Here is a 126,603-nt window from a genome sequence, read left to right as displayed (position 1 = left end):
GGGTGGGCCAGTCATAAATGGCCTGAACCTTGGCTGGCTCAGGTTCAGTGTCCCCCCCCCCACTCGGTGCCCGAAGGTACTGTACCTCCGCCATTCCCAACTGGCACTTGCCTGGTCTCACTGTCAGCCCAGCCCTGCAGATGGGGTCTAGGATGGCCCACACAAGGGCCAGGTGCTCCTCCCAGGTGTCGCTAACGATAGCTATGTCATCTAGGTAAGCGCACGCAAACTCTTGGCATCCCTCCAGTAGCTGGTCCACAACCCGTTGAAAGGTGGCGGGGGCGTTTTTCATGCCGAAGGGCATGACGAGGAATTAATACAGGCTGAACGGGGTAATGAAGGCGGAGCGCTCAATGCCCTCTTTTGTGAGGGTGATTTGCCAATAGCCCTTGACGGTCCAGCAGGTCGTCTATGCGTGGCATGGGGTAGGCGTCACTGACAGTGTAGTCATTCAACCTCCAGTATTCCACGCAAAAGCGGGTGGTCCCATCCTTCTTTGGCACGAGCACCACTGGGGAGGCCCGAGGACTGCGGGAGGGTCAGATGATACCCAGCTGGAGCATCTCGGAGAGTTCTGCCCAGATGGCCGCCTTCACGGATTCGGGGACTCGGTATGGAGCCTGCTGGATGGGTTTCTAACTGTGGGTCTCCATGTGGTGGAGGGCTAACCCGGTGCAGCCTGGGGTGGCCGAGAAGGCGATGGCCCGGTCCGCTATCACGGCCCGCATCTGGGCCGTCTGGTGGGGGTTCAGCCAAGCCCCCGTGGGAATCTGATCTAGGGGAGTGGTGACCTTTGTGGCTTGCAGGAGATCAGGCAGGGCTCCCTCGTCTGCTCCGCCCGTGGAGGCGGGGCAGACAGCGAGCACGGGCAGAGCCCGGTCATGGTACTCTTTCAACATGTTGATGTGGACCGTGTGCTGTTGGCGGTTGCGAGCGTCGAGACCAATGACGTAACTAGTCTTGTCTATCTTGCAGAGGACCTTGTAGGGTCCTTCCCAGATGTGCTGGAGCTTATTCTGGGGGTTGTTGACTATCTTGAGCACTTGCTGCCCCTTAGTGAACTCGCGGCCGTGTGCCTTGCGGTCATACCAGACATTCTGACGTGTCTGGGCTGCCTGGAGGTGGCCGTGGGCCATGGTGGCCAGGCAGGTCAGCCTTTCCCGTAGCCCGAGAATGTAGGGAACGACGGGGGTACCCGTGTCCTCTATCTGCCCTTCCCAATGTTCCCGGAGCACGGATAGGGGACCGCGGACCTTCCACCTGTACAGGAGTTTGAAGGGGGAGAACCCCGTTGACTCTTGCGGTACCTCCCGATAGGCAAACAGCAGGTGAGGGAGGAGCTTCTCCAGTCCACCTCCCCATCAACGAAGGACCTCAGCATGCTCTTCAGTGTGCCATTGAAGCGCTCGCAGAATCCATTGGTTTGGGGGTGATAGGGAGTGGTCCGGATCGCCCGTACCCCGCACGTGCGCCAGAGGGATTGGACCACCTCGGACATGAACTGGGTACCCTGGTCCATCAGGATCTCTCTGGGGAAACCCACCCAGGAGAAAATGGTGACTAGGGCCTCTGCTACTTTGGGGGAGAGATGCTGGACAGCGGGACAGCCTCGGGGTAGCGGGTGGCGTAATCCGCTACCGTGAGGATGTACCGCTTGCCGGCCTTACTGGGCCAGGCCAGGGGCCCCAGGATGCCTACAGCTACCCACTGAAAGGGCTCGTCAATGATGGGTAAGGGGCGGAGCGGGACCTTGGGCTAGTCCCCTGGGCGTCCCCTCCTCTGACAGATGTCCCAGGTCTGACAGAAGTGGGCTACGTCCTGGGTGATACCTGGCCAGTAGAAGGCTTGGGTCATCCGCAGCCCTGTTTTTCTCTTACCCAGGTGGCCAGCTACTAGAATGTCGTGGGTTATCTGGAGTAGCGGGAACCGGAACCGTCTGGGCACTATCAGTTGTGTGGGGCTAGCAGAGGGTTGACCCGGGCGGCTTGGGCCTGCTGTGCGGTACAGCAACCCCTGCTCCCACCAAAGCTGGCCCCCATCTCCCTCCTGCCACCCTGCGGCAGCCTGGGTCCTAAACTTAGCCAAGGTGGGGTCTGTGGCTACCTCCCGCTTAAAGGTCTCCTGATTCCAGGTCAGGGGAAGGTCTGAGTCAGGTAGGGGTTCACTCACCGAGTCCATGCTGGGGAAAGGTCCTGGGGTGGCTTCGTCTGTAGGAGGACCTCGACCTGCTTGGCGCGGGTCACCGCCCCGACGTACTGGCATCGTAGCTCCCCTAGGTCATTGCCGAGTAGGACATCCACCGGGAGGCCGCCCATGACGCCGATCTGGCACTGTTGCTCCCCGAAACCATAGTCGAGGTGCACGGATGCCCTGGGCATGTGATGTCTGGCTCCTCCTGCCAGCTTGATGGTGAATCCAGGGCCGGGTTGGATGGCTTCTAGCCGGATCACTCGGGGATCAGCGATGGTCAGGAAGGCCCCCGTATCCCGAAAACCGGTGACAGGTTGCCCCTCTACCCGCACGGCCTGCAGGTGGCATTGTTTCTGGGTGGAGTATGTGGCCCCCAGGGGCTAGACACTGTAAACCCCCCAGGGTTGGTTGGCGTCTGGGGGGCTCATCCATTCGCTGGGAGGCAGGGGCAGTGGTTCTTCTGCGGGATGGAGATCCAGGTAGTGAACCGGACGGGTGAAGCGCCGGCTTCAAGAAGTGGGGCAGTTGGCTTGGAGATGCCCTGTCTGGTTGCATCCGTAGCAGCAGCGCTCCATGGGGGGCCCTGCGAACCGGGCTCTGGGGGGTGGCCCTGCGGGATTGGCAGTGGTAGGTGGGGGGCCCGTTTTGGCAGAGGTGGTGGGGGGCGGGGCCCTTGATTGTTCAGGGGCCCGCCATTTCCAGTGTGGCTTGATGGCCAGGATCTCATCAGCCAGGGCAGCAGCCTTTGCAAGGGTGGTAGGGGCTTTCTCTCTTACCCATCTGCGCACCTCTGCCGGGCATTGGTTGTAGAATTGCTCCTTTAAAAATGCTTGGATGATTTCTTCTGCAGTGCTGGCCTGTTCCTCCTCTAGCCACCTCCGACAGGACTGAGACATTTTGTGCGCAGACATCCGATAGGACGGCTCCGCAGGGCAGGTCACGGAAGCGCGCCCGGTGCACTTCTGGGGTCACCGCATAATACTCCAACACAGTCTGTTTGACCAAACGTAATCCCGGCCATCCACATAATTCAGAGTACGGTAGGCCGCAGCTGCACCCCCTTCTAGCAGACCCACGAGGTGTCGTATCCAATCCATGCTTGGCACCTCCATGAGATGGCACTGCTGCTCAAAGTCCTGAAAGAACCCCTCCACATCCCCGGCAGCTTTGTTGAAGGGTTTAAATTCCTTTAAAGTCCAGGGAGGGGGTAACCCACGGACCTGGGGCTGGACGGCAGCTTAGGTCATGGTGGCTCCCTTGGCTCTCTCTTTCATGCGCCCTCTGGATAGCCTCTTGCTTGTCCTCTGCTGTGGCGTCTGACCCCAGGAGGGCCATCTCTTCCTCCACCCGAGTAAGCCAGGGGCTCTTGGGACCTGGATCCTTGCGTGCTTTGGAGGCTGGGGTTGATCTGCTTTTTCCTGGGGCATCCTGGAGGTCCGCCTCCTCAATGGCGGTGATCAGATCCTCTTTGGCTAGGCCCCTCCAGGAAAGGGCCAGCTCCTCAGCCCTCTCCTGCAGACATGCCACAGTCCACTTCCTTTATTCGCTGGGCTGGGCCTGTTCCTGCATCCTCTGGCTTTCACTGTCCGTCATCTCCTCAGTGTCCTGATCCCACTGCTGCCAACCAGTATGTAATGGAGGAAAGGCAGGACAGAACACACAGAGTGGATGACAGACGCACAAAGCTTTATTGAGACAAACAGACATCAGTCCTTCAATACGGGGGGGTGGCAGAGAGGGTGGATTTGCCACTAAAGGGTAACGAGGGGGCCCCACCCACTTATAGTCCACTAGGAGAGCCAAGGGGGTGTCCCTGTAACAGGGGTAGTCTGACACAGGAGGGGGGTGCGAGGGATCACCACCGCAACAGTTCAGGTAACACAGGGGGGAAGCAGGTACTCACGGATCCAACAGGGTGCCTGGTCTCCCAGGGGTAGAAGCAGAACGCAGGTACCTGTGGAGTCCGGATCAGGCGGGTGTCCTCTGGAGGCAGGCTGGGATAGTCTCTCCCCCTTCTGTAGGGTCTCTCGCAATCGCAGGCAAGCTTTCTCTGGTCTCACCAAAGCTTGAGATCCTTTGATGACTGCACCACAAAATGAAAACGGAGCACCTAGCATCAGCCTCTTAAACTGCTGCAGCACGCTCCCTGGTCGCCTTGGCAACCTGGAGGGGGGAAGGGAATACTAGACCCCAGGGAGAATCAGGCTGGTGACAGGGATATCCTGGAGGGCAGGGATGATGTCTGTGTCACGGAGCTGGTCCTTCCTTCCCCATCCTCCAGGTTTGCCGGCTGCCACCCTTCTGTCCCATCCATGCTGTTACTTCTAGTCCTCTTTGTCCCTGACACAGGCAGACCTCAGCAGCCCCTCACCCCCCTGGCTTGCAGCCTGGCCTCCTGCTGAAGGAATCCACAAACAGGCCATCTCCTCCCTTCCCCCTCATGCACAAATTCCTGGGCCCCCTGGACAGGTCTGGAGACAGGACCCATTGCCATGGTAACCCGATAGGAAGTATCCGGTTACCAGCTCTATACTTAAGGGTGAGCAGACAAACCTCCGTGTGTTCTTCTGGCTGTGTGTGTGTGTGTGAGGGAAGGTTGTGCTGAGGGCCAGCTTCTCTCATCCGAAAATCCCCCGTCCTCCTCCTCATCTCCTGGACTGTCTGTGCTGCCTGGAAGCCCTGCACTGTGGAGGGATCTTCTGCTGTCCTCGTGAACCTGCCTGGATCTATCCCCTACCTGGACGTAACCCCTTGTTCTCCGTGAACCTGCCTGGACATAACCCCTTGCTCTCCGTGAACCTGCCTGGACCTAACCCATCCCTGCCTGGAGCCTCCTGTGTGGACTAACCCTGTGGATTACAATACCCCTGTTGTTCCATATTGCCTTCCAGAGAACTGTACTGTGTTGCTGTGTCTGGTGTGGATCTGTGGACTAAAGGAACTGTTGTTTGTGCCCCAAAAACCTCCCCAATAAAAGCACGTTGGGTTCCGTGCAATCTGTCTCTGTGTGCTCTCTGGTTCTCTTGACAACTGGTTGGCAGCGGTGGGACGAGAGCACTCAAGATGATAGATGAGAGTCTGCATACAATGGAAGCGGTGGCCCCAGAATATCAACACTGGACGGTAACCAGCTTACAAGAAAAGGCCAGAACTTTGGGCCTCAACTACAAGGGACTTACCAAAGATCAGCTGGTCCGGATGCTGGAGGAAACCATCCAACAGCAACGGGAAGATGCGGGCACAGACAGGAGCCAAGCGGTCCTGAGAGGAGATGGACCAGAGCTTCAAAGCACAAGTGGCAAGAGCCCTTGGGTCATCTGGTACGAGGAAGAGATGACCATTCTGGGGGGGATGCCACCCTAGATAGAAAGCTGGCGGCCATGGAAAAGGCTCAAAAGAGACAAACAGAGTGGGAAGCTGCAAAGTATCAAGCAGCTGCTCCTGTGGCTGTCCCTGTGGCACGGGAGGCCCAGAGAATATCCAGGAAGGACTTTAAGCCCTACCAAGAGCACATCAGAGATGTGGATGGGTTCTTCCAGGACTTTGAATACCAGTGTGAACTACTGGAGGTCCCACCCACAGACTGGACTCGACATGTGGTAGGGCTGCTTGATGGAGGGGCTGCTGAAGCCTACCGAATGATGGACCCCCTCAAGAGACGGAACTATGAGGAGATAAAAAGGGCCGTACTGGACTACTACGCGGTCTCATCGGAGTCATATCGGGCCCAGTTCCGGACTACCCCCGCCTCCCAGAGGCCTCCTTCAAAATGTTTGCACACAAGTTGTCGGTAGCCTGCTGCCGGTGGCTGGAAGGGGAGAAGGCAACCTCCCCTGAGAAGATCATCCAGGCCATCCTGAAGGAACAATTCCTTTTCAAGTGCCCCCCCGAGCTCTGACAGTGGGTGCATGAGCGGAAACCTGCCACCCTGGAAGAAGCTGCAGCCTTAGTGGATGAGGCTCTCCTCATTAACCCGCAATGGAAGAAGCCTGCGGCCGAGGCACCCCAAGCGGCAAGGATGCCCCATCCTACACCGGTGCCCTACACGCCTCCCCATCACCGGATGGCCCCACAAATAGTGCCAGCGCTACGGCCCTTACTACCACCTCGTTCAGCCACCTCACAACGGGGCCCCAGACCGGCCTTAGATAGGCGGTGCTTTGGCTGTGGACAGATTGGTCACTACCAGGCCAGCTGCCCCACCAAAAAACAGACTCTCGGGCCTAGCTTGCCCCGGCCAGTGAATTCTGTGGATCTGTACCAAGCTCCCGAGGGCTTGCCACCACCCCCTTCAGACTGGGATCTTGCTCCTGCAGACAAGGACACCCTCCCAGGAGTCTTTGGCCTACAGCCGGTGGGGGCCCCTACCCAGAGCCTCCAAGGAAAGCACTTGCAAGAGGTCACTGTGGATGGACAAAAGGCGGTGGGCTTCCGAGACTCAGGGGCCTTCCTCACCATTGTGGACCCCCGAGTGGTGCACCCTGATGCTGTACAGCCTGGCCCTGGGATAGTGATTCAACTAGCAGGGGGCACCAAACGCTTCATCCCTCTTGCTACCGTCAATCTGGACTATGGCTTGGGGCCTAAATGCTGCAACGTGGGTGTAATGGGAGGACTGCCTGCAGATGTGCTTCTTGGGAATGATGTTGGCGATCTTCAATGCCACTTTGTGGGAGCCGTCACACGAAGTCAGGCCTGCCGGGAAACCACTGAGAGGAAGGAGTCACCCCATCATGTGGACGGACCTCCGCTGCCCGCGGTGAGTGACTCAACTCTGACTGCTGACAATGCTGGGGTGACATGGGACCGGGACAAGTTTCAAGGGGACTTAGCCACCGACCCTACTCTGACAAGTTTCTGGGCCCAAGCAGGGCTGACTGGTCCGGGGACCGGCGAAAGGATAGTGCAGGAAAATGGGTTGCTGTACCGAGTGGTGGAGACCGATGCCGAAGGAGGGCCCCAGACTGTGGCTAAACAGCTGATAGTTCCCCAACAATTCCGGACCCAACTGCTACACCTTGCTCACGATATTCCCATGGCTGGGCATCAGGGAAAGCTACGGACCAAAAGGAGGTTGGCCCAGGCCTTCTATTGGCCTGGGATGTCCCAATCGGTAGCTCGCTACTGCCGTACCTGCGATACCTGTCAGCGACATGGAAGAACAGGTGGCCTGCGGGCCCCCCTACAGCCCCTACCCATTATTGAGGAGCCATTCCAACGAGTAGCTATTGACATTCTGGGCCCCTTAGCTCGCCCCAGCAAATCTGGAAAGCGGTACATCCTGACCATCGTGGACTATGCTACTCGTTATCCCGAAGCAGTCGCCCTGTCCAGCATCACAGCTCCCAAAGTTGCAGAAGCCATGGTTACTGTTTTCACCCGAGTGGGCTTCCCTGCTGAAATCCTGTCAGATCAGGGGACTCAGTTCATGTCAGGCCTTGTTCAGTCCCTCTGGCAGACCTGTGGAATGCGGGCCATCTGGACAACCCCCTATCACCCCCAGACCAATGGACTGTGTGAACGCTTCAATGGGACCCTGAAGGCCATGCTACGGGCCTTTGTAGACCTAGAGCCAGACTGGGAAAGATACCTGCCCCACCTCCTCTTTGCCTACCGGGAGGTGCTCCAGGAATCTACCGGATTTTCCCCCTTTGAACTGCTGTATAGGCAGAAAATCCGCGGCCCCCTGACCCTACTGAAGGAATACTGGGAGGGTCAACTACCAGATACCGGGGTCCCCGTGGTGCCCTATGTCTTGGAACTGCGTGAAAAGATGGGACAACTAGCCGGCCTAGCAGCTGACCATCTCCAAGCAGCCCAGGTCCGGCAAAAGACGTGGTATGACCGCAAGGCACGCACCCGGGAGTTTACTGAAAACCAACAGGTCCTCACGATTGTCCCAAATACCCAGGACAAATTGTAAACCACATGGGAGGGACCCTTCTGTGTCATTAGGAAAGTGAATGACACTAACTATATTCTTGGACTAGATGATCGGGGGAGACGGCAGAAGACTGTACATGTCAATATGATCACGGAGTACCATGACCGAAACCCCCTTGTTATGGCCGTCTGCCCAATACCCTCTGAGGAGGAGGAAGAGGCCGTACCGGACCTCCTGGAAGCAGCACGCCATCCAACTGATGTGCACCAGGTGCCCCTGAGTCTGCAGCTGAACCCGGGGCAACAGAGGGCCATGAATGCTGTCCTGGGCCAGCGCAGTTCCGCTTTTTCGGCACGGCCTGGAAAAACTACTATCACCACTCACCATGTGGAGACCCCGGGAACCCGGCCCCTCCAACAAGCCCCATATCGCGTCCCCGAAGCTGTTAAGAACACTATGAGACAGGAACTGAACGAAATGCTGGATCTGGGAATTATTCAGCCCTCCCAGAGCCTCTGGGCCTCTCCTGTTGTTCTTGTCCCCAAGAAAGATGATAGCATCCGCTTTTGTGTTGACTACCGACGCCTCAATGACCACACGGTTAGTGACGCCTACCCGATGCCCCGTATCGATGACCTGCTGGACCGGATGGCTGGAGCCCGCTATGTCACTACTCTGGACTTGAGCAACGGCTACTGGCAAATCCCCTTATCTTCAGAGGGTTCGGCCTTCATCACCCCCTTCGGCCTGTTCGAGTTTCTCAACATGCCTTTTGGCATGAAGAATGCTCCTGCCACCTTCCAGCGCACGGTGGACCAGCTGCTGCGGGGCTGTCATGACTTTTCCTGGGCCTACCTGGATGACATTGCCATCTTTCGTGAAACATGGGAAGACCACCTCCAGCATGTGGGCTTTGTCCTGGACCGAATTGCAGGGGCCAACCTCACGATTCGACCAGACAAGTGCCAGATAGGGATGGCAGAGGTGCAATATTTAGGACACCGGGTGGGAGGAGGTAAACTGCACCCAGAACCAGCTAAAATAGAAGCCATTAGGGAATGGCCCACCCCCCAGACTAAGAAACAGGTTATGGCGTTTCTAGGCACTGCTAACTTTTACCGCAAATTTGTTCCTCATTTCAGCACGATTGCGAAGCCCCTCACAGATCTCACCAAGAAGACCATGCCCCGGACGGTAACCTGGACCCCGGCCTGCCAGACCGCATTTGATCGGCTGAAGGAGGCCCTTTCCCATGACCCTGTCCTAGCAGCACCCAACTACCAGCGAAGGTTCATCGTGCAGACAGATGCCTCCACTTATGGGCTGGGGGCCGTCCGTCCTCAGCCAGGTTAATGAGGAGGGGGAGGAGCACCCTGTGGCCTTCCTTAGCAGGAAACTATTAGACCGGGAGGTTGCCTATGCCACCATAGAAAAAGAGTGCCTGGCCATAGTGTGGGCGTTGAAGAAACCTCAACCCTATTTGTATGGCTGGGAGTTCACCATCCTCACGGACCATAACCCCCTCACCTGGCTGAATCGGGTCTCCGGGGATAATGGCCGCCTCTTACGATGGAGCCTGGCCTTACAACCCTACAATTTCACCATCCAATACCGACGGGGAATGCAGATGGGCTGTCCCGTCAGCAAGACCCCCAGTAAATACAGTCCACAAGTGCCTCTACGGAAACCTGTTGAGGTTCCCCTGGTGGCACTTGTAGAATGGAGGGGGGAGGGGTTGTCACGGAGCTGGTCCTTCCTCCCCCATCCTCCAGGTTTGTTGGCTGCCACCCCCCACCCTTCTGTCCTGTCCATGCTGGGACTTCTAGTCCTCTTTGTCCCTGACACAGGCAGCCCTCAGCAGCCCCTCACCCCCCTGGCTTGCAGCCTGGCCTCCTGCTGAAGGAATCCACAAACAGGCCATTTCCTCCCTTCCCCCTCATGCACAAATTCCTGAGCTCCCTGGACAGGTCTGGAGACAGGGCTCATTGCCATGGTAACCCAACAGGAAGTATCCAGTTACCAGCTCTATACTTAAGGGTGAGCAGGAAACCTCCGTGTGTTCTCCTAGCTGCGTGTGTGAGGGAAGGTTGTGCTGAGGGCCAGCTTCTCTCATACGACCATCCCCCGTCCTCCTCCTCATCTCCTGGACTGTCTGTGCTGCCTGGAATCCCTGCACTGTGGAGGAATCTTCTGCTGTCCCCATGAATCTGCCTGGATCTATCCCCTGCCTTGACCTAACCCCTAGTTCTCTGTGAACCTGCCTGGACTGAACTCCTTGTTCTCCGTGAACCTGCCTGGACTTAACCCCTTGTTCTCCGTGAACCTGCCTGGACTTAACCCATCCCTGCCTGGAGCCTCCTGTGTGGATTAATCCTGTGGATTACCTTACACCTTTTGTTCCATATTGCCTTCCAGAGAACTGTACTGTGTTGCTGTGTCTGGTGTGGATCTGTGGACTAAAGGAACTGTTGTCTGTGCCCCAAATACCCCCCAATAAAAGCACGTTGGGTTCTGTGCAATCTGTCTCTGTGTGCTCTCTGGTTCTCTTGACAGGGGCCCTTCTATAAATCGCCCCGACAATGATTTCTAGGGCACACACACCATCCAATCTCCAATCTCTCCATTAAATCCAGTATAAAGGACGAGGCTGTGTGGAGATAATAAATTACAAATCTGTCCAAAGGGTCCAGTCCAGAATTAGACTGGACCCTGAACAACAGCAGGCATCCCAGACCCTCAGTGATCCACCCTCACAATTATACACAGACCTCCCTGTCATAGAGGCATTCCCAGCAACAGATCAGCCAGTAACCGAAATATGCATGAAGAACATGCTATTATCCCTTAAGCAAACTCTGCATAATGATTTATCATCATCTTTGGTACACATCACTAATGTGGTCAAACACCAAGAGCAAAGAATACAACATATTGAAACCAAAATGGGCGACGTCATTTTAGCGCATAATGATTTGATTGACGCACATTCAGATCATACCTTGGACATCGAACAAATCAATTTGAAACTAGCCGATCTAGAAGATCGCTCAAGGCGTAATAATATCAAATTTAGGGGCATACCTGAAAGCGTCACTAATGAGACATTACTGTCCTATATACAACAGTATATAAAAGCCCTCATTCCATCCATCTCAGATCTAGAGCTGGCCATAGACCGAGCCCACCGCCTACCCAAACCAACATTCCTATCGGCCTCCATTCCTAGAGATGTTTTAGCCCGGATTCATTTCTACCATATAAAGGATAAAATCATGCTGGCAGCCAGAAATATATCTACACTACCACCGCCACATGCAAATATCCGGTTATTCGCAGATCTCTCAAAGGCCACGCTGCTTAACCGCAAAAAGATGATTACCATTACTAAAGCCTTGAGGAACCATAGTATACCATATCAATGGGGATTCCCCACGAAGCTAACCGTGAAACAACATGGTAAAACCTTCACCATTAAAAATCTCGAAGCGGGCCTAGACCTGCTTAAAGCCTGGAAAATAATACCTGAAGATACACCACAAAACGCACCCTCTCATTCTCAGAGTATGGAAGCTGATTAAACGTGTCACTAATCGCACCCGCTATAACATCAACATAGCACCTCAAAAATGTCGTTTTCCCTCAACAATATCTGGCGATCGGCCGAGTTTTTGAAGTTTTATGTTATTAGAAACTGTTTGGCTTGACCTTTTTTACGGCCTAAGCCTGTTTGAACCCCCCACATCTGAAGTAGCAATGCAAGCTACTCAGAGCACTTGCATTTTCCGCAAGTCTTTTTTTTACACCCCTCCTTTTTTCCTTCCACCTCCCTCCTTGGCACCATCACCAGTCGCTCAAATCCGTCTTATTACCAACAGATTAATGAAGAACTTTCATGGAAATTTCACCTCAATCCAGCAACCGAACCTAAATCAAATTCTCACTTTTGGTTACCTCCTCCCTCACATGGAACTGCTAGCACAACCTCACATCCATTCAATTACCACCTCAAATATATCGCTTAGCGCTTCAAGACCTGCACAATGATCAACATTACATCCCTTAATGTACGGGGTTTAAATTCTCCATTTAAAAGATCGATGCTTCATAAAGAAACTAAGAAATTTCAGACCGATATAGTTTTTATACAGGAATCCCACTTCGCTACAAACAAGATACCCAAATTCCACCTACACCGTTTCCCAAACATCTTCATGGCCACGAACTTAAAAAAAAAAAATGGAGTCATTACAGCCATAAAAGACTCTATCCAGTTCCAACACATATCAGAAACCGTTGACCCTCAAGGCCGCTACCACATTCTAATATGCCAACTGAACAACAACCTCTACACTTTAGTGAACGTATATGGTCCCAATAAAAACCAGCTGCAATTCTTTAACAAACTTTACAACACCATCTCTTCACTAAAACAAGGTAGAATTATCATTGGAGGAGACTTCAATATTATCGGCAATCCACACCTAGACTCATCTTTTAATAAAAGATCGACTAAACTGGCCTTCAATCAATTCCTACATAACCATGACCTCTATGACATCTGGAGATGTCAACATAGCAACGAGAAAGACTTCACCTACTACTCCCATCCACATCTTTCATACTCCAGAATCGATTTTTTCCTCACGGACAAATGGACACTGCAACATATAACATCATCTACAATTGGCACGATAACATGGTCAGACCATGCTCCTATTCATATCTCAGTGGACGAAAACCAGCGCTTGGCAATCCCGCCAATCTGGAGATTAAACTCTGCAATCCTGAAGAACCCTGAATACCAGAAACATATTTTAGAAGCTCATAACTTGTTTTTTGAGACTAATGCAACTCCGAACATGCCTATAACCACGCTCTGGCCCACCTATAAGGCTTACATGAGAGGTATCGTCATACAATTAAATTCCTGCATTAAAAAACAAAGATCCCATCAAATAGATCAGATTCTCTCCTCCATTAAACGTAACGAAGAAATTAACAAAACCAATCCAAATGCCATCATAGCCGAGTCCCTGGCCTCTGATAGAAACAAACTACGAATACTTTTATTACATGAATACGACCTCAACCTACAGAGAGCTAAATCCAAATTTTACGCGCTTGGTAATAAAGCAAATGCACTCCTATCAAAAATGATTAAACAAAAGCGACTTAAAACTAAGATAGCCTCGATTAAACACCCCACTACCCAAGCATTGCTCACAAACCCTCGAGACATATCTGACGCGTTTGCGACATATTACCACACACTATACAACCTCAAAGATGATATTAATACGCCCCAACCCACCGCCAATACCATTCAACATTTCCTAGATAATACCAATTTACCCAGTCTCTCAGCGTCCCAACTTACCTCGCTATCGACACCAATCTGCCCTGCTGAAATTGACCGTAGCATAAAAACATTACCCCTAAACAAATCCCCAGGAAATGACGGTTTTACCAACGAATACTTCAAAATAATGGCATCCAACCTTACAACACATCTATCTGAATTATTCAACCATGTTGCCTCTACGGGGATATTCCCCGCTGAAATGTTACAGTCAGTAATTACAACCATTCCCAAACCAAACAAAGATCCCCAACTGGTACAAAACTATAGACCGATCTCGTTATTAAACACGGACATAAAGCTATATGCCAAAATAATTGCCCAAAGATTACTTCCTTACCTCCCCACGCTAATCCACCCTGACCAGGTAGGTTTTGTCCCTGGTAGACAAGCCCCAGACGCTACTAGAAGAATAATATCCCTCCTCCACAAGCTTGAAACCACCAAACAACCATCACTGTTACTATCTTTAGACGCTGAAAAAGCATTCGACCGAATCCATTAGCTTTTTATGAAACTCACACTCCAAAAATTTGGTCTTACAGACTGGATGTTGTCGGCAATACTCGCCCTCTACTCCAAACCTTCTGCTACAGTCTTAACTAATGGCACACTCTCCAAGCCCTTCCAAATCTCTAATGGCACTAGACAAGGCTGCCCCCTCTCTCCTATAATCTTCACTCTATTAATTGAACCCTTGGCCTCTAAACTCAGAGATGACCCAACATTCACAGGTATTACACATTCCAAAATGGACCATAAAATTAGCCTTTTTGCTGATGATATCGTCTTAATGGTCACTAATCCCTACAAATCTCTTCAATCGATACGCATGCATCTTCACAATTACTCTGAAGTCTCCTACTACAAGCTCAATGAGCCAAAATCCTCCATTTTGAACCTATATACCCCTTCTAAGACCCAAAATATACTGAGCAAACAGTTCCCCTTCACATGGGAATCACACAGCATTCCATACCTGGGAATACAACTTACGCCCTCAACTAACCAACTATATGAAGCTAACTATAAACCTCTACTTGACTCCATTCCACGAGAGCTCAAACAACTCCATACTCCCACATTATCGACAATGGGTAAAATAGCATCTTTAAAAATGTGTATATTACCTAAAATACTTTACATTTTCCGTACCCTTCCTATTCCAGTTCCTAATACCTTTTTTAATAAACTCCAAGCGATACTAAATAAATTTATGTGGAAAAACAAAAAGCCTAGATGCACGACAAATCTACTAATAAGACCTTCCTCCAGGGGCGGAGCAGGCCATCCTCATTTAAAATCTTACTACAACGCTGTGCTCCTAGACCAGCTCTTCTTTTGGTGGCATCCTACAAAAGACAAATTGTGGACTCACTTAGAAATTCCGTCACATCTCCCATATACTCCTGATAATCTATTATTCCTCCCTCTAAATAGCCAAACTCTTTCATTATCTAAACACCCATGTATAAAAGCCTCTTTACAAGCCTGGTCTGACCTCTTGTCCTCTCATTACCCAGACAATGACACAACAAAAATTCCTACTCCAATCTCTACATTGCACCTCATCATCCCCTCACTAAACCTCACACAATGGGAAAATCAAGGTATAACCCATATCCGTGACTTATATACAGTTCATAAGCTAAAATCTTTTGTTACCCTCCAAACACAGTTTCACCTCCCTGACAATGAACAATTCTCATACATGAGAATTGCCCACGCCTTGCATACAATGGATATATCTCAAGAACGAATAATTCCCTCCAGAGCACACCTCTTTTTTCAGAGATCACATTACCCCAAAAAGGGAATCTCAACCTTCTACTCCATTATGAATGACTCTCAGTTTAATATTCACACTGCTTCCCTGATTAACTGGGAAAAAATATTTCGTCAATCAGTCTCTCCTTGCACTTGGTCTAAAACCTTCAATACCACATACAAGGCATCCAAGTGTAACTCCCATTGGGAAGCATACCTGAAAATCTTACATCAGTGGTATCTAACGCCTGTTAAGCTCAATCTCTATTACACACAACATTCGCCCAAGTGCTGGAGACACTGTGGAGAAATAGGAACGCTCCTCCATATACTTTGGTCTTGTAAATCTCTCACATCGTATTGGAACAAAGTATTTCAGCTGATCTCCACCATATCTAAAGTTCCAATGACTCCAAGCCCAGTTATAGCTCTCCTTCATATAGGAATAGATAATTTTCCTGTGGACTCTCGTACTATCATAATTCATATACTAGCAATAGCAAAAAACAATATTACTAAATTGTGGAAATCTACCACATCCCCTTTGTTCTCAACCCTCATTTGAGAACTTAATATCCATTGTGAGATGGAAAAGAGAACGGCAATTCAAAATTTTTCATACCACAAATTCTGCCTTCAATGGTCTCGGTGGCTCCAAGACCCTAATTGCTCTATTAAGTGACAACTACGATAATATACTACCATACTGTAACCAACTCATTGGACTGGTGCCCTCTCCCTTCCCCCCCCCCCTATCTACCTTCTAACCCTTCTCCCCTCTACGGTTTATCACATATTCATCCACACTTAGTTCACAATCTTCTGAGCATACCTCTCAAGTATCCGAGGCCCTGCTACATCATTCCCGGCTAACTAATGAAAAATTGTGTGTTTTCTCTAATAATTACCTGTTCTCTTGATTATACATTTTCTTATTGTGAACGTTGATCGTTTTATATATTTGTAATATGTTGTGGTAAATTGTTGAAAATTTCTTCAATAAAAATATTTGAACAGAAAATGGAAGAGGCTAAAGACGACTGTCAGTCTCCCTCGGACTGGGGCTCCATGCAAGATGTCACCTCGTGGGGTATCACTGATGATAAGAAAGGTGAGGAATCAGCCCAGAACTACAAGGGAGGAGCTGGTCAATGACATGAAGAGAGCTGGGACCACAGTTTCACAGGTCACTGTCGGTAGAACACTACGCCGTCATGGTTTCCAATCATGCATTGCACGGAAGGTTCCCCTGCTCAAGTCATCACATGCCCAGGCCCGTCTGAAGGTTCCCCTGCTCAAGTCATCACATGTCCAGGCCCGTCTGAAGGTTCCCCTGCTCAAGTCATCACATGTCCAGGCCCGTCTGAAGGTTCCCCTGCTCCAGTCATCACATGTCCAGGCCCGTCTGAAGGTTCCCCTGCTCCAGTCATCACATGTCCAGGCCCGACTGAAGGTTCCCCTGCTCCAGTCATCACATGTCCAGGCCCGACTGAAGGTTCCCCTGCTCAAGTCATCACATGTCCAGGCCCGTCTGAAGGTTCCCCTGCTCAAGTCATCACATGCCTAGGCCCGTCTGAAGGTTTCCCTGCTCAAGTCATCACATGTCCAGGCCCGGCTGAAGGTACCCCTGCTCAAGTCATCACATGTCCAGACCTGTCAGAAGGTACCCAATGACCATCTGGATGATCCAGAGGAGGCATGGGAGAAAGTCATGTGGTCAGAGGAGACCAAAGTAGAACTTTTTGGTCTAACCTTCACTCGTCGTGTTTGGAGGAAAAAGAAGGATGAGTTGCATCCCAAGAACACCATCCCTACTGTGAAGCATGGGGGTGGTAACATCATGCTTTTGGGGGTGCTTTTCTGCGAAGGGGACAGGATGTCTGCACTGTATTAAGGAGAGGATGAATGGGGTCATTTATTGTGAGATTTTCAGCAACAACCTCCTTCCCTCAGTCAGAGCATTGAAGATGGGTCATGGCTGGGTCTTCCAACATGACAACGACCCGAAGCACACAGCCAGGAGAACCAAGGAGTGGCTCCGTAAGAAGCATATCAAGGTTCTGGAGTGGCCTAGTCAGTCTCCAGACCTAAATCCAATAGAACATCTTTGGAGGGAGCTGAAACTCTGTGTTGCTCAGCGACAGCCTCGAAACCTGACAGATCTAGAGGAGATCGGTGTGGAGGAGTCGGCCAAAATCCCTGTTGCAGTGCAAACCTGGCCAAGGACTACAGGAAACGTCTGACCTCTGTAATTGCAGACAAAGGCTTCTGTACCAAATATTAACACAGATCTTCTCAGGGGTTCAAATACTTCTGTTCAGCCGTGCGAGACAAATACATTCTTTACAAATCATACAATGTGATCTCCTGAATTCTGTCCTCAGAGTGGGAATCCCCTGCAATGTGAATGTCAGACCCTCCATGATGGAGAAGTGGGAGAACTTGCAGAATCGCAGGGGGTTCAAATACTTCTGTTCCTCACTGTATACTCACATAGAACCACAATATATGGCTTCTATAATGCTCAGAGCGCCCGGCCATCCTCCTCTCCTTCATAATGACAGTATACCAGCGGCTCTCCTCGTGTATCTGACAGGCGTGATGACGTCTCCACTTTACACGTTACGTCCTAGGCAGGGTTTCATCATGTCTATTTGTGCTGAAACACATGTTGTTTTTTGAAATGTGTAAATATTAGCACTTTAGGTTTAGAGAGTCTCACTTCTAGCGCTGCACAGCTATCTTTACATCTATCCTGTAAGGAAGGTGTCACTGCACATCACCAATCATAACTAGCCGACCACAAGGTAGGTTTTTTTGCATGTGCATAGGTTGCTAAAGTTCTGGTGGTCTCACTCATCATGCTGCAAAATTACCCATTTGAAGATATCTTGTTTATATTGTTTTTATAAGATTGTAATATTCCTGTATATTTGTGTTAAACACACATTGATAGTTTAACCGCTCCACCTCCGGAAGCTTTTACCCCCTTCCTGACCAGGCCATAGTTTGCTATTCATCACTGTGCTACTTTACCTGGTAATTCCACAGTCATGTAACGCTGTACCCAAATGACATTTATATAATTTTTTCAGACACATAGAGCTTTCTTTTGGTGGTATTTCATCTCCACTGGTTTTTTTATTTTTTTGTGATATAGATTAAAATATCTGAAAAGTTAAAAAAAAACAATATTTTCTACTTTCTGTTATAAAAAAAATCCAGTAAACTAAAATTTGTCATAAATTTTGTCCAAAATATATTCTGCTGCATGACTTTGATACAATAAATCCCAGTAAGTGTATATTAATTGGTTTGTGTGACAGTTCTAGCGTCTGCAGACTGTGGTATACATACTGGAATTTACACAGCTTTTACTTTCTGACCGCCCATCACATTTCTTGAGGTGCTAAAATGCCCGGGCGGTACAAACACCCCCAAATGACCCCTTTTCAGAAAGTAGACACCCCAAGATATTTGCTGAGAGGCATGTTGAGTCCATGGAAGATATCATTTTAACCACAGGTTTTTGGAAATTTAAAAAAGAAACTAATAATACATAAACACCCCCTGAGCATCAAACCCAATGTGTAAATGAATAAATCTGTGAAATAAATCAGTCAATAGTAAATAAGAATTCTGTCTGAGCCACTAAACCCAAATGATATGTGAGACATATATCAAAAATAAACCATATTCAAGTAGCAATAAATGCCTGGCCAACCTATAATAAACACCCGGCTGAGCTGAAGAACATAGTGTAAGAATCAACAAGAACAGTAATAAATAAGTGAAACGTATATCAAAAATAAAACACGATCACAACAGCAGTAAACACCTGGCCGAGCTATAATAAACAAGGAAGTGTTGGCCATGAAGTGGAGGGACAACAGAGATGTTTATGTCCTGTCCATCCACAATGACACCTCGTCATCTACCAACAGTCAATGGAAAAACCCACCACCTTCCTCAAATATATAGAAGAAATGATCACTGCCCTGATCTACCAGCAAGGATCCCCCCAGACAACATTCGCTCTGATTGTGTGAGCAGACTTCACCAGCAACATTTACCAGAAAACATTCCACCCGCAGAATCAGGAAGAAGACGCCAAAACAAAAGTCAGGTATGCAGCAGAAGAGGAGTTAGGAGACCCCAGTGTTCATTGTCCCCAATGTCCCTCCCATCCGGGCCTATACATCGGAGGCTGCTTCCAACATTATCACACGTCACTAAAATATTAGTTCCCCTTATTTTTACCACCCTGCCATTGCCCAGGTTCTAAAATCCATGCTGATCATTTGTCTACATCCTCGATGGACCATGCCTCTGCCTTCCACATTGACTGACCCTGGCCTGTTTACTGACTATGCCTCTGCCTGCCATCTGGATTGTTTCTAAACCACGTTTCTGCCTTCCACCTGCACTGAACTCGGCCTGTTAATCGGCCATGTTTTTTGCCTGCCGCTTGATCTGATCTCTTGCCCTGCTACTGTAGTAGTGGGTGCAAGATAACACCGGGGTCTCACATATGTGAGGGGCTTCAGAGTAGAGAGAACCAGTTTTTGGTTGTCACCGGTGATAGGACTGATGTCTGTCTGTAGCCAACCTGTCCTCGCTCCTCTTTAGCACCGGATCTGGGGAGATAAAGCCATTGACACAGAAGTGTTGTAAGCCGTATTTCTGAAGTGTAATCCGATGTGTTCGGGGTAATATACAGAAACAAAATAGACGTCTCTTAGTCAGGATAACCAATAAAGCATTACACTCTTATCAGTATAGTTACGTGAAAACAGAAACTACAAAAGCTGAGGGGCCCCATATAAGATATTTCCCTTTACACAGAAATGAGAGCAAATTCCTGAGAAATGAAACCTAAGCTGTTCCATATCTAACATGGAGGCATTATATAGAATGGATGCCAAACCACATATAGAACCACTTGCCGAATGACGGCTTCACTGCGGCTGGCCAGTTCTGGGAGGGTGTCATATGACGTCCTCCAAGAACACGCCCTCTCACACGCCCCCGGCAATCTTTTACCAATCACAGCGCCCTTTTACCATGTGATCAGCCATGTCCAAGGACACAGCAGATAACCGGGAAATACAGTTGCCAGTTATTGGCTGAACTTTCCTCACACTTTCAAAGCATGAAGAAAGTACTGCCAATAACTGGCAATTGTCAGAGGAGGGATCGGCACCAATCATCAGTGTCCAGCAGTGCCACCCACCTGTGCCCAGCAGTGCCACCAAGCAGTGCCACCCATCAGTGCCCAGCAGTGCTGCCAGTCAGTGCCGCCTCTCAGTGCTGCCTATCAGTGCGCATCAGTGCCACCTATCAGAGCCCATCAGTGCTGCCTATAAGTGCCCATCAGTGCCGCCTATCAGTGCAGCCTCATCATCGCACATCAGTGAAGGAGAAAAATTACCTGTTTGCAAAATTTTATAATAGAAACAAAGAAAACTTTTTTCAAATTTTTTGCTCTTTTTTTTGTTTATAGTGCAAAAAATAAAACCCCCAGCGGGGTGTAAATACCAGCAAAAGAAAGATCTATCTGAGTGAAAAAAAGATAAAAATTTCATATGAGTACAGTGTTGCATGACCGTGCAACTGTCAAAGTGTGACAGTGCTGAAAGCTGAAAATTGGGCTGTGCAGGAAGGGGGTATAAGTGCCCCGTAGGGAAGGGGTTAAAGATACATCTCCTTACAACCAAGATTTGTAATTCCTGGATCAGAGTCTGTTAGTCCTGAAGCTTCAAAGTGATTGGGTGGGATAAAGCCTCTACTCCTGTGGCCGGGTCTTACCTGACTGAGGCCTTAAGCCTGATGTTCCTTCCTGCTGCCTGGACCAATAATGTGCTGTCCATATCTCTGCCTGCTGCCTGTATGGACCCAGGACTTTTTATGGACCATGCTCCTGCCTGCTGCCTGGACACCAAGTCCCAAACTATCTTGCCACTGCTCCTTGTGTAGTCTGGGCATCTGGGGGGCTCCATGTGACTATCTTTTCCCTCATAAATCTGAAAATGGCATGTATAGCCTGTTGCCATCTCACAGGTCTTCTACATATTGACCCCAGATCTGTCACACTTGCTGGGAAGATACTGTTTGAATGCAAGGTGGTCAGAAAAATTCATGAGGAACTCATCCAGGCAGAAGTTTTGTTGGGCAGTATAGACATCATAAGGTGATTTACGAGGGGATACGATCAATTTCTGTCTGTCTGTAGCCCAGCCTGTCCTCGTTTATGTCAGGGAGCGAGGAGCCAGACACACAAGGAGGTGCAATTAAAGGTAGGTTTATTATACAAAAACAAGACAGAGTCTATGCAAGTTCAACAGCAACAGCGGATGACTGAGTAGGACAGTAGCCAGGAAGGATGGTCGCCAGAGCCGGGGTCAAGGATCCGGGTATGACCAGAAATGTGTGGGAACACAGGCGTAGTCAGGACTGGAGAGGTGGAATGGTCAGGCAGGCCGTTTGGCACTGTTAAGCACCGCCTGGTGGCGTCTCTAGCAGCCCACAGCACAGTGTTCCTCAGGGCGCAGGGTCTAAGTCCCAATCTGCTTATTCACCAGGGCCCCTGATGGTGGGGATGGGCTTGGAGCAGACTGAGACCAGGTCGTGACCCCTGAGTACATCTGGCAATGGTAGAGAGCGTCATCAGAGGTGTGCGGGGAAAGGAGCCTGACGTGAAGAGGCTGGCAGACCTAGTAACAGGGACAGATCCGTGTGGGAGGGATGGATGGATGGATCGTCTGGGTAGCATAAGGTGTAGTCAGGCAGCCCAGGTCATCAAAGTGTGGGCAGCGAGGTACTGGAAGAGCAGGCAGAGAATGGTCAGGGTCACAAGCCGGGTTCAGTAACTCACGGGCAGCGCGGTACAGAGGATCAGGCCGAAGGATGGTCAGGCAAGCCAGAGGTTAAACAGGAGACGGTCAGCAGGGTCAGCAGCAAGACAGATAGGCAGGAACACAGGATACCAGGTACAGGGGCTCATGGGAAACAAACACCAAGGCCCTGATTGCAGGCCTGGTCCTGCTTAAATAGACCTCCTGCAATCAGTCTCAGGTGATGGCTTGATTGCAGGAGTGAGACCCTGGCTGCTGAAAGCACCCTCTGGTAGGAGCTGGTACTGCAGCCCACAGAGCAGGTGAGCCACAGCACCACCAGTGGTGAGTCCATTCCTGACAGCCGGGGTCAGAAGCCAGGAAGGATGGTCGCCAGAGCCGGGGTCAGAAGCCAGGAAGGATGGTCGCCAGAGCCGGAGTAAAAAGCCAGAAAGGATGGTCTCCAGAGCCGGGGTCAGAGGCCAGGAAGGAGTCTTGCCAAAACCGAGTCGGTATCCAGGAGAGCAATGAGAAACTAACAGGAGCTTGTTGCAGTGCAAAAGACAGGACACAAATGCAATGGACAGCTACAAACAGCAGACTTATATGTGATAAGCCGCCACCTCCTGGGGGAGGAGCCGCAGAGGTCTGAAAGCATAAAGGATCCCACAATGCTTTGCAGACACCTAAGATGGATGGCAGCACATGGAGCAGCACAAGCCCTGAGGAAAGGGCTATCTCTTACCACCGGATCCGGGGAAATAAAGCTCTCCACACAGAAGTGTAAAAGAAGTATTTCTAAAGGTTTGATACAAAACAAGAGAAGATCTACAGAAACACAACAGGCGTTTCTAAATCAGGATAACCAATGAAACATTCTACTCTTCTCAGTATAGTTACGGGAAGAACAGAATCTGCAAATGGCTGAGAGGTGCCATATAAAGTGCATCCGCTTACAGAGAAATGAGAGTCATTCCTGAGAAATGAGACTTACTGCCTACATGTAAGCTGTTACATATCTGAAATGGAGGCTGTCATGGACTGCCAGTGCCTTTCCCATCCCCTGCCATATCCCTCCACCCCTCCCTTCCCCCTTGCACATTCCAAAGTCTGTGGAGCTTCCATGGACAGGACTGGGCCGGCCGTTGCCGAGACAACCTAGCCACGTCCCACATGGTTTTTGTTAGGAATTCCCCCTTTCCTGGAATCCTTATTTCTTATATGCCGCGCGGCGTCTGGGTGTGGCACGGGCTCGATCGATCGGGCAATCAAAGTAACCAAGCACACAGGTAGGATACAGGAGGATTGCAAAGTTTATTACGTACATTACAGTTTATAAAGGCAAAAATCACAAACCCAAATTATCCAATAGTAAGACAAAACCCCAAAAGTATCCAATAGTAAAGTAAGACCTAACTTATCCAATAGCAATGCGTACCTGTTATTTTTTACCTAGATACTAGACAATGTTCACCTTTACTTAAACTGTTAAACTGTTAACCTCAGTCAGTACAGTGGGGATGGAAAGTTTGGGCACCCCAGCTAAAAATGTGTATTAATGTGCATAAAGAAGCCAAGGAAAGATGGAAAAATCTCCAAAAGGCATCAAATTACAGATTAGACATTCTTATAATATGTCAACAAAAGTTAGATTTTATTTCCATCATTTACACTTTCAAAATAACAGAAAACAAAAAAATGGCGTCTGCAAAAGTTTGGGCCCCCTGCAGAGTTAATATCTTGTACTGCCCCCTTTGGCAAGTATCACAGCTTGTAAACGCTTTTTGTAGCCAGCCGAGAGTCTTTCTGTAAGGGACCGCCCGGCGGTACTACTAGCACTCCACTGAATAGGCGTCCCCAGCGCACGGAGTCTAAGTCCCAGGGTGCTTGTTCACCAGGGCCCCTGATGGTGGGGATGGACTTGGAGCTCCCTGAGACCAGGTCGTGACTACTGGGTGCGTCCATCAGTGGTAGTAGTATGCGCAAGGGGCTCCCACGGGGAAGAGTCTGATGTGAGGAGGTCAGAAGACCCCACTGCACGGGATGGATGGATGGATGAGCAGGGTCAGACGGGCCGGGTCGGTAACAGAGAGGGCGGCAAGGTACAAGGCAGCGGGCATAGAATGGTCGGGTCACACGCCAGGTCAGCAACAGCAGGTCAAATCCAATAGGGGGCATTCAGGAGAGAGGTCAGGCAAAGCAAGGGTCAGAATAGGAGAAAACAGCAAGGTCAGGTACAATCCGGGTCAATAACTTACAGGGTACAGGTTCACAGGATACAGGTTGCAGGAAAGACCAGAAGGCACTGAATGACAGCTCAGGGCCATTTAAATATCCCGCCCTGCGCTGCCATTGGTGCCCAGCGGGCGGCCGCGGCTTCTACTGCGCATGCGCGAACTCGAACGCCGCGGCCGGCCCGGACCTAGTGCCCGTGTCCCTGCACAGGGCGGTGCACTGCGCCTGCGCCGGGACCATCGTGGCAGGGATCGAGGAGATCCCTGACACTTTCAGTTCTTGTTTGAGGTATCTTTGCCCATTCTTCCTTACAAAAGTCTTCCAGTTCTTTGAGATTTCTGGGCTGTCTGTCACGCACGGCTCTTTTAAGGTCTGTCCATAGATTTTCAATGATGTTGAGGTCAGGAGATTGTGAAGACCATGGCAAAACCTTCAGTTTACGCCTCTTGATGTAATCCCCCGTGGATTTCCAGGTGTGTTTAGGATCATTATCCATTTGTAGAAGCCATCCTCTCTTTAACTTCAGCTTTTTCACAGATGGCATCAAGTTACCATCCAAAATTTGCTGACATTTTATTGAATCCATTTTTCCTTCTACTCGTGAGATGTTCCCTGTGCCACTGGCTGCAACACAACCCCAAAGCATGATTGATCCAACCCCATGCTTCACAGTTGGACAGAGGTTCTTTTCATTCAATTCTGTGCCCCTTCTTCTCCAAACGTACCTTTGCTCATTCTGGCCAAAAAGTTCCATTTTAACCTCATCGGTCCACAGAACTTGTTTCCAAAATGCATCAGGCTTGTCTATATGTTCATTTGCAAAGTTCAAACGATGATTTTTGTGGTGAGGACGTAGAAGAGGTTTTCTTCTGATGACTCTTCCATGAAGACCATATTTGTACAAGTATTTCTTTATAGTGGAATAGTGTACCACAACTCCAGTGTCTGCCAGATCTTTCTGGAGGGATCGTGCAGTCAAACGTGGGTTTTGAATTGTTTTTCTCACAATCCTGAGAGCTGTTCTGTCTGATATTTTTCTTGGTCTTCCAGATCTTGCTTTAACTTCCACTGTTCCTGATAACTGCAATTTCTTAATTACATTCCGAACAGAGGATATTGACATCTGAAAACGCTTTGCTATCTTCTTATAGCCTTCTCCAGCTTTGTGAGCGTCAACTATTTTCAGTTTCAGTTTTCTAGACAACTGCTTAGAAGAAGCCATGGTGCTGATTGTTGGGGCAAGGTCAGATGAGTCGGGGCATTTAAAACCTTTGAGATTGACATCACCTGGTCTTCCCAGACGATGATTGAGAACAATCCATGACACTGGCAGGTCTCAGCTTGGCAAAGGGGGCAGTGCATGCTATAAATTCTGCAGGGTGCCCAAACTTTTGCAGACGCCATTTTTTGTTTTCTGTTATTTTGAAAGTGTAAATGATGGAAATAAAATCTAACTTTTGTTGACATATTATAAGAATGTCTAATCTGTAATTTGATGTCTTTTGGAGATTTCTCCATCTTTCCTTGGCTTCTTTATGCACATTAATACAAATTTTTAGCTGGGGTGTCCAAACTTTCGATCCCCACTGTACATCCTGCCGTTTTGGCTGTGTTCCCAGACTTCTTATCTGAACATTTATCTATGTTCTACAATGTTTTTGCAGACACCTGCAGTCTAGGCGTTCTTCCTGTTACTCTGCGGTTGTACGTGTGATATACAGACACATATTAAAATTTTCCATAAGCTCGAACATAATGCTGATATTTCTTATAACGTTTACCTAAGACATAATAATTTCATCAACTTAAAACATCACTCTAACTCTTATCAAAATGCAAGCATAATGAACACAAAATGGTATACCTGAAGCATTAGCCCTAGCTCATATTTCCCCACAGTTTTCAAAAGACCCACACAGGAAGCAGCCCCTCCCCTCTCTGTTCCTGTCCATGCTGCTGGAATCATCTTGCTCCCAGAAAGATGCTGGGAGGCTCAGGTGAGGGGGACCGAGCCTCCCCCAGCCATCCCCCCTGTGTACTCTGCAGACCCCCAAAAGGTCAGGACTGTAGCCCTCTACAATACCCCAGGGTTGGGAGTCTCCACAGCTCTGCATGAGCCTTCTCCTCAAAGGTCAGACCCCACAGCTGAGACCCTGCCAGTCTGTAAGCCTGTCTACTGGGCACCCTTGCACCCTGTCTGCTGCTGAGTGCCCTGGGAGCTGCTGCTGAGGGACCCTGCACACTATCCCTGGCTGTGTGTCCCTGGAGGCTGTCTGCTGCTGAGTGCCCTGGGAGTCCTGCTGAGGGACCCTGCACACTGTCTGTGGCTGCGTGTCCCTGGAAGCCGTCCGCTGTTGAGTGCCCGGGGAGCTGCTGCTGTCTGCTGATCGCTGGTTGTCCCTGGAATGCTGAACACTGGTCGTCCCTATCTGGAGCTGCCTGCCACTGAGGGTCTGCAAGCTGCTTACCGTGAGTGCCCTGAACTGTCCCTGTTGTGTGCACTGACCACCTGTGTTCTGAACTGTCCCCACTGTGTGTACCGCCCACCCATGTTCTGAACTGTCCCTGCTGTGTGCACCGCCCACCTGTGTTCTGAACTGTCCCCGCTGTGTGCACCGCCAACCCGTGTTCTGAACTGTCCCCGCTGTGTGCACCGCCAACCCGTGTTCTGAACTGTCCCCGCTGTGTGCACCGCCAACCCGTGTTCTGAACTGTCCCCGCTGTGTGCACCGCCAACCCGTGTTCTGAACCTTCCCCGCTGTGTGCATGGACCACCCATGGTCTGAACTGTCCCCGCTGTGTGCACTGACCATCTGTGTCCTGGGCTGGCCTTGTTGTGCACGCAGACCACCTGGGTTATGCACTGCCCTGCTACACGCCTGGACTACCCTTGCTTGAACCGTCCCGTGGCGTGCCCAGAGTATAGCTACCTGTGGTGCCCCTGAGTGCTTGAGCCATCGCTACCCGTTAAGTCCCCGTGAACCCAATGACCCTAGAAAGCTGGGTGGGAGCTGTGCTGAGGCCGGACTCCACAGCTAGAGTCCCGGTGAGTCCCCAAGACCCCTGCCCAGGGGTAGGTTGCCCGCCTGTTGCCCGAGACTCCAATCCACTGTCCAGTCACGGAGGGAGCTCGGCTGAGTCCCCAAGCCTAGGGGGGAGATTGCCTGCCTGTTGCCCGAGACCCCTGCCCAGGGGTAGGTTGCCCGCCTGTTGCCCGAGACTCCAATCCGCTGTCCAGTCACGGAGGGAGCTCGACTGGGGCCCCAAGCCTAGAGGGGATATTGCCTGCCTTTTGCCTGAGACCCCTGCCCAGGGGTAGGTTGCCCGCCTGTTGCCCGAGACTCCAATCCGCTGTCCAGTCACGAAGGGAGCTCGGTTGAGGCCCCAAGCCTAGAGGGGAGATTGCCTGCCTGTCGCCGAAGACCCCCCCGTGCCTGAAATCGTCCCTGGTTTGCGCACACATCACCCTCCCTGCCATTTCCCCATTGAGTGTCTCTCATTCTGTTGCTTTAATAAAGTTTTGTGTGTTCCCCATCTTCTCTGTGTGCTCTGTCCTGCCTATGCTTCCGTTACAGAGGCATTATACAAAATGGAGGCCAGTTTAAAGACATATCTCCTTAAACGAGGGGCCACATTTAGTGATCATATTCAGGGTCACCCCGAGGATGGCAGACTGTATTGTTGTTGAAAAGCATAAATCACATTATATTCTCTTAGATATGCCTGGCCATGGCAGCAGCAAACATGACCATATGATGAATCGGGTCTGTGGACCAACATGACTGCATGTCAGAGCCTGGGTCTGAACCTGGGCCTTCTGCAGTGAGTGGCAATGTTTCTTCTTGCTGAGCCACCTGGAATGCTAGACAGCTCCCTTGACAATTATTTGGATGATCCTACCTTGACCTTGTTTATCATGAACCTTGAACCCCTTGCTCCTCCCATGAACTTCCTGATATAAGCCATGTCTCTGCACTTCCTGTTTGCCAGATTATTGTGCTCTCCAGCCAGTATCGTGCTCCTTATCTTCTCTGTTATCCATATTTTGCTATCACTCATTACCGACCTTGGCTTGTTCTCGACTACGCTTCTGCCTGATCCCAACCTGCGACTGCTTCTTACTGACTTTGGCTTGTTCTCGACTACGCTTCTGCCTGATCCCAACCTGCGACTGCTTCTTACTGACTTTGGCTTGTTTACTGACTACGCTTCTGCCTGATCCCAACCTGCGACTGCTTCTTACTGACTTTGGCTTGTTCTTGACTACGCTTCTGCCTGATCCCAACCTGCGACTGCTCCTTACTGTCTTTGGCTTGTTTACTGACCACGCTTCCGGTTGGTCCTTACCTGCTTAGATGTTACTGGACCTCCGCTTGCTCACCTCCTGGTGGGGTGATCCTGAGGACCGCGACCTGGTGCTAACATGCAGCCAGTTCACCATCAGGAGCTCTGGTGAACACCGGTTGGTACTTAGACTCCGCACCTCAAGTGATCCCATTCCTCCGCCACGGTGACCTGCCTGTGTACCTATCCTGCTGGTTTCAGCTGAGCCTTTCCACTGCTATAGCAACTGGTCTTTGAGCCGGACCCCTGACCTTGACACCTTGGTAAATGATTTATTTTAGTATTTATTTTAGTAATGTCCATCTTGAGGGTTAGGCCTAAATAAATTGTAAGCTTGGAAACCATAATAGATTTTCATACAAATCGTCTGGCAAGCTTTGAATTTGAGTCGGTAGTGATGTACTGGTCAGCATATAAATTTCTTTGGTCCCCAATTCATCCATACAGATTTTCTGGGAATAAAGCTCCAAAAATCAAGGGGAGAAGTTACATTTGCTGTTTCTACCTGAATTCCGGGTTGGGCAGTGAATGGGAGAAGTACGGGTGCTGCAGAATCTGTGGGCTGCCAATCAGGATTTGCAAGCACATCCGGAAGGACACTATGGTCTCTATGGGCCTGTGTGCAAATTCTTGGTGGCTGCTGGGCAATACACCAGCTTGCACTGTGCTTATGGGACTCACCATGTCACCAAGTAATGCAGTGCTGGTATATATAAGACCAGGATGCACTAGGCCGCTGGTGCTTGCCAGTCCACCAAATAGTAGAGTAGCACTAGTACTTGCTCCCTTCTACATATGAGAGTCATCATGCAACTTCAACACCTCAGCAAACATGGAACGGATTGGGTACACCTGACCTTAGCAGGGACCTCTACTCCATCATCTGAGCTATCAGGGTGCCGCTACTTTCTACAGGTTCATATTCTGAGGTGGAGTGAGTGAGGCTTCCCCTTTGTGCTCACCTGACATGCTCAGAATCCTGTAGGCCTCTTCACTAGAGTACCTTTCTTTGGATATTTTTGCCACTAAATTTATAGGTACCTAGTGTGACTCACGGGAAAAAGAGCACATGTTTGTCGGGACTGCTTGAACCAATACAAATAATATTTACCTGCCAGTGCTAGTAGAGATCAGGCCTGATCTTGCTAACGCTGCAGTTTTTTTGTAATTTAAGTGACAGTGCATCTGTGTGTTCCTGGCAATCAAAGGGTTAAATGTGATGGTGATAGTGTGATGGGCAATCTGATGCTATCTGGGAAGGACACAAGCTAATGCTATCAGCAGAGACGATTGGGTCAGTTCCTGTGTCTGTGTTCTGTAGACACCGGCACAGGATGAGCTCTGATTGGTTACAACCAATCAGCAGGTCCAGGCCAGACATCATTGTCCTGGATCTGGTGACTGATCAGTGCTGTACTGAATCACAGCACCGCCGGCCTGGGAACACGCAGGGAGCACGGATCACGTGTATATTTAGTTGTGTTGAAAATACTAGCAGTCAGACATCACTAACCGGATCAATCACTGTTTTTGGTGGAAATTATATTTCTACATGGCAAATAATTTCCTAGCAGGTGTAGTAGAGTCATAGAAATCCAACAGACCCAACAGTCATGACATGCATGCTGCTGATTCTGTGTCATTGAATCACTCATTGAGGGGCGTGTTCAATATAATAGCCATGTGGAGTTCTATTAGTGAGGTCATTCATTCTGTGATAAACAGGTGGCAATTATTGCCCTTATTTAAGGAAGGAAGGCAGCAAATGTTGGACATGCTGGTTACAGTGCATTTCTCTCTGAAATTCTGAGGAAAATGGGTCGTTCCAGACATTGTTCAGAAGAACAGCGTACCTTGATTAAAAAGTTGATTGGAGGGGAAAACATATAAAGAAGTGCGGAAAATGATCGGCTGCTCAGCTAAAATGATGGCAAATGCTTTAAAATGGCAACCAAAACCTGAAAGACGCGGAAGAAAGTGAAAAACTACCATTGGAATGGATAGAAGAATGGCCAAAATGGGGCGGACTCAGCCAACAATCAGCTCCAGGAAGATGAAAGAAGGTGTGACGTTCCCTGTGAGGACTCAGCCAACAATCAGCTCCAGGAAGATGAAAGAAGGTGTGACGTTCCCTGTGATGACTGTTAGAATTAGAAGACGCCGATGTGAAGCCAAGCTATCTGCAAGAAGTCCCCGCAAAGTCCCACTGTTGGGAAAAAGACGTGTGCTGAAGAGGTTACAATCTGCCAAAGAGCACATTGACCGGCCTAAAGAGAAATGACGCAACATTTTGTGGACTGATGGAAGTAAGATTGTTCTTTTTGGGTCTAGTGGGCGGAGACAGTTTGTCAGACGACCCCAAACAACGAATTCAAGCATCATGATATGGGGATGTTTCTCATACTACGGTGTTGGGCCTATTTATCGCATACCAGGGATCATGGATCAGTTTGAATCCATCAGAATACTTGAAGAGGTCATGCTGCCTTATGCTGAAGAGGCCCTTGAAATGGGTGTTCCAACAAGACAACGACCCCAAACACACCAGTAAACGTGCAACATCTCGGTTCCAGACCAACAAGATGGACGTCATGGAGTGGCCAGCCCAATCCCCGGATCTTCATGCAATAGAAAACTTGTGGGGTGACATCAAAAATGCCGTTTCTGAGGCCAAACCAAGAAATAGAGAAGAACTGTGGAATGTGGTCCAATCATCCTGGGCTGGAATACCTGATCACAGGGGCCAGAAGTTGGGTGACTCCATGCAACACAGATGTACAGCAGTTCTCAGAAACAGTGCGACCAGAACCAAATATTCATGAAGTCATTCAAAGGAAAGCAAAATCTTCAAACATTTCTCAGTTTATATAGTGAATGTTTGACTTTGTAAAGAAGAATACAAACACGGCCATTTTTTTGAACCGTCTAATATTCACTTTTCTTCCATTTTTTTAGAGGAACAACACAAATTTGATGTATTTTCTTCATGTTGTGATTTGGAATAGAATGTGTCGTGTTCCCAATGCATTTGTGTGGATGGAAATAAAAGGATTAGAAGGATTTTCAGCTTCAGTCACTTTTATCAACACACTGATATTATTTTCAACACAACTGTAACTATTCTACATTCCCGCTCACACTCTGTTACAGTGGCTCAGTGGTTAGCACTCAGGGCTTGCAGCACTTGGGTCATGGGTTCTAATCCCGGTCATGGCCACACCTGGGAGTTTGCATGTTTCTCTGCACGGGTGTGTTTCTGCCAACACTCCAAAGACACGCTATTAGGTGAGATGGGCCTCGTATATGTCTGAGTTTCTGGCCTTAGATTGTAAGCTCCTCGACATTACAGACTATTGTGAATGGAGAAAATATGGAGGTCAATTTCCAGGGTTGTGTCGGGAATATTGATCAATCAATGAAGATTTTGTCTACTGACTAGAAAAGTGGAAAGGGAGTGAACCTTACCTGCGTCCTGTTCTTGGCTAGAGTGACCTTTTCATTTGTGACCATTTCAGGAGTTGAAGTAATCATTCTTGGAGCAATTCCTGTGTTTGGAAAGGCACACGGTCCCCCCTCCCCCAGGCACACCAATGCTTACTTGGAGTAGAGCCCCATCCTGATTCCCTGATGGGCTGGAAAAGCTTGGCTCTCTGGGGTCCGTGGCTCATGAGTGAGTCTTCTTGGGCTCACACCAGAACAAGGTGCTTGTTCTGGGGCCACTGGACAGGAGAGAGGGGCCAAGGAATGCTGGGGGGAGCAATGAAATGAAGGATCTGGGCTGCTCTGTGGCAAACTACTGTGCAGGGCAGGGAAGTCTTACATGTTTATTATTGTATTTTGGAACAATTGTTAAGATGACTTTTCCCCACCCCCCGTGACACCAGACAGCCAATCCCAGCAGGCTTCCCAGGGCCCCCCCCTGCCTTGTACTCCAGATGTGAATCTGCTGAAAGAACAATACAAACATTTAGATACATAGCAGAGGATCTTTATTCTTCATAAATCTACAGGTGGCACAGACAATGGCCAACACTGGCCGGCTGTTCTCCTCCTCTCCACTCTCTTCCCCAAGTCACAGCATGTATTCATGGAATGTTTGATTGGCCAGGACAACGTGTCATGTGACCACACACTGGGTAACATGGCAAGCATCGCTTTGTGCCCGCCCCAATTTGGGGTCTAAATGCTCTTTTGGTCCCAAATGTATGGACTCTGAAGACCAACTTGCTGAATAATATCTCCCAGGATGCCCCTCCAGATAACCACCTCAGGGTCAGCCGTAATTCCTCATAAACAGAAGCTCAGCATAGTGCTTTATCCTGTAATTACTTTTATTGTACAATAAACCATAAGAAATGAAGTCACATTCCGGAGGAGCATACCGCACCATGTATGATGAACATCCAGTAATGACCTTCTTTAGGCACTAGATGGCAGTATCATCCCCAGCAGCATAGACCAGTCCAGGCTCCAACACCTCCCCACACTGTGCAATGCCAGGCGAGGGCCCCGTATCATTACTGCCATCTACTGCCTAAAGGAGGTCATTACTGGATGTTCATCATACATGGTGCGGTATGCTCCTCCGGAATGTGACTGCATTTCTTATGGTTTAAACGCACTGTACACTAACGCACTGTACTCTAACGCACTGTACTCTAACGCACTGTACACTAACGCACTGTACACTAACGCACTGTACACTAACACTGTACACTAACGCACTGTACACTAACGCACTGTACACTAACGCACTGTACACTAACACTGTACACTAACGCACTGTACACTAACACTGTACACTAACGCACTGTACACTAACACTACACTAACGCACTGTACACTAACACACTGTACACTAACGCACTGTACACTAACGCACTGTACACTAACGCACTGTACACTAACGCACTGTACACTAACGCACTGTACTCTAACGCACTGTACACTAACACTGTACACTAACACTGTACACTAACGCACTGTACACTAACGCACTGTACACTAACGCACTGTACTCTAACGCACTGTACACTAACGCACTGTACTCTAACGCACTGTACTCTAACGCACTGTACACTAAAGCACTGTACTCTAATGCACTGTACACTAACACTGTACACTAACGCACTGTACACTAACGCACTGTATACTAACACACTGTATACTAACACACTGTACACTAACGCACTGTACATTAACGCACTGTACACTAACGCACTGCACTCTAACGCACTGCACACTAACGCACTGTACACTAACGCACTGTACACTAACGCACTGTACACTAACACACTGCACACTAATGCACTGTACACTAATGCACTGCACACTAACGCACTGTACACTAACGCACTGCACACTAACGCACTGCACACTAACGCACTACACACTAACGCACTGCACTCTAATGCACTGTACACTCACTAACGCACTGTACACTAATGCACTGTACACTAACGCACTGTACACTAACACACTGCACACTAACGCAATGTACACTAACGCACTGCACACTAACGCACTGCACACTAACGCACTGTACATTAACGCACTGCACACTAACGCACTGCACACTAACGCACTGTACACTAACGCACTGTACATTAACGCACTGTACATTAACGCACTGTACACTAACGCACTGTACACTAACGCACTGCACACTAACGCACTGTACACTAACGCACTGTACACTAACGCATTGTACACTAACGCACTGTACACTAACGCACTGCACACTAAAGCACTGCACACTAACGCACTGCACACTAACGCACTGTACACTAACGCACTGTACTCTGTATACATGTACATATATGCAAAGTTTAGACATGAAGGCCTAGCTGCTGGGATGGTTAATATCTATGACCCATCAATACCCGCGAGCTAATGTGCAGATAAACAGGCAGTAGCGTGTGTATGTACATGTGCACTAAGTGACACGCTGCTAGCACCCCAAAGCTGCACATTAGCTGTTAAACCAAAGAAATCATCAAACCATCACACGCCCCCTTCACATGCTATGAACATAGGTGCAATGGCCACACTTACTTTGCAAATGAGGATCAGCTCCTGTGTAGAGAACGGCGATCTCGCCACTTTCAGCTCCTGTGTAGAGAACGGCGATCTCGCCACTTTCAGCTCCTGTGTAGAGAACGGCGATCTCGCCATTTTCAGCTCCTGCGTAGAGAACGGCGATCTCGCCACTTTCAGCTCCTGCGTAGAGAACGGCGATCTCGCCACTTTCAGCTCCTGCGTAGAGAACAGCGATCTCGCCACTTTCAGCTCCTGCGTAGAGAACGGCGATCTCGCCACTTTCAGCTCCTGCGTAGAGAACGGCGATCTCGCCACTTTCAGCTCCTGCGTAGAGAACGGCGATCTTGCCACTTTCAGCTCCTGCGTAGAGAACGGCGATCTCGCCATTTTCAGCTCCTGCGTAGAGAACGGCGATCTCGCCACTTTCAGCTCCTGCGTAGAGAACGGCGATCTCGCCACTTTCAGCTCCTGCGTAGAGAACAGCGATCTCGCCACTTTCAGCTCCTGCGTAGAGAACGGCGATCTCGCCACTTTCAGCTCCTGCGTAGAGAACGGCGATCTCGCCACTTTCAGCTCCTGCGTAGAGAACGGCGATCTTGCCACTTTCAGCTCCTGCGTAGAGAACGGCGATCTCGCCATTTTCAGCTCCTGCGTAGAGAACGGCGATCTCGCCATTTTCAGCTCCTGCGTAGAGAACGTCGATCTCGCCACTTTCAGCTCCTGCGTGGAGAACGGCGATCTTGCCATTTTCAGCTCCAATTTAGAGAACGGCGATCTCGCCATTTTCAGCTCCTGCGTAGAGAACAGTGATCTCGCCATTTTCAGCTCCTGTGTAGAGAACGTCGATCTCGCCATTTTCAGCTCCTGCGCAGAGAACGGCGATCTCGCCATTTTCAGCTCCTATGTAGAGAACAGCGATCTCGCCATTTTCAGCTCCTATGTAGAGAACAGCGATCTCGCCATTTTCAGATGTGAAATTGGTTAATTTCTGGGAGGACAACTCTCCAAATCTCCAACCTGCTCTCCTCCCCACCGACACTCCCCACTACCCCTTCCGGGTGCATGCGAATGTCCTTCTGCAAACGTGATCAATGTTTTTGGTATGACAGCTGCTCTAGCGCCTCCTCCAACAGCCGTCTTGGTGTTTATTTGTGCGCCATGGCGATTTTCCATGCAGCTCTAGTGTGTATATGACATTGGTGAATACATGTTTGCCAGTAAAGGTCCAAAGTCAACATAAATTGGGGGCCTCATTTATTACTGGTAAGTAGAAAAAGAATATCTAGCTGCACATTGAACACGACCTATTCATTGGTACATAACATGGTCATGTGGTGCAATAGGGGGCTTTTGGTTGGTTAGTTTGGACATACTTGCACATGTGCGCTCTAACAGGGAAGATTTGGGCATATTATATCGCTAGCAGAATATAAGTGTTAGGGGTGCGAGTACATTCAACTAGAACATGAAATAATCCCCCAAAAATACATTGTCCAAATGTTTACTCATCAAATACACATTCCACATTTATTTGGACAGCAGCAACAGGTAGATACAGTCAACTTCCTGGTGGGAAAAAAAGAAAAGAAAAGCAGGATTGATGTTTCTAAAATAGAACAGTCCTGGTCATAAGAGCTTACAATCTAATAGATGATACTTCTAATGAACTGCTTTCACAGGGTACAGCAGGAAATGGGTAATATGAATCCAGAAACATTTTCAGGGCCATAAAATTAACACACCATCAATTATTCGCACGATTATCTATCCACAAAACAGGCTGCAGATCAAAAGATCAAGATATAAAAAACAGTCCCCTCCCCCAAAAAAAATCAGAATCAGCTTGGATGTGACTGTGGTGTATATCGCACGATTTCAGAATCGGCTTGGATGTGACTGTGGTGGCCCCGGTCACATGGAATGTGATTTGCATGCCAGATGACTTGCAAATCATAGGCCAAGTCACACCCTATTGTCCGCTATAGGCTCCGTTCACTTCCAATCCGATTTTAAAATCATGTGACTTCACTGTAAGTTGTCTGATTTCCAAATCGGATTAGATGTGACTGTGGTGTTAGCCACCGGTCACATCGGGTGCAATTTGGCATGTGATTTGTAAGTCACAGGGCATGAAAATCACACACCAAGTCGCATCCAGGGTGAATCACCCCTTACAGCTGGTTCACCCTTCCATGATTTCAGGTGCGATTTGGGAATTGAAATTGTACCTGATATCGGATCTAATGAATGTGGATGTGAGTGTCTTAACGTAAGCGATTTGCTGCAGCACAATTTCAAAAGTAGTTCTTGTCTAACTTTTTCTGCATTTTGTAGCGATTTCATATATAGACTACAATAGAAATTGCAATGCAAAACACAATTGAAAACACAATAACTCATTGGAAAATCTACAGAAAACACGGTGACATTGCCAACAAAAAGCACAATTTTAAATTGCATCTAGTGTGAACCAAGCAGGCAATTCAACAAAGGGAATACATCTTTGAAGGCGTGTGGTATCTGCATGCTCAGATAAGGGTCTGTTATGGATTTTGGGGGGATCCCCACACCATTATTTTTTTAAATTTTGGCGTGGGGATTCCCCTCCAAATTTATACCAGACCAGGAAGGGCTTGGTATGGAGGGGAGGGGGGACCCCACTCCATTTTTTTTCTTTTTAATTGTAGCCAATTCTTTTATATTCAGGTGTCTGTGGGGAACCTCGCTGACAGCTGCAACATGAAAGCTGCATTGGTTTTCACTAGGCCACCTGACTTGCTAAAAATCATGCAGTATTTTAGTAGGAATGCAAATGTTTTTGAGAAAAAAATGCTGTGTGGGATCCCCCCGCCCACCGTGGATGTGGTAAGATACTGCGTAGTGATCTGTGCCCATGGTGTGAATTAGCCCAGAGGGCACTCCGCCCTTATCTCCTCCCATTGTTTGACATTCACATAAGGTGCAGCATTGAAGGTGATTGAACAGACAAGGCCTCATTCTAATTCACATTCTAGGGATCAAACAGAAAGCAAAGATGCTGCCACCAGCACATGTATGTTAGGGTAGTCACACGGAGATCATGCCAATTCATTGCTGTGGTTGGGATTCAAACCAACACCCCTAGAGTTGTGAGGGAGCAGTGCTAACCACTAATCCACGGAGCTGTGACACCCATCCAGCCTGTATTTCTGTGGTGTGAATCAATCCTAGGTCCCTGGGCAAGGTCAGTGTAACTACCAGATATCTCACATGTGACACAAATGTTGTGCTATGTTACCAATTCACATGTATGTTGGTTGTATGTATCCCAATACAAAGGATTGCAATACTAGTACAGGCGTACCTCGGTTTACCAACGCCTCGGGGAACGGAATTTTTGGTTTACAAATAAAAATCCATTGAAAATAACGCCTCGGTTTATAAGTTTTTCACTCATTTTTTTCACAATACAAAGTGTATGTCGGCGCTGATTTTTAAATGCAAATGCCGCCTTTTTTTTTCCTTCACTATAGTTCACAAGGTTAGATATCACTTTCCCCGAAGTTACAGGAAACTTTGTATCTTTTATTTCACAAAACAAACTAAGAGTAAACATTGTTTCTTTTAACTTGGGGAAATAAACTAGAAGAAAACTTTCTCTTTTAGCCGGGGAAGTGACAACTGAATTTCTGAGCTATAGTGAAGAAAAAAAAAAGCGGTAATTACATTTAAACACCGGCACAATAATAAAAAAAACAGCGTGGGGTCCCCCCTCCCATCCACACCAAGCCCTTCGGGCCTGGTATGGATTTTGAGGGGAACTCCCACGCCAAAATTAAAAAAATAATGGCGTGGGGTCCCTCCCCCAAAATCCATACCAGACCCTTATCCGAGCATGCAGCCCGGCAGGTCAGGAAAGGAAGGGGGGTGAGCGAGCACCTCCCCCCTCCTGAACCATACCAGGCCACATGCCCTCAACATGACGTGGTGCTTTGGGGCAGGGGACAAGGGCCTCTTCCCCACAAACCTATGCTGTGGCTGTGGGGGTCTGTGGGCAGGGGGCTTATCAGAATCTGGAAGCCCCCTTTAACAAGGGTCCCCCAGATCCTGCCCCCCCATAAGAATGATTATGGGGTACATGGTACCCCTACTCATTCACAAAAAAACAAATGTCTCTGGCAAGTTGTTTATTAAAATAAAAAACTCAAAGAATGTCCCCCACAGTAGATCCAACATCAATCACGATGCCCGCCGCTGCCACCGACCCGAAGAAATAATTAAAAACAATGTTCCGCACCTGAGGATGGCTTCCAGCCTCTGCTTGCTCCAGTGGTTTGACAGTTCTTAACTATGTAAGGGTCGGGGCCACTCAGGGATGTTCCCCGTGTGACCCCACCCCATGTAACATCGATGTCACATGGGGTGTGGTTACATGCATGATTTCCCTGAGTTGCCCAGCCCCTTACATAGGTAATTACATAGTTACATCGTGATTGACGTTAAATCTACTGTGGGGGACAATCTTTGAGTTTTTTTTTTTAATAAACGACTTGTCAGAGACCTTGTCCTGTCTTTTCACATTACACTTTTGTATTTTTGTGAATGAGTATAGTGTACCATGTACCGCCTACTCATTCACATGGGGGAGGGCGGGATTTGGGGGCCCACTTGTTAAAGGGGGTTTCCAGATTCTGATAAGCCCCCTTCCCACAGACCCCCACAGCCACAGCATAGGGTTGTGGGGAAGAGGCCCTTGTCTCCATCAACATGGGGACAAGGTGCTTTGGGGGGGGGGGGGCATCTAGTTCTTGACTATCAAGAATTCCGTAAAAAAAATATTTTTTACCTATTGAAATTTTTTTTTTTGAAAAGTAATATATTGTTTAAAGTGAAGTCCAGATATTTGGGAAAGCAAACTTCAATGTGAACGTTTGTGCAGTGATTGTTCGTTCTGTTAGATGTGTTTCTAGGACATCGGCTGTTTTAGACGGATTCCTGTATTGTGGCTATTAGGAAATTCACTTCCTTGTCTATTTGTTAGACTCTTTCTTTAGTAAATGTCTTTGCCGTCTAAAAGTAGACGGATTCCAATGAAAAGTAGACGTTAGCCCACGGAAATGCGCCTAGATGCCGTCTATGTACATTAGTAAATCAGGGCCCGTGTGTCATGTGTGTCATGTGTGTCATGTGTGTCTGTGCTATGAATTCTATCTGCAGATGTGTGACTTCCCCAAAGACTTCTGGGTCATCTCCTGACCAAGTCCCCCCTGAGTCCCCCTATGTCAGGCCTTGTCTGCTCCTGTTCAGTATCTGCTCATCATTTCTCTGTGTGATCTCAGTAATGATATGGGAGACATTCTACTCCAGAGACAAGCTTCCTACAGAGTGAATGGACTGCTGGAGAGATTTACACCCCTCCCCCTTCCATGGATCATCAGAAGGGGATTTACTGACTTTTCTCACCTTGATGATGGGACCCCATTATCTTCTTCCTTCTTTCTTTTCTATGAGTTTTATGATGACCGTACCCTAAGAGTTGTTGGTTCTTTCCCTAATATACTCTCATGTGTCTGTATTTGTCTCTGCAGGTTGGAGAGATGTGATCTGACTTCCTCCTGCTGTGATGATCTCCGCTCCATTCTTATCACTAACCCATCCCTCACCAGCCTGGATTTATCAAAGAATGATCTCCAAGACTCTGGAATGAGACGTCTGTGTGAGGGACTCCGACATCCTGGCTGTACTCTGCAGGAGCTGAGGTGAGAATTCTACTATAAATGATCTTATATTCTGCAGGACTCTGATATATATCTTCTATGTGAGGGACTCCGAGATCCAGGAGATGAGGTGAGAATTCTACTATAAATGATCTCATATTCTGCAGGACTCTGATATATATCTTCTATGTGAGGGACTCCGAGATCCAGGAGATGAGGGGGGAATTCTACTATAAATGATCTCATATTCTGCAGGACTCTGATATATATCTTCTATGTGAGGGACTCCGAGATCCAGGAGATGAGGGGAGAATTCTACTATAAATGATCTCATATTCTGCAGGACTCTGATATATATCTTCTATGTGAGGGACTCTGAGATCCAGGAGATGAGGGGAGAATTCTACTATAAATGATCTCATATTCTGCAGGACCCTGATATAAGTCTTCTATGTGAGGGACTCCGAGATCCAGGAGATGAGGGGAGAATTCTACTATAAATGATCTCATATTCTGCAGGACTCTGATATATATCTTCTATGTGAGGGACTCCGAGATCCAGGAGATGAGGGGGGAATTCTACTATAAATGATCTCATATTCTGCAGGACTCTGATATATATCTTCTATGTGAGGGACTCCGAGATCCAGGAGATGAGGTGAGAATTCTACTATAAATGATCTCATATTCTGCAGGACTCTGATATATATCTTCTATGTGAGGGACTCCGAGATCCAGGAGATGAGGGGAGAATTCTACTATAAATGATCTCATATTCTGCAGGACTCTTATATGTATCTTCTATGTGAGGGACTCCGAGATCCAGGAGATGAGGGGGGAATTCTACTATAAATGATCTCATATTCTGCAGGACTCTGATATAAATCTTCTATGTGAGGGACTCCGAGATCCAGGAGATGTGGGGAGAATTCTACTATAAATGATCTCATATTCTGCAGGACTCTGATATATATCTTCTATGTGAGGGACTCCGAGATCCAGGAGATGAGGGGGGAATTCTACTATAAATGATCTCATATTCTGCAGGACTCTGATATATATCTTCTATGTGAGGGACTCCGAGATCCAGGAGATGAGGGGGGAATTCTACTATAAATGATCTCATATTCTGCAGGACTCTGATATAAATCTTCTATGTGAGGGACTCCGAGATCCAGGAGATGAGGGGGGAATTCTACTATAAATGATCTCATATTCTGCAGGACTCTGATATCAATCTTCTATGTGAGGGACTCCGAGATCCAGGAGATGAGGGGAGAATTCTACTATAAATGATCTCATATTCTGCAGGACTCTGATATGTATCTTCTATGTGAGGGACTCCGAGATCCAGGAGATGAGGGGAGAATTCTACTATAAATGATCTCATATTCTGCAGGACTCTGATATATATCTTCTATGTGAGGGACTCTGAGATCCAGGAGATGAGGGGGGAATTCTACTATAAATGATCTCATATTCTGCAGGACTCTGATATATATCTTCTATGTGAGGGACTCTGAGATCCAGGAGATGAGGGGGGAATTCTACTATAAATGATCTCATGTTCTGCTGGATTTTGGGATAAATCCTTTGTGAGGGATCCAGACACGTTCCCTAGATGACAGTTATACAAAGACAGACTTCTTGGCAGGTTACACTGGGAGACGCCATCATAGTCCTTCAGGTCACTGGCTGTTATTGCCTTTCCTCCATTCCACCCTCCACTGACTATCAGAGATCAGACTTTATGTCTGTCGAGGTGGATTGTTGTTTGGATGATATAAAACACAATGAAGTTTATTTGGCCCATAGAGACTGAGTGATGACATTTCTTATCCAATAAAACACGTCCAGATCTATCCATCTACCAGACAAATGTTTCTTCTTTGTAGAACTTAGAACATCAGATGTGTACTGACTAGTAGGGATGAGTGACTCTGCCCGGGTTCAGATCCCTGCAGGGTCCCACTGAAGGGGGAAGAGTGATCACCCCTGAACCATACCAGGTCACATGCCCTCAACTGGGAGGGGGTTGGGCAGGGGGACTTCCTCCCAAAGCAGCTTGTCCTCATGTTGAGGACAAGGGCTTCTTCCCCACAACTCTTGCCCAATGGTTGTGGGGGTCTGCAGTTGGGGGGCCTATAGGAATCTGGAAACCCCCTTCAAGGGGGGCTCCCAGATCCCAGCAACTTCATGTGAATGAGTATGGGGTGCATAGTAACTCTACTCAAAAGAGAAAAGAATCCAACCCGCAAAAAAAACCTGCTGCCCACCAGGACACATCTGACTGACCAGTAATCATGGGGTCAGGGGTTACCCAGTTACATCACCAGGTGACCCCGCTCCCATGTCTACCTGTCATTGGGTGAATGTCATTCTTGAATGACAGATAACATGGGGGCGGGGTTACTCACCCGGTGTATATGATTGGTTTGTGGGAAAATCATAGGCCCTGATTTACTAAGACTTGAGTCTACCAGCAGACTCTGACCATTCAGGCAGACTCAGTTAAATCAATGAAGACCTGTCAGTCTCTGAGAGGCGTCTAGCAATCTCATTGATGAACGTCTACTTTGCTATTAGTAAATGTGGAATCCCGTCTGGCACATTTTTAGGTGCAATACCGGATATGTTCGCTAGATGGCGCACAAGCGCGGGCTTTGTCTCGTTTGCATTTTTCTCTTAGCAAAAGAGAATACTTAGAATGTAACATAATTAGTACACCTAGATTATAATTTTTTATTTATTTTTTATTTTTTTTTGCTGTTTCTCCAAAATGATCAGACAACTAATGCATTTACTAATGAATGTCATACATTCTGTATTCAAATGTTAAACATTTTTACACTTATATCTCAAATAATTTGGATAGTTCTAATTTCCCAATATAATGATATATCTTCCTTCTCTGTAATCATGTAACTATTCTATGTTACAGTCATAGTGCAGCGCTAGAAACGCATGTGATCAATAATGAACGCATGGAAAATCCAAAAAGTGCAAATAATTGCAATAATGATGTAAAATGGTAAATGGTGCTAAAATAAGTTCCTCTAATCATTCCTGAATAATGGAATGTCCTTGGTGTCAGAGTACCAACTCAGAGAGTGCCTATGAATGGCACGTGTGGTCTCTCCGTGACGGACAACTCAGAGAGTGCCTATGAATGGCACGTGTGGTCTCTCCGTGACGGACAACTCAGAGAGTGCCTATGAATGGCACGTGTGGTCTCTCCGTGACGGACAGTAGTGCATGAACTCGTGAAAGGTAAACCACCCTTGGGACTGGTCTACACTCACCAGAACAAAAGTATTAATGTGCATGGGTTATACACATCACACATCTGGGGGTGCAGCGGTATGCTGGCAGCTATGGGTTAGTCATCCAGCTCCAGCCATCCATCCATCCATCCATCCATCCATCCATCAGGGTGGGTGCCCAAATGGTCCTGGGGAGGAATTAGCTCAGCCACAGGAGCCAGAAAGGTGCTTAATAGTGTAGTAGACTGTCACAGGGGTGGATGACCTTTCACGAGTTCATGCACTACTGTTCGTGGTTATATTTATCTTGTGTAATACCATTTTAGTAGTCTATATCATTTGACCAGCGCTCGCTCTATCATTTTTAAACAATGTAACTATTCTACATTGTATCTCAAACCGTGTCTCCCACAGTGGTTTAGTGGTTAGAACTCAGAACTTACAGCACTTGGGTCATGGGTTCTAATCCCAGTCATGGCTGCATCCCAGTTTGCATGTTTTCCCTGTATGGATGTGTTTCTGCCAACACTCAAATGACATGCTGTTAGGTTCATTGGGCCTAGTATATGGCTGAGTTTCTGCCCTTAGATTATAAGCTCCTTGACATTTATGAACGTTCAAACAATGGAGATCAATTTTCTGGGTCGTGTCAGTGCCAGGAATATTGATCAATCAATTATGATTTTGCCTAATGACTAGAAAGTGGATGAATGTTACCTGCGTCCTGTTCTTCTGCCAATTAGGAAATGTGCAAGTTTCATGCTGTGTATATTTCATTGTAACTTTTTTCTCTTCTTTTAAATCTGTCTCCTTATACAACTTGACCCCCTCCCCCACCCTATCATCACCTGTCCCATATGCAAATCTATGGATCACTGCCCCGCTCTTTTTAACTATTTACTGATCAAGTGAATGTGTCTCATTTTCTATCACCTCCAGCTCAGATCTCACATTATTATAGGATTGCTGATTGTATATCACCACTAGTCTGATTGAATTCACAATTCCTGGTCAGTCCCGTTCCCTGACCTCTAATAACCTTTAGGGCCAGTTCACACTACATGTGTTTCAGTTGCTTTTTTGGCATCACAAACGCACAGAAAGAAGCTTATATGGTTGTCAATGTCATAGTTCACATCAGCGCTTGCATTTTCAGTGCATTGCAGGTGCTGTAAATAAAGTTGACCACGCTGCATTGTTTCTGCACAGAACTGTACTGGAACACATTGAAATGTCCTTGAATGTACTAAAACGCACATGTCCCTAATTAAATTGAATAAAAAGAAACACACTAAAACATGCATGCCAAAAGGGCATGAAAAAATGCATCAGGAACACATCTAGACTGTTTCTATAGTGTGATCTGTCCCTTAGGACTTGTTCACACCATTGGTGGTGCAGAAACGCATGCAAGAACACACATTTTCCAGCACAGCAAAGAAATGCAATGCCCTTTGCAGATGTGCATGGTTAGGTGCAACACACGTTTACAATAACACGCCTGCAGTATCTCTGCATGTTCCCACACATTAGGCAGCCCATTGAAATTAATGAGCTGAGGAAAAAAAAAAGTTAAAAAATGCCCCATTCACACGGGTCCTCTGGCCTGTACAGCATGAATGAGGGGGTTGTTCATGTGGGCGGAGCCACCTGTTACACTATGGGGACACAGAAGCTGTATGAACACAGGTTGTCATCTGACAGGTGTGAAGGCGTGGGGAAGTGGCCCTGAATGCTCACTGTCTGTGTTCAGGGCTGTACACCTGCACCCATATGCTTGTCAGATTATGACCTGCAGCAATTCCATAGTGTAACATCGGTTGCCTGCAAACGGCGACAGTCACAAAAACCAACCACTGATTCCCACTCTACAGGCCACAGCACCCATGTGAATGAGCCCCAAGACCTCCATTACACACACAGCTTGATTTATGAACAGTACAGTTTTATCATTTAGATTTCACAGGAATATGGTTGGGATTATGTCCATTAATAATGTTTTTAGTGTATTTTTACCATAAATATAATTTGGATATTTTCTCTGGCGGTGGGGGGCTGTCAGGTATGCTGTAGGGCCCTATGATATCTAACAGTGGCCCTGGGTGTATGCTTGTGTCTGTGCCACCTGTATAGTTAGGAAGAACCTTGAACCTCTGCTATGTACCTCAATGGATCTAGGAATTGGACATGTTTCCTCCTGAAGATACAATTATTAGTAATGTTTCCCCGGCCAATGAGGATCAGCTCCTCGGTGGAGAACAGTGATCTCGCCATGTCCAGATGTGGTCTGGAATTCCACAAAAGAACAATTCACAAAACTAAAACATAGACTTGTAAATGACCACTAAACTCTCCTAACTAAACTCACATCCACTCACACTCCCCACTACCACTTCTGGGTGTGTGCAAACGTCCTTCCGCCAACGTCATGACGTATTTCCGGTATGACAGCTGCTCTAGCGCCTCCTCCAACAGCCGTCTTGGCGTTTATTTGTGCACCATAGCAATTTTACATGCGGCTCCATTGTGTATATGACATTCACAAATATATGTTTGCAGTTCTATTGTGGATTTGGCATTGGTGACTGTATGCTTGCAGCTATACTGTGTATATGACATTGGTGAATGTATGCTTGTAGCTGTACTGTGTATATGACATTGGTGAATGTATGCTTGCAGCTCTACTGTGTATATGACATTGGTGAATGTATGCTTGCAGCTCTACTGTGTATATGACATTGGTGAATGTATGCTTGTAGCTGTACTGTGTATATGACATTGGTGAATGTATACTTGCAGCTATACTGTGTATATGACATTGGTGACTGTATGCTTGCAGCTATACTGTGTATATGACATTGGCGAATGTATGCTTGCAGCTGTACTGTGTATATGACATTGGTGAATGTATACTTGCAGCTATACTGTGTATATGACATTGGCGAATGTATGTTTGCAGCTATACTGTGTATATGACATTGGTGAATGTATGTTTGCAGCTATACTGTGTATATGACATTGGTGAATGTATGCTTGCAGCTCTACTGTGTATATGACATTGGTGAATGTATGCTTGCAGCTCTACTGTGTATATGACATTGGTGAATGTATGTTTGCAGCTATACTCTGTATATGACATTGGTGAATGTATGCTTGCAGCTATACTGTGTATATGACATTGGTGAATGTATGATTGCAGCTATACTGTGTATATGACATTGGTGAATATATATTTGCCAGTAAAGGCCCAAAAACAACATAAATTGGGGGCCCAATTTATTACTGTTAAGAGGATTGTAGAAAAAGAATAGCTAGCTGCACATTGAACATGACCTATTCATTGGTACATAACATGGTTTTGTGGTGCAATAGGGGGCTTTTGGTTGGTTAGTTTGGACATACTTGCACATGTGTGCTCTAACAAGGAAGATTTGGGCATATTATATAGATAGCAAAAATAAGTGTTAGGGGTGCTAGTACATTTCAGATACTTATATAGTGCTGTCAATCTACACAGCGCTTTACATATATACAGTATATGGTAAATTCACATCAGTCCCTAACCCTCAAGGGGCGTGCTAAGAGCCCTAACTTACATTCATACATATACTAGGGCCAATTTTGACAGGATCCAATTAACCTACCAGCATGTCTTTAGAGTGTGGGAGGAAACCGGAGTACCCGGAGGAAACACAGGCACAGGGAGAACATGCAACCTCCAGGCAGGAGGTGCCATGGCTGGGATTCAAACCAACGACCCTAGTACTGCCAGGTGGAAGTGCTAACCATTTAGCCACTGTGCAACATTCAACTAGAACATGAAATAATCCCCCCCAAAAAATACATAGTACAAATGTTTATTGATCAAATAAACATTCCACATTTATTTGGACAGCAACAAAAAGCTACATTCAATATCTTGGTGTGAAAAAAAAACACAGGATTGATGTTGCTAAAATAGAACGGTCCTGCTCATAAGAGCTTACAATCTAAAAGATTATACTTATAATGAACTGTGCTTTCACAGGTTACAGCAGGAAACAAACGGGTAATATCACTTGGGCTTATTCACAGAAGCTGTAGATCAAAATATCAATATAAAAATATATACGTGACAAAATAAAGACACCTCCCACCTCCCCAAATCCCCCACATATACATTTCTCACCATGTTTGTCTGAAAACTGCATTTCATTCTAAATAAAGCAAACTTGGAGGAGCAGAGCAATGGACATGTGTTAGGATTACAATGCAAAGATAATAAACACAATCATTGTACAATAACACACAAACACACCTTTGAAGGAAGAACATGCAAAACATTTACAGCCCACATCAACACACAGCGTGAGTGTGGCCTGGGGCAATTCACCACAATGTCCCCCCCAAACACAGCGTGAGTGTGACCTGGGGCAATTCACCACAATATCTCTTCCTCCCCCCCAAACACAGCGTGAGTGTGGCCTGGGGAAATTCATCACAATATCTCTTGCTCCCCCAAACACAGCGTGAGTGTGCCTGGGGCAATTCACCACAATATCTCTTCCCCCCCAAACACAGCGTGAGTGTGGCCTGGGGCAATTCACCACAATATCTCTTCCTCCCCCCAAACACAGCGTGAGTGTGGCCTGGGGCAATTCACCACAATATCTCTTCCTCCCCCCCAAACACAGCGTGAGTGTGGCCTGGGGCAATTCACCACAATATCTCTTCCTCCCCCCCCCCAAACACATCGTGAGTGTGGCCTGGGACAATTCACCACAATATCTCTTCCTCCCCCAAACACAGCGTGAGTGTGGCCTGGGACAATTACAATATCCCCCCCCCCCACCAAACACAGCGTGAGTGTGGCCTGGGGCAATTCACCACAATATCTCTTCCTCTTCCCCAAACACAGCGTGAGTGTGGCCTGGGGCAATTCACCACAATATCTCTCCCTCCCCCCCAAACACAGCGCGAGTGTGGCCTGGGGGCAATTCACTACAATATCTCTTCCTCCCCCCCAAACACAGCGTGAGTGTGGCCTGGGGGCAATTCACCACAATATCTCTTCCTCCCCAAACCACCACAGACAAGGACTTGCAGAAATAATGTGCCTGTACCAGGCCAAAAAATCAGCCACTACTGCATCTCTATATATAAGGTAGGCCACACCCGTCACTGTCATTCATTGGGTCAGAGAAAGTGTTTGCACCTGATGAATCCTCTTCCCACCTGCGGTAACCCTTGGTATACAGGCCCCACAAATCAGAGTCAGAAAGAAAGCCACAATGACGTGTACCTGTGCAGCATACAACAGAACATTGAACAGGGATGTGAAAGGGAACCCTATTGGTAATATTTCTTGGCCCTATGGGCACAATTCACTCCAGATTATCGCATGAGTTAAGGCAGTCACATGACCACATCTCGCATGCAATACTGAAAATGTCAATTCACTTTTGCTAGTATGTGGCATTTCCCATAAATCGGAAAAACACCCAGGAAATCAAACATAAAAAGGCCTTACACCGCGGTCACATCAAAGCCGATTTAGAAATTGTGCGACGTACAGTGAAGATGCCGATTTCCTTACGATTTGCAAGACATCTGACACAGATATCTATGCAAATCGTCACAAAAGTAGTGCATGTACTACTATAGAAATCAGTGTCGGAAATGCACCCATGTGACTGCTCTAATAGCAGACAATAGGGTGCGACTTGGCATACGATTTGCAAGTCGCATGCCATGCAAATCGCATGCCAAGTCGCATCCAGGGTGCACGATTTTAGGTGCGATTTGGGAATTGAAATTGTACCTAATATCCGATCTATTGAATGTGGATGTGAGTGTCTTAACGTAAGCTATTTGCTGCAGCACAATTTCACAAGTAGTTCTCGTCTAACTTTTTCAGCATTTTTTAGTGATTTCATATATAGACTACAATAGAAATCGCAATGCAAAACACAGTTGAAAATGCAATAACTCATTGGTAAATCTACAGAAAACACAGTGAAATTGCCAACAAAAAGCACAATTTCGAGTGCGCATGCGCGGCCGGCGGGACGGACATGTCCTGAAGAGGCTCCGTCTCCCCGTCGGGTGACAGCGCTGAAAAGCAGCGGGTCCGGGCCCGCAACCCAGCCCAGGGGGACCCGCTTGGCACGGCAACCCTCCCAAGGTCTGATCCGCCCTGCTCAATGGCGGATCAGATGCAGCAAGTCGGAGAAATCCGACAGGGGACTCCGTCCCCATAGTGAGTCACCCGCAGGCCCGCCCACAAAAGTGCCGGGAAGCAGCGGGTCCCAGCCCGCAATCCAGCCCAGGGGGACTCGATCTGCAAGGCAACCTCTCCAGGGTCTGATCCACCCTGCTCAACGGCGGATCAGCTGCAGCAAGTCGGAGAAATCCGACAGGGGACTCCATCCCCATAGTGTGCTACATACAGGCCCACCCACGAAAGCCAGCACATATCTGAGGCTGCAGAGAGAACAGGGGGGCTGAGACCTGAATAACAGCCCCCCCTCACTGACAAGCAGCAAAATGGTTAAAGGGGCACCCCGGCACCAGGTTCCCCCTCCAACTAAAACTAAAACAATTAAGGAGGCCCTGGCGAAGGCCTCTACAAAGATGGCCACCACCCCAGCTCATGGAGGCAAGCAAGCTGCAGGGAGATACGCAGCCCTGCAAGATCCGCAGCCCAGCCATCCCTGCACATCTGAGGGTGAGTCTGACACTGAAACAGATGTCCCTGCACAAGCCCTGACGCCTGACCTCACGCCCCTAGACCTACTATCACACTTCGAAAAAATGCTACACAAAGCTTTGAAGCAAACTTCGGACCGCATCACTGCCACGCTATCTAGGGAAATCCGTGAATTAGGACAGCGCACTGCGGACCTAGAACAGAGAGTGGACAGTCTTGATGCTTCGCTTCATACACATACTGAAGACCTTGACCTATTGCGTGACGAAAACGCAACGTTGCTGACACGACTGGAGGATTTTGAGAACCGAGCAAGGCGTTCAAACCTACGTATCCATGGCCTTCCGGAAACCATCGTAGACGTTCAATCAACGATAACAGCTCTGTTCCAAGAGCTCGCCCCAGCTATCCCAATCGAAAGATTGGAATTGGATAGAGTTCACAGGGCGTTAGCACCACGACGCTCAGATGGCCCGCCACGTGACATCATAGCCAAGCTCCACTTTTTCCGTACTAAGGAGCAACTTCTACAAGCTGCCCGTAACGCAGAATCTCTACAATTCCAGGGACATAATTACCAATTGTTCCAAGATTTATGCCCCACAACTATCTCCAAGCGCAGGGCTATGAAACCCCACCTACAAGTACTTCAGCAACACGCCATACCGTATAGGTGGAGCTTCCCCTTTGCTGTGCGATTCCGCCACCAAACCCGGGATTACACCTGCAAGACTCCTGAAGACCTACTAGATACCTTGCGGATTCTACAACTACTCTCCCCAGCGACGCCTCCAGAGAGCGCTAAGCGGAGGTCCACATCCTGTTCGCCACGGAAGTCTTGCCCCACACGTGCATCTGAAGGTCAACTCAGCCTCCACAAAAGAGGGCGTTTTCCGTCACCAGGCCTCCCCTCACAAGACACTATGGACTGAAATATGTCCCACGCTTTCTCTTTTTGTTCTACACGCCAAGCGGTGTACTCTCTTGTCTATGCGGCTGTTGCCCTTGATGCCATCTCTCCCTTTGCCTGTTGGATTTTGGTTGCCACATAATCTGGAGATTATCCTGGCCTTCCCTCTCTGGGCCCTATTTTGGTTTGCATTCGGGAGCCCGGGCGTTGACGGCGTGCGCTGTTGTACCTCCACGTCCGAGGGGTCGCACCAGCGCTGCTGGAGCCGTCTCAGCCTAGGGCATCCTGATTTCCTCGGATGTTTTTTGTGCTTGTTTTTTCTACCGGACCCCACCACCATTTATTTACCATATAGCTGTCATCCTTACGGTCCACGTACCTGCTCACTCCACACTAGCCCTTGTGTTATTGGCTATTTCATAACACTTGGGCTACTATTGCTCCCTTGCCAACCCTGACTCAGGGTGTCCTTGGGAACACGCCTTTTAGGCCTTAACTGGCCTCCTACACCCCTTTCTCCATGTTACCCTTCCCATACCGTAACCCCCCTCCCTCCCCCCAACATGACTTCATGACTTTGCGCAACATACTCCGCAATGCTCTCATCTCCCACAGTAATCGTCAGGCTCCATCCCAGCTGGTGATGCCACGTTACTCAAGCCACTACGTACTCTCCCCATGGGCTCGCTAACTATCCTCACCCTGAATGTACAGGGCCTTAATGTCCCACCGAACCTTTGCTACGCTTAAAGCTCACGTCGTCTGTCTACAGGAAAACACACTACACCCCCAACTCTACCCCCAAATTTTTCGGTCCCCGTTATCCTCAGGTCTACACAGCCTCTGCAACCACCAAACGCAGGGGGGTACTGATATCCTTTCATCGCACAACACCTTTCACGCTACACACCGAAATCAAAGACCCGGAGGGTCGTTACCTTCTGCTAGTAGGGCAACTCCTAAATGTGGATGTCACTATTGTTGCATACTATGCCCCAAACCAAGATCCCTTACCATTCCTCTCCCACATACTCTCAGTTATAGACCATCATAAGCGCGGTACTTTATTTGTCAGCGGAGACTCTAATAGTGTAATATATCCCTTTCTTGACAAATCTCCTCATCCCTCCCCTGCCCCTACCTCTAAACACACCTTCCAAGCCATACTACAACGTCATTCGTTGATAGATACGTGGCGGGAACTCAACCCGGCTAAACGCCAATACACTTTCTATTCTCACCCCCACCAGTCATTCTCCAGGATAGACCATATTTTCATTACCACCGCCTCCTCTCCCCGGCTCCTGACATCTGAAATAATTCCAATCCCTTGGTCTGACCATTGCGCCGTACTCACGTCCATGGCCTCATTAGCCCCATCCCCCGCAGTATTCTCTTGGATAATTAATGATAACTTGCTCGCAAATCCAGCGCACTGTCTAGAAATCGAGGCCGCCCTCAAGGACTATATCTCTCTTAACCAATCGCCTGATATTTCTCCTCTCCTGTTATGGGAAGCACATAAACCGGTACTGCGAGGGTTTTGCATTAGCAAAGCATCCTTCCTAAATAAAGCCAAAAGACAACAACGTCTCTCACTGGAACAGACCTATGATCGTTCCCATCAAGACTTCCAGGCGACCCCTTCACCTGCCAACCGTGAGGCCCTAGAGCGATCTAGATTAGCGTTGGATCTCTTTCTCACGGACCAAGCGGAACTCTCACTTCGTAGGTCTAGGCACAAGTATTATACTAAGGCAAATAAACCCAATACGTTCCTGGCCCTCTCACTTCGCAGGCTGGACCAGCCCACTAGACCTATCCGGATACGCACCTCTTCTGGTAACCTCACTAGTAATCCTGAGCACATACTACAGACTTTCCATAAGCATCTGTCACAGCTTTACTCCTCTTCCACACCTTTTGATTCCACACAAGCTGATACCCTTCTAACCTCCATTTCTTTCCCGAAACTCTCAGAGTGCCAAATAGCGACACTAGAGCAACCCATCTCCCCAGCCGAAACCCTGGAAGCTATTAAAAGCCTAAAACTGCGTAAACGCCTGGGACCGGACGGTTTCTCAGCCACCTACTATAAAAAATTTGCCCATCTCCTTATACCCATACTTACTAATGCCTTTAATGCTTTACTATCTGGCCAAGCCTTCAACCCTGAAACAGTACAAGCGAACATTTCAATGATCCCAAAACCAAACTCCGATGACACGCAGTGGTCCAATTATAGGCCAATCTCTCTCCTGAACATTGATATCAAATTTTTAGTGAAAATCCTTTCCATACGCCTTAATATGTGTATTGGCTCTCTAATCCATAACGACCAAGTGGGCTTCATCCCAACTAGACAAGCAGGAGATAACGTCAGACGTGCATCTCTCTTGGCAAATCTAGCCAGGTCTCGCAATATTCCCGCCTGTTTCCTGTCCTTAGATATCCGGAAAGCATTTGATACAGTTTCATGGCCATACCTCAACTACATTTTACACCGCTGGGGTTTTGGCCCACACTTTTTAACCTGGATTCTCTCGCTGTATCGAGAGCCCTCGGCCAGAATTAGGTATTTGGGGCACAGGTCAGCCCAGTTCCCGATCTCCAGAGGTACGAGACAGGGCTGCCCTCTGTCCCCCTTGCTCTTCGCTCTGGCTATAGAGCCCCTGGCCCTCTTAATCAGAGCTAATCCGGATGTCAGGGGACTCGAGATATGGGGCATACATCATAAGTTATGTCTCTTTGCGGATGACGTCTTGCTCTTCCTCACATCCCCTCTGACTTCCTCCCCTTCCCTACTCCGGCTTCTCGAGGCGTTTGGCTCGCTCTCTGGCTTAATAATAAATCCTAATAAATCAACTGCTCTTAATATCTCTCTCCCCCTTACAGAGCTGGCACACCTGAAGCAGATCCTACCATTCCCTTGGTCACAGTGTCATATCCCCTTCTTGGGAATCAAGCTGACACCTAAGTTATCAGACCTTTACGCAGCTAATTACCTTCCGATGCTAAACCATCTTTCTGCTCTTCTGACTAAATGGTCTTCCCTTCCCCTCGCATGGCTAGGCAGAATAACAGTTATTAAGATGTCAATTCTCCCAAAAATCCTATTCCTATTTAGAGTCCTCCCAGTCCCAGTCCCCCCTCACTACCTCCGCACATTGCAGCGTTGCATCTTTTCCTATGTATGGGGCAATACTCACCCTCGTATACCTCGCTCCACCCTATATCGCCCTAAGCTTAATGGAGGCCTCGGCCTACCTGACATTAGCAAGTACTATCAAACAGCGCATTTAGCCCAGTTACCTAAGTATCACGCAACCTCTGAAATCCCTCAATGGGTTGCCCTCGAATCGATAGAGTGCGACCCCCTATCTACAGCTAACTTACTCTGGTTGAGGCCAATAGACCGCCGTTCTATAACCAACCCCATCACATCCCACTTCTTATCCTTATGGGACAAACTGAAAGTCCATTATCTCCTCCAATCGCCACATAATCCCATGCTCTCGTTTCTCCGAAACCCAGCTTTTCCCCCGGCCTGGCAGACACCCCTATTATTCCAAGCCTGGACCTCTGCTAACCTGCTCCGTACACATCATTTTCTACAGAGGAATAAGTTTAAATCCTTTGCCTCGCTGAGGGAAACGCATAGCCTTCCAGCTTCTGAGATATTCAGATACTTGCAGCTACAACATTTTTACGCCCCTTACGCAACAGTAACCAATCAACCAGATGCCATGTCTTTCTTTGAACGGGCGTGTTGTAAAGACCCTCACAGGCGTGGTCTTATTTCATGCCTATACTCTCTCTTCACTGCTTCGGTTACTGCGCACCCCCCCTACACCCATAGGTGGGAAAAGGATTTGGGTAAGGGACTCGACTCATCAGATTGGGACCACATTTGGGCCAACACAAAATCATCTTCGCAGAACATCATAGCTAGAGATGAGCGAAGAAATGAAAAATTCGATTCGACTGATTCGGCGAATTCGTGGACAATATTCGATTCGAGTCGAATAAATTCGCTGTGAATTTAACTTAAAAAAGGGTGTTTCTAGGCTTCAGAGAGACTTAATATTAGTGCAGAACACTGTACCTTTAATTTAAATGCCCTTGGAGTCTGCTGGGGAAGAGAAATAATACTGTCAGTCAGTATGACATGCAGATGAGTGCCGTCGATCTTAGAATCACCGCACACTTCACTCATTTGGCCAGTCACGGGGCCAAAACCAGAGTGTGGAGCCACAGTGTGGCGGTGGAGGCAGCAGCAATGGGAGGCCATACAGCACCCTATGACAAAAATGGAAACCACCAGCAGTGTGAGGAGACCTGAAAGTGGCACATGGCAGAGTGTGGCGATAGAGACAGCAGCAATGGGAGGCCGTACAGGGACCCATGACACACTCTGGACCTGGCAGCAGCATGAGGAGGCGGTACAGGGGCCCATGACAGATTACGGGCCTGGCAGCAGCATGAGGAGTCGGTACAGGGGCCCATGGCAGATTACGGGCCTGGCAGCAGCAATGGGAGGCCGTACAGGGACCCATGACACACTCTGGACCTGGCAGCAGCATGGGGAGGCGGTACAGGGGCCCATGACAGATTACGGGCCTGGCAGCAGCATGAGGAGTCGGTACGGGGGCCCATGACACACTCTGGACCTGGCAGCAGCATGAGGAGGCGGTACAGGGGCGCATGACAGATTACGAGCCTGGCAGCAGCAACTTGGACAGGAGGACGTTCAGCTTCTGCACCGTCGGGTGCGTGCTCGCAAACTGTTGTCTCTTGGAAACGGATTCCAAGAAAGACTGCTGACGGAATCCGTGAAGAGGAGTAGCAGGAGAAGGAGCATCTGAACGAGCGGAATATGCCAACAAGCGACAACAGTGGCCCATGACAGATTACGGGCCTGGCAGCAGCATGAGGAGTCGGTACGGGGGCCCATGGCAGATTACGGGCCTGGCAGCAGCTATGGGAGGCCCGTAATCTGCCAGCACCCTATGACAAAAAATGGAACCCACCAGCAGTGTGAGGAGACCTGAAAGTGGCACATGGCAGAGTGTGGCGATGGAGACAGCAGCAATGGGAGGCCGTACAGGGACCCATGAGAGACTCTGGACCTGGCAGCAGCATGAGGAGGCGGTATAGGGGCCCATGGCAGATTAGGGGCCTGGCAGCAGCTATGGGAGGCCCGTAATCTGCCAGCACCCTATGACAAAAAATGGAACACACCAGCAGTGTGAGGAGACCTGAAAGTGGCACATGTTTGGGGCATGATTCATGGCGGATTTAGTCAGTTGTGTCAGGAACTGGTGGTTTGAAATCCAGACTAATCCACGCCTGATTCATTTTCACAAACGTGAGTCTCTCCACACTTTGGGTGGACAGTCGTGTCCTCCGCGGAGTTGCAATACCTCCTGCCGCACTAAACACGCGCTCCGATGCCACGCTACTGGCCGGGCATGACAGCCTTTCAAGGGCAAATTCAGCTAGTTGGGGCCAAAGGTCAAGTTTCGTTGCCCAGTAGTCAAGGGGATTGTCTACCTCGGTTGGCAGGGTGCTGTCCAAGTAGGCCTAAGCCTGTTGTTTGAGGTCCTGCTCCAGGTCCACCTGATGCTGCTGCTGCTGCTGCGGCTGGTTAGTAGTTTCCTCACTGCGCTGGTGAAGAAAGCTACTCATCATCGACTGCAGACTGAGGCAGCCGCTGCTGGTGGAGCTGCCACTGCTCCTACCACCCCACCCCTCCCCTGCTGCCATGGCAGCGGAACACGAGCGCACAGGGCCCACAGTGTCTGAGGATGGACGTTGGCGCAGACAGGCAGAGACCAGCTGACTACATAGGTGTTTTTTATAGTACGTTATTTTGGCCTCCCTCTCAGCAGGTGTGAAAAAGGCCACCATTTTTGAACGGTAGCGAGGGTCCAACAAGGTGGACAGCCAAAAGTCATCCCTCTGTCTGATGGTTATTATTCGGCTGTCGCTACGCAAGCAACCGAGCATGCTATGGGCCATTTGTGCCAAGGAATGCGAGGGACTCCCTGCCTCCATCTCCACAGCATACTGCCACGGTGCGTCTAGGTCCTCTGTCTCCTCTTCCTCCTCCTCTACCAGATGCTCCTGCTCCTCCACTCCTGTCCGCTGAGTGGAAAAACCACCCATTTCACTCAATAATTCCTGAGCACCAATGTCCTCCTCTACCTCCTCCTCTTCTTCCAGTCCTGCCCCCACAGGGGCCATGTGGCGTTGAGATCTGTGCGCCACGTCTACCGCACCCTGACCAGCCATTGTTAACAGCATTTGTTCCAGGACGTGCAACAGAGGAATGACGTCGTTCATCCCATAGTCCTGCCGACTCACGAATAGCGTGGCCTCCTCAAAGGGCCTGAGCAAGCGCAGGTGTCACGCATGAGCTGCCAATGGCTGACATCTAAGTTACACAGGGAGTACCTTTATCTGCTTTTAACATCAGGAAATCTGTGATGGCCTTTTGCTGTTCGTAAAGGCGGTCTAACATATGTAGGGTTGAATTCCACCTTGTTGCAACGTCACAGCATGAGGAGTCGGTATAGGGGCCCATGGCAGATTAGGGGCCTGGCAGCAGTTATGGGAGGCCCATAATCTGCCAGCACCCTATGACAAAAAATGGAACACACCAGCAGTGTGAGGAGACCTGAAAGTGGCACATGGCAGAGTGTGGCGATGGAGACAGCAGCAATGGGAGGCCGTACAGGGACCCATGAGAGACTCTGGACCTGGCAGCAGCATGAGGAGGCGGTATATAGGGGCCTATGGCAGATTAGGGGCCTGGCAGCAGCTATAGGAGGCCCGTAATCTGCCAGCACCCTATGTCAAAAAATTCAACACACCAGCAGTGTGTGAGGAGACCTGAAAGTGGCACATGGCAGAGTGTGGCGATGGAGACAGCAGCAATGGGAGGCCGTACAGGGACCCATGACAGACTCTGGACTTGGCAGCAGCATGAGGAGGCGGTATATAGGGGCCTACGGCAGATTAGGGGCCTGGCAGCAGCTATAGGAGGCCCGTAATCTGCCAGCACCCTATGTCAAAAAATTCAACACACCAGCAGTGTGTGAGGAGACCTGAAAGTGGCACATGGCAGAGTGTGGCGATGGAGACAGCAGCAATGGGAGGCCGTACAGGGACCCATGACAGACTCTGGACTTGGCAGCAGCATGAGGAGGCGGTATATAGGGGCTTATGGCAGATTAGGGGCCTGGCAGCAGCTATAGGAGGCCCGTAATCTGCCAGCACCCTATGTCAAAAAATTCAACACACCAGCAGTGTGAGGAGACCTGAAAGTGGCACATGGCAGAGTGTGGCGATGGAGACAGCAGCAATGGGAGGCCGTACAGGGACCCATGACAGACTCTGAACTTGGCAGCAGCATGAGGAGGCGGTATATAGGGGCCCATGGCAGATTAGGGGCCTGGCAGCAGCTATAGGAGGCCCGTAATCTGCCAGCACCCTATGTCAAAAAATTTAACACACCAGCAGTGTGAAGAGACCTGAAAGTGGCACATGGCAGCAGAGTGTGGCGATGGAGACAGCAGCAATGGGAGGCCGTACAGGGACCCATGAGAGACTCTAGACTTGGCAGCAGCATGAGGAGGCGGTATATAGGGGCCCATGGCAGATTAGGGGCCTGGCAGCAGCTATGTGAGGCCCGTAATCTGCCTGCACCCTATGTCAAAAAATTAAACACACCAGCAGTGTGAAGAGACCTGAAAGTGGCACATGGCATGAGAGACTCTGGACCTGGCAGCAGCAGGAGGAGGCGGTATAGGGGCCCATGGCTGATTAGGGGCCTGGCAGCAGCTATGTGAGGCCCGTTATCTTGCAGCACCCTATGTCAAAAAATTTAACACACCAGCAGTGTGAAGAGACCTGAAAGTGGCACATGGCAGCAGAGTGTGGCGATGGAGACAGCAGCAATGGGAGGCCGTACAGGGACCATGACAGACTCTGGACTTGGCAGCAGCATGAGGAGGCGGTATATAGGGGCCCATGGCAGATTAGGGGCCTGGCAGCAGCTATGTGAGGCCCGTTATCTTGCAGCACCCTATGTCAAAAAATTTAACACACCAGCAGTGTGAAGAGACCTGAAAGTGGCACATGGCAGCAGAGTGTGGCGATGGAGACAGCAGCAATGGGAGGCCGTACAGGGACCCATGAGAGACTCTGGACCTGGCAGCAGCAGGAGGAGGTGGTATATAGGGGCCCATGGCAGATTAGGGGCCTGGCAGCAGCTATGTGAGGCCCGTAATCTGCCTGCACCCTATGTCAAAAAATTTAACACACCAGCAGTGTGAAGAGACCTGAAAGTGGCACATGGCAGCAGAGTGTGGCGATGGAGACAGCAGCAATGGGAGGCCGTACAGGGACCATGACAGACTCTGGACTTGGCAGCAGCATGAGGAGGCGGTATATAGGGGCCCATGGCAGATTAGGGGCCTGGCAGCAGCTATGTGAGGCCCGTAATCTGCCTGCACCCTATGTCAAAAAATTTAACACACCAGCAGTGTGAAGAGACCTGAAAGTGGCACATGGCAGCAGAGTGTGGCGATGGAGACAGCAGCAATGGGAGGCCGTACAGGGACCCATGAGAGACTCTAGACTTGGCAGCAGCATGAGGAGGCGGTATATAGGGGCCCATGGCAGATTAGGGGCCTGGCAGCAGCTATGTGAGGCCCGTAATCTGCCTGCACCCTATGTCAAAAAATTTAACACACCAGCAGTGTGAAGAGACCTGAAAGTGGCACATGGCAGCAGAGTGTGGCGATGGAGACAGCAGCAATGGGAGGCCGTACAGGGACCATGACAGACTCTGGACTTGGCAGCAGCATGAGGAGGCGGTATATAGGGGCCCATGGCAGATTAGGGGCCTGGCAGCAGCTATGTGAGGCCCGTTATCTTGCAGCACCCTATGTCAAAAAATTTAACACACCAGCAGTGTGAAGAGACCTGAAAGTGGCACATGGCAGCAGAGTGTGGCGATGGAGACAGCAGCAATGGGAGGCCGTACAGGGACCCATGAGAGACTCTGGACCTGGCAGCAGCAGGAGGAGGCGGTATATAGGGGCCCATGGCAGATTAGGGGCCTGGCAGCAGCTATGTGAGGCCCGTTATCTTGCAGCACCCTATGTCAAAAAATTTAACACACCAGCAGTGTGAAGAGACCTGAAAGTGGCACATGGCAGCAGAGTGTGGCGATGGAGACAGCAGCAATGGGAGGCCGTACAGGGACCCATGAGAGACTCTGGACCTGGCAGCAGCAGGAGGAGGTGGTATATAGGGGCCCATGGCAGATTAGGGGCCTGGCAGCAGCTATGTGAGGCCCGTAATCTGCCTGCACCCTATGTCAAAAAATTTAACACACCAGCAGTGTGAAGAGACCTGAAAGTGGCACATGGCAGCAGAGTGTGGCGATGGAGACAGCAGCAATGGGAGGCCGTACAGGGACCATGACAGACTCTGGACTTGGCAGCAGCATGAGGAGGCGGTATATAGGGGCCCATGGCAGATTAGGGGCCTGGCAGCAGCTATGTGAGGCCCGTAATCTGCCTGCACCCTATGTCAAAAAATTTAACACACCAGCAGTGTGAAGAGACCTGAAAGTGGCACATGGCAGCAGAGTGTGGCGATGGAGACAGCAGCAATGGGAGGCCGTACAGGGACCATGACAGACTCTGGACTTGGCAGCAGCATGAGGAGGCGGTATATAGGGGCCCATGGCAGATTAGGGGCCTGGCAGCAGCTATGTGAGGCCCGTTATCTTGCAGCACCCTATGTCAAAAAATTTAACACACCAGCAGTGTGAAGAGACCTGAAAGTGGCACATGGCAGCAGAGTGTGGCGATGGAGACAGCAGCAATGGGAGGCCGTACAGGGACCCATGAGAGACTCTAGACTTGGCAGCAGCATGAGGAGGCGGTATATAGGGGCCCATGGCAGATTAGGGGCCTGGCAGCAGCTATGTGAGGCCCGTAATCTGCCTGCACCCTATGTCAAAAAATTTAACACACCAGCAGTGTGAAGAGACCTGAAAGTGGCACATGGCAGCAGAGTGTGGCGATGGAGACAGCAGCAATGGGAGGCCGTACAGGGACCATGACAGACTCTGGACTTGGCAGCAGCATGAGGAGGCGGTATATAGGGGCCCATGGCAGATTAGGGGCCTGGCAGCAGCTATGTGAGGCCCGTTATCTTGCAGCACCCTATGTCAAAAAATTTAACACACCAGCAGTGTGAAGAGACCTGAAAGTGGCACATGGCAGCAGAGTGTGGCGATGGAGACAGCAGCAATGGGAGGCCGTACAGGGACCCATGAGAGACTCTGGACCTGGCAGCAGCAGGAGGAGGCGGTATATAGGGGCCCATGGCAGATTAGGGGCCTGGCAGCAGCTATGTGAGGCCCGTTATCTTGCAGCACCCTATGTCAAAAAATTTAACACACCAGCAGTGTGAAGAGACCTGAAAGTGGCACATGGCAGCAGAGTGTGGCGATGGAGACAGCAGCAATGGGAGGCCGTACAGGGACCCATGAGAGACTCTGGACCTGGCAGCAGCAGGAGGAGGTGGTATATAGGGGCCCATGGCAGATTAGGGGCCTGGCAGCAGCTATGTGAGGCCCGTAATCTGCCTGCACCCTATGTCAAAAAATTTAACACACCAGCAGTGTGAAGAGACCTGAAAGTGGCACATGGCAGCAGAGTGTGGCGATGGAGACAGCAGCAATGGGAGGCCGTACAGGGACCATGACAGACTCTGGACTTGGCAGCAGCATGAGGAGGCGGTATATAGGGGCCCATGGCAGATTAGGGGCCTGGCAGCAGCTATGTGAGGCCCGTAATCTGCCTGCACCCTATGTCAAAAAATTTAACACACCAGCAGTGTGAAGAGACCTGAAAGTGGCACATGGCAGCAGAGTGTGGCGATGGAGACAGCAGCAATGGGAGGCCGTACAGGGACCATGACAGACTCTGGACTTGGCAGCAGCATGAGGAGGCGGTATATAGGGGCCCATGGCAGATTAGGGGCCTGGCAGCAGCTATGTGAGGCCCGTTATCTTGCAGCACCCTATGTCAAAAAATTTAACACACCAGCAGTGTGAAGAGACCTGAAAGTGGCACATGGCAGCAGAGTGTGGCGATGGAGACAGCAGCAATGGGAGGCCGTACAGGGACCCATGAGAGACTCTAGACTTGGCAGCAGCATGAGGAGGCGGTATATAGGGGCCCATGGCAGATTAGGGGCCTGGCAGCAGCTATGTGAGGCCCGTAATCTGCCTGCACCCTATGTCAAAAAATTTAACACACCAGCAGTGTGAAGAGACCTGAAAGTGGCACATGGCAGCAGAGTGTGGCGATGGAGACAGCAGCAATGGGAGGCCGTACAGGGACCATGACAGACTCTGGACTTGGCAGCAGCATGAGGAGGCGGTATATAGGGGCCCATGGCAGATTAGGGGCCTGGCAGCAGCTATGTGAGGCCCGTTATCTTGCAGCACCCTATGTCAAAAAATTTAACACACCAGCAGTGTGAAGAGACCTGAAAGTGGCACATGGCAGCAGAGTGTGGCGATGGAGACAGCAGCAATGGGAGGCCGTACAGGGACCCATGAGAGACTCTGGACCTGGCAGCAGCAGGAGGAGGCGGTATATAGGGGCCCATGGCAGATTAGGGGCCTGGCAGCAGCTATGTGAGGCCCGTAATCTGCCTGCACCCTATGTCAAAAAATTTAACACACCAGCAGTGTGAAGAGACCTGAAAGTGGCACATGGCAGCAGAGTGTGGCGATGGAGACAGCAGCAATGGGAGGCCGTACAGGGACCATGACAGACTCTGGACTTGGCAGCAGCATGAGGAGGCGGTATATAGGGGCCCATGGCAGATTAGGGGCCTGGCAGCAGCTATGTGAGGCCCGTAATCTGCCTGCACCCTATGTCAAAAAATTTAACACACCAGCAGTGTGAAGAGACCTGAAAGTGGCACATGGCAGCAGAGTGTGGCGATGGAGACAGCAGCAATGGGAGGCCGTACAGGGACCCATGAGAGACTCTAGACTTGGCAGCAGCATGAGGAGGCGGTATATAGGGGCCCATGGCAGATTAGGGGCCTGGCAGCAGCTATGTGAGGCCCGTAATCTGCCTGCACCCTATGTCAAAAAATTTAACACACCAGCAGTGTGAAGAGACCTGAAAGTGGCACATGGCAGCAGAGTGTGGCGATGGAGACAGCAGCAATGGGAGGCCGTACAGGGACCCATGAGAGACTCTAGACTTGGCAGCAGCATGAGGAGGCGGTATATAGGGGCCCATGGCAGATTAGGGGCCTGGCAGCAGCTATGTGAGGCCCGTAATCTGCCTGCACCCTATGTCAAAAAATTTAACACACCAGCAGTGTGAAGAGACCTGAAAGTGGCACATGGCAGCAGAGTGTGGCGATGGAGACAGCAGCAATGGGAGGCCGTACAGGGACCATGACAGACTCTGGACTTGGCAGCAGCATGAGGAGGCGGTATATAGGGGCCCATGGCAGATTAGGGGCCTGGCAGCAGCTATGTGAGGCCCGTTATCTTGCAGCACCCTATGTCAAAAAATTTAACACACCAGCAGTGTGAAGAGACCTGAAAGTGGCACATGGCAGCAGAGTGTGGCGATGGAGACAGCAGCAATGGGAGGCCGTACAGGGACCCATGAGAGACTCTGGACCTGGCAGCAGCAGGAGGAGGTGGTATATAGGGGCCCATGGCAGATTAGGGGCCTGGCAGCAGCTATGTGAGGCCCGTAATCTGCCTGCACCCTATGTCAAAAAATTTAACACACCAGCAGTGTGAAGAGACCTGAAAGTGGCACATGGCAGCAGAGTGTGGCGATGGAGACAGCAGCAATGGGAGGCCGTACAGGGACCCATGAGAGACTCTAGACTTGGCAGCAGCATGAGGAGGCGGTATATAGGGGCCCATGGCAGATTAGGGGCCTGGCAGCAGCTATGTGAGGCCCGTAATCTGCCTGCACCCTATGTCAAAAAATTTAACACACCAGCAGTGTGAAGAGACCTGAAAGTGGCACATGGCAGCAGAGTGTGGCGATGGAGACAGCAGCAATGGGAGGCCGTACAGGGACCATGACAGACTCTGGACTTGGCAGCAGCATGAGGAGGCGGTATATAGGGGCCCATGGCAGATTAGGGGCCTGGCAGCAGCTATGTGAGGCCCGTTATCTTGCAGCACCCTATGTCAAAAAATTTAACACACCAGCAGTGTGAAGAGACCTGAAAGTGGCACATGGCAGCAGAGTGTGGCGATGGAGACAGCAGCAATGGGAGGCCGTACAGGGACCCATGAGAGACTCTGGACCTGGCAGCAGCAGGAGGAGGTGGTATATAGGGGCCCATGGCAGATTAGGGGCCTGGCAGCAGCTATGTGAGGCCCGTAATCTGCCTGCACCCTATGTCAAAAAATTTAACACACCAGCAGTGTGAAGAGACCTGAAAGTGGCACATGGCAGCAGAGTGTGGCGATGGAGACAGCAGCAATGGGAGGCCGTACAGGGACCCATGAGAGACTCTAGACTTGGCAGCAGCATGAGGAGGCGGTATATAGGGGCCCATGGCAGATTAGGGGCCTGGCAGCAGCTATGTGAGGCCCGTAATCTGCCTGCACCCTATGTCAAAAAATTTAACACACCAGCAGTGTGAAGAGACCTGAAAGTGGCACATGGCAGCAGAGTGTGGCGATGGAGACAGCAGCAATGGGAGGCCGTACAGGGACCCATGAGAGACTCTAGACTTGGCAGCAGCATGAGGAGGCGGTATATAGGGGCCCATGGCAGATTAGGGGCCTGGCAGCAGCTATGTGAGGCCCGTAATCTGCCTGCACCCTATGTCAAAAAATTTAACACACCAGCAGTGTGAAGAGACCTGAAAGTGGCACATGGCAGCAGAGTGTGGCGATGGAGACAGCAGCAATGGGAGGCCGTACAGGGACCATGACAGACTCTGGACTTGGCAGCAGCATGAGGAGGCGGTATATAGGGGCCCATGGCAGATTAGGGGCCTGGCAGCAGCTATGTGAGGCCCGTTATCTTGCAGCACCCTATGTCAAAAAATTTAACACACCAGCAGTGTGAAGAGACCTGAAAGTGGCACATGGCAGCAGAGTGTGGCGATGGAGACAGCAGCAATGGGAGGCCGTACAGGGACCCATGAGAGACTCTGGACCTGGCAGCAGCAGGAGGAGGTGGTATATAGGGGCCCATGGCAGATTAGGGGCCTGGCAGCAGCTATGTGAGGCCCGTAATCTGCCTGCACCCTATGTCAAAAAATTTAACACACCAGCAGTGTGAAGAGACCTGAAAGTGGCACATGGCAGCAGAGTGTGGCGATGGAGACAGCAGCAATGGGAGGCCGTACAGGGACCCATGAGAGACTCTGGACCTGGCAGCAGCAGGAGGAGGCGGTATATAGGGGCCTATGGCAGATTAGGGGCCTGGCAGCAGCTATAGGAGGCCCGTAATCTGCCAGCACCCTATGTCAAAAAATTCAACACACCAGCAGTGTGAGGAGACCTGAAAGTGGCACATGTTTGAGGCATGATTCATGGCGGATTTAGTCAGTTGTGTCAGGAACTGGTGGTTTGAAATCCAGACTAATCCACGCCTGATTCATTTTCACAAACGTGAGTCTCTCCACACTTTGGGTGGACAGTCGTGTCCTCCGCGGAGTTACAATACCTCCTGCCGCACTAAACACGCGCTCCGATGCCACGCTACTGGCCGGGCATGACAGCCTTTCAAGGGCAAATTCAGCTAGTTGGGGCCAAAGGTCAAGTTTCGTTGCCCAGTAGTCAAGGGGATTGTCTACCTCGGTTGGCAGGGTGCTGTCCAAGTAGGCCCAAGCCTGTTGTTTGAGCTCCTGCTCCAGGTCCACCTGATGCTGCTGCTGCTGCTGCGGCTGGTTAGTAGTTTCCTCACTGCGCTGGTGAAGAAAGCTACTCATCATCGACTGCAGACTGAGGCAGCCGCTGCTGGTGGAGCTGCCACTGCTCCTACCACCCCACCCCTCCCCTGCTGCCATGCCAGCGGAACGCGAGCGCACAGGGCCCACAGTGTCTGAGGATGGACGATGGCGCACAAAGGCAGAGACCAACTGACTACATAGGTGGTTTTTATAGTACGTAATTTTGGCCTCCCTCTCAGCAGGTGTGAAAAAGGCCACCATTTTGGACCGGTAGCGAGGGTCCAACAAGGTGGACAGCCAAAAGTCATCCCTCTGTCTGATGGTTATTATTCGGCTGTCGCTACGCAAGCAACCGAGCATGCTATGGGCCATTTGTGCCAAGGAATGCGAGGGACTCCCTGCCTCCATCTCCACAGCATACTGCCACGGTGCGTCTGGGTCCTCTGTCTCCTCCTCCTCCTCCTCTACCAGATGCTCCTGCTCCTCCACTCCTGTCCGCTGAGTGGAAAAACCACCCATTTCACTCAATAATTCCTGAGCACAAATGTCCTCCTCTACCTCCTCCTCTTCTTCCTGTCCTGCCCCCACAGGGGTCATGTGGCGTTGAGATCTGTGCGCCACGTCTACCGCACCCTGACCAGCCATTGTTAACAGCATTTGTTCCAGGACGTGCAACAGAGGAATGACGTCGTTCATCCCATAGTCCTGCCGACTCACGAATAGCGTGGCCTCCTCAAAGGGCCTGAGCAAGCGGCAGGTGTCACGCATGAGCTGCCAATGGCTGACATCTAAGTTACACAGGGGAGTACCTTTATCCGCTTGTAACATCAGGAAATCGGTGATGGCCTTTCGCTGCTCGTAAAGGCGGTCTAACATGTGTAGGGTTGAATTCCACCTTGTTGCAACGTCGCAGATCAGGCGATGCTGTGGAATTCCGTTCTGCCGCTGCAGCTCAATGAGGGTGTTCTTTGCGGTGTAGGAATGGCTGAAATGCATGCACAGTTTACGTGACATTTTAAGGATGTCTTGCAGTGGGATGGTGGATTTTAGGAACCGCTTGACAACCAGATTGAACACGTGAGCCATGCATGGCGCATGGCACAACCTTCCTTGACGCAGAGCAGACACCATGTTCTTTCCGTTGTCAGTCAACATGGTTCCGATTTTTAGTTTGCGCGGAGACAGCCATCTGTCGATTTCTCTGTTCATTACACTCAGCAGTTCCTCCCCTGTGTGACTACGTTCGCCAAGGCATACCAGGTGCAGCACAGCGTGACACCGTTGCGCCCTGCACATGTGATATGCCGGTCGGGTAATGGGACTTGGCACGGGGGTGGCGGCTGAGGACACGGCGGAAAAAGAGGTGGTAGAGGCGGACATGCTTGCTGGACCAAGGACGTGCAAACGTGGAGGCAAAAGCGTCGTGACCTGTCCAAGTTGCTGGTGCGGCTGTGCCGGCACCACGTTCACCCAGTGGGCCGTAAATGACATGTACTGTCCCTGACCGTAGTTACAGCTCCACACGTCGGCGCTGCCGTGCACTTTGGCAGAGACCGACATGCTCAAAGACTGGCCCACCATCTCTTCTACATGTGAATGCAGGGCTGGCACTGCCTTTTGGGCAAAGAAATGACGGCTTGGCACTCTCCACCGCGGCGCGGCACAAGCCATCATTTCTCGGAAAGGTGCTGAGTCCACCAGTTGGAAAGGGAGGGACTGCAGCACCAGCAACTTGGACAGGAGGACGTTCAGCTTTTGCACCGTCGGGTGCGTGCTCGCAAACTGTTGTCTCTTGGATACGGATTCCAAGAAAGACTGTTGACGGAATCCGAGAAGAGGAGTAGCAGGAGAAGGAGCATCTGAACGAGCGGAAGATGCCAATGAGCGACAACTCCCCTCAGCAGAGGTGTTGGAGCCTTGACTGGCTGATAGAGGGCGATTGACGACGTCGGGTGACGGAGCAAGTAACGGAGCGGGTGATGGAGCGGGGGCTGGGGCAGGCAGAACCGCCGTATGTTTATCACGGTTTTCCCAGGCCACCGAATGGTGACGCTGCATATGCTGACGCAACGCTGTAGTCCCAACATGGGCCCCCTGGCCACGCTTGCATTTCTGGCCACATAGTCGACATACGGCTACGTTTACTTCCTCGGGCGGCTTGAGGAAAAATTGCCACACCACCGAGTAGGAAACTTTGCCCCCGCTACTCTTCACTGGCTGACTGCTACTTCCTCCGTGCGCACCGGCACCACTACTGGCCGTGGTGGTAGGCTGCAGTGGAGCTGGTGCTCTACTCCGTGGACGTTTGGCTCCACTGACACTGATGCGACCCTGCTGCTGTCTCCTGGGCAACCCACCGACTGTTTTGCTCGCTGCCAAGCTGCCACCCTCTTCTCCTGATGATGCGGAAGAAATTGCCTGATGACGACGAGGCTGCCAAGTGCGATCAACCTCCTCATCATCAAGTAGGGTCTCCGCCTCACTACTAGCCCCCTCGGCTGCGTCTGGGTCAGGAGACAGACCTGTCTCTAGACCGGCTACCGAGCCACTCTCCTCGCCAGTACTTGTTCGCTTGGCTGCTGAAAAGGCCGATGTCTCCCCCCGTTCCTGACCGCCCTCTGTTAGCTCTTCCTCACTGTACAGTGGGGCTGAGCCCACAGCATGCGATACTTCGCTTGGTGAGGGAACAGCAAAGGACAGGGGCAGGTAGAGGACACGTGATTTCAGTGGGCTTGGTCCCGGGCCATGCCAACTAACGGTTGTGTCTGACGTACCCACCGACCGTTGGCTGTAGGTGTCAGAGGTGACCTGGGAAGAGGAAGACGACCGAGCCAACCAATCAATGACGGCAGGGTTGTCGGTGGAGACACGACCGCTGGATGACACCGGGAGCACTGGCCTCTGGCTGCGAATACTGCTGCCTCGACCCCTTCCTCTGCTGCCACGTCTGCTCGCTCCTAAAACATTGCCTCCTCTGCCACTCCTCTGCATGTTGTCTGACATACTATTTAATTCAACGATTAGGTGTCCCTGAGTAACAATTCTCTGGCACTCAGTAACAATTCTGTCTGTCCCTGAGTATGAATTCTGTGGCCCTGAGTAACAATTGTGTGTCTGTGCAAGTAACAATTCTGTGTCTGTGCAAGTAACAATTTTGTGTCTGTGAGAGTAACAATTCTCTGGCACTCAGTAACAATTCTGTCTGTCCCTGAGTAACAATTCTCTGGCACTCAGTAACAATTCTGTCTGTCCCTGAGTAACAATTCTGTCTGTCCCTGAGTATGAATTCTGTGGCCCTGAGTAAGAATTCTCTGGCACTCAGTAACAATTCTGTCTGTCCCTGAGTATGAATTCTGTGGCCCTGAGTAACAATTGTGTGTCTGTGCAAGTAACAATTCTGTGTCTGTGCAAGTAACAATTTTGTGTCTGTGAGAGTAACAATTCTCTGGCACTCAGTAACAATTCTGTCTGTCCCTGAGTAACAATTCTCTGGCACTCAGTAACAATTCTGTCTGTCCCTGAGTATGAATTCTGTGGCCCTGAGTAACAATTCTGTCTCTGTGCGAGTAACAATTCTGTGTCTGTGCAAGTAACAATTTTGTGTCTGTGAGAGTAACAATTCTCTGGCACTCAGTAACAATTCTGTCTGTCCCTGAGTAACAATTCTCTGGCACTCAGTAACAATTCTGTCTGTCCCTGAGTAACAATTCTCTGGCACTCAGTAACAATTCTGTCTGTCCCTGAGTAACAATTCTCTGGCACTCAGTAACAATTGTGTGTCTGTGCAAGTAACAATTCTGTGTCTGTGCAAGTAACAATTTTGTGTCTGTGAGAGTAACAATTCTCTGGCACTCAGTAACAATTCTGTCTGTCCCTGAGTAACAATTCTCTGGCACTCAGTAACAATTCTGTCTGTCCCTGAGTATGAATTCTGTGGCCCTGAGTAACAATTCTGTCTCTGTGCGAGTAACAATTCTGTGTCTGTGCAAGTAACAATTTTGTGTCTGTGAGAGTAACAATTCTCTGGCACTCAGTAACAATTCTGTCTGTCCCTGAGTAACAATTCTATGGCACTCAGTAACAATTCTGTCTTCCCTGAGTAACAATTCTCTGGCACTCAGTAACAATTCTGTCTGTCCCTGAGTATGAATTCTGTGGCCCTGAGTAACAATTCTGTCTCTGTGCGAGTAACAATTCTGTGTCTGTGCAAGTAACAATTTTGTGTCTGTGAGAGTAACAATTCTCTGGCACTCAGTAACAATTCTGTCTGTCCCTGAGTAACAATTCTCTGGCACTCAGTAACAATTCTGTCTGTCCCTGAGTATGAATTCTGTGGCCCTGAGTAACAATTGTGTGTCTGTGCAAGTAACAATTCTGTGTCTGTGCAAGTAACAATTTTGTGTCTGTGAGAGTAACAATTCTCTGGCACTCAGTAACAATTCTGTCTGTCCCTGAGTAACAATTCTCTGGCACTCAGTAACAATTCTGTCTGTCCCTGAGTATGAATTCTGTGGCCCTGAGTAACAATTCTGTCTCTGTGCGAGTAACAATTCTGTGTCTGTGCAAGTAACAATTTTGTGTCTGTGAGAGTAACAATTCTCTGGCACTCAGTAACAATTCTGTCTGTCCCTGAGTAACAATTCTCTGGCACTCAGTAACAATTCTGTCTGTCCCTGAGTAACAATTCTCTGGCACTCAGTAACAATTCTGTCTGTCCCTGAGTAACAATTCTCTGGCACTCAGTAACAATTGTGTGTCTGTGCAAGTAACAATTCTGTGTCTGTGCAAGTAACAATTTTGTGTCTGTGAGAGTAACAATTCTCTGGCACTCAGTAACAATTCTGTCCGTCCCTGAGTAACAATTCTCTGGCACTCAGTAACAATTCTGTCTGTCCCTGAGTATGAATTCTGTGGCCCTGAGTAACAATTCTGTCTCTGTGCGAGTAACAATTCTGTGTCTGTGCAAGTAACAATTTTGTGTCTGTGAGAGTAACAATTCTCTGGCACTCAGTAACAATTCTGTCTGTCCCTGAGTAACAATTCTATGGCACTCAGTAACAATTCTGTCTTCCCTGAGTAACAATTCTCTGGCACTCAGTAACAATTCTGTCTGTCCCTGAGTATGAATTCTGTGGCCCTGAGTAACAATTCTGTCTCTGTGCGAGTAACAATTCTGTGTCTGTGCAAGTAACAATTTTGTGTCTGTGAGAGTAACAATTCTCTGGCACTCAGTAACAATTCTGTCTGTCCCTGAGTAACAATTCTCTGGCACTCAGTAACAATTCTGTCTGTCCCTGAGTATGAATTCTGTGGCCCTGAGTAACAATTGTGTGTCTGTGCAAGTAACAATTCTGTGTCTGTGCAAGTAACAATTTTGTGTCTGTGAGAGTAACAATTCTCTGGCACTCAGTAACAATTCTGTCTGTCCCTGAGTAACAATTCTCTGGCACTCAGTAACAATTCTGTCTGTCCCTGAGTAACAATTCTGTCTGTCCCTGAGTATGAATTCTGTGGCCCTGAGTAAGAATTCTCTGGCACTCAGTAACAATTCTGTCTGTCCCTGAGTATGAATTCTGTGGCCCTGAGTAACAATTGTGTGTCTGTGCAAGTAACAATTCTGTGTCTGTGCAAGTAACAATTTTGTGTCTGTGAGAGTAACAATTCTCTGGCACTCAGTAACAATTCTGTCTGTCCCTGAGTAACAATTCTCTGGCACTCAGTAACAATTCTGTCTGTCCCTGAGTATGAATTCTGTGGCCCTGAGTAACAATTCTGTCTCTGTGCGAGTAACAATTCTGTGTCTGTGCAAGTAACAATTTTGTGTCTGTGAGAGTAACAATTCTCTGGCACTCAGTAACAATTCTGTCTGTCCCTGAGTAAGAATTCTCTGGCACTCAGTAACAATTCTGTCTGTCCCTGAGTAACAATTCTCTGGCACTCAGTAACAATTCTGTCTGTCCCTGAGTAACAATTCTGTCTGTCCCTGAGTATGAATTCTGTGGCCCTGAGTAAGAATTCTCTGGCACTCAGTAACAATTCTGTCTGTCCCTGAGTATGAATTCTGTGGCCCTGAGTAACAATTGTGTGTCTGTGCAAGTAACAATTCTGTGTCTGTGCAAGTAACAATTTTGTGTCTGTGAGAGTAACAATTCTCTGGCACTCAGTAACAATTCTGTCTGTCCCTGAGTAACAATTCTCTGGCACTCAGTAACAATTCTGTCTGTCCCTGAGTAACAATTCTCTGGCACTCAGTAACAATTCTGTCTGTCCCTGAGTAACAATTCTCTGGCACTCAGTAACAATTCTGTCTGTCCCTGAGTAACAATTCTGTCTGTCCCTGAGAATGAATTCTGTGGCCCTGAGTAAGAATTCTCTGGCACTCAGTAACAATTCTGTCTGTCCCTGAGTAACAATTCTCTGGCACTCAGTAACAATTCTGTCTGTCCCTGAGTAAAAATTCTGTGGCCCTAATAACGTTTCTGTGGCCCTAAGTAACAATTCTCTGGCACTGAGTAACAATTCTGTCTGTCCCTGAGTATGAATTCTGTGGCCCTAACTAGCGTTTCTTTGTCCCTAAATAACGATTCTGTGGCCCTCATTAACAAGTCTGTGTCCCTGAGTAATGGTTCTCTGTCCCTAAGTAACTTCTCTCTGTCCCCAATTCTCGTTTCTGTGGCCCTAACTCTGTCCCTGTCCCTAGTACAGAGCGGTCTGCCTCTGTTCAATGACTGCAGGCAAATGAAGATTTCCAAAATGGCCGCTATATATACCTCGACCATTACACAGTGCTGGCTGGCTGGCTGCTGATTGGCTGATGCGATCACATGTCGTTGAGGAATGCATTATGGGGCAGCGCGCCTTGTCTGCGCGCCTTCCCCGACATCCCCGCTCCGTCGCCGCACATGTCAGCCGCCATTTTCGGAAAAATTTCGATTCGCGCGTCCGAATTAGGCTGTTTTTCGGATTCGGCACGAATCGAAATTTTTCCGAAATTCGACTCGAATTCCACTTCGGATACTTCGATTCGCTCATCTCTAATCATAGCATTAGAAACGAACTATAAAGTCTTAACTCGCTGGTACTTAGTCCCTGCGAGAATTGCAAAATTTACCCCTAGCTATTCACCCAACTGTTTCAGAGGCTGTGCGGACCCAGGAACACATTATCACATTTGGTGGGACTGCCCAGTAGCCCAAATCTTTTGGGCTGAAATTTTCACCATACTATCCACACTCAGTACTATCACTCTACGACCTGATCCAGCAACAGCCCTACTCAATCAACGACCCCCCGGCATCTCCAATTCGCAATTCAAGCTCCATATGCAAGTCACGACGGCGACTAAGCAGATTATAGCGAAATCCTGGAAATCCCCCAACCTAAGTGTTGCGGCTGTCAAAACCAAATTAACACAAGCCATGATACATGCAAAGGTGGAAGCCACAATTCTTGACACAATCCCGAAATTCTTGTGCATATTGACTCCCTGGGTAGAGCGCTTCCTTCCACCTAACTTTGACGAATCACTCCTCCTTCCTTGATTTGTGTGCTATGCCCCATGGGTATTGTTAATAGCCTTCATACATAGCTCATAGGGGCTATCGTACACTCGATAAAGTTCATGGAGTCATTGTTGCTATTCCTTCTCCCCTGCCCCCCTTCCCCTGTTTGACCCCCCTCTAAACTTCCCTCCCTCTTTAATGCCCTTGTGAGCCATTACCCTGATTGACCAACGATATAATGTTATTTGTCATAAATTCTTGCCTACTTGTTTTTGTCGGAAATATATAGACAATTGTATCGTGATCTTCACTTTTTCTGTTTTGTTATCACTACAATGTCCAATGTATAATGGTAATGTCTCCCAGTTTATGTTACTCTGGTTTACTATTAATAAAAATTGTTTGAACAAGAAAAAGCACAATTTCAAATCGCATCTAGTGTGAACCAAGCAGGCAATTCAACAAAGGATGACCTTGACCTCCTTCGTGATGAAAACGCAATACTATTAACACGACTGGAGGATTTTGAAAACCGAGCACGGCGCTTAAATCTACGTATCCGTGGCCTTCCGGAAACGATCGTCGATGTCCAATCAACAGTAACAGCTCTGTTCCAAGAGCTTGCCCCAGCTATCCCAATCGAAAGATTAGAATTGGATAGAGTTCACAGGGCGTTAGCATCACGACGCACGGACGGTTCACCACGCGACATTATAGCCAAGCTCCACTTTTTCCGTACCAAGGAGCAACTCCTACAAGCTGCCCATAATGCAGAATCTCTACAGTTCCAGGGTCATACCTACCAATTATTCCAAGATCTATGCCCCACAATTATCTCCAAGCGCAGGGCTATGAAACCTCACCTATAAGTTCTTCAACAACACGCTATACAATATAGGTGGAGCTTCCCCTTTGCAGTGCGATTCCGATACCAGGCTCGAGATTACACCTGCAAGACTCCAGAGGACCTACTAGAAACCTTGTGGATCCTACAACTATATTCCCCAGCGACACCTTCAGAAAGTGCCAAGCGGAGGTCCACGTCCTGCTCGCCACGGAAGTCCTGCCCTGCACGTACAACTGAAGGTCAACTCAGCCTCCACAAAAGAGGGCATTTTTCGTCTCCGGGCCCATCTTCGCAAGATACCATGTACTGAACTATATCCCACGCTTTTTTCTTTTTTCCTTTTTTGCCACACACACCAAACGTTGCCCCGCAACCTGGGGATTGTTCTGCACCCCCCCTCCTGGGCTCCATTTTAGTTTATATTTGGGAGCCTAGGCTTTGGCGGCATGCAAAGCCACACCCCTACACCCAAGATGTCTCACCAGTACTGCTAGTGCCGTCTGAGTCTAGGACACCCTGATTTTCTCAGATGTTTTTTTTTTTATATACCTGTTTTTTCTACCGGGACCTCGTTACCATTTATTAAGCATATTGCTGTCATCCTCACAGTCCGCGTACCTGTTCACTCCACCCTAGCCCCTGTGTTATTGGTTATTTAATAACACTTGGGCTACTATTGCTCCCTAGATCACCCTGACCCAGGGTGTCCTTGGGAACCCACCTTTCAGGCCTTAAATGGCCTTCTATACCCCTTCTTCCATGTTACCTTTCCCTTACCGTACCCCTCCTCCCTCCCCCCACTATGACTCCATGACTTTGCGCAACATACTCCACAACATTTTCATCTCCCACAGTAGTAGTCAGGCTCCATCCCAGTTGGTGGTGCCATACTATTCAAAGTACTATACACTCTCCCCATGGGCTCATTAAATATCCTTACCCTGAATGTACAGGGCCTTAATATACCGCAGAAATGCATTAAGGCTTTCCAAACCTTTGCTACACTTAAAGCTCACATGGTCTGTCTACAAGAAATGCACTACACCCCCAACTCCACCCCTAAGTTTTTTTGGCCCCCGTTATCCTCAGGTCTATACAGCCTCTGCCACCACCAAACTTAGGGGGGTACTGATTGCCTTTCATCGCACAACACCTTTCACGCTATGCACTGAAATCAAAGACGTAGACGTTACCATTGTTGCATACTATGCCCCAAATCAAGACCCTCTACCATTCCTTTCCCACATACTCTCGGTTATAGACCACCATAAACACGGAACTCTAATTGTTAGCGGGGACTCTAACATTGTAATATATCCCTTTCTCGACAAATCCCCCCAACCTTCCCCTATCCCTACCTCTAAACAAACCTTCCAAGCCATATTACAACGTTATTCTTTGATAGATACATGGCGGGAACTCAACCCGGCTAAACGCCAATACACCTTCTATTCTCATCCCCACAAGTCATTCTCCAGGATAGATCATATTTTCATTACCGCCTCCTCTCCCCGGCTCCTGACTTCCGAATAATTCCAATCCCCTGGTCTGACCATTGTGCCATACTCACGTCTATGGCCTCATTAGCCCCATCCCCCGCCGAATCCTTTTGGATCATTAACGATAACCTACTTGCAAATCCAGCGCATTGCCTAGAAATTGAAGCCGCCCTCAAAGATTATTTATCTCTTAACCAATGGCCTGACATTTCTCCTCTCCTGTTATGGGAAGCACACAAACCGGTTCTGCGAGGGTTCTGCATTAGCAAAGCATCCTTCTTAAATAAAATGAAAAGACAACAACATCTCTCACTGGAGCAAACCTACGATCGTTCCCATCAAGCCTTCCAGGCGGCTCCTACACCTGCCAACCGTGAGGCCTTGGAGCGATCCAGATTGGCTCTAGATCTCTTTCTCACAGATCAAGCGGAACTCTCACTCCGTAGATCTAGGCACAAATATTATACTAGGGCAAATAAACCCAATACATTCCTGGCCCTCTCACTTCGCAGGCTGGACCAGATTACTAGACCTATTCGAGTACGCACCTCTTCTGGCAACCTCACTAGTAACCCAGAACACATTCTACAGACCTTCCATAAACATCTGTCACAGCTTTACTCCACCTCCGCACCCTTCGACCCCACAAGAGCTGATACTCTTTTAACCTCCATTTCTTTCCTGAAACTCTCAGAGTGCCAACTAGCGAAACTAGAGCAACCCATCTCCCCAGCTGAAACCTTAAATGCTATTAAATGTCTAAAACTGCGAAAGCGCCCGGGACTGGATGGTTTCTCAGCCACTTATTATAAAAATTCACCCATCTCCTCACACCCCTCCTCACCAATGCTTTTAACTCCTTACTATCGGGCCAAACCTTCAACCATGAAACAGTGCAAGCGAACATTTCAATGATCCCAAAACCAAACTCAGATGACACGCAGTGGTCCAATTACACTGTTCAACAGGTAAAAAGTTTTGGGCATAAAATTAGCTAATCTTACATAATTTTGGGGTGCTGAAAATGAAAATGACCCTAAAAAATGTTGATTGGCTCTAGTTTCCATGATATATTCACCCATCTAATGACGTAAGCCATTCAAAATGATGATGCAACTTCAGCTGCATATTGCGCAATTGATACTGGTGACCAATAGAAAATGTCATGTATACTGAGATGATGCAATATTAGCCTTTAATTGCATCACTTCACTGCATAAAAGCTGCAGTATCTGTAGCTGATTGGAGTTCGTCTTTACATTTCGTTTTATGCTTATATAGGCTACTCAGTAATGCCTCAAACTTGTGTGAATAAAGCAGATAATTTCTGCTATATCTGCGGTGAAATAACTTTTATCTCACAAAAAAGGAGGATAACAGGAATGATTAAGAAAGCCTACAACTTGTATTTTGGCTGCAAGATAGGAGACCAGGACAAGAGCTGGGCACCACATATATGCTGCAATTCTTGTGGGACGGCACTGGAGCAATGGTTGAATGGAAAAAAGGCATCTATGCCTTTCGCTGTGCCAATGATTTGGAGAGAGCCAACAGATCATGTTAGTAATTGTTACTTTTGTATGGTGCCTCCAATTGTAAAAGGGCTAAATAAGAAGAAAAAGTTATCTGTGCACTATCCAAATATTCCATCGGCAATACGTCCAGTTCCTCATGGAGAGGGGCTACCAATTCCTAAAGCACCAGAATCCTTCGTGGTTGAGTCAAGTGAGGAAGAACCTGAAGCGTGTCGTCACGTGCAGTTGTAAGAGATAGCCCTTTCCTCGAATACAAGAGAAAAGCCAAGAGAAGCAAAACCGACACAAACTGAAGACAAAACTAGTGAGAATCCTAAGTATTAAAATGATTCAACTTCGCTTATGGCTATCATTTTTCTTGGTAATCCTATGCAATATATTATGCCATTTAGGCTTTGTTATGTAGTCAATATCACTTGCTTTATATTTGTGGAAAGACATCTATCTATATAATTATTGTGCATTATGTAGTCATTACGCCTATAGTAGAAAACTTTCCGTTTACAGAAAAACTAGAGCCAATTGACAAATTTCATTGTTATATTTGAACTCAGAATGTGAAATTCATTAAGAAATGGATCCTTTTGTTTCCAAAACTGGCAAAAAATAAAAATTTGTTGAACAGTGTTATAGGCCAATTTCTCTCCTCAACATTGATATCAAACTGCTAGCAAAAATCCTTTCTTCACGTCTTAACCTGTGTATTGGCTCTCTAATCCATAACGACCAAGTGGGCTTTATCCCAACTAGACAAGCGGGAGATAACATCAGACGTGCATCTCTTTTGGCAAATTTAGCCACATCTCGCAACATTCCCGCCTGTTTCCTGTCCTTAGATATCCGGAAAGCATTCAATACAGTCTCATGGCCATATCTTAACTGCATCTTGCATCGTTGGGGTTTTGGCCCACACTTTTTAACCTGGATCTTCTCGCTGTATCGAGAGCCCTCAGCCAGAATTAGGTATCTGGGGCACAGGTCAGCCCAGTTTCCAATTTCCAGAGGCACAAGGCTGGGCTGTCCACTGTCCCTTTTGCTCTTTGCCCTGGCTATAGAACCTCTGGCCCTTTTAATCATAGCTAATCCAGATGTCAGGGGACTCGAGATAGGGGGCACACATCATAAGTTATGTCTCTTTGCGGATGATGTCTTTTTCTTACATCTCCGTTGACTTCCTCTCCTTCCCTACTCTGGCTTCTCGAGGCATTTGGCTCGCTCTCCGGTCTAATAACAAACCCCAATAAATCAACAGCACTCAACATTTCTCTCCCCCCTACAGAGCTGGCCCATCTGAAGCAGATCTTACCATTCCCTTGGTCACAGAGTCATATCCCCTGCTTGGGAATCAAACTGACTCCCAAGTTATTGGATCTTTATGCAGCTAACTACCTTCTGATGCTAAACCACCTTTCTGCTCTTCTGATTAAATGGTCTTCCCTCCCCCTCGCATGGCTAGGCAGAATAGCAGTTATTAAGATGTCAATCCTCCCAAAAATTCTATATCTGTTTAGAGTCCTCCCAGTCCCCCCTCACTACCTCTGCACACTGCAGCGTCGCATTTCTTCCTATGTATGGGGCAATACTCGTCCTCATATACCTCGCTCCACCCTATACCGCCCTAAGCTCAATGGAGGCCTAGGCCTACCTGATATATCGGCAAATACTATTAAGCAGCACATCTAGCGCAGTTGCCTAAATACCATGCAACCTTTGAAATCCCTCAATGGGTTGCCCTTGAATCGATAGAGTGCGACTCCCTATCTACCGCTAACTTACTTTGGTTAAGGCCAATAGATCGCCGCTCTATAACCAACCCCATCACCTCCCACTTCTTATTCCTATGGGACAAGCTGAAAACCCGTTATCTCCTCCAATCGCTACATAATCCTATGCTCTCATTTCTCCGAAACCCAGCTTTTCCCCCGGCCTGGCAGACACCTCTTTTATTCAAAGCTTGGACCTCTGCTAACCTGCTCCGAGCACATCATTTCTTACAGAGGAATAAATTTAAATCCTTTGCCTTGCTGCGGGACACGCATAGTCTTCCAGCATCCAAGATATTCAGATACTTGCAACTACAACACTTCTACGCCCCTTACGCAACATTAACCAATCAACCAGACGCCATGTCTCTCTTTGAATGGGCGTGTTGCAAAGACCCTCACAGACGTGGTCTCATTTCATACCTATACTCCCTCTTCACTACTGCGGCTACCGCATACCCCCCTCCTTATACTCATAGGTGGGAGACTGATTTAGATAGACGACTAGACTCATCTGATTGGGACCACATTTGGGCCAACACAAAATCATCTTCGCAGAACATTGTTGCACTGGAAACAAACTATAAGATCTTAAGTTGCTGGTACTTGGTCCCAGAGAGAATCGCAAAATTTACCCCTAATTACTCACCCATCTGTTTTAGAGGCTGTACGGACCCAGGAACACACTACCATATGTGGTGGGATTACCCAGTAGCCTGAACCTTCTGGGTTGAAATTTTCACCATGTTATCCACACTTAGTACTACCACACTACGACCCAATCTGACAACAGCCCTACTCAATCGGTGCCTCCCTGGCATCTCTAATTCGCAATTCAAGCTCCTTATGCAAGTCACAACGGCAGCTAAGCAGGTTATAGCGAAATCCTGGAAATCCCCCACCCTAAGTGTCACAGCCATCAAAACCAGAATAACACAGGCCATGATACATGCAAAGGTGGAAGCCACAATCCTTGACATGATCCCTAAATTCTTACGCATATGGAGTCCTTGGGTGGAGTGCTTTCTCCCGCCTAACTTTGATGAATCACTCCTTCTCCCCTGATTTGTGTATTGTGCGCCCTGGGTATTGTCAATAACCCTCCTCACGCAGCACATAGGCTCTGCCGTACACTCAATAAACGTTCATGGAGTCATCATTGCTGCTCCTCCCTCCCTTCCCCCCTTCCCACCCCTGTTTGATCCCCCTTTAAATTTTTCTCACTTTCTTTAATGTCCTTGTGAGCCATTACCCCGACTGGCCGAAACTACGTCTTTTGTTATCAACTCTTAACTTCCTGTTTTTGTCAGACATGTAATGACATCTGTACTGTGACCTTCATTTTTTATGTCCCGTTGTCACTACAATGTCTAGTGTACACTAGTAATGTCTCCTTGGCCTTGTCATTCTAGTTTACTGTTAATAATATTGTTAATAAAATAGTTTGAACAAGGAAAAACAGCTTGGGGATCCCCCCCAAAATCCATACCAGACTCTTATCCGAGCATGCAGCCTGGCAGGTCAGGAAGGGGGGGGGGACCGAGCGCCCCCCCTCCTGAACCATACCAGGCCACGTGCCCTCAACATGGGGGGGGTGCCTTGGGGCAGGGGGGCTCCCCCCAAAAAGCACCTTGTCCCCATATTGATGGGGACAAGGGCCTCTTCCGTTAGTGGGATAATTGGTCGGCCATTTTTCGGGATTTTGTCATATTTTGTTTATCAGTAAAGTTGGAAATTTTTTTTTCCAAATTTACTGATAAAAAAAGTGCCAAAATCCCAAAAAACGGCCGACCAATTAATCCACTAACGGCCCAAAAATCATTTGATTTTTTTTTCGGCAGAAAAATCGGCTGATTTTAGACCCATCTATGGCCTGCTTTAGATGTGTCTAAAATCGTCCGGAAAAAAAATTGAAGGATTTTTGGGCCGTTAGTGGGTTAATTGGTCAGCCATTTTTGGGGATTTTGGCACTTTTTTTTAATCGGTAAATTTGGATAAAAATCGGCCGATTTTGTAGATCGACTGATTTTAGCGGCAATGATCGGCAAATTGGCTGATCTTTTTACAGATAAAAAATCTGCGCATGAGCCATGACCTGCAAGAAAAAGAAGAAGAAGAAAATGAAAGAGAAGAATAAAAAAAAGAATAAGAAAAAGAAGAATAAAAAAAAGAATAAGAAAAAGAAAAATGCAGGCCATAGATGGGGCAAAAACTGGCCATTTAAAAAAAAAAAAAAAAAGAAAAATCGGTTGTTCAATGGGCCGACGTTACCACCAATGGTATAAAAAATTGTCCGATTTTCGCCCCGTCTACGGCCTGCAAATATAATAGCGAAGTAATTCCTTCTCTCCCTGCAGAGAGCTGCGCTATTTTATTTGACATTAAAAAGTATAGAGACTGCAACATTGTATCTATATGTATCCGAATAAAAACATCTATATCCGGAATGGATACAAATAGATACAATGTTGCAGTCTCTATACTTTTTATGTCAAATATAATAGCGGAGCTCTCTGCAGGGACAGAAGGAATGTTTCAGCTGTCATCGGGGTTTCCCACTGACAGCTGAATTTTAAATTATTTCCGTGAATTAAATAAATAATAAAAAAAACAGCGCGGGTCCCCCCTCTCATCCATACCAAGCCCTTCAGGTCTGGTATGGATGTTAAGGGGTAACTCCACGCCGAACATTAAAAAAAAACAGCGTGGAGACCCCCCAATATCCATACCAGACCCTTATCCGAGCATGCAGCCCGGCAGGTCAGGAAAGGGGAGGGACGAGAGAGCGCCTCCCCTCCTGAACCATACCAGGCCACATGCCCTCAACATGGGAGGGTGCTTTGGGGCAGGGGGGCTCCCCCCCAAAGCACCTTGTCCCCATGTTGATGGGGACAAGGGCCTCTTCCCCACAACCCTGGTTGGTGGTTGTGGGGGTCTGCGGACAGGGGGCTTATCAGAATCAAAAAACAATGTCCCCGAAGTAGATCCAACATCAATCATGGCGGCGGCGACCCGAAAAAAGAAAAAAACGTTCCGGTCCTGTCGGAGGCTTCCAGCCTTCTGAAAAAAAGTCTAGCTGACAGTTCTTAAATAGGTTAGGGGCGGGGCCAGCCGGGGACATCATCCGAGTGACCCCGGCCCATGTCACATGCTTGCTGTCCCCGGCTGGCCCCTTACCTTACCTTTATAAGAACTGTGAGACTGTCTCCTGCATACAGCTAGTTAGCCTCAGTGGAGAGACAGGCTGACAGTTCTTAAATAGGTAATCATTGATGTCACGCGGGGTCACTCAGATGATGTCCCCGGCTGGCCCCGCCCCTTACCTATTTAAGAGCTGTCAGCGAGCGGCTCACCACATAAGGCTAGTAAGCCTCGTCGAAAACCAAAAACCGCACTCGATGAGGCTTACTAGCCTTATGTGGTGAGCCGCTCGCTGACAGCTCTTAAATAGGTAAGGGGCGGGGCCAGCCCGGAACATCATCCGAGAAACCCTGCCCCATGTGACATCAATGATGTCACATGGGGCGGGGTCACTCGGATGATGTCCCCAGCTGGCCCCGCCCCTAACCTATTTAAGAACTGTCAGCGAGTCTTTTTTTCAGAAGGCTGGAAGCTTCCGACGGGACCGGAACTTTGTTTTTTCTTTCTTCGGGTCGCCGCCGCCATGATTGACATTGGATCTACTTCGGGGGACATTGTTTTAATAAAGGACTTGTCAAAGACCCTGTACTGTGTTTTTTTTACATCACACTTTGTTTTTTTGTGAATGAGTCGCGGGACCATGTACCGCAGACTCGTTCACGTAGGGGGGACCGGGATCTGGGGGCCCCCTTGTTAAAAGAGGCTTCCAGATTCTGATAAGCCCCCCGCCCGCAGACCCACACAACCACCAAGGGTTGTGGGGAAGAGGCCCTTGTCCCCATCAACATGGGGACAAGGTGCTTTGGGGGGGAGCCCCCCTGCCCCAAAGCACCCCCCCATGTTGAGGGCATGTGGCCTGGTATGGTTCAGAAGGGGGGGAGCTCGCTCACCCCCCCCTTTCCTGACCTGCCGGGCTGCATGCTCGGATAAGGGTCTGGTATGGATATTGAGGGGGTCCCCACGCTTTTTAAAAAAAAAAATTTTGGCATGGAGTTCCCCCTTAATATCCATACCAGACCTGAAGGGCTTGGTACAGATGAGAGGGGGGACCCACGCTGGTTTTTTTTTTTTTTCTTATTGCAAACCTTTATTTTTACATTCAGTTGTCAAAATAAATATTATCCAGACCTTCGAAATAAGTAAAATCATTACAGAAATAATTATAAAGGATAAGAAACAAAAATAGAATCACTAGAACTAAGGAAATCCAATGAGAGTCCATAAAGATCTGCCGAGTGCTGATTGTCACACACAGGAGATGTCACCGAGTGCCGGCTGTCAGAGGACTCCACACACAGGAGACGCCACCGAGTGCCGGCTGTCAGAGGACCCCACACACAGGAGACGCCACCGAGTGCCGGCTGTCAGAGGACTCCACACACAGGAGACGCCACCGAGTGCCGGCTGTCAGAGGACTCCACACACAGGAGACGCCACCGAGTGCCGGCTGTCAGAGGACTCCACACACAGGAGACGCCACCGAGTGCCGGCTGTCAGAGGACTCCACACACAGGAGACACCATCGAGTGCCGGCTGTCAGAGGACTCCACACACAGGAGACGCCACCGAGTGCCGGCTGTCAGAGGACTCCACACACAGGAGACGCCACCGAGTGCCGGCTGTCAGAGGACTCCACACACAGGAGACGCCACCGAGTGCCGGCTGTCAGAGGACTCCACACACAGGAGACGCCACCGAGTGCCGGCTGTCAGAGGACCCCACACACAGGAGACGCCACCGAGTGCCGGCTGTCAGAGGACTCCACACACAGGAGACAACACCGAGTGCCGGCTGTCAGAGGACTCCACACACAGGAGACGTGACCGAGTGCCGGCTGTCAGAGGAATCCACACACAGGAGACGCCACCGAGTGCCGGCTGTCAGAGGACTCCACATACAGGAGACGCCACCGAGTGCCGGCTGTCAGAGGACGCCACACACAGGAGACGCCACCGAGTGCCGGCTGTCAGAGGACTCCACACACAGGAGACGCCACCGAGTGCCGGCTGTCAGAGGACTCCACACACAGGAGACGCCACCGAGTGTCGGCTGTCAGAGGACTCCACACACAGGAGACAACACCGAGTGCCGGCTGTCAGAGCACTCCACACACAGGAGACGCCACCAAGTGCCGGTTGTCAGAGGACTCCACACACAGGAGACGCCACCGAGTGGCTAAAAAGCAAGCGCCCACAGAGGACGTCTAACATGTGTTCTGCACATGTGCATTTATATCGCCCAAAGACACTGCACGGGCGTTTAGTTTTTTACTGTGTTGATTTGCTTTAGAAAAAACTATTTTTAACACATTCTTATTTTTTTTTGAAATGGCAGATATTGTTTAAAGTGAAGTCCTGAGATTTGGGAAAGCAAATTTCAAAGTGAAAGTCTCTGCAGTGATTTTTCATGGTGTCAGACGTGCCTCTTAGCCAGTCTGCTTTGTGAGTCTGATTCCTGGTCTGTGTCTGGTTAGTAAATTCGATTGGGTGTCTACTTATGGACGCTGCTCAATAGTAAATCTTGTTCTGGGGTAAAAGTAGACGGTCACTCTTAAAAATTAGACGTTCGCCCACGGAAATGTGCCCAGGAACAATAGTAAATCAGGGCCATTGTGTCTATAAACTATGGGATAGATACTGGAATATTTGTTTTATGTTTCAATATTTTTATTACATTTTTCAGAGAAAGACAAGGAAGTGCGATATTCATTCATACAGTATTACATTAGACAATAGATAGTTAAACATTTTTGTTGTTCCACTCAGTGGTAGGTGGAGGTGTAAATCTTGTTTAGCAATATCATCAGAGGTAATCATATAGAGGTATGATTAACCTTGGTGGGGAGTTGGGTTGCTAGGGGGGTTTTGGTGGGGGGGTGGGGGAGGAGAGGATTGAGGAAGGAGGGATATAACTGGGTAATTGAGGAAATACCAGTCTTGGTTTGGGTGGTAATTCAACTAATAAAGTGTCATCAGGATTGTACAGAACATTTTGGGTGGTTTAGCCATCGGGTTCATTGCTTGTTAAATTTGTGATAGGAAGAAGTATTAATTGCGGATAGTTTTCCATTTGACATTGGGTGTTAAGGTCTGTAGGTAATGAAGTGATTGAGGGGTATTATTTGTGTTCCATAATCTGGTAATGTTAATTTTGGCAGCAAAGAGTATGTGGGTAATAATTGTTCGGGAATGAGGAGGGAGTTTCTCGATCCCGATGTGTAGGAGTGCTAGTGAGGGGTTCAGGGTTATCAAGATTTTGTTTATTTCGGAGATTAATTTAAAAGTAGTATTCCAGAAGGATCTGAGTGACTTACATGACCACAGAATATGTAGTGTGGAGCCTGGCTCACCACATTGTCTCCAGCATGTAGGGGATTGTTTCGGGTAGTAGATGGAGAGTTTGACCGCGGTCAGGTACCATTGGTGGAGTATTTTTAGATATGACTCCCAATGGGAGCTGCATTGGGTAGCTTTAAGGTGATGTTGAAGGTATTTTCCCAGCATTTTAAAGTTATTTGGTCTGATAGGATTTTTTCCCAGTTAGTTAGGGAGGTTGTTTGTAGAGTAAATTGTAAGTCTATGAGATATGTATAAAAGGTGGATATACCTTTGCCTGGATATTGAGGTTGGATGAAGCATAGGAAAGCTGTATATGGTATCATAATGGCGTGGGGTAAGATAGATGTTTGTAGACAGTGAGCAATTCTTAGGTATGTAAAGTTTTCAGTAGTAGGGAGATTATACTTGGTTTGGTGAATTTGGAAGGGGCATAAAGATTGATTGATATAGAGGTCTGTTATATTGGTTATCCCTTGTTTTGTCCATTGCGAGAAGTCTAGCAAGGGAATGAGAAGGTGTAGTATATTGGTTGGAGTAGGTATATGTTTGATGTCTTTACATTTAGTGGAAAGGAGGTCCCGCCACGCTTGTAGAGAGGCTTGAATGCAGGAATGTTTTAGTTGGGGTTCTATTCATTTGGTCGGTGGAGTCAGGATTATATTTTGGGGCTTAAGTGGTTGAAAAGGGAAGGTTTCCATTATGGGCAAAATTTTTTCTTTCGATGGGTTCCACCAGAAATATAATTGGTGTAAAAGAGTGGCTGTGTAATATGACTTGAGGTGTGGGAGTCCTGCTCCTCCTTTAGCTGTAGGGCGTATTAAGAGGTTGGTGGTACATCTCGGTTTTTTCGAGTTCCATTGGAACTTTGTGAGGATTGTTTGTAGGTTAGAAAAGAATGAATTAGGGATTGGTATGGGGAGTGTGCGGAATATGTATAAGATTTTGGGTAAGATGTACATGTTGCCACTCTGCCAAGTTTGGAGAGTTCTGAAGTGCGTAAAATGTTTAGTTACTATGGTAACATTGTACTACTTTGGTCATAGTAAAATACAAAAAAAAATCTTAAAAAAAAATGTAATAAAAAATTAAAAAAAAATAAAAAAATAAAAAAATAAAAAAAATATATATTTTTTTTTTTCATACTGTCACCAGTCAGTGTCCCTGTTCACCGCCATGCCAGTTATATGATGACGCTGTACTGCACTGGTGACAGTATGTAGAAAAAAATAGTGAAAATAATTGTTTTAATTTTTTTATTTTCCGAAAAATTATGACGAAAAAAAAATACAACTTCAAAAAACTTGCCATTCCTCTTATGAAGTACGTTGGACTGTCTACTCTGCAAAAAGGGGTCATTTGGGGGATATCTGTACTGTCCTGACATTTGGGGGATATCTGTACTGTCCTGACATTTGGGGGATATCTGTACTGTCCGGACATTTGGGGGATATCTGTACTGTCCTGTCATTTGGGGATATCTGTACTGTCCTGACATTTGGGGGATATCTGTACTGTCCTGACATTTGGGGGATATCTGTACTGTCCTGACATTTGGGGGATATCTGTACTGTCCGGACATTTGGGGGATATCTGTACTGTCCTGTCATTTGGGGATATCTGTACCGTCCTGACATTTGGGGGATATCTGTACTGTCCTGACATTTGGGGGATATCTGTACTGTCCTGTCATTTGGGGATATCTGTACCGTCCTGACATTTGGGGGATATCTGTACTGTCCTGACATTTGGGGGATATCTGTACTGTCCTGACATTTGGGGGATATCTGTACTGTCCTGTCATTTGGGGATATCTGTACCGTCCTGACATTTGGGGGATATCTGTACCGTTCTGACATTTGGGGGATATCTGTACTGTCCTGACATTTGGGGGATATCTGTACTGTCCTGACATTTGGGGATATCTGTACCGTCCTGACATTTGGGGGGATATCTGTACTGTCCTGACATTTGGGGGATATCTGTACTGTCCTGACATTTGGGGGATATCTGTACTGTCCTGACATTTGGGGGATATCTGTACTGTCCTGACATTTGGGGGATCTGTACTGTTCTGACATTTGGGGGATATCTGTACTGTCCTGACATTTGGGGGATATCTGTACCGTCCTGACATTTGGGGGGATATCTGTACCGTCCTGACATTTGGGGGATATCTGTACTGTCCTGACATTTGGGGGATATCTGTACCGTCCTGACATTTGGGGGATATCTGTACTGTTCTGACATTTGGGGATATCTGTACTGTCCTGACATTTGGGGGATATCTGTACTGTCCTGTCATTTGGGGATATCTGTACCGTCCTGACATTTGGGGGATATCTGTACCGTCCTGACATTTGGGGGGATATCTGTACCGTCCTGACATTTGGGGGATATCTGTACCGTCCTGACATTTGGGGGGATATCTGTACTGTCCTGACATTTGGGGGATATCTGTACTGTCCTGACATTTGGGGGATATCTGTACTGTCCTGACATTTGGGGGATATCTGTACTGTCCTGACATTTGGGGGATCTGTACTGTTCTGACATTTGGGGGATATCTGTACTGTCCTGACATTTGGGGGATATCTGTACCGTCCTGACATTTGGGGGGATATCTGTACCGTCCTGACATTTGGGGGATATCTGTACTGTCCTGACATTTGGGGGATATCTGTACTGTCCTGACATTTGGGGGATATCTGTACTGTTCTGACATTTGGGGATATCTGTACTGTCCTGACATTTGGGGGATATCTGTACTGTTCTGACATTTGGGGGATATCTGTACTGTCCTGACATTTGGGGGATATCTGTACTGTTCTGACATTTGGGGGATATCTGTACTGTCCTGACATTTGGGGGATATCTGTACTGTTCTGACATTTGGGGATATCTGTCCTGTCCTGACATTTGGGGATATCTGTACCGTCCTGACATTTGGGGGATATCTGTACTGTTCTGACATTCTTGGACCTCAAGATATTAGATTGGCTGTCAGTACTTCAGGATTGATCAATTTTCAGATCTATACCATAATTTGTGAACTCTATAACTCTCCTACAAACTAAATAATACATCCTAATTTGGGTTATTTTCACCAAAGACATGTAGCAGAATACATCTCAGCCTAAATTTATGAAGAACAATTATTTATTTGTAAACTTTTATAACAGAAACAAAGAAAAACGTGTTTTTTTTTCAACATTTTTGGTATTTTTTGTTAATTTAGCAAAAAATAAAAACCCCCGGCGGGGATTAAATACCACCAAAAGAAAGCTCTAGTTGTGTGAAGAAAATGAAAAAATTTTAGTTTGGGTACAATGTTGTATGACCGCGCAATTGTCATTCAAAGTGTGAGAGCGCTGAAACCTGAAAAATGGCCTGGGGGCAGGAAGGTGTAAAATTGCCCAATATTGAAATGGTTAATGGTCGTTTCTATTTCTTTGGGTGATATTGGGGTAGAAATGGTGTCAAGTTGGTCTGAGGATAGTTGAGGGAGATTGGTCATTTCGAGAAATTGCTGTATGGAGGTGGTTGTTGGTTGAATGGTGTCAGGGTCATTTTTTTAGGTTATATAGGTTTTGGTAAACGAATGTTGTTTGTTGTCAAGGGAAATAGTGATTGGATCGTGGTCTGACCAAGTGATGGTGCCAATCTTGGAGGAAGTGACGTGTTGTAGAGTCCATTTATCGGTGATGAAGAAGTCGATTCTGGAATAGGATAAGTGGGATGGAGAATAGTAGGTATAGTCCTTCTCTGTACAATGTTGGCATCTCCAGATGTCGTAAATATCGTTGGAGTGAAGAAATTGGTTGAAGGACTGTTTTGAAGATCTTGTCTTGGATGATGAGTCGAGATGAGGGTTCCCAATAGTGTTAAAGTCTCCACCGATGAGTAGTCTGCCTTTTCTGTGTTGATTTATAATGGAGTTGAGTTTGTTGAAGAATTGGAGTTGATTGGTGTTAGGACCATAGACGTTCACCAATGTGTATGTAGTATCATTGATATTGCAGATCAATATGTGGTAGCGGCCTTGTGGGCCCGCTGTTGCTGAGATAAATTGGAACTGCAGGGATTCTCTTATGGCTGTAATGACGCCGTTTTTTTCTTTTTTGGGTTTGTTGCCATATATACTGTGGAGAGGTGAGGAATATTGAGTTTTGGGATTTTGGATGAGGCAAAGTGAGTCTCCTGTAAGAATACGATGTCAGGTTGAATGGAGCGGATTTCTCTGGAGAGCAAGGACCTTTTGAAGGGGGAGTTGAGACCTCGGACATTAAGCGAAGATATAGTAATCATTTTGTTGTTTGTAGATGGTTTGGATTCCGTATCTGTGTTGTTTCAGGTGTTATGGAGGTGATTTTCCGCATGACGGAGGTGATGGCCCGCCAGGTGTGTGGCTTTGTGGACATGGGTTTGTCTTTGTTGTGGATTGAGTGTTCAATTGTGTGGAGGGGGTTGTTGAGAGGGTTGGTTCTAGCGACTGATAACTGGTAGCTTGGGGTATGAACAAGGGTAAAAACGGGTAAAAAAGACTTGCAAAAAAACACAAGTAACATGTGTAGCAGTATCTGCTACTGTGAAAAGTGGAGGCACGAGAAAGCATGACTCTTTCGAGAGCTCATGCTTGAGATGAACTTGGACGATCAACATATTCGATCAGGGGCCGATTACCAGCTTGTGTGGTAGAGAGTAATGCCCAGGGAATTGGGGTTGGAGGTATTATGCTTGACTGTAGGTCATGACCATTCTGCTTCCATCTGTTGGGGCCGATTGGATGCTGGTTGATGGGAGTCTGCTGGGATGATGTTCCACGATTTCAGCAATTCGATGCCTGCTTCTAGGGATTTAATTGTGTAAAATCTGCCTTGGTATTTGACATTCAGTTTCGTAGGGAAGCCCCATTGATATCCGATTCCATGATTCCGTAATGCTTTAGTTATGCTGATGAGCTTCTTACGGCTGGAGACTGTGGCTTTGGATAGGTCTGCGAACAATTTGATGTTTGCTTGGGCTGGAGGAATGGAGGTCGAATTTCTTGCTGCCATCATTATTCTTTCCTTTGCGTGGAAAAAGTGTATGCGCGCCAATATGTCTCTGGGGACCGTCTCTGGCAGGAATGATGGTTTGGGGATTCGATGTGCTCGATCTATAGCCAATTCTACATCTGTGAGGGTAGGGATGAGAGTTTTCATATATTGTTGTATGGGACTATGGCGTCTGTGGTGATGGATTCTGGGATCCCACGGAATTTGATGTTTTGCCTGGAGCGATCTTCTAAGTCTGCTAATTTGAGATTGATTTGTTCGATGTCTGCCTCATGATCTGTGTGTGCATCTAGGAGGTCGTTATGTGCGGTGCACATTTCCCCTAGTTTATTTTCGATATGGCGGATGCGTTTCTCTTGATTTTGGACCGTATTTGAAATTTGAGACAATGATGCTGTCAGGTCATTATGTAGCGTCTGTCGCAGGGAAAGGAGCATGTTCTTCATGGAAATCTCTGTGATAGGTTGGTCAGAAGCAGGATAGGATTTGATTAGAGAAGGAGCATTAGCTGATAGAGTAGTAGCTGAGAGAGAAGGATGTCTGTCAGGAGGTGAACCTGTGTCCAGTCTGGGTCTGGATTTTGCAGGGCTGCTGGATGTAGGAGACAGGGGGGGGGAGAAGACTCACCCGGGTCCCCTGGATATGATGATCCTTTCAGCCTGGGGTCTGGAATGTATGGTGCTGGAGATCTGTGTGCTCTCCCTGCTGTGGTGACTGTGCTGACAGGCTGTTTTTTTTTTTTTTTTAAAGAAAGATTTATTGAGTTTTAACAAAATACAACCTCTGATAGAGGAAACGGCAGGCATGACATTCAAGTTACATCCATCCTAGTCATGAATATCTTAGTATGACAAATAAACACATTACAGCATTGGTAAGTGCTAAAAGGTAATGAAACATGGTACATTATTAAGTCATATCAGATGTGATGGAGGTATTTACGTAACTCAGTAAGGCAAGACTTAATGTACTAGTGGTTAATAATAAATGGTGAAAATGTATTTAAATAACAACAGTGTCCCACCGGTCCTATGTGCGAGTGTGTTGATCAAGTTCTGAAAGTTGGATGGTAAGAGGAGATGATAACGTTATCAAGAGGTGAAGAAGAAAAGGGGTATACAAATAGGAGAGGGGGAGGTTGTGAACGAATAAAATAATCAGCTCGATGAGAAATAGAAGGGCTTGATAGAGTGAAAAGATGATATATCATCCGGAGTCAGGAATCTCTCAAATGTAGTAGTAGAGGTAGTAGTGGAGATGGAGATGGTGTTCCTCGAAGACATAGAGAAAAGGTCTAGAGAATATAGAGATATAGATATGAGACCACGAAACCGAGAAAAGTAGAGAATAAACAGATGAAAGTTAAAGAATCCAGTGCAAGCAGTGAAGGCATGAATGGTATGCTATGCGTATGGTAAATATGTATCATGTGTGTATTACATGTCGGCATTGCATGTCGGTATTACATGTTGCAGGACCCACCATAAAAGATGTGCTAAGATGAGATGAAATAATGAAAGGAAAGAAAAGAAAAGGAGAGTGGCACCCCATTACAGTAGTGAAGATCTATGGTGAGCTTACAATATCGGGTGTAAATGAGATATTGAACCTATATCAACAAGTTCTGGTCTGAGTGAAAAAGGCCTGTTCCTGTATGGATAGGGAGCCTACAACATAGGACCTCCATTTGCTGAGGTAGCGAGATTCCGTTGAGTTATCCGGGGATATGAGTAGATGTAGTCTGTCCAAACGAAGAAGAGAGTTAAGTTCTTGTTTGATGTCTGTCATAGTTGGAGGGCAATTGGAAGTCCATTTACGTAGAATAGCCCTTCGTGCAGATAGAAGACATGTGGATATCCAAGATTTGTTATCTCTGAACGATGACGTTTGCAAGGAAAAAAGGCCAATGATTGGCTGTTCCAGAAATCCGAAAAGTAAAGGTAGCGGGTGGGTGGGCAATCTAAAAGCTGTGATGGTGAATACGAAATGGACTACTTGTTTCCAAAATGTGAGTATAGATGGGCAAGTCCAGAATCTGTGCTGTAGTGATGGTTTTTGAGTGCCACACAGAGGACAGGTAGACAGAGTCGGATCAGTTTTGGAGTAGAGACAAGGCATGTAGGCACGATGGAGGATCTTAAGTTGTTGTTCCCGCCAGAATTCATTGCAGTTGAAGGCACAAGTGGATTGGAATCCCGCTAGTAATTGTTCGGCTGTGAGTGTGTTGTTGAAATCTTTAATCCAGGTTTTAACAGCATTGTGCGATTCGAAAGGTTTAGTGAATAAAAGGTTCAGCGGTCCATATACATGTGTTATATTGTATTTCCGTGAGCTCACCAAGACGTCAATAAATGTTGATTGGAATCTAGTAGAGATGGTGGGTGCCACTGAGTTGACAAAGTTTCTTACTTGAAATATGTAGAAGAAATGATGCGCCAGCAGGTCAAAAGTATGTAGGATACTATTAAGGGGTTTTGGGGATCCCGTAGAGGTGTCATATAATTGATGTACCAGAGTTAGATGCTGATTTCGCCAAGTACCATATGCATTGTGAGATTGAGGAGGAGGAAAGGAGGGATTATGATGAATAGGAAGAAAACGCGAGAGCCACGGAGACACCCCCAACTTACGCCTGACTTCCCTCCACGTGATTAAGGTATCGCGGATGAGCAGATTATGTTTTAAATGTGGTGGCAAGGAGTTGACATTGGAATGTAGTAAGGCCGAGAGATCATAAGGGTATGCTATTGCCAACTCCAAATGATAGTTGGAGTAGGTAGAGGATTGAGTGATCCAATCCAGGCCTATTCGAAGTAAACAGGAAAGATTGTAAATACGATTGTTCGGCAGACCTGCCCCTTCCTCGCATCTTGGTAGGAATAATTTATCAATTGCTATGCGGGGACGTTTTCCTTTCCAGAGAAAGGTTGATATTGCTCGATGTATCTTTAGTATGTCGCTGTGTTTAAGTAATATAGGAATGGTTTGGAGTGGGTAGAGAAGCTTCGGAAAGCTGACCATCTTAAAAAGGTGCGATCTGCCCAGGAGCGAAAGTGGTAAATCCTTCCACATTTCTAGTTCCCCAATAATTTTGGTGATCGTTGGTGTATAGTTTAGCGCATATAAGGATGAAGCTAGTTTCCCTATCTTTATACCTAAGTAAGTGATATGCTTGGAGGCGATTTTGAACATCGAGTTTTGAGTCCATGCCGGAGGGTGGGAGTGGAATAAGGGAAGTACTTCGCTTTTAGAAAAATTGATGCGGAGTCCAGAGCATAGACGAAATGTGGAAAAAATATTTTGTATATAGGGTAAGTCAAGGGAAGGGAGTGCGGTAAAAATTAAGATATCATCTGCAAACAAAGCGAGTCGTAGCTCCTCCTGCCCAACATAGATGCCATGGAGATAAGACTGAAATAATAAAAAGCGTGCTAACGGTTCTAGGGCCAAGTTGAAGAGTAGAGGGGATAGTGGGCACCCTTGTCTAGTGCCTTTGTGAAGCGGGATGGGGTTAGACATATGACCCGCTGCTACAACTCGGGCTGTTGGCGATGAGTACATGGTTTGAATTAAATGCATAAAAGGGCCTTCAAACCCAAACTTTTTCAGCGCTAAGAAGAGCCATTCAAAACTAACGTTATCAAACGCCTTTTCGGCGTCTAGCAAAATTATTGCTGCATCCAAAAGTGTGTCTGTCGAGGCTTGATTCAGGGCAGATATCACCTTCCGTATATTTGAGGCTGCCGATCGTCCCTGCACAAAGCCCGCTTGAGAAGGATGAATAAGGGTGGGTAAAATAGTTGCTAGGCGAGAGGCGATAATTTTTGACAAGAGTTTTGCGTCAAGATTTAGTAGGGAAATCGGACGATACGAGCCCGGATCTAGCGGGTCTTTATCTTTTTTGGCAATCAATTTAATGTGAGCTTGGGAACCGGAGGGAAGGTAGGCACCCCCTGACTGAATGGCCTGAAACACCGATTGTAGTGTGGGTGAGAGGGTTTCAGCCATTAACTTGTAAAATTCGGCTGTATAGCCATCAGGGCCTGGAGCTTTACCATTTACAAGTGACTTGATGGCTACGGACACATCCGCCAGAGTAATAGGAGCGTTTAGGGCTTGGAGTAAGGCGGGGTCTAACTGTGGTAAAGAGACCTGATCTAAGAAGGAGGTAGCTTTCGATAGGTCTATAGGGTCTGGGCCATAGAGAGAGCGATAATAATGTTCCAAGACAGATACAATGTCCAGGGGATCCTTTTTCAGTATTCCCTGCGCGTCTCTCAGAGATGTAAAGAGGGTAGGTATAAATGGTTTCCTACACAGTCTTGCTAGCAACTTGCCCGGCTTATTGCCAAACCTGTGGAATTGCAGATCAGAATGTGATTGGTGTGTGGCTTCCTGGGCCGCAGCCCATGTATCAAAGCGTTTCTTAGCTGCTGACCATGTAGCTCTGTTTTCGTGGGAGTTGTGATTCGCTAGATCTTGCTGTGTCTTAAATGAAGACTAGCTGCTGAGTAGTTTCGAAGAAGGTTTCTCTTGTAAGTGGCAGTGTATGCTATAATTCTGCCGCGCAAAACTGCTTTACCCGTTTCCCAAAATAAGTTGGGGTTTGTTCGATGTTCCGCATTTGTTTCGTAGAATTCGCTCCAAGCATTATTCAATATCCGAAGCAATTCCTGATTGTGTGCTAAAAATGAGGGAAAACGCCAGGTGCGTGAATGGTGTGTATTCTGCGCATGTCTTATGGATATGGAGATCAGGGAGTGGTCAGAAATCACTATGTCATGTATAGCAGAATCTTCTACATTTTGTAAGAGTATGCGGTTTACAATAAAGTAATCAATCCTGGATAGAGTATGATGTACAGGGGAGAAAAAAGTGAAGTCCCTCCCCTCTGGGTGCGTTAGCCGCCACACATCCGTAAGCTGGAGCGACTCTGAAAAATTGTTCAGTAATGCGTGTGTCGGTGTAGGGGAGGGATCAACTAGGTGATGTAGCGTGAGAGGCTTTTGTTTGTCTTCCTGCATGTTCATGCATTGATTGAAATCACCTCCTAGCAATACCGGGAGGTGCACAAAATTTTACAATTTTGAGGACAGAGCCTGGAAAAAAGGTTTGGACGAAAAATTTGGTGCATATATTGGCCAATACCAAAGGAGAAGAATCAAGCAGGATATGTGCCGCAACGTACCTACCCTCCCCATCTGTGTCTAATGTAACAATGTCAGGTGTAAGATGCTTGTGAAACAGGATAAGTACCCCCGCTTTGCCAGAGGGAGATGGCGACCCCAACACCTGTCCCACCCATAATTTTTTCATATGTATAAAATCTGTTTGGGTTAGGTGAGTTTCTTGAAGGAACGCGATATCCGCGTTTAGTCGTTTTAGATGACGGAGGATGGCCATACGTTTATGGGGAGATCTCAGGCCTTTAACATTCCATGAAATTACATGAAGCATTATATAATAAGTGCAAGGATGATGCGAAGGGTGACCGTAGCGTTATGATCAAGTAACAAATCCGCAAACTCAGAGTCCCAGTCTACATGATCTGCACTTCCTCGAGTCTGAGAGAAGAGAGGTGGCGTTGTGGAGTCTCCGGGCAATAAAGATTCAAAACAAAAAAAAACAGAGAAGAAAAGAAAAAGGGGGGGGACACACAAAAGTCAGACCAGTCCAACATGGGTCGGTCAAAAAACTTACAAGAACAATAAACTGTACATTTAACTCAGACTTCACATTATTCCGCATGAGATCTTCTTTCCTAAGACCGCGTTACCGGAAATGACAAGGTGTGAATCCCGCTCCTATAAGCCGCGTGAGCAGATAAAAGGAAGGAGTGAGGCGAAGCACCCCCTGCGGCGGCCTAGACTTTGGCAAATAGCGTGCAGAGGGATCGGCGCACCTTGTCACCCGTGGCAGCACAGCACTCAAAAGTATAAGTGAATATTACAAATATATAGAAATGCCCGTAGCGAAATAAAGAAGAAATAGCGCAGGGCATACATGACTAGGCCCAGAGTGGGGGAAGGAAGAGCATAAAGGGTTAAGGTAGCTCCAGGGGGATTTGTTATTGTTAGTGGGGGGTAGCTGATTGGTAGAGGTTGGTGTAGGTGGGGTTTTGCTGCACCTTAGGGTGGGAGGTTCTGTGAGGGGGAGTCAGTTAGCTGGACGGCAAGAGTGTGAGCTTCCCTCCCGCCCTCCCTGTTTGGGTGAGTTTTGGGTCCCTCCAGGTAGAGGGGGGATTATGTTGGTTCATGGGCGGTTGTTGGTCTTTGGAGGCGGTTCTTATTTGGAAGGTAAACAACAATGGTGTGGGACCCATCCATGGTATGGGATGCCCGGGGACATTCCCAGTTAACCAAGGTTTAACTGGAAGGTGGTGGTGCTGCACTGCGGACGGTATGGTTGTCTCCGAGCTGGTTGGTTGCGGCTGGAGGCCTAATGTATAGGGTTGTCCGCAGGTGCATTTCGGATCATTTTGGGGTGCCTTCGAAGACCAACAACAATTCTGTGGGTTTCTGTTATAAGGAATGGTTGGTGTGTTGTAACTTGAGTTGTTAATAAAAGGCCATGTTGGCCATTTACTCCAAAATTGGTGTTATGTCTTTTGTTAGTATAATTGGTTAAGGGGAAGGGGGTTGGTGCGGAACGGTAATGGTGGTAATGGGGAGGTGGACGAGCCTATCTCTGGTGCAATAGTCATGTAAAAAAGCATTAATATAGACAGAAATCAAGAGAACAGGAGAGCGCACATAAATCCCTATAGAACAGGATTGAACAGCACCATTATCAACAACAGTATAACGTAACTAAAGGCACAAGCACCAGGCGGTGACCACCAGAGTCCAAGTTTCCCGTTAAGATATACCCCGGCCGTCAGGGTGGTCTGGGCTTAGCTAAGATGTTGTTAGTACGTTGACGTTTTGGCGGTTCCTTTCGTGGGCTACGCTGATCACGCGGGCCAAATTCCCGTGCCGTTTGTGGAGGGTCCATGAGACCAGAGCAATTATTTTGTAAGAATAAAAGAGCTTCCTCCGGATGCATAAACGATTTGGGTTCCCCTGCAGACGTGGTAAAGCGAAGTGTAGCAGGGTAGGCTAGAGTGAATTTTACCCCTTTCTGAAATAGTGTAGCACAGATTTGTTGAAACGACTTGCGCTTGCGGGAGACCTCCGGGGAATAATCAGCAAACAGTAACAGCTTGTGACCGTCAAGTTGTAGGGAGCGTGAATTACGAAACAAATTAAGATTGGCCACACGATCAGCGTAGTTAAGGTATTTAGTAATAATAGACCGTGGCGTGTGTCGATCATTCAAGAGGGCGCCCAGGCGGTGCGCCCTTTCAACCGGACAGTGTGTAGTGATTCCCAATGCTGCGGGTATACGTTTAGAGCAGATGTCCGATAGCTGGCTTGAGCTATACGATTCTGGAAGGCCCACCACCCGTAGATTATTCCTACGCGAGCGGTTTTCTAAGTCATCCAATTTTTCTAGGATGGTCTGTTGCTCGCGTTTGGCGTGTGAAGATTGCGTTTGTATAGCTTGAAGCTCATCCTCTAAGTCTGAGAGACGGTGTTCAACTTTGGTTATACGTTTGGCACTCTCTCCCATATCTCTTCTAAGTTGTTCTATGCCCTGATTTACTGCTTTGTCTACAGCTTGTGTAATAGTGAGTAATATCAGAGCAGCAACAGCCTGTGCTATTACTGATCCGTGGTACTACTGTGCTCAGCATGTCTTATCAGGAGAGTGTGAGGCTGCTGGGGCTGCTGTATCTCTCTCCTACCTTGTCCTGGCCGTGGATCCTGATGTGACTCCAGCTCTGTCTCCATATTAGCCATCAAAGGAGAAGAGCTGAGACTGCCATGCTGTGTGGCTGAGGCCGTGCTGCTGCCATCCTCTGCATTATCTCCGGTGGCCATTTTGGCTGCACGGATGGGAGACCTGTCCCTCTGCGTGCAGGGAGCGGGATCCTGGCCGGGTGCCGCCGGCCGCAGGTACCGCTCCATAGGATTCGGGAGCAGCAGAAGCAGGGGGGCCCTCCTGGCCCTATGGGAGTCGCCTCCGGTGCGGGTAGCCGGCTTTATATGCCAAATCGTTCCGGAGCCGCGGGATGCCTTCCCTACCTCATGCGGCGCCGGAACCGGAAGACCGACAGGCTGTTTAACATGCAGCCAGCGCCATCTTGGCTGCTGGAGCCGAGGGCGGGGAAGAAGCTGGTCATTTTACCAGGGTGGCCCTCCGTTTTCTGACGTCTGGTCATAGCCCTGTCGGATGGCGAGGGGTTAATGTTTCTGCTGCTGTTGTTTATATTCCCTGGGGGCCGTAGTGTACCCCAATCCTTGCTGGGGGGGGATGGAGCTCTCCTCACTGGGCTTCCATCCTCAGAGCCGGCCACGCCCCCTTTGAATATCTATTTTTAAATACAACTTATGGTGGTGATCAGCGACTTATAATGGGACTGGAATAGTGCGGCGGGCAATCTGACACTAATCTGCTGCTGGGGGAACTAACTGCCACTGACATCACCAGTGACATGATTGCAGTGATCAGTGCTAATAATATGAACTGTCACTGTACTAATGACATCTAGGGCAATCAAGGGGTTAATGTGTGCCTAGCAGGCGTTGATGTGTGGACTGTGTGCTGCTTTCACTGAGGATCTGCTTGTTTTCATTCCCTGCTTAGCACACAGATCCCCTGTCAGTGATCACAGCTCTGTGTTGTTTACATTCACAGAGCCCATCACCGGGTCCTGGCAGTCAATCATTGGCCGGGACCCGGTGATCGGCATGTTCTGTGATGAATCAAAGCCCAGTGGTGGGGGCGGGTGCATGGATCATGTACTAGGTATGTGATCCTGTGCAGGAGAGCCTCTCTGCCCCCATATAACTACATGATACGCTCGGCACGCGGATATTGCACAGACAAGCTACTTGTGACACGAGGAAAGTGTTCCCACAACCCCAGTGTTACCATACGGCTGTGTAATGTACAACCAGCCAAGCGCCTGATCCCGATGCTCCAGCCAAGCGCCTGATCCCGATGCTCCAGCCAAGCGCCTGATCCCGATGCTCCAGCCAAGCGCCTGATCCCGATGCTCCAGCCAAGCGCCTGATCCCGATGCTCCAGCCAAGCGCCTGATCCCGATGCTCCAGCCAAGCGCCTGATCCCGATGCTCCAGCCAAGCGCCTGATCCCGATGCTCCAGCCAAGCGCCTGATCCCGATGCTCCAGCCAAGCGCCTGATCCTGATGCTCCAGCCAAGCGCCTGATCCCGATGCTTCCACATAATAATGACACAACAAACATTAGAATACAAAGCAAATGCTACATACACTATATGGCTGCTACTACCACAACCTCAGTGCTGGGAAATGTGTTGCAGCCAAATGAATTGATATCAATACACTTTATGCAGAAAACAAACCACTTTATACAGGTCATTGATCCCAAATCCCCGGTGCTGTCACTAGCCAGTAGTACCCCAAATCCAGTGCTGCAAACACCTGTTACAAACTAACACATGACTATTATGCTGCGTGTAAAAATCAAGAACTATTTGCAGGTAATTGATGCCACAACCCCAGTGCTGCAAATGAACTTATTTTGCTGCATATAAATTGGTATTAATACACTTTATATAAAGAACACAGAACTTTATACAGGTCATTGATACCAAAGCACCAGTGCTGCGTCTGGCTGGTAATACCACAACCCCGGTGCTGTAAGTATGTGTTGAAAACGAACACAATATTCCTTGAATTGATGCCACAACCCCAGCGCTGCAAAATGACTGCATTTAGTTGCATCTAAATAAGAGAAAAGTCCATATATGTGTGCCCAATCTTCCTCAATGATGGCGCCCCCTCCAGTGTTCAGAGTCCTCCACCTCTGTGCTGATGAAATGCCCCCCCCCCTCCAAGTATTGGACCCATATACAGTATAGGGTGTAGCAAACTTGCTCATCAGAGTTGGACGCGGAGTTCCCCTTTCCTTTTTCTTTTCTTTTTATTTGAGGTATTCCTCGATCATTCACTCCCTACCCCCTCTTTTCCTGAGTGACAGATGGCAGGGGGGGTCAACCCAAGTTAAGGTATCCTCAGTCCGGTGCCAGGCAGTCTGCAAAAATGTAACCTTTCTCACTTAAAAGCACTGACCTGAGAAACTTGTGTAGGCTCACCCATCATAAAAACAGATAAGACAGCTCTCCCCGGACTTGAAAGAGAATTGAACATTCCTCAAGTCCGGCTTCTCCCCAATGTTTCATGTCATGGATTATGACAGATGTGGGTTCTAATTCAGAGTTCTCCTGACCCCTCCCAACACAGCGTAGTCAGAGCAACCCCCTTTCAGAGGGATTTTTAAAAGGGACAGGCTGCAAGCCTGAAAGGTTAAGTTTTTAACACATCTCCTCAGCTTAACATTGAAGGAAGAGATCAAAGAACCTTTGTGCTCTGCAACTTGGAGCTGCAAAACAAGGCATATTGGCAAGTAACTTAACCCTGTAACTTCCTTCCTATTATCTCTTTGCTGTATCTTTATATACATATATATATATATATATATATATATATATATATATATATTAGTGACATCCCTTTGTAAATATTTTATTGCACCTGTTTGACTCTTTTAGTAATAAATCTTTATTTCTGAAAGTGTTAAACTGTTTTTAAGCGCTTATTTACAATTCACGAATTCCTGCCTTTTGAAGAGACGCTACTGTGTTTGTTTACTCCCTGCCCAATTGTCCTGTAGGTGACCATATTGGACAGGTGACTTTTCAATCATTATAGTGTATTTATGACAGAGTTTCCATCTTCTCTGTACAACAAAAGACGGTGGTGGCAGTGTGAAGGGTTAGTTGCGTAATTAACCCAACCCAGTAACAAACGCATCCAGGCCGCAGGCACCGATTGTAACCCATTAGCTGGACAATCGCTTTGCAGGGTGCAGCTGGGTGGGGCCTTGTTACGTGCATCACACCTCGGTTTTAGATAGGCCGGTCCTTCGGTCACGAGTTTGGGGAGAAGGTCTGGGGTCTGACGCCGTGGGCGTGATGTATTACTGTTAGTCGCGGTCGTGCGATTGTTGCAGGTTGGTGGTGGCGACACCACTTCCTGTGTCAGTTCCAGGCAGGAAATGACATCACTTGGCTCCGCCCGAGGGTGGGCTGTCCAATTGATTCCATCACCACGTACGCTGCAATGTGTCCATCCACACTAAGACTTCTCAGGTGGGTGACAACTCCCCTCCATCTCACAGGGGAGGTCCAACCAATATTCCATGAGATCATCCATCCAAATGGGCCAACATTTCCTCTTCTAAGACCCCGCCCACTGATTATCCATTGGAATGTGTCTACTTCTGCCCGTCACTGCAGAACATCTCACCTCTCTTTCCTGCTTCTCCCCCCAGCATAGAAGAGTGTAAAATGACATTATGGTGCTGTGATGATCTCTGCTCCGTGATCTCCACAAACCGAACTCTGACCAGACTGGAGGTGACATTGTATGAGGAGGATGAGGATGATGGTGAGATGATGTCGGTCTCAGAAGTGGATCGTCGTTGTCAGGTCCTCCGGAATGCCGGCTTCACTGTGGATAGAAGGTAAGATCTGTTCTATTGGGGGGGTCACACATACTGGGGGGATTTACTAAAGCTGGTTCCCTCAGAATCTGGTGCAGCAGTGCATGGCAGCCAATCAGCTTCTCCCCTCAGCTTGTCCAATGAAGCTTTAGCAATAAAAGCAGTAAGCTGATTGGTTCCCTCGCAGAAGTGCACGAGATTCTGAGGGATCCAGCTTTAGTAAATACACCCCACTAAGCCTGATGATGGCAGTCACACAGGACAGGTACAGGAGCCCCAGCAACTGTACTGTATGATCATCATGATGGCAGTCACACTCACACAGGACAGGTACAGGAGCCCCAGCAACTGTACTGTATGATCATCATGATGGCAGTCACACAGGACAGGTACAGGAGCCCCAGCAACTGTACTGTATGATCATCATGATGGCAGTCACACAGGACAGGTACAGGAGCCCCAGCAACTGTACTGTATGATCATCATGATGGCAGTCACACAGGACAGGTACAGGAGCCCCAGCAACTGTACTGTATGATCACCATGATGGCAGTCACACAGGACAGGTACAGGAGCCCCAGCAACTGTACTGCATGATCACCATGATGGTGGTCACACAGGACAGGTACAGGAGCCCCAGCAACTGTTCTGTATAATCATCATGATGGCAGTCACACAGGACAGGTACAGGAGCCCCAGCAACTGTACTGTATGATCATCATGATGGCGGTCACACAGGAAAGGTACAGGAGCCCCAGCAACTGTACTGTAGGATCACCATGATGTCAGTCACACAGGACAGCTACAGGAGCCCCAGCAACTGTACTGTATGATCATCATGATGGCAGTCACACAGGACAGGTACAGGAGCCCCAGCAACTGTACTGTATGATCATCATGATGGCAGTCACACAGGACAGGTACAGGAGCCCCAGCAACTGTTCTGTATGATCATCATGATGGCAGTCACACAGGACAGGTACAGGAGCCCCAGCAACTGTACTGTATGATCATCATGATGGCAGTCACACTCACACAAGACAGGTACAGGAGCTCCAGCAACTGTACCATATGATCGTCATGTAGGCAGTCACACTCACACAGGACGGGTACAGGATCCCCAGCAACTGTACCATATGATCGTCATGTAGGCAGTCACACTCACACAGGACAGGTACAGGAGCCCCAGCAACTGTACTGTAGGATCATCATCATGCTGACAGTCACACAGGACAGGTACAGAATCCCCAGCAACTGTACTGTAGGATCATCATCATGATGGCAGTCACACAGGGGATGTACAGAATCCCCAGCAACTGTACTGTATGATCATCATGATGGCAGTCACACTCACACAGGAAAGGTACAGGAGTCCCAGCAACTGTACTGTGGGGCCATCATGATGGCAGTCACACAGGACAGGTACAGGAGCCCCAGCAACTGTACTGTATGATCATCATGATGGCAGTCACACTCACACAGGAAAGGTACAGGAGCCCCAGCAACTGTACTGTGGGGCCATCATGATGGCAGTCACACAGGACAGGTACAGGAGCCCCAGCAACTGTACTGTGGGGCCATCATGATGGCAGTCACACAGGACAGGTACAGGAGCCCCAGCAACTGTACTGTATGATCATCATGATGACAGTCACACAGGACAGGTACAGGAGCCCCAGCAACTGTACTGTATGATCATCATGATGGCGGTCACACAGGATGGGTCCAGGAGCCCCAGCAACTGTACTGTATGATCATCATGATGGCAGTCACACTCACACAGCACAGGTACAGGAGCCCCAGCAACTGTACTGTAGGACCATCATGGTGATAATGATGATGATGATTGAAGGAAGGACAGTGAAATGTAAGCTGGACACAGATGGTTCAGATCTCGGCCAGTTCAGCGGGGACCAGCCGAGATTTGAACCATGTATGGGCAGGCTGATTGTACCCGAGTCAATGGTTGAATGGCTTGTGTACTCCAGCCTGTGGGATTTTACATGTGATTATTGCTAGCAGCTAGTATGGCCACCAGCAGTAATCATTGTGTTGTCCAGGCAGGGATGGTTCCCCCCGAGATGTTTACCATCGTAAGTTATACAGTCGCTCGGCAAGCAGGTAGACACAGACAGAGCATGCTCTGCTCTATGGGCGGTTGGGTGTACATGGACTCCGCTGGTCATTACACCCGACTGCCCTCCAATTTGATGGAGGAGGACGGATCCCCTTTCCTTTTTCAGCTAACCGGACCAGATTGGAGGTAAGCGGGTGTAAGCAGACACAAGTCCCTTGACATCTGCCACTCCATAGAGGTGAATGGAGGGTCCACCTGAAAAACAGACAAGCAGACCCAATCTGACCGATCGTGTGAAAGGGGCCTTAGGCCTCATGTGTTTAGGGGTATGGTAGAAATGTGCAGCTCAGCTGTGAATTCTTACCGCCCCCAAATGCTCCCGCATATACTGCAAAGCAGTGGAGGGGGAATAGTATACACCATGGCCTGATGATTTATTATCACCGCTGTTCTGTTGGCCCTCAGCCCGCTCCTGTTTTCCCAGGCTGTCCTGCTGTACGTGGATGAGTTGGCAGCATACAGAGTGGGGGGGAGGGGAACATCCGTGTCCCCCTCCCCTGTGATGAATGAAGCCGGAAGCTACAAGGATGTCATTTCTGGGTTTAATTCTGTGTTTACTTGGCTGGTACTGGCCAGGAATGCAGCCAATCAAAGCGATCTGTGTATGATCAGGTGCCTTAGAGGGCAGGGGAGGGGTCAGGGGTCTAATAGACCCCATATCTCTCCATAAAGAAGACCTGTCACTGCCCCATCTATCACAAGGGATGTCATTCATCACCTGTCATAGCAATAAAGTTCAACAAAAAAATCTAAAAAAGCAATAATTCTGGCACCAGACCTCCTGCCTAACTGTAAACTGGTAACCTGTAAAGGCTATTAAAGCGCCCCCTATGGACAATGTTAGGTACGGTACTTTGTCACCATTTACCAGATGTGTGGGTCAGGCTCCGCCCAGCGGGATCTCTAGTGATCCACAGAACAGGATTCCCCAGGACGTGGAGTCTAAGTCCCAGTCTGCCTTTTCACCAGAGCCCCTGATGGTGGGGATGGACTTGGTGCAAGACTGGAACCAGGTCGCGACCCCTGAGTGCACCCAACCATGGTAGAGGGTTCCCGCTGAGGGTACGTGTCGGGGGTGAGCCTAATGTGAAGAGACTGACAAGTCCAGATCCCGAGCGGGATGGATGGATGACAGGAGTGAGCGTGGTCAAACTAGCCGGGTCGGTAATGGTGGAGGCAGGTAGGTACCAAGCAGTAGACAGAGAGCAGCCGGGTCACAAGCCAAGGTTCAGCAACGGGAGGTCCAATAGTAATATAACAACAGGCAGGAGAGTAGTCAGGGACGAGCCGGGGGTCAGAGCAGGAGAAGGTCAACACAAATCAGGACAAGCAGGATTGGCAACAGGAACGTACTTCAGAGGAACAGGAACTAGACCTTGCAACCTGGTCACCGCCTGGCCTGTCTAAATAGTGCGCCCTGCACCGTCAGGCCAGGCGTGCACCTGCGTGAGTGCGCATGAGTAGCCACAATTGCCGCCGCGGACACCCAGGTCCTAGTGCCTGCATATTAGTGCACCTAGGCAACCTGCGCATGCGCAGACCTGTGAGCACACGGCGAGATCCGCAGTCCCTGAGAACAATATTTCATCTTGGCAAGTTTGGTATCTATTTACTCAACACATCATATGCTGTACTATTGCTGGGAAGACTGCAAATGCTAAACATAGAATATTTCAAACCAACACATTGCCAGAAAATATTTATTTATTTATCGAGTTTATATAGCGCCAAAGGGTTTGCTCAGCGCTGTACAATAGAGGGGGGACAATACATGAAACAGAACAGTAACATCAAACAGCACACGAGGGGTTCGAGGGCCCTACTCTTTCGAGCTTACAATCTAGGAGGGAGGGGGTAGAGGCACAGGAGGAAACGGCTGTGGGGGATGGAGTGGTAGGAGGAGGGAAGGGCAGCGGCTGTTAGGTGAGGGTGGGGTAGGCTTCCCTGAAGAGGTGGGTTTTCAGGGAGCGCCTGAAGGTGAGAAGGGAAGGTGACAGTCTGATGGATTGGGGTAGTGAGTTCCAGAGGATGGGGGAGGACCTGGAGAAGTCTTGCAGTCGTGCGTGGGAGGAGGAGACCAGGGAGCAAGATAGAAGGAGGTCCTGTGAAGAGTGAAGGGTACGGGTAGGGTGGTACCTGGGAATCAGGTCGGTGAGGTAGTTAGGGGCAGTGTTGTGAATGGCCTTATAGGTCAGGGTGAGCAGTTTGAATTTAATGCGTTGGGCAATGGGGAGCCAGTGGAGGGAGAGGCAGAGGGGGGTGGCAGAGGTGGAGCGGCTGGTGAGGTGGATGAGTCTGGCAGTTGAGTTCAGGATGGTCTGAAGCGGGGAGAGCCTGCACTGGGGTAGGCCGGTGAGGAGGGAGTTGCAGTAGTCAAGGTGTGAGATAATCAGGGAGTGATGAGTAGTTTAGTGGTGTCTGGGGTAAGGAAGGAGCGTATCTTGGCGATGTTCCGGAGGCGGAGCCTGCATGTGTTTGTGAGTGATTTGACATGAGGTTGAAAGGAAAGGTTTGAGTCCAGAATGACGCCAAGGACTTTGGCTTGCTGGGCGGGATTGATGGTGGTGTTGTTGGTAGTGATGGAAAGGATGGGGGGGGGCACGGGAAGGGGGAAAGACGAGAAGCTCGGTTTTGGAGAGGTTGAGCTTGAGGAAATGGAGCGACATCCAGTCAGAGATGTCGTTTAGGAGGTGAGTGATGCGGGCGGAGAATGTGGGGGTGAGGTGAGGGGTGGATAGGTAGATTTGAGTATCATCAGCGTAGAGGTGATAATTGAAGCCGTGGGAGTGTATGAGTTTGCCAAGGGAGGAGGTGTAGATGGAGAAGAGAAGGGGTCCAAGGACAGAGCCCTGGGGGACCCCAACAGAGAGGGGGAGGGAAGAGGAGGTGGCATCGTTGTAGGAAACGCTGAAGGAGCGTTGGGATAGATAGGACGAGAACCAGGAGAGAGCGGTGTCTCTGATGCCAAGGGAGAGTAGTTTATTAAGGAGGAGGGGGTGGTCGACTGTGTCGAAGGCCACGGAGAGGTCCAGGAGGAGGAGGACAGAGTAGTCGCCTTTGGCTTTGGCGGTTAGTAGATCGTTGGTGATTTTGAGGAGGGCAGTTTCGGTGGAGTGTAGGGGGCGGAAGCCGGACTGTAGTGGGTCAAGGAGGTTGCTGTCAGTTAGGTGGGCGCTTAGGCGATCGAAGACTAAGCGCTCAAGGAGCTTGGAAGTGAGTGGCAGCAGGGAAATTGGTCTGAGGTTGTTGAGGTCAGTGGGGTCCAGGGAGGGCTTTTTGAGTATGGGGGTGATGTGCGCATGTTTTAGGGGGGAGGGGGAAGACGCCAGTAGAGAGGGAGAGATTGAAGATGTGGGTAAGGGAGCGGATGAGGGAAGAGGGGGGTGACCGGAGGAGTTGAGAGGGGATAGGGTCCAGGGGGCCGGTAGTGAGGCGGGCTTCTGAGAAGACTTTGGTGACTTCCTCAGTGGTAGTAGGGCTGAAGGAGTGCAGTGATGGGGGGGTTACGGTAGGCAGGGCCTTGGGTGTGGTGGGGGGCAGTGCCGTTGCGAGGTCAGAGGAGGGGAGAGATGAGGGGGTGATGGAAGGGGGGAGGCTAGATGGGGAGATAGATTGCAAGTTGACTATGTCCTTGCGGATTGCGTCAATCTTGTTGTGGAGATGAGTGGCAATCTCGTGGGCGGTGAGTGAGGTACTGAGTGGAGGAGGGGGGGAAGAGAGCAGGGAGTTGAAGGTGGAGAAGAGTCGGCGAGGGCAGGAGTAGAGGGTGTTGATCAGGTTAACGAAGTAGGCCTGCTTGGCGGCGTGGAGGGAGGAGGTGTAGGTGAGGAAGGCAGATTTGTAGAGGGAGAATGCATGAGGGGACCTGGTTTTGCGCCATAGTCTCTCCAGCGCATGACTGCGACGTTTGAGGCGTTTAGTGTGGTCAGTCTGCCATGGTTGGAGCAGTCTGGGTTTGATGATGCGTGTGGTTAGGAGTGCCAGAGAGTCTAGGGTAGCTGATAGTGAGTTGTTGTACGCGGTGGTGGCTAGGTCAGGACATGACAGTGGAAGGATGCTGTCGTGTAAGCGGTCGGCAGCCGAGTGGAGGGGGGCCGGGTGCAGGTTGCGGCTGGTGATGGTTTGGCGCTCTGGGGGGGGGGAGTTAGGGGAAGGGGAGATGGAGAACATGAAGAGGTGGTGGTCGGAGAGAGGGAAGGGGGTGTTAGTGAAGTGGTTGAGGGTACAGAGGTGGGAGAAGACGAGGTCCAGGGTGTTCCCATTGATGTGGGTGGAGGATTGAGTGTATTGTGTGAGCGCGAAGGAGGTGGTTAGGTGGAGGAGTTGGGAGGTAGCTGGGGTGTTGTCGTTGATGGGGATGTTGAAGTCCCCGAGGATGATGGTCGGTAGCTCAGAGGAGAGGAAGAAGGGAAGCCAGGCGGCGAAGTCATCCAGAAAGCGGGCTATGGATCCGGGGGGCCTGTAGATCACTGCGATCCTTAGGGGGGTGGGTGAGAAGAGCCGGATGCAGTGAGCCTCGAAGGAGGAGAAGGTTAGGGAGGGGGGGTTAGGGAGGACCTGGAAGGTGCTCAGCGGTGATAGGAGCAGGCCGACACCACGACCTTTGTGACCGCTCAGTCTTGGTGAACGGGACCAGACGAGACCTCCATGGGAGAGTGCCGCAGGGGAGGTAGTGTCAGTGGCCTGTACCCAGGTTTCGGTGATGGCTAGGAGGTTGAGGGAGCGGGAGATAAAGAGGTCATGGATGGCAGTTAGTTTGTTGCAAACCGAACGGGCGTTCAGAAGTGCAACCGAGAGAGGGGGGATGGATGCGGGGAGGAGGTGCACAGGTATGAGGTTGAGGGGGTTGCGGCGGCTGGCGGGGGCAGGGGGGTCCCTGGAGGGGGGGGTTCCTGGAGGGGGGGAGAGGTGGTGAGGGGCCAGGGTTCGGGGAGATGTCCCCAGCGGATAGGAGAAGGAGAAGGGTGAGGAGGGTGGCATGGGCATGGGAGGTGTAGGAGCGTGTGGGTCTGATAGTGGTGGCACGTGGGTCGACCGGGGAGTGGAGTACCAGGAGGAGGTGGTGAGTGCCGTAGTGGGGAGAGGGCAGAAGTGAAGGGGCAATGTAGAGCTGTTTTGGGGGGGTGGGCGGGTAGAGAGAGGCGATTTTTGGGATGGAGGAGAGGAAAACGAGGAGGAGAAGTGCAGGTGGCATGCTGGGGTGAGTGCAGTGCTGTTCGGGTCAGGGGAGGTGAAGGGATACGGGTCAGGGCGAGGTGATGTGGAGAGTCTGTATCACCGTGGAGGAGTCCACTAGAGTCCTTTTGTAGCTGCAATCTGTGGGTGCAGTATGCTGGCGTCCGAGGGGTCTTCAGTGGGTCCGGTGGATCAGCGAGTGGAGGGGTCGTAGGGTGCGATGTCTGGGGGTGTTGGTAGGCACGGTGTCTGGTGATGCTGGCGGCTCGGTGACTGGAGATTCGCTGGGTGGTCCGGGAGATTCGCTGGGCGACGTCTTGATTCGCTGGGTGGTCCGGGTGTTGGGTGTCCAGAGGTGGTAGCTGGGTGCCCGGTAGCTGGGTGCTGGGTGTCCAGGGGTGGTAGCTGGGTGCCCGGTAGCTGGGTGTCCAGGGGTGGTAGCTGGGTGCCCAGTAGCTGGGTGTCCAGGGGTGGTAGCTGGGTGTCCGGTAGCTGGGTGCCCAGTAGCTGGGTGCTGGGTGTCCAGGGGTGGTAGCTGGGTGCCTGGTAGCTGGGTGCTGGGTGTCCAGGGGTGGTAGCTGGGTGCAGGGTGTCCAGGGGTGGGCCCAGAACCGATGTATGGGTTGGGCAGCGGAGCAGCGATCAGTGGGCCTGAGCTGGTTCCTGGTGGTCAGGGATGGACACAGGGCTAGTGGGGAGGGCCCTGCGGAGGCTGGCAGGTCTGTGGGGATCGGTGGTGGCAGCTTACCCGTTCTGGTGGTGCTGCCGTGCAGGTATCCTGGGGTGGTCCTGGGCTGCTGTCAGCTTGGTGGTCCTTGCTTGCTGATCTTTGGTGGGGTGGTTGTTGTTACCTTGCATCAGGCTGCTGTGGCCCTGGAGGCGGTGGAGAAGGTCAGGGGCCGCCTGGAGAGGACCACCCCGCTGTGTGTCAGAGGGCAGGAGCCAAGGGACGGAGCGGCGGCGCCGATTGCAGTAGGCCGCGATTTCGGAGGGGGCCAAAACTGCTCGGGACCTCTCCCGGATGCTTCACTAGGGGCTGCAGGTGTGTCGGGGCCCTCGTAGTGTCCGTTGCCGCCCGGATGGCAGCGGATTAGGCAGTGGGGAGACGGAGCTCTCAGATGGCATGTTGCTCCGTCGCCATCTTGGAGTAGATATAAACAAATTCTGCTACTCAAGGGGATTTATGGAGAACAGGCCTGGGGGCTTAGGGGGTTAAAGAAACACTTTGCCATTCTCCTCTTCCTCCGCGTGGAAATGTTTGTGTAACCCCCCCTCTTACTGTGCTGGTGTATCCACAATGACCATACATGCCCAGCAATTCCAGCATTGTTCTAATTGGCTGCCCCACTGCCACTTGCCAGGTCTTGTGTTGCCGCCGCCTTTTCTCTTTCTTGCAGCCAGCACCTGATGATACACCGCTGTATGTCCCTGCTGCCGCAGTCTCCTGGGATATGTGACGGGTTACATCCCAGGAGGCTACAGGAGCCGGGAAATGTCATATTTGTCTAGGGAAGAAAACCACAGAAAAGGAAAATGACTTTACAGCTAAGAAGTGTCTTAAAGTCATTGGAAAGATTTTTGTTTAACTGCTTCCCGTCCTCCCCATAGCAGAAATAGTGGTTTAGGGCGACACGGGTGCAAAAAATGACGTATATACACATGATTTTCAAGTTCTGGGTAAGTGGCGTGCATGAGCTGCGTGCGCCCTACAAGCACCACCATTTGTGGCCTCAGCTGTCAATCACCAGGTCCCGGCTGGTAATTACTCATTGGGGCCCAGTGATTCCCAATAGTCTCCAAAGGGGAGGACGACTGTTTTGACCACTGATGTACATTGTGCGGCTGCAGATTTGTACATTACACATCGCACACATTTCCAGGAAGACAGAAGAATACTTCCCATTAGTGTGTATAAAATGTCCATCATTTCTTCCAGAGCTCAGCACCAGATCCCCCTTTTCCATCATCTCAGCAACATTTCCTCCTCTAACACTCTCATGTTATTCTTCATAGATGGGATGGAGGATGGAATGTATCTATACACAGAAGAAGATTAGAAAATGTTCTGTGGAAAGTCCCCCCCCCCTCCCCCTGCAGGTAATACACAGATCCTGATATGATGAGAATGTCTGAATGGAATTATATCAGATTCTCCTGTTCATGGCTCTGATTATTCATCATTTTCCTTCACATTCACTTACAGGTTGTTCCATCGTCTGATATCTACTGACCGTTATTCCGGAATGATCTGAGCGGGGATCTGTCCTTCCTCCCATTCCTCCATTGTATATTGTATTGTTACTCCTCAATGTATTCATTACTACAAAATAAAAATGGGATTTTTAGATCTTCACACCAAAACTGCTACTACTGGTGAGACCAGCATGCTGGGAAATTCCTGTTCATGACATGAAGATTCCTCCTACACAAGAAGAAGACACTGAACACACGGTGACAGTGCGGGGAGGACAGTGGGGGGCGCTCTCCATAACATATAAAGAAACAATGGGTGGACAGGAGAGTCCGCACCACAAGGACAGAGGTTACCTTCAGAGACTTAAGTGGCAAAAATACTGAATATTTTTGTTCTAAAAATCATTTTTATTATGTTTTGGTGTAAAAAAATATATTTTCAAATATAAAACCACAGAAATAAAAAACACATTTATCACCATTAACCCAAGACAGTGTTGTCTTCCCACATGACCTCAGACATCCAGATGTGGCCACATCTAATGGGTGGGTCAGCTAGACAGTGGGGTGACCCCCTACTGTACCGGCTTCCCCTCCCCCCATATAATAAATGACCTCTCAGGAAAACAACAACTGCTATATAAGGCCAGCTGAGGCTACACTATAGAGAGTGTTTATGAGCTGCAACAAGTAACAGACAAAACAAAGCAATCCATGTATAAAGGAACACATCTAGTGTCATCTTCCAGGATTACAATAAGAATTGTCTCTGATATTGTTCCATCTGCAGATAAGGAGACTAAAGCCGGCAGGGAGCAGAGTCCATATGAAGGTCCAGCCGGTGCAGTGTCCCCCTTTTCAGCATTTCCATCGATCGCTCAGCATGGAATCGGCTGTAGAAATGGAAGCTGACAATTGGTGTAGCGACTCTTAGGTCACGCAATGCCCCTAAAGTTCCAATTGTAGCTCTAGTGGTCGCTCAGCAGGGTGCACTACAATGTCCAGCAAGCACAGTCATAGCAGAGCTATCAGAAGATAGAGCAGGACAAGCCATAGAGTTCCAGCAGTTCCAGTCCACATGAGATCTTATGCCCCATGAATGGTGACACACGTTAGATTGCAATGACCAATTGGCAGTGTCATGGCGGAGCAATTGTGAGAGCGAGCAGAGCAAGCCGCAAGATGTGACAGTCAACGTTCATGTATGAGCCGCAGCGGTCTGGGTGTCGGGTCGAATACTGGCCCATAGTTGCCAACATTTCCAAAACGTTTTTAGGGAAACCTTTTTTTCTGAGTGCCCAGAAAGCCCATGTAGGCGGAGCCTGTACTTTAGGGGTGTGGCATTCATTGATTATGGGCGTGGTCCTACATGAACATGACTTCTTTGTGGCAGGCATATATATTCAGCGCCTCCAATGGACGCAGTGCTGTACATCCTGTACATGACATTTCATTGTTAGGAATGTTTCTACAGGAAGATTTCTCATCAGGACAGAAACAGCTAAGAAGATATTGGGAATTGGGAACATTATTCCCCCATTTGTTTGGCTACAACAGCACTGACTGTAAAGTGCAGCAACCCGACAGCTCTTGCAGAGAATCCAGTGATAGACACCAATGACACATTTTATTTCATTATTACAGGTGCTTATATAGCGCCATCAATGTACACAGCACTTTCCATACAGTATATATTGTACATTCACATCAGTCCTCAACCAGCGGACAATCTAAGGCCCCTAATCACATCCATACACATACTAGGGACAATCTACCTACCAGCATGTCTTTGGAGTGTGGGAGGAAACCCGCACAGGGAGAACATGCAAACTCCAGGCAGGTGGTGCTGTGGTTTGAACCAACGCCCCTAGTGCTGCCGGGTGGAAGTGCTCACCACTTAGCCACTGTGCTGCCTGATAATATGGTACAAAATATTCTGGAAACATCATGTGACTCTGACCGTTCTGCTGAGTCCTGCAACTCCTGCTGTGGCTGCTGATAGGTAGAAGGTTTTGGGGGGTGGTAAAACAATCCTGTGTGATAAAGCTAGTAAGGAGGCATCCCACTGTGGAAAGCTGGAATCCTAGAACCAAGCTGGAAATCTTTAGTGAACTAAGACACAAGCAGATGCTAGTAGATCCTGAAAAACGTGCAAAGAAGCAATTATCCATCACCATTTATTGGGGGGGGTGCACTGAAATCAAGGAAAGAACAGTGGCCTGTACTGCTGCATACCTCCAGCCAATGGGGGGGATTTACTAACACTGGAGCACTCCCAATCTGCTGCAGCTGCTCTCTGTCACTGCTGCCCTGCTGTGCTGATCTGCTGAATATCTCCAGTATATCTGTGTGACTCCGTCTATAGAAATCTTCCTGCTCAGCAGCTCCCTCCTCTCACAGAGACCGCTGTTAGGCAGTTGGGCAACGCAGGGCAGCGACTACAGAGAGTAGCTTCAGCCGCTGTTCTTCTCTCTCTCCATTCTGGCTACATGTACAACAAATGCCGGACATCAATGACAATATCAAACATATGTACAAAGCCGAGTACAGTGCAGGAAATGGACTGAAAATACAGACTTGTAGACGGCCTTAAGCAACCAATTCCTTCTTGTGTTTTCAGTCCAGGTCTTCAGAGATCAGTACATGTGGGGGGTTATTGCCTTCATCCCATATCTTGGCAGATGGTCACTATTTTACTTGGAGTATTAGAAGTTGTAAGTGTTCTGGACATTAATACTGAAACTTTATAGACAGGCAACTCCTATCCTCATATTGATGTGAAATGAAAGTGCTTCGTGCTCAAAAGTTCTGCAGTAAAAGTGTTCGGGTGCAAACAGTGCTTCTCAAGCCAAAGGGCCTCTTACCAACCAGGAATGATCTGGGATTACAGAGATCAGATGCGTCTTCTCTATCCAAGGATGGCCGACACTCTCACCATCAGACCCCCAGGTGGCTCCGTGATCCCATCAATGGGATATGGTGATATGGTCCCCACACAAGGAAATCACGCCAAACAGCACCGACCACCAATCAGATGTATAAAGTGCAAACAGGGAGGAGCCTCATAGTGTAGTGACATCAAATCTTTTGTATTAAATATTACACTTATATTTGGGTGAATAGGAACATGTGATGTACAATACCAAAAGTACTGCCGCGGGACCAGCTGACATGGCTGCACGTGATGACGTCACACCCTAGCTCCGCCCAATGTGGTTCTCCCTAATTGGCCTCCTCTGGGATTGGAGGATAGTGTGAGATGTTATTACTCCTCATGTAAAGCAGAAGTGATGCTGGAAGAGCTCGGTGCGTACATGTGACCCCAGGAAGGATATCAATGATCACACAAAGCAGTATATCTAGTGACTCTCTGCTTAAAATATATCAAAATTAAATGTACATATAAAAAATGTATACAAAAAAGTTTCAGTATGAAAAACATAAATATATACAAAAAAGATTGTATCCTCCATTATTTGTAAGATGAATTGGCCAGTTACTGAAGGAACAAACCTCAAGGAGAGACAGCGTCCTCTAGTGGTTCTATGTATGAGCAACTGGTTATTCCACATAAAAATCATAGGAGCGCGTAGACCCAAAAATGTATTTACATAAATATAAAAAAATATAACCCCTCCCCCTCCAGAGGATTTACCCCCCTTAATGACCACGCCTTTTTTTGGTACTCGGCGCTGCAATAATTCAACTGATAATTGCGCGGTCATGCAATGCTGCACCCAAACTAAATGTACGTTCTTTTTTCACACAAATAGAGCTTTCTTTCGGTGGTATTTGATCACCTGTGCGCTTTTTATTTTTTGTGCTATAAACAAAAAACGAACAAAAATTTTGAAGAAAAACTATATTTTTTACTTTCGGCTATAAAACATATATAGTAATCTCAAAGTTAGTTATAAATTTAGGCCAAAATGTATTCTGCTCCATGTTTTTGGTAAAAAAAAATCTTAACTATATATTGATTGGTTTGTGTGAAGTTATAGCGTCTACAAACTATGGTATAGATCATGGAATTTACACCATTTTTTGCTATGCAGCGCTGCGCAAGTTTAACGGACAATTGCACGGTCATGCAATACGATACATAAATGAAATTTACATCCTTTTTTTTCGCACAAATAGAGCTTTCTTTTGGTGGTATTTGATCACCTGTGCGCGTTTTATTTTTGGTGCTATAAAATAAATTTTGGGGGGCGCATGCGCGGCCGGCTCCTAGATGGATGCGGCTTGAGTCTCGCTCCGTCCCAGCGCCAGCATCTCCGCGGCACACACCGACCCTGAGGCTCCAAAGCAGCACAGCCACGTAGATGAAGGGTGTACAACCCTCAAGAGCTATGCCACGTCATCGCAAAACCCCTGGATCACCAGGGAAATTAACTAGTTTCTTCCCGGCCGGCTCAGCAGACTCCCAAGATGGCGCCAGCCCCATCACAAGCAGGCACAGCGGCCGCGAGGGAGAAAGCACAGCCCAGCATCCAGACTCTTGGCTGAGAGCACCTTTATACCCTGGGGATCCGGGTGAGTCATCTCCCCCCACTATCTCCTACAATACACAGTCCTGCAAAGTCAAGACCACGTTTAGAGGGCGATTCCCCCTTTGATATTACACCATCTACCCCAATAGCTCCTCAAATCAATGCGGAACCCTCAGTAATTGAGTCATTCCCAGCATCTGATCAGCCCATAACAGAAATATGCATGAAAAACATGCTGCTTTCATTACACCAAACGTTACACAGTGATAGGACAGCATCCATATCCCAGCTCTCCAATCTGGTTCAACATCAAGATCATAGAATATGCCATATTGAAGCGAAAATGGGAGAATTAGTCTCGGCCCATAATGACCTGATTGACGCACATGCAGATCACTCCGCTGATATCGAACAAATAAATCTGAAACTTGCAGATTTAGAGGATCGCTCCAGATGCAACAATATTAAACTAAGGGGCATACCTGAAAATATCTCAAATGAGGCATTGCTCCCATATATCCAGCAGTATGTGAAACACCTACTCCCGTCTATCTCAGACCTAGAACTCGCTGTGGATTGAGCACATTGAATTCCCAAACCATCCTTTCTCTGCTTCTATCCCGAGAGATGTTCTGACCCGCATCCATTTGTTCCATGTAAAGGAAAAAATTATGTCTGCAGCCAGAAACCCTCCACCTCTTCCACCATCCCATACTAACATCAGATTATACGCTGATCTATCAAAAGCGACGCTTATGAATCGCAAAAAGCTGGTCACCGTAACTAAGGCCCTCCGCAATCACGGCATAAGTTCCCAATGGGGTTTCCCTACAAAACTAACCATCAAACAACATGGCAGAATTTACACCATCAAAACCCTAGAAGCGGGCATTGATTTGTTAAAATCCTGGAAGATAATACCTGTGGAACCGCACGCTCCACCTTTAATGCTAACCAGCAAATGGAGGCGGAATGACCCACCCAGTACACCCTCAAGCCTTTTAACTGAATTGCCTCCGGCACTGTACCTGAACCTACCTAGTTCTGGCATACGGCCTTCCTCAATTACACTCATGATCCAAGATCACGTTCGGCAAGACCTTCACTATGGTCACAGCCAAGTTGCACCCCCACGTTCTGAAATAGCATACACTGCTATCCATTTTGCTTGCATTTTTTGCAAGTTTTTTTTTCCCCTCTTTTCCCCCTTACCTTCCTCCACCACCAGTCTTCAACCTGGAACATCTCTTATACAGCAACATGCAAGACATATTGGAACATACTCTCCGAAACCTCCACCAAACCACCATCACCCAATCATCCCTATGGGAATTTTGTGCTCAAGACCGCTCATCCCTAATGCCTATCAACATCTCCAGAAACAATTAACCTACCTCACCAACCAACTGAAAGATCCCCAAGATGATTCATTTCACATCTCCTAACGTTCGTGGATTAAACTCTCCGTTTAAGAGATCAATGCTTCAGAGAGAGTCTCGCTCTTCCCAGGCTGATTCTCTCTTCCTACAGGAGACACATTTCTCGTCTGTCAAGACTCCAAAGCTGATCTTATATCAATTCTCCCACATATTTATGGCTAATAATTCCAAAAAAAAGAATGGCGTCCTCACAGCTATCAGAGATTCTACACAACTCCAGACCATCTCCGACACAGCGGACCCTCATGGTCGTTTCCATATCCTAGTATGTAAATTAACGAGATCCCATATTCCCTAGTCAATGTATATGGCCCTAATAATAAACAGATGAAATTCTACAAGAAACTTTACTCTGCCATCTCCTCTCGAAAACAAGGTAGACTCATTATTGGAGGAGATTTTAACATCGTCGGAAACCCGATCCTGGACTCTTCCTCGAGCAAACGACCCCCTAAACAGGGCTTTAACAGCTTCTTACATACCCACGATCTCTATGATATTTGGTGATGTCAACACGGCACAGAAAGAAACTACACATACTACTCCCCTGCCCATCTCTCCTACTCCAGAATTGATTTCTTTCTCCCAGATAAATGGACTCTACAACATACAACCTCATCCAAGATCGGCACTATAACCTGGTCAGACCACGCTCCAATCAACATAACCCTAGACGACCATCAACGCTCACCATTCCCTCGCATTTGGAGACTGAACTCAACGATGCTGAAGAATCCAGACAACCAAAAATGCCCAGCAGAAACCCACAAAGTTTTTTTTGACTGTAACGATACTCCTGATATATCTATCACTACTCTATGGCCCACTTACAAAGCACATATGAGAGGTATTCTTATCCAACTTATCTCACACATAAATAGGACCAGATCACAGCAAACTGACAAACTCCTAACATCCATAAAACGTAAGGAACAATCCAATAAAAAGAATCCCACTCCCTCTACATCAACATCCCTCGCCTCAGATAGAAACAAACTCTGCGTACTTCTACTGCATGATTATGATCTTAACCATTTCCATACCGGGCAATTTTACCCCTTCCTGCCCCCAGGCCATTTATCACGTTTCAGCGCTCTCACACTTTGAATGACAATTGCGCGGTCATACAACATTGTACCCAAACTAAAATTTTATCATTTTCTTCACACAACTAGAGCTTTCTTTTGGTGGTATTTAATCACCGCTGGGGTTTTTATTTTTTGCTAAATTGTCAAAAAAAGACCGAAAATTTTGAAAAAAAAACACGTTTTTCTTTGTTTCTGTTATAAAAGTTTACAAATAAATAATTGTTCTTCATAAATTTAGGCCGAGATGTATTCTGCTCCATGTCTTTGGTGAAAATAACCCAAATTAGGATGTATTATTTAGTTTGTAGGAAAGTTATAGAGTTTACAAACTATGGTATAGATCTGATTATTGATCAATCCTGAAGTACCGACAGCCAATCTAATTTCTTGAGGTCCAAGAATGTCAGAACAGTACAGATATCCCCCAAATGTCAGGACGGTACAGATATCCCCCAAATGTCAGGACACTACAGATATCCCCCAAATGTCAGGACGGTACAGATATCCCCCAAATGTCAGAACAGTACAGATATCCCCCAAATGTCAGGACAGTACAGATATCCCCCAAATGTCAGAACAGTACAGATATCCCCCAAATGTCAGGACAGTACAGATATCCCCCAAATGTCAGGACGGTACAGATATCCCCCAAATGTCAGAACAGTACAGATATCCCCCAAATGTCAGGACAGTACAGATATCCCCCAAATGTCAGAACAGTACAGATATCCCCCAAATGTCAGGACAGTACAGATATCCCCCAAATGTCAGGACAGTACAGATATCCCCCAAATGTCAGGACAGTACAGATATCCCCCAAATGTCAGGACAGTACAGATATCCCCCCAAATGTCAGAACAGGACAGATATCCCCCAAATGTCAGGACAGTACAGATATCCCCCAAATGTCAGGACAGTACAGATATCCCCCAAATGACCCCTTTTTGCAGAGTAGACAGTCCGACGTACTTCATAAGAGGAATGGCGAGTTTTTTTGAAGTTGTATTTTTTTTGTCATAAATTTTCGGAAAATAAAAAAATGTAAAAAATTATTTTCACTATTTTTTTTTTACATACTGTCACCAGTGCAGTACAGCGTCATCATATAACTGGCATGGCGGTGAGCAGGGACACTGACTGGTGACAGTATGAAAAAAATATATATATATATATATTTTGTTTTTAAAATTTTTTATTACATTTTTTTTATTTTTTTTTCAGATTTTTTTTTCATATTGTACTATGACCAAAGTAGTACAATGTTACCATAGTAACATTGTACTACTTTGGGGAAGTGATCAGTATTTTTTTTTTTTTTACACAATTTGCTTATAGCTAAGAATTACTTTGTTATAAGGAAGCATTTACCTGAATGACATCGATTCATTCAGCTTTTTTTTTTTTTCTGCTTAGCTGTGATTTGGTCACAGCTAATCACATGACATGTGCATATGATTAGCTGTGACCATTCACAGCTAGACAGTAGTATACAATGGATGGTATCATGAATGAAGCCATCCATTGTATACAACTGTCATGTGACCTGCTGTGATTGGTCACAGCAGGTCACATGGTACCAGCAACAGGGGCCGGTACTCAGATCTGTCATCGGCCGTGTCCGAGGTACACGGCCGGTGACAGATCGCGCCGCTGCGAGGCTCTGCATTACCGCAAACTGTGCATGTGCGGGAGGACGCCAAATGGCGTGCACCCGGAATGCCGCAGCACTTCTGAAGCCGCCAAACGGCCATTGGCCGGGCGGCTAATGGTTAACCTACAAAAAATAAAAGCACGTTTCTATTCCTTAGGTAACAAGGCGAACTCACTCCTATCCAAAACGATTAAACAAAAGCGTATTAAATCTAAAATTCCCATAATCCATCACCCTACAACACACTCAGCTCTTACAAACCTGCAAGATATAGCTAATGTATTCGCAACTTACTACACATTATACAACATTAAGGATGATCCGAATACGATTCAACCAACACTTACTTCCATACAAATGTTTTTAGACAGAACAAACCTTCCTCATATCACATTGATGCAGCTTAAGTCAATATCCGATTTCCATGAAGGAAATAGAGGACAATATTAAATCATTACCTCTCAGTAAATCCCCAGCCAATGACAGCTTCACCAATGAATTTTATAAAACCTTTGCCCCAACATTGGCTCCATATCTCACTACTCTTTTTAACCATGTTGCCTCAGCAGGTGCATTTCCGGAAGAAATGCTACAATCCATAATAACAACCATCCCAAAACCAGGCAAAGACCCCCAACTAGTCCAAAACTACAGACCAATTTCGCTATTAAATACAGACATCAAAGTTTACGCCAAAATAATAGCTCAAAGACTACTCCCCCTCTTGCCTAAATTAATCAACCCAGACCAAGTAGGATTCATCCCAGGTCGCCAAGCTCCAGACGCAACCAGGAGACTCTTATCCCTCCTCCACAAAATAGACACCACCAAACAACCATCTACAGGTGAAACTTGAAAAATGAGAATATGGTGCAAAAGTTCATTTATTTCAGTGCAGCAACTTAAAAGGTGAAACTAATATATGAGACTCATTCCATGCAAAGCAAGATAGTTCAAGCCGTGATTTGTCATCATTGTGATGATTATGGCTTACAGCTCATGAAAACCCCAAATCCACAATCTCAGAAAATGAGAATATTGTGAAAAGGTGGAATAATCTCGGCTCAAAGTGTCCCACTCTAATCAGATAATTCAGCCATAACACCTGCAAAGGGTTCCTGAGCCTTTCAATGGTCTCTCAGTCTGGTTCAGTAGGAATCACAATCATGGGAAAGACTGCTGACCTGACACCATCACTGACACCCTCCATAAGGAGGGAAAGCCTCAAAAGGGAATTGCAGAAGAAGTTGGATGTTCCCAAAGTGCTGCATCAAAGCACATTAATAGAAAGTTATGTGGAAGGGAAAAGTGTGGAAGAAAAAGGTGCACAAGCAGCAGGGAGACCGCAGCCTGGAGAGGATGGTCAGGAAAAGGCCATTCAAAAGTGTTGGGGACTTTCACAAGGAGTGGACTGAGGCTGGAGTCAGTGCATCAAGAGCCACCACACACAGACGGATCCTGGACATGGGCTTCAAATGTCGTATTCCTCTTGTCAAGCCGCTCCTGAACAACAAACAACGTCACAAGCATCTTACTGGGGCTAAAGAAAAACAGACCTGGTCTGTTGCTCGGTGGTCCAAAATCCTCTTTTCTGATGAGAGCAGCTTTTGCAGAAGAATGGAGAGGCCCAAGGACCCCGAGTATGGAGGAAGAATGGAGAGGCACAAGGACCCCGAGTATGGAGGAAGAATGGAGAGGCCCAAGGACCCCGAGTATGGAGGAAGAATGGAGAGGCCCAAGGACCCCGAGTATAGAGGAAGAATGGAGAGGCCCAAGGACCCCGAGTATGGAGGAAGAATGGAGAGGCCCAAGGACCCCGAGTATGGAGGAGGAATGGAGAGGCACAAGGACCCCGAGTATGGAGGAAGAATGGAGAGGCACAAGGACCCCGAGTATGGAGGAAGAATGGAGAGGCACAAGGACCCCGAGTATAGAGGAAGAATGGAGAGGCCCAAGGACCCCGAGTATGGAAGAAGAATGGAGAGGCCCAAGGACCCCGAGTATGGAGGAAGAATGGAGAGGCCCACACTGCAAGATGCTTGAAGTCCAGTGTGAAGTTTCCACAGTCTGTGTTGATTTGGGGAGCCATGTCTTCTGCTGGTGTTGGCCCACTGTCCTTCATTAAGTCCAGGGTCAACGCAGCCGTCTACCAGGAGATTTTGGAGCACTTCATGCTTCCTTCCGCAGACGAGCTTTATGGGGATGCTGACTTCATTTTCCAGCAGGACTTGGCACCGCCCACACTGCCAAAAGCAGCAAAACCTGGTTCAATGACCGTGGGATTACTGTGCTTGATTGGCCAGCAAACTCGCCTGACCTGAACCCCACAGAGAATCTATGGGGCATTGCCAAGAGAAAGATGAGTGTTGTGTGTTCTTCCCAAACAACTCAATCTTGGTGTCATCTGTCCTCAGTATATTTTGCCAGTAGTGCTGTGGAACATCCAGGTGCTCTTTTGCAAACTTCAAACGTGCTGCAATCTTCTTTTTGGCCAGCAATGGCTTCCTCCGTGGTGTCCTCCCATGTACTCCATTCTTGTTTAATGTTTTCCTTATTGTAGATGTGTCAACAAAAATGTTAGCATGTGCCAGAGATTTCTGTAGGTCTTTAGCTGACACTCTGGGATTCTTCTTTACCTCATGCAGCATTCTGCGCTGTGCTCTTGCAGTCATTTTTACAGGACGACCATGCCTAGGGAGAGTAGCAACAGTGCTAAACTTTCTCCATTTGTAGACAGTCTGTCTTACCGTGGACACATGAACACCAAGGCTCAAGGAGATACTTTTGTAACCCTTTCCAGCTTCATGCAAGTCAACAATTCTTGATGGTAGGTCTTCTGAGAGCTCTTTTCTGCGAGGCATGGTTCACATCAGACAGTGCTTCTTGAAACCAGTAAACCCAAAACAGGTGTCAGCAACACATCCAATATCATCACACTGATTGGAGTCAAGGTTGGCTCACTCCTGGCTCCAATTAGCTCTGGGAGAAGTCATTAAGCTAGGACCTCACATACTTTTTCCTCCCTGCACTGTGAATGTTTACATGTTATGTGCAATTAAACCATGGCAACATCTAATGTTTGTGTAGTATTATGTTCAGCAGACTGTGTTCTTCTATTGTTGTGACTTAGATGACGTTCAGAGCACATTTTATGCCCAATTCATGCAAAACTCCACCTAATCCCAAGGGGTTCACATACTTTTTCTTGCAACTGTAACTGTCAGGGTGCCGCTGCTGTCTACAGGTACGCATTCTGAGCCCGATTCTGTCAGTGAGTCTTCCCCTTCACTCTCACCTGACATACTCAGAATCTTGTAGGCCTCTTCACTAGAGTACCTTTGGTTGGACATTTTGTCCACTAAATGTATAGGTCCCTAGTGTGACTCACGGGAAAAAGAGCTCCTGGCTGTCAGGGACTGCTTGAACTGCTACAAAAAAATTTGCTAACAAGTGCTAACAGAGATCAGGCCTGATTCTGCCAACACTGTGGTTATGTGTGCAATGTATCAAGTGACAGGGACCTAATGATGCTGCACTTGCTGGGGGAGAAGGGGGGGGGTAAGCGTAGGGGCTAAATGCAAGTGCGTGGGAACCACCGGCCCGCGAAAACAGCGGGAGCGTGAATCACATTTATATCCTGCACACAGGGGCCACCTTGTCGCAGTATATGTACTGTGGGTGGTTCCCTAGTGGTTAAAACCCAATCTGCTATCCCCCTTCTGCACATAATGCTCTTCTTGTCTATAAATGGTCCTCCAATCAGTGCCCACGTGGCCAGTTTTCTGCCCGGTGACATTTTCTGCAGGCATTAGAGCAGCATACACATGTGACAGCAGTGATGGCAGACTGGCCAATAACTAATCTTCCTACACAGGGGAGGAGCCATGACCACCTGTACACAGACATCTAGGTTGAGGCTGGGTGTCCATTCATTCTGGAAGTGGGGCAGAAGCTGTTGACCACTGTACTAATAGTCGGAAAAAAAATCTCCTGAGGAGGTGTCACGGATCCAACCCCACATGCACACACCCACAGCGACTAGCTAACTGAAGCACGCATGTGCGGCCGTGACTTGGGGTAAGAGGGAATAAAGGGGACTTCATCTGAATATATATAAGTATGGCCGGGATATACTTTCACAGCCTGCACTACCTCTACCCACCACTGGAGGGAGACTCCACACACACAGGCAGACACAAATCTTATATACAATCTGGTGCACACTAAGGGTTGTCTTGGAAATTCGCCTTTAAACAAATTTCTCCTTACCGTGAGTACTCGCAGTTGGATGCGCAGAAATCCCCCATAAAGCTGTGCGAATCTCGCTTACCACGACTGCAGCTAAACTACATGATTCCTGCCCCTCCAACTGCTTTAGCTCTGTTGAGATGTGGGGAATAGAGCTCCCTATACCTGGAAATGATCACACGACACTCTCAGGTTGCTGTTGGAATTCACATAGAGCAGGTTTTCATTCTCAGCCTCTGGTTTTATTACAAACACACACACGCCCCCCACATGAATAAGGTCAATCCCCTCCCACAGAACAATGCAATGGGGAGTGCCTATACACAGGATGTACATTCCGATTGGAGCATAGCCTTTCCTTTTATCTATCACTGGTCCTCCCCCATGAGCCCTCTATGGAGAGCATACTTCCTGTCCTAGCTCCTAGTGATATGTAAATTCTCTGTACAGGCATCCCCTAGATTAAACAGTGCCAGTCTGTATCTGAATGGGCCCGATACGATCTTTATTAAAACACATCCATCCAGATACAGTTCAGATTGGTAATGGTTTGTAAGATATACATAAGCCTACACGCGGAGTTCGCACTGCTTGGCGCCTTGCGGTACGGAGTCCATGTGGTACTATGCTGCTGATATGTGGATACAGGCCTGCGGCCTACCGCCGGCGGCATTCGCATCAAATGCCGTGGTGGTATACACGCCGGTCTATAAGCGCAGATCTGCCATCTCATTCATTACCGAGCTGAGTACTGTAATACATACATTGTACATGCGCATGGCCCAATTGCAGCCTTCAGAGCTTTAATTAAGCCACACGAGAGACATATGAATAACACTCATATATGACACATTTAAAGTTCAACCTGTAATACAAAATTTCCATGACATTCCCTCCTGTTTTATCATATTCTTCTCGTGTCCCTTCTTGATCTTCTTCAGCTTGATGGGTGTAGTCTCAAAACCTCAAAGAGTTGGTCTTAGACCAGAGTTCCTGTAGTTGTCCCTGAGAATAAAGCTCCACGGGGTACCTGAAACAACAAGACCCGACGCAGACTCGACGCAAACAGGCTTGATTGAAGCAATGATCCTCAAGAGCGTTGGAACCCTCACTACAGGAAGGCTCTTGCAAAAACCACAAACAGACTTGTGGTATGAATAAAGCTTGTGATCCCACGGTGGTCTGGGGAGATCCAGCAACAGATTCTCAAATTGCCCCTGCAGACGGGGCCACACAAGGCTGGTCTCGACCCAGACAGTTTTCCAAATCGCAGACACAAACCATGATGAGGCTTGAAGCTTGCTTGAAGGTCTTGGAGAATGTGGTCTTCAGGGAGATAAATTAGAGGGAAGCCAGGACGTAATCTGCAGAGAAGGTGGTTGATTGGTGAGGTCTTCCTCCGATCAGTGGTTGGAGTGGGATCCCAGGAGCGGGCATGGAGATGTGGTCATCTGCCCGAGCTTGGCTTACACGGTCGATGAGGCAACAGGAACATCTCACCGCGGCATATAAAAGGCAGAGGAAAAAGAGAAGCATCAGGACATACACTCCCACTTCCTTCAACCAAGATCCGATGGAGAACAGGAAATCTCCCAATCCTCCCAAACCCTTGAACGGATTCCAACCCTCACTAGCTATAGCTCTAGCTTTTCCCTGTAGTTCACTAACTTTGTCCATATGGGCCTGGACCTTGTCATCGGTGTCTTCTATCCA

At 48.2% G+C, this 126,603-nt stretch overlaps 1 protein-coding gene across 1 annotated transcript; it reads left to right on the top strand.

Moving 5' to 3' along the window:
* The first annotated feature begins 35,713 nt into the window (after window positions 1-35,713).
* On the top strand, window positions 35,714-112,139 carry LOC149443720 (NACHT, LRR and PYD domains-containing protein 9A-like). The gene is made up of 5 exons (XM_089655371.1): window positions 35,714-35,751; window positions 40,219-40,389; window positions 102,296-102,487; window positions 111,792-111,875; window positions 111,982-112,139. The coding sequence occupies exons 1-5, from the start codon at window positions 35,714-35,716 to the stop codon at window positions 112,028-112,030; spliced, it is 534 nt and encodes a 177-aa protein (XP_089511497.1). The 3' UTR covers window positions 112,031-112,139.
* Window positions 112,140-126,603: the final 14,464 nt, after the last annotated feature.

The sequence above is a fragment of the Staurois parvus genome, unplaced genomic scaffold, assembly GCF_062004578.1.
Source record: "Staurois parvus isolate SC_StPar_1 unplaced genomic scaffold, SC_StPar_1.0 ptg000837l, whole genome shotgun sequence".
Classification (NCBI taxonomy): Eukaryota; Metazoa; Chordata; class Amphibia; order Anura; family Ranidae; genus Staurois; species Staurois parvus.
This window is presented reverse-complemented; position numbering and strand designations above follow the sequence as displayed.

What these genes read in the sequence shown, in the direction of transcription:
- LOC149443720 (XM_089655371.1), top strand. Translation starts at nt 35,714, where the DNA reads ATGCGAATGTCCTTCTGCAAACGTGATCAATGTTTTTG. An exon ending in GGCTTCACTGTGGATAGAAG is followed by an intron (nt 102,488 to 111,791) that starts GTAAGATCTGTT and finishes TATTCTTCATAG; the next exon opens with ATGGGATGGAGGATGGAATG. An exon ending in CCCCCCCCCTCCCCCTGCAG is followed by an intron (nt 111,876 to 111,981) that starts GTAATACACAGA and finishes ATTCACTTACAG; the next exon opens with GTTGTTCCATCGTCTGATAT.